General features: G+C 38.9%; 1 long non-coding RNA gene across 1 annotated transcript; it reads right to left on the bottom strand.

Moving 5' to 3' along the window:
• Nucleotides 1-48264: 48264 nt before the first annotated feature.
• Nucleotides 48265-142599, bottom strand: LOC141571034 (uncharacterized). The gene is made up of 3 exons (XR_012495510.1): nucleotides 142375-142599; nucleotides 91843-91939; nucleotides 48265-54678 (listed from the first exon to the last, which is right to left on the bottom strand). It is a non-coding gene; the product is annotated as an uncharacterized LOC141571034 (long non-coding RNA).
• Between the last annotated feature and the right edge of the window lie 1580 nt (nucleotides 142600-144179).

Genomic DNA, 144179 nt, shown 5'->3' with positions numbered 1-144179 from the left:
CAATACAAAATTCTGGGGAAATGAAGGTGAATATCCATCCCTGATCGCCACGCAGCTCATTGTGTTATGCTATAGTCTGATATGTATTATAACTGATATCAGAACAATGATTTTCTTTAAGAAGAGCATGCAAAAGTTCAGAATAGATAATCCCCAAAGTCCTTTTATTTAGGTGTAATTTTCAAAACATTTTACAAAGGGTAAGGGATTTTACTGCCAAGTCCAAAAAGATAAACACCAGCGTTATGCACCAGCTATCAGCTCTGCCTTTCTGGTCATAGCAGACACTGTTACTTGCCTCCATTTCCTCTTTGCGAACAATGCTCAGTTTTGTTCAGGTGCCAGTGTGCCAGTCTCAAGAAATGAACTGTGGTGGTCTGCAGTCAGCATCAGCATCGCACCCCTTCTGTCGGTGATTGATCTAGGGGTATCATAGGCTCAGTTCAAACTAGTGAGATGTAAGGTAACATTTTCTGGGGAGTTTCTGGAAAATATTTTCCTCTCTTACGTATGAGAGGGTCACAAGAAGACTTCTGTTTCACTTGCTCTCTTACTCCTTACTCTCTGTCTCACCGCCCTGGAAATCCTCCTAATTCCTAACTCAGGGCACAGGAAGCATGAATCTCTGGGGCTGAACATTACAGGAATGCCAACATTTGACAACATTAATGCCGTAATTTGACAACAGTATGGGAATGTCAAGGAAATCTCACACACATCTACCAACTCTAGGTTGGAGCTGCTGTACAAATCTAGAAATCACCTGTCTATAGATTTATTATTAAGTACAAAATATAAATGCCCTATGGTTTGAGCCATTCTTAATCAGATTTTCTGTTTTATGCTTTTTAATGCAATCCTAATTCATTTAATATTTTCTGCCCCTGAACTTCCTATTTACGAACAAGCAAACCTAACACTAAGTAAAGATTATAACTAAGTCATTCAGCCATACCTACCTCAGGTTTCCCTGGGCTGGAATACTTGGACACTTTAGCTTTTTTAAATAAATCAATACAAGAGAATCCCCTTTTCCCTCCCAGGAAGCAAGTCATTCTGCCCCATTTTCCAATCCAGAACTACTGTAGAGGTGTGATTCTCTTACGTCCTATGAAAATGTGATGTCAAAGCATCTCCCTCATTGTTCACAGGTGGGATTTCCAGGCTCAGCCAGGGACAAAGGTGGCATAGCAGGACATAGTTCTTTGTCTCTCCATCCCCTACATTTCTTTCCCATTCAGACCTTGTGGAGAAGAGATTATTTAAAATAACAGCATGTGTAAAGTTATGCTGAGAGATGGTAAATATCCTATAAAATAATTTTTTTTAAGTTTGTATTACTCAGAATGTAGAAGACCCATAAGTGACATGATAAATCTGGCAGAAGGAACCCAACCCACATCAAATCTAGACTGATCTTCTTCAGGATAGTGAGTTGGCAGAAATAGGATAAGCTATGCAAACTGTGCTTCAATTATCCTAAACATAAAGCTTATGATTTATAATGGGTAGGGAGTGAGGTGCGGGGGTGATACAGTAGGTGCCAAGGGATAAGGAATTTGAACTATAATTTAAACATAACAGGGAACTGTTATAGGAATAAAATGTCTCTGAGGTTACGAAATGCAGGGGATTATGGCAAGCTTAGAGGTGGTATGTGGTGTAAAAGTCATGAAACTTTAGTAACTGCTGGCTCTGGAGCAATTTTTTGGCAGATTAGAAACTGCTGAGGAAGCATGTACTAAATTATTGACCACCTGGCAGAAAAAGAAGGAAAGGACTCCCAGTTTTTGATGAGGTTAGAAATATTTTTAGATATGACATTGAAGAGAGAAGGGACGTCATGAGGTGAGATAAATTCCATGAGCATTAAGCAAGTGCTGGTGGAAATTCCGTAAATCCCAGCACTACTAACCACCCTTATGAATTTTGAGAGATCTAAAGGATTCACCCCATTTTCAATTGACTTAGGTGGAAAAATAGACCATGAAGCTGCCCACAGTCAGAGGAACAAACAGCGTGGGGTGACTGGACTAAGGGGAGAGGCAGAAAAATTTGCGAAGGAGCAAATTGACAAGTTTCTCCTTTCATGAATAAAGAGTGATTTCTAGGCATATTCATGGAATGTCCTTTTTCAAGGCAGGCTCCATCTTCCATTTCAAGTGATTGAGAAAGCACTGCTGGCAGATGGCATTGTGGAAATATTCAGAAGTTCAAGTGCAGTCAGACAAAGGGCCTGGGGCCACATGTGAGAACCAGCCAACCACAAGAAGCTCTCAGTTATGCTCCATGTGTCTGCCCCAAGTCCATTCCCTCAAGAGGGATTTCAGTCCCTTTTAAATGACGTTAGTGGTGCCAAATATGAACAGAGGGGGACGAATGCCAAGCAGTACCGGACAGCACGCATCAGGTATATTTAGATATAACAACCATCTATGAATGACATTTGATCCATATTCAGCTACCATATTCAATGGGGCCTATATGGCCTTTGCCTGGAAAATATTTAATCTGGCTCCCTCTCTGCATACACTGTCATACAAATAGTTCTCCTAAGAATATTTTTGCAAATTTAACTTGAGTTAACATCTGCATCTCAGAGGATCTGGATTAATATATCCCCTAATACAGGAATTTTATAGACCATGCATTCTCAATGCAGATTATATCAACCTTAAGCAAATAAAAATCATTTCTTGGGTACATAATTGTTTGTGGGCCATAGTGCATAAAGAAATATACTGTATCTGTGCTGGTAAAATTTTATGGAGGAGGGACAATTAGGAAAAAAAAACTACAAAACTCATTGACGGGACAATAATTTGAAAAGGTTGAGAAATTGTTCTAGATGAATCATTCTCTTCAAAAGCAATGATTTCAGAGCTCACATCAAGGATCTCTTTGAGAATCATATTACAGCCAAGCCTTAGAGTCAGTATGTCTCTCTGATTATGAGGTGTGAATTAAAGGACACTGAACAGATGAACCATGACTGATTCATGTACCTTGCCCCAAGTTCAGGAGGCTTTAGATACTCTGTAGGAAACCAGTAGTTCTCAACATTACACCTAAGAAGTAAGAACTTCCTAACAGGCATATTTCTCTTACCATGCCCAGACACATCCCACTACAATGTTCTGCAGAGATCTTCCTTGATGGAGAACATCAGCACAACCCCAAGTCTGAAACCATCACCATCATCATCTGGTTAGCCAATAGTAGCTTGAAAACTGGGAAGACAAGTATCTCTGGAGTCTTGCATTTCTGCCCATCTTGTGCTGAAGTGCTGACAGCTGATTTTCAGACTATCTTAAAAGGATGCTTGCATAGCAAATAGCCTTTGAAGATAGGAATAATATCTCCCTTCAAGGAAAAAGGAATATTTATTTCCTGACCAGAATAATAAAGATAATATCTCCTCCAGGGCAAACGTGAGGAACAGTTGCTAGAAGCCTCCTTATAAGATTGGGGGTTTACTAAGCTTGGAGTTCCTCAGTTGAGACACACCCACTGTAGGAGCAGCATCCACCAGGGCCTATCACATCTCCCCCATGGGACTTAGGGGCAAAAGGAACCAATGTCAACATGAAGTTCATGCTGTTGGCTGCACCATGAGTGATAAAGTCCTCTGCCTCGGACCCAGGACTCTGTGTCTTCTTCCAACATCTTTGAAACTGTGGCAGGCTAGCATGTTAAGTGGAAAGCAGGGTAACATCTCAGACTCTTTATGGTCCTTACCAAAAGCATGACCAGGGAGGAATCTCATGACGAAGCAGTAACTGGGCAAGAATTGACAACACCCAGGATTGTGAATTCAATTGTGCTCTTTCTTTAACATGTCCTCCTGCAGCACTGAGAAGAGTAAGCCACTTCTCACACACCTGAACCGAAAAGCCGTAGAATTCAAGCTCGCAAAGCCTAGATGATGGTTCAGAATGAGAATTTGGTGAAGGTGAAGCACTGTTTCTGCTACACTTCCCATATCACTAGACCCTGCCTGACTTTTAGGGTGCTCTGATGTAACAACTCCCTCCACTTAGATCTACCTAATAACTACTGGGGAAAGGAGTGGAACTTCAGGGTTGTAAAGCTCAAAAAATGATAGTAGGTGGACAGAGTGGGAAGCTTACCCTTCATGTTTAAGGAAAACAGTTGCTTTTGGTTTAATAACATATTAAAGTTATTATAAGAGAAAATATAAACAAAAGAGAGTTCTGTCCATCTTATAGACCCTGCATGCTGAAGAATGTATGTATACACTAGGACACTAGAGCTGGAGGTTATGGAAGAATAAAGCTGAGATGATGGAGGAAGGATATGAAGGAAAAGAAAGGGAGGGAGGTGATTGATGAGAAAAGAACAATGGGACACCTTGGACATCTATCCTAGGTTTATGTCAAAGGACTTACTATAAATCCAGTGAGGAAAAAATTAAGAAATAATAAAGAAACTTAATGCTGATAAAGTGTTCATGATAAACTACTATATTATTGTTTCTATGCAATATACATTATTTACATATATAATATTATTACTATAATTATAACTAACAGTTATTGGGGACCCATTATATTCCAGGCACCATTCTTAAGGTCTTAAATATATATTAACTCAGTTAATCTTCTCAATAAGACTTCCAAGTAGGAGCATTGTTCTTCGCTATTATAGATGAGAAAATGGAGTCATAAAGACAGTACGTAACAAGCCAAAGGTTGCAGAGTTAATAAACTCAAACCCAGGCAGCCTTGTTCCAGAGTCTGCATGCTTGACCACTATTTTGTAATGCTTCTCTAACATTCCATTTCTCCCTCTCAGGTACTCCTAGATCTCCTGCTCTCCTAAAATAGTACTGTAAGAAAGTGCTCCAAAAATTAGGTTCAAGATGGCAGAGTAAATGCTGTGCCTGCATTCTTCCATGAACACATTAAAATTACAACTAAATTACAGAGCAACCAACCTGGAGAACTATCTGAAGTCTAGCTGAACAGAAGTCCTATTACTAAAAATATAAAGAAGCCACATCACGTCGAGACTGATAGGAGGGGAGGAGACACAGAATGGGCCCCACACCTGCGTGTGGTGGTTGATAATCAGGAGGAATTTCTCAGCCACCTTGGTTCCCCCCGGAGTAGCAAAGGACCACAGCCCCCATACCAGGCTCCCCAGCCCAGAGTACTGGTGCTGAAAAGAGGAGCCCCCATTACATCTGGCTGTGAAAAACAATGGGGATTCCGACCATTGAGGGGGGCTGGAAGGCTTTGGGAAATCCAGATGTCCTCTTAAACAGCCCTCACACAGATTCACTCGCTCGTTCGCAGGCACTTACCTTGAGCTCCAGTGAAGGGATGGTGACTCAGGGGGCTTTGGAGCATATGGAGTGATGGGTAGACTTAGGTGTGTGGATTTAGGGGAAGGACTGGAGGACAGTTGGCATTTTCCTGGTGAGGAGTCCACCTTCCAAGCAGTTGGCAGGTAGGCGCCATCTTTCCTGTGTTAAGCCCGCCCCCTCCAGTTAATCTAATTGGTCTGGTGAGTTCTGCTGCTTTGCCCAGCTGACTCACTGGGACCCTGCCCTACTCTACTCGCCCAGCAGCTGGAGGCACTTTCTCCTTGAGCAGCCAGCCCTGCCTGCATTGCACTCTTTCTTAAAAAACTATCGGAGTCCTGCAGGCCCTAGATGGGTGACAACTAGCCTCGGTGTGTTCTGAAGTGTTTGCTGAATCACTCCGGGCTCAGCACTGGCACCAAAGCAGAATTTACATTAGCCTGTTTATCACAATTCTTCCCACTGTAGTGACTCCCTTAGACCCTGCCTCATCCAACCTGTGTACCATATGAGGTGTTATCAGTGGCTGAACGTTAAGGGAGCCTGCAGGTGGCAGCAGGCCTCAGGGTGTCCTGGCTTTTTGCAGAGCTACCCCAGACCCAGTCTGGTGGCAGCTGTCCTCAGTTGGCAGCGTGGCCTCTCCCATATGCCTCCAGGTCCAGCACAGGCAGCAAACAACTTCAGATTGCTTTGTAGCTCCTACAAGGTAGTCCCCGGCTGGTTATAGGCAGTCGGTGACCTGGGCCTGCACCAGAGTCCCTCTCAAGAGGCCCCAGAACCAACATACTTGGAGGTTGGCTTCAGACCACAGCAGAGCACTGCCTTATTAGCACCACAAGCAGCACACACAAAGGATGGTCTCAACAGGCAACAGAACCCGCTGGGGTGAATCATACTCAGTGGGTAAGCCTCCTGCACAGCAGCTCATAAGCTATGGACATGGCCAAACCCCACAGCCAATCAGACTAAGGGTTAAACCCATCCACTGATGTGCCAATGGCAATGAAGCTCAACTATAACAGACGGGCACACACAAGGAACACTCCTGGAGCACCCAGTGCAGGTGACCAGAGAAACTGTGTCATTGGTCCCCATGGGACACGTACTACATAAGGCCACCCAACCAAGACTGGGAGACATAGCAGATCTACCTAGTACATAGAAACAAACACAGAGAGGCAGCCAAAATAAGAAAACAAAGTAATGCATCCAAAATGAAAGAACAGGAGAAAACTCCAGGAAAAGAACTAAAGGAAATGGCAAGCAACCTACCAGGATTCAAAACACTAGTTATAAGAATGCTCAAGGAACTTAGTGAGAACTTCAACAAAGAGATGGAAAGCATGAAAAAGGATATAGAGGCCATTAAAAAGTAAACCACTCAGAAGTGAAGAATACAATAACTGAAACGAAGAATGCACTAGAAGAAATCACCAGCAGGTTAGATGATACACAGGATAAAATCAGTGATTTGGAGGACAAGGTAGCAGAAAACACCCAATCGAAACAGCAAAAGGAATCCAAAAAAATGAGGATAGTTTAAGAGACATCTGGGACAACATCAAGCATGGCAACACTTGCATCATAGGAGTACCAGAAGAAGAGAGAAAGAAATAGTGACTGAAAACTTTCCTAACCTGATGAAGAAAATTGACATACAAGTCTAGGAAGCACAGAGAGTCCCAAACAGGATGAACCCAAACAGGCCCACACCAAGATACATTATAATTAAAATGGCAACGTTTAAAGACAAAGAGAGAATCCTAAAAGCAGCAGGAGAAAGGCAACTATAACTTATAAGGGAGATCCCATAAGATTGTCAGCTGACTTCTCAACAGAAACTTTTCAGGCCAGAAGGGATTGGCATAAAATATTCAAAGTGATGAAAAACAAGGACCTACAGTGAAGGGTACTCTACCCAGCAAGGCTATCATTTAAAATCAAAGGACAGAAAAAAGCTTCCCAGACAAGGAAGGAGTTCATCATCACCGCCAAACCAGTATTACAAGGAATCTTAGAGGAACTTCATTAAGATGGAAAAAAAATAAAAATGTATGAATAATAAAATGGCAATAGCTACATATCTATCAATAATTACTTTCGATGTAAATGGATTAAATGCTCCAATCAAAAGACATAGGAGGGCTGAATGGATAAGAAAACAAAATCCTTACATACATATGCTGCCTACAAGAGTCTCATTTCAGATTGTAAGACACACACAGACTGAAAGTAAAGCAATGGAAAAAGACATTTCATGAAAATGGAAATGAAAAAGACAAAAAATCTGAAAAAGAACAAATAGAGTTTAAAAGAAGGGCTATAAGAAGAGACAATGAAGGTCCCAGTAATCTTATTTCAGGGTATTTATCTAAAGAAACCAAAAATGCTACTTCGAGGGAACGTGTGCACCCACGTGTTCATTGAAGCATTGTTTACAATGGCCAGGATGTGGAGGCAGCCTGGGTGTCTGTCGATGGAAGAACGGATAAAGAGGAGGTGGTACATATATACAATGGAATATTGCTCGGCCATGGAAGAGAATGGGTTCTTACCATCTGAGGCATCATGGATGGACCTGGAGGGTGTTCTACTTTGTGGAATATATCAGACAGAGAAAGACAGATGCAATGTGATTTTGCTTATATGTGGAATCTAAGAATAAAATTAACAAACAAAGCAAAAACAAACTCATAGATTCAGAAAACATTTTGATGGTTGCCAGATGGGAGGAGGTTTGAAGGTGTGGGTGAAAAAGGGGAAGAGATTAAGAAGTACAAATCGGTTGTTACAAAGTAGTTATGGGGATGTAGGTTATAGCATAAGGAATATAGTCAATAATATTGTAATAACTATGTACAGTGTCAGATGGGTACTAGATTTATTGGGGTGATAGATGGGAGGGAGTTGGGGGACAGGGTGACAAATGTAAAGGGATTAAGAAGTACGAATTGGTAGTTATGAAATAGTCATAGGGCTGTAGAGTAAAGCATAGGGAGTATAGTGAATAATATGGTAATAACCATGTATAGTGCCAGGTGGGTGCTAGACTAGTCATGGGGATCACTTCTTAAATTATATAAATGTCTAACCACTATGCTGTACACCTGAAATTAATATAAAATATTATTGAATACCAACTGTAATTGATAAATTTAAAAAGTGGGGAGAAAGGGGAGGAGAATAAGAGGTTCAAATTTTCAGGTATAAAACAAGTAAGTCATGGGGATGTAGTGTACAGCATAGGGAACATAGTCAATAGTATTGTGATGACATGGAATGGTGTCAGATGGTTCCTGGACATGGTGATCCCTTCCTTAGGTGTATAAATGTTGAACAACTATGGTGGCACCTGAAAGTAATATAATATTGTGTGTTAGCTATATTTTTTTAATAAAAATCTTTTTTTAAAAATAACAAATTTAAAAAAAAAGAGAAAGAAGGAAATTCCTGGTGACTTTCACTAATTCTTAAAGAGAACAATGAATCTCATTAAGCTTTTCTTGATATTCCATAATCATCATGGTGAATCCCAAGTACCCTGATGTCATTCGGTGAAACTTCACAGCCAATTCAATCGAGTGGGATATATTGCCAGCTAACCAAGACAGCTGTGCGTGTTGTTCTTGTGTCTGCTAATCTGACAGTTTTCCTTGTCTTCTTGTTGATTAAGCTAACCAATATTATATTTTTGTTGTTTTGATGAATCTAGCGTGGTTATGTGACATACTAAAATTAGGGGTAACTGAAGGGATATGAGAAGTCTCTGTACTATCTTTAATATTCTTCTGTAAATCCATAAGTATTTCAAAGTAAAAAAAAAAAAATTTAAAGAAAAAAGGCAGAGGACAACTGACTTGAGTGACACCTTGGTTCTACCACAAATTAGCCTAACACCTTGCTTTTCCTTTTAGAGACTCACTTTCCTCATCTTCAATAGGCTTGCAGGATAACAGTGGTTATATATGGTTATCTTGTGACATTAAATGAAATAATGCATATAACATCTTTAGCAGACTGTCTGGTAAGTAAGTGTTTGAAATGTATAGCTCCAACTATTCTTATTACCATAAAGAGAGGTAGGTTCCTAATCTGAGCCTGTGGAAGACTTCAGACAATCTGTAAAACCCCTAAAGCTAGATATAAAATAGCCTGCATAGCCTCATGTGTATATTTCTGGGCAAAATGTTAACAGATTTGATTGGATTCTCAAAGAGGACCCTTACCAAATGATTTTAACTCCTGGTCTAAAATAAGAGCTTTGAAGATTCTGAGTAAGAGAATGAGAGACAGCTTCAAAGTACATTTTATGTTTTTGTTATGTGTGTACTTATATGTGTGTTTATATTTCTCAGAGACTGGGCTGCTCAAGTTTTTTTCCACATAATAGATTTTTTTTTCCTTAGAACAGGTTTTGCCTGAATAGAGGGCACTGGATTCCTGCAAGTCAAAGGGTTGGGCACATGAGCGTCACCTGGCAGCCTCCATCACTCTCAATCCTCCTGCTTTCCTCTTCTTCACAGTCTTTATCACTACTGGACATCATATCTACTTATATGCTTGTTTACAGTCTGTCTCCCCAATAGACTTTAAGCTTCAGGAGGGCAAGGATACCTTTGTTTACTGCTGCATCCTCAGCTCCTACCATAGAACAGAGCGTGACATGTGATAAACACACGGTAAACATTAATTGAGTCAATGAAGCTGACAATGTGTGGCTTGACAGGAAGAAAGGCTTTTAGCAAAGTTATGCTGGGAGCATCAGAACTGTACCTGACCACGAGAGTTTTCTGCATGAAGCTGAGTGGGCCAATCTCACTGCTCAGATACCACACAGGCTCACATCTGCTGCTGTTTTCACCCTTCTCAGCTTTCCATGGGGCTCTCCAGAATTTGCAGAGACCACCAGGGGGGCTTTTATGAATGCTACCTTTTCTCAGCAGTATTTGTGAGAAAGTCCCAGTTTTCATGGAATTCAGACCACAGAGGGGTGTTGTTCTAGGCTGAATTATGTCACTTTCCCCCATCTCCTAAAGCCTTATGTTGAAGTTCTAACCCCAAGTAACCCAGAATGTGACTGCATTTGGAGACAGGTAGTTAAGACTGGAAGAAGGTAGTTAAGTTAAAACGACATAATTCAGGTGGGCCCTAATCCAATATGAGTGGTGCCCGTATAAGAGGTGAATACGACGCAGACATTCACAGAGGAAAGGCCATGTGAAGACACAGGGAGAAGATGGCCATCTACAAGGCATGGAGAGGGACCTCAGAAGAAACCAACACTGCTGACATCTTGATCTCCGACTTCCAGTCTCCAGACTGTGGGAAAATAAATTTTTGTTTTTCAAGCCACCCAGTCTGTGGTACTTTGTTATGGCAGCCTGAATAAACTAATACAAGTGTATACCAGTATTTAGGGTTTAATCGCAGGGTTGAGAGTTAAGCATATCAGACAAGAAGATGAAAGTTGTGTTCTTCCCTTCTTTGGTAATATAGACAGTGGTTCTCAAAGTGTGGTCCTCAGACCAGCAGAATTGACATCAAATGTGAGCCTATTAGAATACAAATACCCATATCCTACTTCAGATCCCCTAAGTCAGAATCTCTGGGAACGGATCCCAGGAAACTTTTTTAAAGAGCCCTCCATGTGACTCTCAATAGTCTTGGGGATCACTGGGGAAGAAGCTATAGGAGATGAATTTCACCTTCATCAACTGGGCTCAGCCATTTTCCCTCACGTTGCCACATTTCCCTTCACGCGCTGCAAGGGGAAAACAGTGAGAAGTGTGTTGTGTTTGGTGACTTCATTTAAAAATTAAAAAATGCAAGGCTCTCCAGTGTTGAGGCAAGACAATGATCTCACCAGGAAGTGCAATGATTTTTATATTTATGGAAGCAATAGCCCTGACAAACCACACTGCTGGCAATTCAGTCAAGAGAATCAAAAATAATTAGGCTTTTCCTAAAGGAGATCAATAAAAAATTGAATTCCATTGCAACAGAATATTCTAAAAATCTCTGGTGCTTCAAGCCTTGTTTAATTGCAGGACTTGCACTGGGTCTTGTTGCTCAAAGAGATCTCTTCTTTCCTTTGCCAGGGAACACAAACTCTAGTTTGTGGCTTCTTCGGCATTTTCTTCCCTCAGGATGGACAATTTTAAGGGGTGATTATGCTGACCACATTTGTAATTCCTAGAAAGGTGAAAGGCCAGCACAACTTTCTGGCAAAACGTTGCCAATGGTGACATTTGAAAATGAAAACTTAAAGTCATCAAGACGATGACTTTATCCCACCACCCAAATACGTGCATTTACTTAAGGTGCCCAGGATCCCTGGCCAAGACCGGACCTTGTCTCACTCAGTCTGTGACTTCACTGTGTGCATATACAAATGGGCTGAATCTCCCAAAGGGTTTTAGAGTTTTGCTTCTACATTGTTGCTGATTAAAGAAAAGCTTGCTCTCCTTACCAGACCACCAGGCAGGACAAGTCAGTAGCTTCTCTCTCTCTGGTCTCCTGGACAATTCTAACCACTATACTCCCATGGTTTCAACCACCACGTGCACCAAAGACTCACTCCATATCTTCAGCCCTGATCTTCCTGATCCATTTTGCAAGCCAGTTCTGGTGCTCTCAATCTGAGTATCTTGTCAACAACTCAAATTAAATGTCTTAGACTTTGGCATTAGCAGTAACTGCAACGCCTTCATAATTTCTGTGTCACACAGCACCCTTTCTGTTTATCACTTCCTGTCTATTTGCTTCCCACAAGCCATTGGTGCTACCATATTTTTAGTCTCTCCTCACACTTTTGTCCTCACTCCTCCCCTAACCCAGCTTCAAATAATCACTCCCTTTATTGTCCCTCAACTGCCTTGACCCTTTGTCCCCTCACTGTAATCACTTTGAAAACAAACACGTCTTTTTTTAAATTCAACTCTCCTCCATTAAGCACCTGCACCAAGTAGATGAACCTTTCTAGAAGAGAACTCCAAATCATGTTACAGTACCCACTTTAAATTTATGAGCACAAATCTCAACGGGACCCATAGTGCTGTCCAGTAACCATACTAGTTTTTATCTTTCCCCTCTCAGAGATGACTATTTGATTCCTCCTCTCTCTCAAACTTCCAAAACCTTCTCCACTTTCTTCCTGTTCAATTGATGACTGTTTTCCACTTCACTGAAGAAACAGAAGCAATCACAGAGAATTTCTATAATCTTCCACCATACTGCTACCCATCTACCTCTGTCTGTGTCCATATGTGATGCCCTCTTTCCTATTAATGAGAATAAACTGTGTCTGTTCCTAACTAAGCCTAAGCTGAGTGTACATGATCTCTTTCCCTCTTATCCACTCAAAGACATGTGTCTAGAAATTACCCCCACTGTACTGTATAATCTAATGTTTCTACTCTCCTAGGGTCATTCCCATTTTCTTATAAACATATTATCATTCTCCATCATATGAAAGAAAGAAAACATTATCTTAACTACACTTCCTTCTCCAATTATTGTCCCCATTTCTCCGATTATCTTTGAGAAAACTCACAAAGATAGATGATATAGATATAGATATAGATATAGATATAGATATAGATATAGATATAGATATAGATATAGATATAGATATAGATATAGATATAGATATAGATATTCTCACCATCATTCATTGATTTCCTCCTCTTATTTTTTGATCTCATGCCAATAAAGTGTTCACTCCCACCCCCTCCACTGAAACAAAACTGTTCTCATCAGGATCACCAATGACCAACTTATACAGCTAAGTCTAGTGGTAAATCTTCAATTTTCATTTTACTCAACCAAACAGCACCATTTGGCACAATTGTATAATCATTTCATCCTTGCTACACTTTCTTCTTTTGGCTTCCAAGATACCAAATTCTTCTGGTTTTCCTTGTACTTCACAGGATACTCTTTCGTACATTCCTTTGCTGGTTCCTCTGTACGTTCCACTTTCATGTTGCAGGTCTCCAGGATCCATTTTTAAATCTCATTTCTTTTATGTCTTCTCTTGCTTCTTTAGTGAACCCATCTATTCACGTGGCTTTAAATGTTTTTAATCGGTGAGGACTCCAAAGCTACATCTCTGACCTAGGGCTTTCCCCTGAAAGCCATAATAAATAGTATCTTACTGTTTACTCAGCATCTCTTCTGTATCAACTTGTCCAGAACAAAAACACCCCCTTAAGATTCCTCCATTTCTGACCTCAATAAACGGTAACTCCATATTTTGGGGCACTTAGATAAAAAAAGCTCTACCCCTTTGTCCCTCCTCATATCCTATAATCATTCCACCTGCTAATAGTGTCTGCTTGCCTTGGAAAGTATTTCAAATACTAACCACTTCTTAACTGCTCCTTTGTATCCCTGTCCAAGCCACCATCATTTGTCCCCTGGATATTTGCAATAGCCTCCTAATGGGTCTCTTGTTCTACCCTGCCTCTCTGCAATCTATTATCAACATAACATCTAAAGTTATCCTTCTAAAACATAACAATGTCATCAATTCTAAGCTCCGTGTTTCTTTCTTCTTCACAGTTTAACATCTCTGAAATCAGTAGAAATCTTACAATCGTTAGCATCTTACAATCTTTATCAGACAGATAATGGTACTCTGCACAAAACCCTCCAAAGATGTGTCACCTCCCCCTCCCCCAGGCTGCCATAGTGAAAACCAAAATACGTACAGAAGTGTGCGAGACCTTGTCAGGTTTGGCCCTCCATTACGTTGGCCTTATTTCCTACTGCTCTCCAATTCACTCCACTCCACCTGCCATGGCCTCCTTCCTTTTTCACAACAGGCCACGTCACCTACACATGAATGTCTTTGCACTTCCCCTTCTTCATCTTAGAATTTTCTTCCTGCCTAGGCCATTCTCTCATCTTCTGTGGATATGGTTTCATATGTCATTTGCCCATGAGGCTTCTCTTCCACTCACCTTCACCCCACCCAGTATTCCCTAACCACACCCCCCCTCTGATTTATTTTTCTTCATAACCTTTACCATAAAACGTAATCTATATTTTACTTATTTTCTTGTTTATTTTGTGCCCCCCTCTATTGGGATATAAACTACATGATGGCAGAGATTTAGTCTGTTTTGTTCACTGCTGGATCTGCAACTTCTAGATTAACGCCTGGCATATAGTAGAAAATAGATAAATGTGAATAAATGGAAAATATTTATACAAAAGTTTAACTTTCGTATTAAGTTAAATACAAAAATTAAAATTAATATGTTAAAATAATATTACAAAAAGAGATATTTGTTAAAAGAATGAATAGATGACAAGAAAAATGAATTTTCTTCTTCCCCAAATTTACTCCTTTTTCTGCTGTCCATGCTGAGTTGCTAGTCATCCTAGAAAGCCAAGAGTCACACTTTTCCCCCCCAGCTTCCTTACGCAAAGCACCCAGGCAGTCACCAAGCCCTGATCAATTCTACCTCTTAAATATTATTGGAGTACATACCTCCTGCCCATCTCCATTGTTTCTGTCTTAGTTCAGCCTAACAGAATGGCCAGCCTCACAGCTAGAGGCCAGGAGGTAGTGATGGGGGTGGAAGGGGTGGGAGAGATCAGAGAACCTGACCTGGCCATCTCCCTCCTGGCTGGCTGGCAGTAGTGAGACAATGTCCAGGCCACTTGCTGGCTGGATACCACCATCCCGCTTTCCTTGCACAGGCTCTCTCCTTAGTGATAAGTCAATGTAGTACTTTGAGACCTGGGCATTTGGACTCCTGCAATCATCAGGAAAAGTGCTGATGGACGCCTGAAAAGGTAGAGGCTGCTCTAGGAAGCTGGTGGACCATTTTCTCTTGCTAATTTAGAAGCACAACCCTGTGGCTTTTCTCTCCTGAGTCTCACATGCAGTGCTGGCCATGCCCTTATCTAGAAAGAGCAGAGGCAGTGCTCACAGAATTTGGACTTAGCCTCTCCTTCCAGATCTCCCTGATAGGAAAACATTGATAGTGGGGACAGAATTTCAGATTTCTCTCAATGATTTTAAGAGAGAGAGCAATAGTTGTGCTGAGATCAGAATCATTGGACTGGAAGACAAATGTCCCCAGAGCCCAGCTTGCAGGATTATAGGTCTAGAGTGAATAGTTTGCCATCTAATACCACCAACAATGCCTCACCGATGGAGAAAATAGAGAAGAGCAAGACGCCAAAATTTAGTTCATCAAAAGAGAATTCCAGTAGTTGTCCAATGGAAACAGCCAGAATCTGAGAGCAAAGTAGGGGAATGTGACTAAGAGCCACCATGTCAAGGAGCTAAAGAGCAATCAAGTCTAGGCACAAACAGAGGGATCTCCTACAATGACCCAGGATTGTGTCCACTGTTGATGCCAGGACTTGGCCCTACCCAGCAGCTGTTCACCATTCCTCAGAACCCCTGGGAATTGACCGAACCACATAATTTCCCATCCGATACACTGAGATAGCAGTAACTCATCTTGATTCCAGTGGCTCTCACTCAGTGATTTTGTGTCTAACGGAGAAATAATTTCACTCGAATGAATGAAGATTTGACTCCAGATGTCACCAAAGCTGGAGAGGAAACATACTCTCCCCACTCCATCAGTTACTGAATAGAAGGAGTCTCATTTAACAATTGATCAATCTCTCATAGACCTGCTATTCAGGCTGCAGGAAAAATGAGGAAATAATAGCTGTCAGTATGAAATACGCCTATGATATTTGACATTAATGGCTGATGACCATCTAGAATGGTGATAAGGCAGCCATCGTCGTCAACAGCGACTGCACTCTACCCAAGAGCCTGAAATTGAAAGGCAACCACTCATATTCTTCCACAAAAGGCTCATTCCCATCCACTCACTTAGTATCACATCTGAAGATACACTAAATGCCTCATGCTGAGACTCAGTGTATGTCTTATTGGACCTAATTCATCGTTCCTTGGTGTTGAGTTACCTGAAAAAAAGCAGGTAAAGATTTGTGACAGCAGTGAGCCCTCTCCTTTTCTTCTAATTCATAGATTCTAGTGACAGGGTTTCCAGCAAAATATAAAATTATCAAATTAGCATTGGATATTATCTGAAATAGAAAAAAAAAACCTTCATCTGATTATATCATGCCCTTCAAATATTAATAGTGATTGTCTCTGGAAGTAGAGAGCATGGGTGATTTGTCTTTTTATTTCTTTATATTTTTCTGTGTAGCCCAAGTTTCCTATTAATAAGTTTCCTATTATTTTTATATAATAAATTATTTTTAAATTAATTATTTTATAATAAAATAATTTTTATAGTAATAAACTGTTGATTTTTAAAAGAAGGGTGGAGAAAAAGAGGAAATGATGAATTTCTTCTCAATGAAAAGAGAAAAGTTGACAAGACCTTACCACAGTTGTGGGAAGAAAGCCTAATAATCCAAAAGTGACAGACCAGGTTTAATGCTGGCTTCTCACCCACACCTATGTATTGTTATTCATTCCTATATTTTCTTACAGCTCTTTGAGGCCCAATATCTCTCAGCTTTCTTTTAGTCACTCTATCAAGGGAAGACAGAAATCAGGGAGTGATTGACAGCAATCAGAGAGTGTATTCTAGAGGCTTCCATTCATCCCTGTGGCCACTAAACCATAGATATACATCCTCATGGATTCCTGCCACAGGCGAAGGGACAGGTGCTCACTGATAGGTTTGCCAGCTCCTAAAAAGGAAGCTCTGCCAATAACACTGTACTGATGTCTCCATTTTCCTTCCTTGACTGCCTGCCAGTTGCATAGAGAATGATAATATCTAGACATGTAGATTTGACATCTATTTTAACAAGCTGATAATTTTTGGTTGAATTTTGACCCCTCACCCATCGAACTCATCCTCAGTCTCCAAAGCTTTCTCCAGGAGCAAATCGCCTACCATCACCCACAGGAGTTTGTACCTGAGGAAAGAGAACTCCCTTAAATACTGACTATAGACCAACGTCAAAGCCCTTGGCATAGCTCATATGGCCCTTCACTATCTATCCTCAATTTACAATTTCAGCTTTATCCCCACCCAACTCATCTGACAGTTTAATTTTGCCAAACTAAAAGCAGCTGTCATGTGTTTTTAGGTCTCTATCTTTGCTTCTTTTTTATTTCCTCTGCCAAGAATATAGTCCTTTGTATTGCTATTCACTTGGAACATTTCTACTCATCCATCTATACCTAATATTCTCAGATCTCTCCCAGATCCAAAGAACAAACCTCTCCCCCTTGAGGCTCTCATAGCACCTTGTATGTGTATATGGATTATCACACTCCCTTCTAATTTGTGGTTTATTTGCCGTCTTATATGTCTAGACTTTGTGAGTAACAATGGAAAATGATTCATTTATCCCTATGTTCCTAATAGCTAATCACATAGTAACTGTTCTCTAAATGGTTAATGAATAAATAAGTGATTTCTTCTGTCAGGTTTTCAAATACTGTGAGATCATGTATTCAAATATAATCATGAGTGGAGTTTTTTTTGTTTGTTTGTTTTTTTTGCGGGGGGTGTTAAAATGTCTTCCATCAAGACTTGACTGTTTTGGTTTTGTGTTTTACTTAAGGGAGAAAATGATTGTAAATGTAAGCAGATATATAAATTCAGGTAAGTATATGCCATTTCATCAACAAACAAGTATGTACTGGTACTTTATTTCAGGCCTAGCTCTGTATTGGATGCTAAGGAGACATATGTCTTATTAGGAAAGAAAGAAAAGAAAAGGAGTATATGGTCTAGGTGGGGAGATAAAGCTGAGAAGACTTAGATCTGTATTTATTTTGGTTAACTAAGATTAATAATACTGATTTACAGTATACATTTCGCAAATATATGGAAATACTTTTATATATATTTACAAAAGTAAATTTACATTATATTACAATAGTACCTGTTAGTCTATAAGTGCATTACATTAGTTCAAGAGTAGAAGGTATCAGTATGCACAGGAATCAGCAGGAAGCCAATGAAGAAGGCAGGGCTGGAGCTGCTCCTTGAAGGCTCTGTACAGGTGCATGTGTGCTGACCCTTGAGTGTGCCCACACTTAAGAAGGAGAGGAGATCTTTGTTTTCTCTATGAGATGCTGACTTTAACACATCTGGGACATCTTGTGCTCAGCAAATTGATACCCTGTAGCAGGTTTCTCAACCTCAGCACTATTGACATATTGGACAGGGTAATTCTTTGTTCTGGGAATGGTCCTGTGCGTTTAAAATGTTTATCGGCATCTCTGGTTTCTACCCAGTAAATGTCATAGCAACCCACCCTCTGCCCCCATTATGACAAACAAAAGTGTCTCTAAACATTGTTAATTATACTCTGAAGGACAAAATCTCTGTGGTCCCAACCACAGGAAATGTGTTTTTTTCAGACTTGCTTTGTTGGAGCATTCTTATGTTTTTGTTAGAATTCTTTAAAAGAGAACAAAATCATGTAGGTTACCACAAAGACAACTCCTAAAGAATCAGTGTTTTTGTTTTGTAAATAGCTAGTATTAGGTAAATGAGGAAAACACACTATTCACTGTCTATTTCCTAGTGTTTATTACTTATCCAAGATGAACTGATAATGCTCCGGTGATATGAAAATGGTGCCCAAGGCCATTGAACATGACATTGAATTAAGCTTTGAAAATATTCCTAGCAACACGTTTAATTAACTAGGATACTTAGTTTATATTAAATCCACATCACCTAATATTAAAAACATATATATTGAGGCTTAACAGCATCAGGAGGGTTCAGAATCTGATTGTGGTGTTATTCGTTTTCAATGTACAGGTTCATTGCATCGTTCCAAATTGAGCATTGGGGACTGGAACATTACCACTGATTTGGAAAGCAAAGTAGGGAAAATTAAATTATTGTGTAACAATGTTTATATTTCTAAGCAAGGTTTATAATGAGCTATAAAATGATGTTGGGGAACCTTGCTTTATTGATTGCAGTATTCCTTCTTCTGCCTCAAAATATTTGATTCTCACTTCTTTAAGCAAATGCAGGACAACCACAATGATAAAATGACTATGTGGTGTGACCTTCCCTGTTTATAGGAGGAAATCTTGCCCCTCTGGCAAAGTTTAGTCCAATATCTAGGATCTTCACCAAGACTACCCTTTGTTTGACCTGAACTTGGAGAAAACAGTAGACTAGGATCTGGAAGCAATTTATTCCTGCCTGAGATGAGGGAGATATTTGACAGTGAGATTTGGGAGGTTACCAGGGCAGGAAGGATGATGGTAGTTGCAGAGAAATGGCAAAAGAAAGTTCATTTAAAGTTTCATTCAACAAATATAATAGATCTCAGTATATGTAATCTGACTCAAATTTTCTGGTGTAAACCCCCTTGCAACAGAATCCTTTAATATTTTCCTTAACTGTATAATTTTACCTGTCTTACTTATCACATTTATGTTATCATCAACTGCCCATTAATAGTTTCTTGTGTGTTAATTTTGTTATCCTCAAAATATTATAAAATTCCAAGAGACTGAATTACAGAAGGGAGCAGAGCCAGTGCAAAAGGGAATCTCAGCCCCCACATTCCTTCCTGGGCCTCGTGCTCCCTTATCAGGAATCTGTTGACTGTGCTGTGACTATCCATGGACTTCCTACACTCACCAATATGGGGCCCCGTAGTGGGTGCTGGGGTTTCATTCTTGAGCCCCTGCTGGTCACTAAGACCACATTTCTTAGCTTTGAACCTACATGCCTGAATCTGAGAATGTTGAAATACTGTGATTTAGCAAAAGCCTGACATCATTCTCCACACTTACTGCCACCCACAACCCCTCTCGCTCTCCCCATGGCTGCCTGCCAGGACATTTTCCTAGACCTGGACCATTTGTAAGACTCTGACAAACTACAGTTATTTTTTTAAAAGGACATCAGTGCTCATGGGATTTTCCTCCTGATTATAAAAGACAAAGCAATTTTTGTGTCAATAAATTCCTACGAACCATGGGAACTACCTGCATTTTTTCCCCTCTGAGTGATGTTGCCACTTCACTACTCACGAATCAGTTTCGAATCAGCAGACTCTGGATGGGATCAATACAGCTATGTGCAGTCTTGGCCAGTTCACCAAAATATAGAAGCATCTTTCTGCTTGCCTTCCAATCAGAGCAGCGGACCTGGATGCACTTATATTTCTTCATTTCTCCTTTTGAAAAACTAGGATTATCCAATACTTTGGATTTAGTGAAACTTTAGTGAGATGACAGAAAAGCAGAGAAGGGTAAATAAATAAAAAAATAGAGGGATAGTAAAGGCATTTGATGAAAAAGTAGTCATTGCCATTCTCATATCTTAACAAATAAGACAAATGTCCCCAATGTGAGATTCTGAGAGGTTCCTCTCCACTGTAAGATCTGGTTTTGGCTAGGACACACCTCTCTTATTTCTTTAACTTGATGCTTTAAAAAAAATTTTAAAAAAACCATTGGATACAAATCAAAGTAGTCACCTTATCAAGTGGAGCCATAGTTTTACCTTTTAGCTCTGGCTTCATGATGCAAAGCTCCATAAATAGTGATCCCCTCAATCTTTGTCCCTGAAACTTGTGCTTTCCTTGGTTTTACACCTGAGCAGTGGACTCTAGACACACCTGACACCAAGCTCAGAAGGTGAGATTACGGAGCGTAGGACAGGGTCATAGACAGATACAGCCCACCTGCATACTGTGTTTCCCCGAAAATAAGACCTAGCCAGACAATCAGCTCTAATACATCTTTTGGAGCAAAAATTAATATAAGACCCGGTCTTATAGTAAAATAATATTTTCGGGGAAACACGGCAGCTTTAGGAGCACCTAGGGAGTATTTCTCTCTGTCTCTGCCCACGTTTCTTCTTCATGTTCCAAAAAATATTACATCAACATATGACCCTCAGGAGCTCCAAATTCTGACAAAATGGGAAGCTCTGGGCAGTGTGTCCTGTTTGCATCTTGACAGGATTTCATGTTGGACTGGTAGTTGCTTTAACATTCGCTGCCAGCAATAATCCCATCTCATGGATTGCTGTAGAAGCAGAGCTCCCAGCTCTGTCCTCTCTCACTGGAAGGAATGTTAAGACTTCACAAAGAAAGTTGATGTGCATGTGACAAACACAGATATCTCTTTTCCTCTCCTCTCCTCCTTCTCAATTAATGTCATCTCCCAAGCATACACATCTCCCAGCCAATTTATACACACAAGCACACGTGCACATGAAGACGGAGATAGAAAACTACCATCCAAAGAAGTGTATATGGTTATGTATGTACCCATTTAAACCCCCACTCATTAAAACTAGGAAAGGTCAACTAAAAGGCAAATTCTTCTTATAAGGTAAAAGAATCTGACCTTGAATTTGGCTGAAATGGCACACCATAGTAGCGTGTATATGCCATGGCATTTTAGTCTTCTGGGTGTCAGCCCGTGCTGTTCTTTCTGGAATGCTCTCCCACCTTTAGCCACCCAGAGAAAGGGTAAATCATCTGCAAAGTGTCTCCCAGGCCACGAAGGCTGATAATAAAAAGGGGCACACGTGCTAGTAATTGGCAGGAGTTCATGTCTGTCCAGGAGCAGATTTTCATGAAGGTCAGCCCCAAACATGTCCCTCTGGTTCTAGAGGAGTCAGGAGGCTTCTCTCAGGTGTCTGCCACCCTCCTGTCCTGTGTGCTGTGGCTGTCCCCTCCCATTTCCATCCTCCGTTGCTCCAGGTGAGTCCTGCTGATTTCCCCATTCCTATAGTAACATTCTCGTCCACACCTGATGTGCTCGCCAGGGTGCTCACCAGGCAGGTTCGCTGGGCACTGACAGTCAGCAGAACAGAACTGCCTTGGGCTCTGCCTATAAAAAGAGATCTTAGCGGTACCATCTGTGTTGTCACAGTCCCCTCTCTCTGCTATTGTTCCTCCTCTTACTGTTTCCCTCCTGGTGAATCTTTGCCATGGATGTCTCCGTGATTACTGAGGAGTTCCTTCTGGGTGACCAGCAAAATCCTTTTAAGGCCAGCCCCCAAACTCACTTTCCAGGCCCCATGGGGCTTAGTTTCCTTCTCTTCTATAGCTCTTATCAAGGTGGATTATTATGGTCTGTCTACATGTGTGTCTCCCCAAACTTGTGTCTCTACATTTCCTCACATTTCCTAATGCACCTCACATTTCCATTTGTGTACCTAACAGATCTCTCAAATGTAACATGAACAAAACCAAACTCCTCATTTTCACCTCAGACCTGTTCCTCCTCAAATGTTGTGCAACTCAATAAGTAAAAACCTTCCTTTCCAGCTGCTAAAAGCCAGAACTCGAGAGCCATCGTTGACTCCTCTTCCTTTTTAATGGTATAACCCACGTCCAATACAACAGCAATTACCATCAGCTCAACCTTTAAATTACAGACACATCTGACTAGCCCTCCACCACAGCCACCTGGTCCAAGCCACCACCATCTCATGCCTGGACTATTTTACTAGCCTCTTAAGAGGGACCCATGCTTACTTGCCCTCTGAAATCTATAATCCATGCAGCAAGCTGTAGAGAGTTGAATGGTAGCCCTCAAAAAGATCTATGCATGTTGTAATCTCCAGAACTTGTGATCATGACCTTATTTGGATCTTTACAGATATAATGAAGCTAAGGATCTAGAGATGAGATATCCTGGATTATCAAGAGGGCCCTAAACCCAATGAGAAGTGTTTTCATAAGAGACAGCCAGAGGAGAGACCTAGGGAGAAGAGATGGTGATATGACGACTGAAGCAGAGATTGGCGTGATGTAGCCACAAAAAATATCAATAGCCACCAGAATCCAGAAGAGGAAATGAAGGAATGATCCTAATGCCTTCAGAGGAAGTGCAACCCTGCTAACACCTTGATTTCAGACTTCTGGCCTCAAGAACTGTGAGAGAATACCTTTCTGTTGTTTTTAGCCACCAGATCTGTGGAATTTGTTATGGCAGCCCTAGAAAACTAAACGCAGCCCAAGAAACACTTTGGACTATCAGGCTTGTATGTTCTGCCAGTATCCTCCATTCCAACCTTGAAAGTGTTTTTCATCAAGCTTCCTTTTTAGGAAGTTGAGGCTAAGTCACCCTTTAAGAAACTAAGTCAGCCTTTAAGAGAGCCCAATAAGCATTATAATACCAGTGGCAGGTGTTTTCTATCTCCTTACAAAGGCAGCATCAGCAGTGCCATGGGTACCAGCTCCAGATCAGCTATTTAAAGAAGTTACCAGGCCAACAATTGCAGGTTGGAGAGTGACAACACCAGCGCCAGATGTTTCAGAGGTGATGCTGGTGGAGCAAGGATAGTAAAAGGCAGGAGCATTAGTTGTGGCAGCGGGATAACCCTGCCGATGGAAGGAGGCAATGATGGCTTCACCCCAGTGAGTGTGCTGGGTAGACAGTCACGTTGTTGCACATACTCCTTGAAGATTTCCCCTCAGGCTTGTGCGGGCCAGGAAATTAGGGGAACTATGGATTTCATTTTACCTTCACGAAGCCCTTTACTTTATGGTATTGTATTTAAACTTAACAGCTACCCAGGAAAGATGATAGAAAAGTTTTGTTTTGTTTAGTCTGAGTTCAAGGCCTTATTTTTGAATAGGACAAAAATAACCAAATAGTTTGAGAAACTCAGAGCCAATCTACCATGTCGTTGCTGCTATAGTTCTGGGTCAGTTAAAATTTTGATATGAAAGTTGAAATATTCCCATGAAGTATATTTTTAACATTCTGCAAGAAATTCTAACTATTCTACTTGGAAAAGTAGATACTGACTTTCATAGACAATGAGAAAGGAAAGGGCATATGTGTACGCTGTGGCCCAATCAGGACACTTTTCATTGTGAATTTGATTGCACAATTTTGCTTATCAATATAAAGGTGAAAATACATTCAGAAGGAAAGATTCCAAAAGAAATAACAACTGAAAATCAAGTGCAACATTTAAAAGAGCATACACAACCAAACTTTCTCTGAATTCTTTTGCTTGTTTATAAACCTCCGAGCAGGGAGTGGAGGGCGGAAGAGCAGGAAATTAACACGCTGAAATTCTTCTATGTTCTAGTCTTAGTGTGTTGTAGCCTTGGTTTTTATGTAGTCATTTCATTTAATCCTCACTAAAACCTACATGGTTGGGCTATTTAGTACTTGTTTTACAGGTGAAAGAAATTAAATATCTTACCCCCAAATCACTCAGTTAATAAATAACCAGAAACGTTTTGAAATAAGCTGCAATCACATATAGCTTCCCTTCAGCTTGGGTTCAGCGTGGACCTTCTAAGGGGGAAATATGAGTTTCTTCTGAGGAGCCTCATTTAAGGTGTCTATACAGGAAATATTTTTCACAGATTGGGTAACCTGTCATTATTGTAGAGCAAACAGCAGCAGCATCTCCATCTGCAGTCATGTCTGTAAGAAGTGAGACTGTATCAGCTTCCTTTACACCATTCTTAACAGGGTTCTTCATTAACCTACCAATAAAGTCAACAACAGAAGTCCCTGTTGTTTTAGAAATGAAACCTATTTGATTACTTCTTCATCTATGGCGTTTTGGCCATTTACATTCCTGGAAGTTTGGTCCTGAATCCTGAGACCCCCCCCTCTAGCCAGTTGTGCTTTAGAAAAGCACCCCTTTCTTGGTGCTTACACAGTTTATCAAGCTTTTCTCACATATTAATTTATCCAATCCTTGTGACAATCCTAAGGCACATATTAGTATTTTCACTTTTAAGTTTAGTAGACTGAGTTTCAGAGAATTTTAGTAATTTTCACAGAATCACACAAACAGTAGAATACAGACAGGACTTAAACTCATGTCTATGACCTTCATTATGGTCTCTTTCCCTGTACTTGTCTATCAGATGTCTTGGGATCCCAAATATTATGGAGATATTGGAATGCAGGCATACTGCTCTGTAAAATACCCTGCATGCTTTCCAAGAAGAAAATAAAAACGGGCACACACCTTATGGTGCCAAGTTTAACGCTAGACCTTGTGACCTATTCATTCCCTCACCATAATTGAGCCTTCCTTTATTCATGGCCAAATTGAATAACTCTAAAACTACCTGATCCCAATTATTTTCTATAATTTTTAACAGAAACCCACACTGGCTATGAAATAGGAATTCAGATATTTTCTTTTGATTTTTATCAGGTGGTGCCCAGTACCCTAAGGATATAGAATACTGTCTCACATTCCTCAAATCTGCATATCTTTATACCTCCGTATTTTACTACTTACCACATACAGTAGTGGCTCTTTTATGTGTCTTTATGCATTAAGCCTATTTTATCTAGAAAGATTGAGAATCTCTAGAGAATAGGCTGAGGACTCATTGTTCCACCTCTATATTGAAAAGTAGCTTCCCCATTAAATGGCAAATCCTTCATCTCAGAGGCTGAATAGTACAGCACTTAAAAAAGACTTCCAGCTGGTTACATTTAAGGGGCTGGAAAAAAGGCCATTCCCAGAATATCTGCTGGCTCGAGGCTGTGATATATTTTTGTTTGATATTGAATTGGAAACATTTCACTTGTTCTCTACTCCTGCCCCATGAGGTTTGGTCTTATAGATGCAGACATATAGCATGAAAGTCTCCATGGCCACACTGCCCTGCCATAACGACTCCACCAAACTATCATTCACTTATTATCACCACGAGGCAGAGAAGGCCTCCTGCTCAGACTCTGAAGATAAACATACAAGACCAAAAGCGGTTCTCCTACATTATTTTGTAATCACAAACTCTTTCCTGAGAAAAGGTTGTAAGAATGAGAAGAAACAGTCCCTCTGGGGCAGGGGGAAGCAGGTTTCACTGTCTCTTCAATACCTTTTTAGGATTTGTCACCTCCTACCACCCACAGCTGCACCCTCTCTTGCCTCCCTCACATGGCCCTGTTGTTTTCCTTCTATGGCTCTTTCTCTCCTTCTTCCTCTTTTTGTCTATGTCCTTAGTGTTAGACTTTCTCGACATTCAGGATTTTAATCCTTGCTCATTTTAAAATTTCCTTTTCTCAAAAAATTATTGAGGTAGAAATAGTGCTCTGTCCCCTCAAATATAGCTGCTTTTCACTAGTGTCTTAATTTTTAAAAGATAATAAGTATTGGAATGTTTCGTGATGCAGTCTTACACTTGGCTCTCCCTACCGACTCGTTCATTTGTCAATGTGTATGTATCTGACCCTTACGTCAGTAGTAACTATAATGATTGGAGATGACTCAAAAATCTGATGTCTAACTAACCTCCTGGGTCACCTTCAAAATCTTATGCTAAACTACTTCCCTAGCATTTTGCATTGTATATCATAATTTTATTATTATAGTCATCATGAAGGGAACAGCCACAGTTACTCATCTCACAAGAGTTCCAAGAAACCAGAGTGAGTTGGTTCTGACACTCAACAAAGTCCAGTAACAACCAGTCAAGAAAGAAAGCTAATCATCTCTGCAGAAGGCAAAGGACCAAGGCTGTAAATCACTTACACTAAGGGCTGCTGCAAACTCAAATCCATCCCAACACTGGCATCCATAGTTAAGGGGTCTCATTTCCTTGAGGACAGAGGATTGAGTGGCAGGAGTTCTCTGTAGCAATAAGATACCAGAAAGAGAAATTAAGGTGGTAAGTCCAGGTAAGGCAGAGTAAGCCAGAAGCTATATGTTGCACTGGGATAAAGGGCAGCAGGAAGTTGGCAAAAGATCATTGAAGTGAATTTGCTCTCAGAAATGAGCTCTAGACCCAATGCAGACATGGAATAGGAACATCAGATTCTAATTCTAGGTGACCTGGTCTCTCAGAATGGCCGTGAGTTGCGGAGACAGTAGGCAGAAGCCATGAGACTAGCAGACAAGGGCAAAGCCTGCTTACTGGAGAAAACGAGCTCCTATAGAGCTTGAAATCTGGGTTCTCAGTGATGCGGAACTGGAAAGGACTGAGTCTGCAAGAGGCAGGCCTTCATGCCACTGGCCAAGCAGCACAAGGGCAAGCAGGGCACAGCTGGGCAGTGACTGATGGAAAAACCACCTGCTTGAATTGAAACTCCTTCCCAAAGGAGCTTTCTTCCCAAGGCGATAAACCTGTACTGCCATTTTATCAGATATCTCAACTGAAATCTTTGTTAGATTTGACTTTCCATCCAATCCTTCCTCATCTCTAAGCCGTCACTAAGTCCTAATAATTATGCCATCAGTGTATTGATTAGCACCTTTTCTATCTTCTCTAAGCCTTTTTGCAACCACGTTAAACTCCTGTTGTTTCAACTAATCTATCAATCTCTCAACAGTTTCTCTCCCTCCAGGTTCTCTCTCTTCAATCTATCCTGCATGGTACTACATTAATTTTCTTAAAATCTAAAAATCTATATATTTTTAACCATACCACTCCCCTTTTTAACAATCATCAAAGAGTTGACATTATCTACAGAAAGAAATCCAAATCCTGTAACTCCGCTTTCAAGGCATCCTGAGGTCTGGTCCCCACACGTTTTTCTCACATGAACCTCTCACTCAGTCTGAACAAAACTGTCGCCATTGAGGTTAGTCTGCTAATTTTTCATTCCTGCTAATTTTCATCCTACAACTTTTAATCATACTGCACCCATTGCCTGGTCAGTGTTTCCCACCGGGACTCTCTCTCATCACTGCCTTCACCAGCCTGACCTCACTTATTAAAATTCTACTCACCTCTTCTCTAAACTTCCATTAACCCTCCCATCCCACAAGGAACTTTCCTAGCATTTACCGACAGTTCCTCTATTTTGGTACTTTTTATATCCACTTCTCTAGTTAGTTAATTTTACCATCCTGGTAGCTGAGTATCATTGAGGATCCTATCTTGTATTCATCGATTTGTACCAGACCACCTAACCTCCACAGGTGAGCAATAAATATTTTCTTAATAAATAAATGTTCTTTTTAATACTGATGTCTACAAGTGGTTATGATGGCTATTACACTGAATACATGCAATGCAGTGATCAGTTGTTCATATATATATATATATATATATATATATATATATATATAGAACATACTGTGAACTACATTCCTTCTGGTGGGAATGGATTTGTGTGGATTCATTGACACGATTTCATGAACTTTTCTCCTATGACCAATACAGTGGCTTTGTGAGATGGTGTCCTAAGGTTGTAACTTATCAAAAGAGCTTTTTATTTCTATAGAGTTAACTAAACATAACGGATTTTGAACTCAAAACTTTCTTATTTAACAGAATGCATTAACCATCAGAAGCATATGAGTCCTACCTCAGTTTGGTACAGTTATTTTCAATATAAATGAGTCCAATGTATAAAAATGAATTCATGATTAAGGTAGTCACGCCCACAGATACACTTAACATAGGCAGACATCCATCGCTCCTTCTACCCCCGTCCTGTATTGTTCTATTCCACTTCAGAGTTTAGTTCCAACACTTTTAGGGTACAGGGCTAAGACTAGGCCCTAAACACCCAAGAGTGGTAAAGGCCTTGAGAGACAACAATAAATAACAATGTTTTTTTCTGTCTTAGTTCTGAACAAACTAAGCAGTTAGACAAAGGAAATAGCTGCCAAATATCACCTTTTTTACTCATAAAGTCTAAGTGAAAAGATATGACTTACAATTGTGGGTATTTAGTTTTCCTAATATTTTAGCTTGAATCAGGCAGACTTATACAGTTGGTGACGGCCATGTGGACCAGGACAGCCACAAGTGCATCCTGTGAAGGAGGGCAGAGACCATCCCTAGAAGTCAGCAGTGGACTCATGGAGGAGATGAGCAAGCAAGGTAGTTGATTCTTCCCAGCTTCCAATCAGATTAGTTACTCTACCTCCCCACTGGCAGAGTATGTGAAGGAGCAAGAGGAAGAAACCAGCAGCATCATGCTCCCTGAGCTTCCCCACCTGGCAGGACACAGCAGGTGTGGAAATGAAATACCACAGTTTACAACAATAAATCACCTTGTGCCAATCCTGAACTGCAAGTTTCCATTCATCTTGTCCTAAGTGAGGGTCAGAACATTTCTAAGTTATTTTTTCCTCATCTTCCCCATAAGTTGTTAATCATCTAGTCAAGTTCAAAGTATTATTAATCTAGGACTGGAGGTTTCAAGAGAAAATGTATGCTAGTTTCCAAAATGGGGACTAGACATCAAGGCACCCTACAATCTGGTCCCCACACATTTCTCTCTCATGATCGCTCACTCAGTCTGAACAAAACTGTCGCCGTTGGGATTAGTCTGCCCACTGTAAATTATTCCTGCTAATTTTCATCCTACAACTTCTAGACAAAAACACGAATGACCCAACTGTCCCATTCCAATTTCTGGAGAGCAGATTAAGCAAACACTGCAAATAGCTCAATAAGGGCACTTAGAATTTGAACCCTACAGCAGAACTGCACACAGGTATGGAAAGCAGCAGAGGCTTGCAGAGCACTAATTCTGAAGGACTGAAACTAGAGTAACTTGCTATGTCAGCTCCAGGCTGTGACTTGGTGCTAGGCAAGGATTTTAAGTTTATCACCTAAAGTCTAAAGCTTTCTAAATTAGTTTGAAGAAGTAAGAAGTAGAGCATGGTTAACTAATGGTACATTCATTTCTTATCACATTTGTTTATATGTTTTTAATCGACTGTATATCCTGCCACAAAATTGGCTATATATCCTACCAGTTGCATGGTCTTTCTTATTTTTAAGCCCTCTTTAAGTGCCAAGCATTGTGTTAGGGGATTTAGCTATATTAATTCATTTACACTTTACAGGAAAACTTGAAAAATGGGGACAATTCCCAACAGAGCATCATTAAAGAATTTCTTCAAAGTCACAGAGCTAATATGTGCTGGAGTTAGGAAAGAGGTCTTACTGGTTCCAAACCTGCTTTTCCCCACCATGTTAGGTTCCAACCCCTACAGTGTATGAGAAAGGGCTTGGCTATTTGATTCCTACCTTGCTTTTCATCTAATGAATAACACAGGGCAGGTCACTTCCTGCTAAAGTCCTACATCTTTATCTGTAAAGTTCCTGCTTCACTGGGTTGATGTGAGGAATAAAGGAGATTATTTATGTGAAAGTGTGGTGTAAATTATAAAGAAGCAGAGGAATAAAAGGGATTCTAGATATTTTCTTCACTTCCTGATCCACAACTCAGGGGAGTGGGTCTGGAAGGCAAATTCATCAGGGCTTGACCTTTGTTCCCTGTTTACCCTATCATCCCACCCTTATTTGTCCCTTCCTTCTAGCTCTCTGTCCCTTCCTTCTAGCTCTCCTTCTCTTTTTCTCTAGTCCTTCTCTCAGTGTTGGCACAGCAGGTGGGGAGAGACTTGGCATTTGACAAATGCTTGACATGTGGAGGTAGTGACTGAAGGCAAAAATTCGATATAAGCAAATGATTTTTAACTTTTCTGTAGGAAGTGAGTGATGTGGGCAGAGGGACATCAGAATGAGAAATAACTCAGGTAGCTATGACACCCAGAGTAATGAATCCGTTGTCCTCATATGGATAAATCAAATATAAAATCGTTCTTGACTTGGGTGTTGGTCAACTTACTCCCATGCTTGTTTTCTCTTGGCTTGTGGATAAATTTTTTGGAGTAATTCCTTTTCCAGTTGGGTCTTAAATAACATGTTTCTGATCCTAAAAGCCCAAAAGAGAAATAATTCACTTCAAAAGGGGGGGAAATCACGTGATAATAAATATAAAATGTTAGGATTTCCACAACAAAATGCCTACTGAATAGCACTAGAAATGTCATGTTATCCAGGAAAATCGAAAAACCCCCCGAGAGGAGGCCAAGGAATCGAATGTGAAGCAAGAGACACTGTGAGGCAGATGGCACGGGACTTCCCAGCAAGACAGGCTCCACTTCAAAGAAAAGGCTATGGGTTGAAAACCTTGAAATTGGAGAACCCCTAAATAGCTGAGCTTGAGTTTCCCGTCTTGTTGGTGGGATGAAAGCTGTGAGTCTAAATTAAATCAATGTTTTAATTTAAAAAAATATGATATTCTTTTCACACCTGAGTTTGAAAACTGAGATTCCTCCCCCACTACACAATCAAGTAGAAAATAAGAAGAGTCTCACCATGATTTTAAAAGGGAAATGAATCTATATGAAAATAGTTGTATTTTCCAATATGGAAAGAAAAACTATTTTTATGTAAATGAAGGATAGGATTAAAAAAATAGCTTTAAGACTGAAAATTCTCAAACATGATTGTAAACAAGGCAGGTGCTGAGGGCAGCTGCTGAGCTTTTTTCCAAGATTTTTAGATTTCTTCATTTGTTTAGCTTGATCCAAATGTGCCTAGCTACTGGGTTCACCCCATGTTTTCTCATCCTGGAGAGGAAAGGCCTCTGGGAGACAGCATAGAGAGCTGGGTTCTAGGAGCTGCTCTAGCCCAAGGGCCTTTGGCAAGATACTGGGGTCTCATTTCCCTTATCAGTAAATGAGAGACTTAAGTTAATTCACTCTCAAGCAACTGCACCTCAAGGGGACCATGGAACCAGGCCACCCCAGTGGGAGGAATATTTCATCGCTGGCATTGTTTAGAGTTACTGGTGCATGGATAATCAAAAGCTGACTAGCTGTTATTCCTTTTTTATTGTTTGGAAGTTATTTCCAGATAATGCACCTCTTATTGCCCACCCCAGGGGTGGGAGGATCAGACCACTCCCTCTCTGCCCACCACCTGCCTCCAAGTCGTTTTCAGTTCCCTAAGTTGGCAATTTTTCTTTTCATCATCAACATTTAAAGGTTTCTCTGTTTCTCCCCCATTATTTTCCTGCTGGACTGGGAGAGATAACAAACCAGAACTGTGTTGGGTTACCAGCAAAGACATGATCTTGCAAATTGGCAGGGAAAGAGGCGTGTGTTAGCTTGCCAAATGGTGAGTGTTATTGAAAGACGTAAAATACTCCATGACTTTGATTATGTGGAGAAATGGCTTGACACAAACACTAACTGCCAGCCAAACAGAGGAAGTGACAGCTGATCCATTAGGCCTTCTTAGTTTCCAAGCATGAAGGTTCTTGTTTGGTCTCCTGTGGCTTATTCAGAATCTGGCCTGAAGTGTTAATTTGCAACCTGCTAAGAGCACTGTGAACTTGGATAAATACAGATAAATGCAAGTCAACATGTTTTAAAATGTCCTTTTCCTTGTTTTGTTGATTTCCCTCCAAAGGGTATAGTATTTCCGAAGAGCTCAGAAGTTGCATCTTTCATTACTCGTGCATGACTTTTACTAGCCTTGAGGGCCGTGACCAGCCCTGAGTGCTTAGGGACAGCACACTGAAGCCTGCGCTGCCATGGCTACAGAGAATGGGAGTGCAGAGGTCCAAGGATGGAAAACCTAAACATTTGGGTGATTTTAAGAGCGGGAAGACAATCTTTGTGATAGGGAGTCCACTGTCTTCCCTTAATGGTGGCATTTTGGAATAAAATTGCTCTTCTTTTTTAATAAAAGGACAGAAAACCTCAGAAATGGAGCAATCTCATGTCAGTGTTGACTCCCATTCACCTTTTCTCTGACCCACCCCAGACCTTGGAGATGATTTGCTCAAGATTCACTGTGTAGAGAGGGAAAAGGAAGAAAGATAGAAGAATGTGCAGGAAAATTCAAACCCCACTGTCAATACTCTAACCTCCAATCTAGCAGTTCTTTTCTTCTTCCCTCTTTATCTCTTGGATATTTCAACATTTTTGGTTTGGCGGTCTCATTTTCCATCCAGGTAAGCCTTAACTTATCCATTCTCTCATCTATTTCAACGTCATTCCATTTTTGCTCAGACCTGAAGGTACCCTCCCTTCAGTCACTCTTTGTTTCAGAGCTATACCAGAGTTTCAAATCCCTGAGATAACTATGGGCAATGACCTCAGAGCCCATGGCAATACTTACACATGTGGAGAAGTTAGACACCATTGCTGAGCCTGTGATGCCAGGCTCAGGATGAGAAGGGAATGAAGGATAACGGAGGAGGGAAGATGAACTCAGGGGCCAGCACCCCCTCTTACCCTAGGAAAGAAGCCTGACCTAGCACGGGGGCTTGGAGGACCAGGGATGTCCATGGACTTAGGCCAACCAAGGACTTATGGAGCAAGGGAATTACTAAGATCTCCAGGCTGTTGTGCTTTTGAGAACAAACAGTTCTTTGGGAGAAAGTCCTTGCAGGCAAAGAATCTTTAAACAAGGTAGCATCTGTATTCAACAAGTTTTTATTGAGCTCTCACGATGTGCCAGGCGCCATGCTGGGCAGAAAGTTGCACATGATGGAAGAGGTCCCTACTCGCATGGAGCTTACATGCTAGTGCAGAAGACAATTCAACAAGCCATTAAATACAAGTGTGACGTGTGGTACAAAACAGGAGATACAAGAGTCTGGTGGAGCATATGTTGGTAGAACATCTTGACCTTGTTAGGAAATCAGAAAACGGTTCTAGAATGTCCATCAAGGGAAAACACGGGGTAGAGTAACAAATGGGTTTGAACACCACCAAGGCACACCCTCTACTGCTATCAAAGGTCAGGCTTGCCTGTCTGAATTGGCCTTGTCTAGATTCAAGGTGCCACTTCCAGGGTGCGTAACTTTAACCTGTGATGCCTTTGCTGACACTCACATGTTCCCATTTACAAGAGGCACCTGCATCTAATTCAGTCCAGAGCGGTGCCAACTCTCACAATATCATCTCAAGGGTAGAGGCTGCAAGAACCAGTGCCTACAAACTAATTTTTGAAAACAATCAATATAAACCATATTTCCAGTGTCACATTGTTTCAAATTAAATGTTACATTAATCCACAGCAGATGACTAAGGAAGGACAGGAGGAAAGTACTGTCAACTTCATGCCTTTCACAGAATCATAGATGTCAGAGCCCAAGGGATTTTTAGAGAGGATTTAGCCCAGTGGTTCTCACCGAGGGTGGGGTCTTCTTATCTGAAGGTCTAGCAAAGCTCTTTCAAGTTCATATCCTGCCGATGCCCCACCCCAGTTCTCATACATTTCAGTGGGTGTGGGGGAGGGTGCCTGGCATTATATTTAGAACATGATCCTCAGTAGATTCCAGCATATTTCTGATAGTTCCCTCCACCGCCGCTCCCCTGCCCCACATGGAGAACCACTGATCTAATCCCGTTCCTCACTTTATAGACTGTGTGGGACAACAAATGTTAAGTGACCATGTTGTACTTCTCTTAGTAGTAAAGCTGGAACTGGAACACAGCCCATAATATTTTATTGTTTTTTCATGCCTTGGGGTCCTAAGGCAGGACTAGCTTTGTGGGATGCCACCCCCTGCCCCTGCCAGGTTTAATTGCCAGCTGGTCTTTCTAGTCACAGCAGCCAACATGGGGTGTGTCTCAGTTCGCTGGAGTGGCCTGGACCCAGGTACAGGAGGGAAATGCCCCTCAAATCCTGGCCTGCCTTAATACTGCCGAAGCTATGAGTCTTTGCAGCTGGGGCAGAGGAGGAGCCCCTGTGTCTGTCTAAGGAGTCCCTCAGTGCTGGAAACCCACACAGGACCAGCCCTTGGGTACAACGAAGGGCTGCGTGAACAGGACAGAGAGGCACATCGCTAACCTTCAGAAAAGGCATGGGGGCAGGAACTGGAGATGCCAACATTTTTCTGAAACTGGATGTCAGTAAAAGACTCCTTTTCTTTTGATCTGCTTCATAAGGAAATGTTAGAAACTGCAGAAGGGCCAGGAGTAGGCCAGGGAAATTTGACACTCTAATTATTTTCATCTCAGTATACCAATTCAAAAATAATTTGTATTTTAAAGGAGAAGATATTTCTCAAGTGAAGAGGAAGTCTTAATTATGACAGTGTGAATTATTCAAAATAGATGGATTTCCTGCTAATTCTTAGTTACCACCATCCCATCTACCCACCCTCTGCTCTGGAAAAGTGAGGACCTACTGGGGGCAGGGAAGGCAGACATGTGGGGTGCATCACTGTGGAGGATCCCATAGCCTAAGAGCCAGTGTGAGTTCTCCCAAAACCCCAATGAAGGAGGAAAGCCTGGGAAGAGAGAAGAATGTGAACACAGGGAGGGAGGCTGCCGGGCTGGAAACAAACTCTTGTGCAGCCTTCCTTAAGCATCCATGGGGCAGTGGTTCCAAGACCCCCTCCCCTAGATACCATAATCCGTGTATTCTCAAGTCCCTTATATAAAATGGCATAGTATTTGCATATAGTCTATATTCATCCTCCCATATATTTTAAATTATCTCCAGATTGCTTATAATACCTGATACAGTGCAAATACAGTGTACATGGTTGTTATACTGCATTGTTGAGGGAATAATGCCAAGAACAAAACTCTGTACATGTTCTGTACTGAGGCAACCATCATAGGCCTAACTACACAGTACACATCGACAACAAGGTAACATTTTTTCCAATATTTTTAATTTGTGGTAGGTTGAATTCATGGATATCGAACTTTTGCATAGTTTACCTCAGGCTCCTACAGTCTCTGAATTATCTCAAAAGTCCTACTCTGATCTGCGACTTAAGGGAGGAGATCAGCACTTATGGCCCACAGCCCAAATCTGGCCCGCCAACATTTTTTGTGGAGCCTGCAAGGTAAGAAAGGTTTTTATATTTTTAAAAGGTTGAAAAATATCAGAAGAATAATGTTTCATATTATGTGATAATTATATGGAATTCCAAATTTCAGTCTTCATAAATGAGATTTTATTGAGCACAGCCATGCTATTGCACATGGCTGTTTTCATGCTACAACAGGAGAACTGAGTAGTTGCCAAAGAGACTGTATGACTCATACATCCTAATGTATTTACTGTCTGGCCTTTCTGTCCACTGATATAGGGGTTAAAATGAAGAGAAATACCTTAATGGGAAGAGGATTTGTCTCTATCCTTCTAAGGCTGGGGTTTCGGAGGGGGGGTCTCCCAGGTCAATCCCTCATGTATAAGTCTGTGTGTATCCTTTCATGTCACCGATATCAACCTTTGTTCTGCATGCTCCTTCCATCTAACAAGAGGTGATGACATCAGTTTTTAGTACGGAAACAAAAGAGAAAGGAAGGCTGTCCTAATGCTTACAACTACAGGATGATTAGACCCTCCACATCAGGAAACAGCCCAAACTGTGCTTGAGAAATTTGTAGCAGGCGAACGAATTGGGATATTTTGAATATATTCTGATGTTCTATATGAAACAGAAGGATAAACATGAGAAAGGCCAAGTGGTTTAACGAACTCTACATTGTCTCTAGCTCTGACCTCCTCACCAATCCTCAAGTCAACAACAAACCTCCAGATTAGGCCTCCAGTCACATGTGATTTAGGTGCCATCAAGTAAGACAGTGAGCGTGGGACTGGGAAAAAGAAGATCCACTTTGATACTAACTCTCTATGTGTCCTTGAAAAATAATAACTGCAATTATAAGTGTGATTCTTTGTTGAATGACCGCTAGGCTCATTCTCTCGTAAGAATCCTGTAAAACAAGTATCATTAGTCTCATTTAACAGATAAGAAGACTCAGGCTGAGTCATTAAATCCACTGCCCAAGGTCACTTTTCTAATAAGTGATGGAATCCAGATTTATTGAATTCCAAGGACTGTGCTCTTATTATAATAAAAAACTTGTTTCCTCTCTGCTCTTTAGTTTCCATATTTATAAAACTAGAAGATTATATAAATTCACTTCAAGACTCTATGTCAGCAAAATAAATTCTGTTGACCCTGAAACCCTTAAAATTCTATTTGGTTACTTAGTAAAGCATCAAGATATGCATTTTCTACGGGCTGAACAAATCCACACAGGTCTTGGGGAAACAGCAGTGACCCAGACAGATTTTATTGCTGCCTTTGTGGGACTTTCAGTCTAGTCCAAGCTGGGTTTCTCCCTGTATGTTGGATTAGGGTTTCAGATAATTCTTCTGGAATAGATGGAATAGAAAGAAGGTATTTATCTGAAAGTAAGTGAAAACATTCATGAAAGAAGAGATTTTTCCAAAATTCTGCTTCTCATGCTCACTAAAAGAGTGTGCTCAGTACTTTGTGTTTTCTGAGCTTCTAATTGGGTATTATGCCAGACAGGACTTATATCCTTCTGGGAACACTGAGAACTGGAGACAAGGAAAGGAGGGGCCAAAGAGGAAATGAAAAGAAAAGTAAAGGCACGGGGACCCAAGGAGGGAGCTAGCCATGAAAAGCCAAGCCTATGTGGGCACATTCAGGTTAAGACAATCTTATTTCTTTAAAGATGTATTATTCATTTATTTGTCCATTCAATAAACATTTAATTATGCATCCATTAAGTGTCAGATGCATGCCTAGGAACTGGATAGGCTGTTTTATAAAGCATGCTTCAGGCATTATTACATTTTACTGGGGGATGGTGTATATTTATTTTAACTTGTAACACATATTTGTTAGATTGTTGCTGTGTCTAATAAACTATAAACTCTGAATCTGAGGAGACAATCTCTTGATTCCAACACTTTCAGCCTTCCCTACGTTTCCACTAAACAAACTTTAAATTAAAAAAAGGCAAGTTAAGTTACATTCTCTCTGAAGACAGTAAAATGGTTGAATGCTCTTGTGCTGAGCAAAAGACTGTACAGATGAAACTTTGGGGTAAAGCACCTTGGCCATGTAGATACAGAGGAGACTTTCAATATTCCCCGTGTGTGTCCCTCCCTAAGAGACATGGAGCCTCTGTTAACTAGAAAGCCAGAGACCACACCTCTAATGTGAAGCTACTATTTCTGTGGTGGCCAGGCCTTTTCACTCTTTCACACTCTCCCAGCCATACCTGCATTCCTCAACCATTCACTTTTCCTGGGAATTACTCTCTCTTTCTGAGTACGTCCTTTCTGAAAATCAAATTCCCAGTAATGGTCGACATGGGAAGTAAATAAATGGGGATGTCTTGAATCTTGGAATATTAATACAAATTGGTGGAATATAGGAAGAACTATGGGAGCGATACACATTTGAGATTATAGTGTTTCGTTTTCTGAATCTTACAAGGAAAAACAATTATAAAATGTTTTAATATTACAGAAATAAATTCAACTTTCCACAGGCAGATAACTATAGGGTATGCACACATGAATCATACTCTAAACAGCACTATTGAATAGAACTTTCTGCAATAATGGAAATGTTCCAGGTCTGTACTCAGTGCTTATTAAACACTTGAAATGTTACTAGTAAGTACAAATGAGGAACCACATTTGTAAGTTTATTTAATTTACAGCTGCCTGTGGCTGGTGGCTACTGTACTGAACAGACTGAACAGTGCAGGTCTAGAGGGTGCGTACACATTATACAAACACATGCCAGGCACCAAAAATTTGGCTAAAGATTCTAAACTTCAATATATCCTTCTGCTTGAGATATAACATGCAAACTTAAATAGATAAAAGCTGGAGAGGTAAGAATTTTTATTCTTTTTGAGGGCAAACAGCAATCTCTAAAAGCTCTTGCCCCACTTAAGAATGAGTAACAATAAAGAGAAAATAAACATTGGGCCCAAGACTATATTTTGAGATATAAAAGAGAAAACACATATATTTTTCATTATCTAGCTCACGAAACAAAATTATATTTTGAAATATATTACTTCGTGTTGCTTATATTCTCTGTAATACTCAAGAAGAAGAACACTGTAAAAGGAAAGTTGAAAGATGACGTAGCTGTTGAGACAACAAACTGAGATGAAAAAATAGGTAGCTGAAATTCAGGAAGAAATATAGAAAAGTTGTTAGGTGAAATAAAGATTATAGACAATTGAAATGCAATCATAGAACTGCAATCTATATTAGAAGTCCCAAAAGACAGTACTGCTAAAAAAAAAAAAAAAAAAGTCAAAAGAGCAAAATCTGGAGGATGAATTTTCAAAGCTCCACTTGACTGCAGATAAAAAAGGAAAAAAAAGGAAGAGATGCAAACAATTAAGCTTACAATGAATCAATGGAATAGAAGCAACAAACAAATACATAATCAGAGACAAACATTCATGAATATAAAGACAGACCCACTACACAGATTGAAAGGGGTCACTGACAGCTAGTAAAGAGTGAAAAGAAAACAAGAGCCAGATTCTTATACTATCTTAATAAAAGACATAAACTTGCATTTCAAGAGTTGTTCAAAACCTCCAAGAGTTTTCAGACAAATCTACCTCTCTTCCCCGAAACCCGAAAGAAAAGTGGGTGACATATGAAAGAATTGCAAAGATTAATATTTTTGTAAAGTACCTTAATGTCACACTTGATTGTCAACTGTGTACATGCACCTTCCAGCCACAGACCTTTCTACTTATCTGTTCCTGGATGTATAGAACAGAATTATTCTTAAAGTAATAAGTGCTTTAAAATTAATAATTTAATAAGGTAATTAAAATATTAATATGTTTGAAAGGAAGTAACTGTTTTTCTTTCTCAGTATTTCTTCAGTAACATTTTTGCATGTTAAAATATGAATGATATTGCCGCTCCAGTATTTTTTTCCACAGATTATTCAAGGTAATTACTTTTTGAGCCCTTCATAAAAACTACATTTTTTAACAATAGTCAGAAATTGGTTAAAATAGGCTATAATTTTTCATAGTTATCTTTTATGATTGTTAAAACGGTTAAACTTTTACATCTCATGGTAAAACTAGATCAAAAGATTCTTAAGGTCAAATTCTTTGTTTTAGTCTGGTTTAGAGTCTACACTGTGCTTTGTAGGAACTGATCTCGTGGGAATTAATAGTAATTTTTATATGCCTTAATAACTTGCACTTTCAAAGTAATGAATTGCATTATTTAAACAAAAATACGTTGAATTTTGTTTATTTTCCAGTACCCCTTTTCGGGAAACCCTGAATTTATGAGTTCTGGTACAGCATCTCTTTGACAGTAGTGACAATCTCTAAGCACTGTCTTAAGCTGTCTCCATGATTTGCCCAGTTTCCTTCATCCCATAGACCCCACCTCCTGAATCTCAGACCACAGGGGTAAGCGGAGCCAGGCCCGGCCAATCCTCCCTGAGACTGTTTATAAAAATTTAAATGGCCAAGGAAGAAGTTCTGCTGGGGCTGTCAACAGTCAGCTTCTCCTCTGGTCTCCACGAAGAGACCCTGTCTGTGGTATGAAACAAGTAAGGAGGGATACTGATGAAGAAAGCTGGGAAAGTGCTGAGCGCAGCGCCTCTGGGCCCAGACCCTGCGGCGTTTCCTGGGCTTCTAGTTGCTAGTACCTCAGAATTTCTTCTTCTCGGCCCAAGAAGTTCTCTTTTTGGTTATGTTGATTTGAATTGGCTTTCTGCCACCTGCCTAATACAAAGAAACCTGACCAATAATTACATAAATAAGTGAAATTGAAAAAAAAACTATACATAAATTTAGATTTTTAAGTTTTTGTTAGTTGGTTAGAAAGAGGCGCCTATTATTACAGTTATTTAATTTACTATCTACTCTCCCAGGTGCCTAGCACTACATTTTCATGTTATTTTATAATTGTCTATTGATACAGGTATCTCTCTTGATAATCCATTTTTATGTAGCCAATTATTCCAATAGTAAGTGGTTTAAAATGATCATTTTATTTTATCTCACAATGTAATGGTCAGAAATTCTGACAGGGCTTGCTGCGCAAACCCTTTCCTCCATGTGGTATCCACAGGATCACTTGGTCGTATTCTGCTGGCAGCTGGATGGGTCTGTTAAGTGCAGACAGTTTCACTCACATGTCTGAACTTGATGGGGCTGACTGGAAGCCCGCACTCAGCTGGGTGCCTCTGCGACCCCATGGGGCTTCACAGTCTCTCCATGCAGAGCACTCAGGTTTCCCAGTAGAGTAGTGAGACTTCTTACCTGGTGGCCCAGGGTTCTGCCAGAGAAAGGAACTAGGAACTGCCCGTCTGTAAGACCTGGACCCCAAACTGGTACTGTATCGTGTCTGTCATATTCTAGCGGTCAAAACCAACCTAGATTCAAGAAGAGGAACGGTATAAAAGAATTTGTATCTTCTTTTATCCTCTGTACCTAGTTGAGCACCTCAAGAGCAAGAAATGTGCCTTATTGATCCCTATGCACCCCTCCATTACACATCAGACCAGAAACATTAGTATAAACGCTAGAGAAGAATGTTTCTTGAAAACATCTGTGAATGGCTATACTAGACCTGGAGTGCCCACCTGTCAATTCTTGTTAGGTGAAAAAACATACAAAAATATGTGGTTAAACTATTGTCAATAAAAAATCAGACTAGAATTATCTTTCCTCTCCATTAGATCTCAGAATATAACTGAACAATGTTCACAGCAGGGTTTTCTTAGAGCGGGCTAAGAGGATGGAACAACTTTGATGTAAACCATGCTTATTTCTTAAATTCATATTGGGGGGATTAAATACTGCTTAATTTTTTTACATCAATAATTAAGAAAATATAATTTTATGTATATTCTTAGAAAAACTTAAAGGTCACCATTATAAAACCTAAATGCAATTTAAATTACAAATAGCTAGAGGAAAAGAAAGCAAACACAGTACATATAACTCAGAGAAAGAAAACAAGGAAGGAAAATAAAAAGAAGCATGAAGGAAGCCCTTCACATTTGCCTCTATTTGGTCAGCTCAGGCAATAGGGAGGAGTCATCGGATAACTCCCTATAAATGTGGGGAAGTGTACAGAAACCATGCTTGTGCAAGCCCATGGTAGACTGTTGGTTTAAGACTGAGGTGAACCGAGGAGGTCACTTACCTCACTTTTAGGGTCATCAACACATTTACAGTGTGTACAAATCTGCTGTATTTTAGGAAGAGATGCCCAATATAATGTGTACATAGGCAAGGGGGAGAATTCTCCCCTGATGTCATAACTCTGAAGGGTGGTTTTTCTCTCCTTTTTGTTGGAAATATACCTGGGCTTCAGGTTAAACACTCTTCTAATTGGTTAAGGATTATAAACGTCTTGGAGCCTTGTATATTCTTCTGGGTTTTCCCATGGGTCTTGTTTCCCAAGTTCTTGAATCTCAGTGGCACATAAATCATCCTCAGGGCCTGACTTGGCAACCTTTCATTTCTTTGCCTCATTTTACTCAGGTGCAGAGTGATACACTCTAAGAACTCCACAGCTGGATGGGAGGAGGGACATCACAAGGACCGGGTTGGTCTTAGAGAAGGATGCTGCAGCCTGAAGGTGAGGACATGTCTGCCAACAAGTCTCTCTATCTCCCTGATTCATTTTGAAGAGACTGACCAAATTCAGTGGGCACTTGTTAGTAATGGTTTTGTTAATTACTTCTCACCATCTGCCATCTGTATTCCGTGTCTGATGGCCTTCATGTTTCCAAGACAACAATGACTCCCCAACAACAAATAAATGGAAATAACCAATTTTCTATCTTCAGCCTTTCATAGAAGTCACATTAGGTACTTTTAGAAGAAGATTAATGAGGTCTATCTAATTTTCTTTTGCCAAAGTTACTACATTTAACAGACTTTCCTCATTGAAAGAGCACATGGATGATCTGTAGCTTTCTGCAAATGTGTGAAGAACTAACTCATTGTTCCAGATATTCCAAAGACTGATTAAAGCCTTAAGATACTTAAGGTATTGCTGACTCATTGATAGTTTGACCTAGCTTGCAATATTTCACAAACTACTAGAGAAAATTAGCATGACAGGTTATTATTTTTGTGTGTGAACAGAACACATTGGTCTTCAAATCAAATAGAAAGCATTTCATTTATGTGTTTGAGAGCTTCACATTACTTTAGTACAATTCTGTTGGCCCCTCAGTACAATTAACAGTTACATTTTTCTATGTATACAAATTCAAATACCAATTATGTGATTAATAAATGCACTTCTAATTAGAATTTTGAGTTTGTGACAGTCAAACTCAGGTTAACTTCTCCTGAACCTGTGAGAATGTTTCTGTACTGCATTTTTAGCCTCTGAAATACATTGAAATAAGACTTATAATAGTACAGAATGTTACCAACAAAATAGGCCTATCTTTTGTGTGTTAAGAGTGGACCAAAAAGCCTAAGTTAGTACCTGCAGGGAGCCGTTACCCACCTGTCCCTCTCGGCTGCACTAATTCCCCAGGGCAGTCCCTTGCTAGGACATTGTTTATCACCAGCTTTGTGCCCACTGAGGCAGACCTTGCAATACCTGCATCATCTGATTGTTTTGGCTTCTGAGCACCTTGGCTAAGTTACCACCCTGCCTATATAGACCAGAGCAGACATCGGCCATTCACCCTCTCACTGGCAGTTGTGGGCAGAGGTCCTTCATGTCCCAGGGGCAAAACTCCTCAGAGTATAGAGAAATCTGAAATAAAATTGGAGTGGCATGCAACTATCTGATAGACTTCTGTGGATGTTTTGGGAAGCTGGTTTCCCTCTTGGAGCCCCTGCTCTGGGGGTGGCTTGCTTCATCTCCTTGGCACTGCCTCTTGTGAGCTTCTATGTTCTAGTCTGTTTTCCACCTTTCTGCTCAGCACTGTCTTCTGCTCTGTGTCCAATCTTGGCACTCAGCCTTGCTCGGTTTCTGCTCAGTCTGGGGCTGGCAGGTCATAGTCACCTAGTCCCTGCTGTCTGCTCCAGATTCACCCAAACTGGGTTCCCTTTTTGGTGCCCTCCCTCAGATACCAGCTGAGGAGCCAGGCCAACCCCAGACAGCTCGTTTGTTATCTGGACCAGCTCTTGATGTATTCTTTTTACCTGGATGCTGGATCTCAGTCCCTCTCTTTCCAGCCTCTCCCTGGCAACTTTTGATCTGCCATGTGGTCTTCTGCACATACCATATTCAGACAGTGCACCACCACTGAATAGAAATACTTTTCCAAATGACACCTGATGTTTGCAAGGTTGTCTGGAAATTGTGCAATGGCCCTTCTAGCAATTCTTGCTGTGGCAAGCCCTTGTCATTGGCTAAGTCTCCTAGGTGGTCTCTGCCCAGATTCAGCTGCTGCCTTGCTACTATTGAGACATGATCCTGAGGTCCTTGGGTGCCTCACTTGGGAGGGTACCTGAGATGTGAAAACTCTCATCATGCCAAGGCAAGGCCAGTTGTAGGTTTCCACTGCAGAACAGCAATGGTCAGTGCCCAGAAGATTCCCTCCGCATCTCCTTTTCTAAAAGGTCTTGTACGGATAAAGTGGGTACTCTTGGGACAGAAAGTAGGCTCAGGCAGAGTGAGCCAACCCTCTCAGTTTGTCCTGCAGAGAAGGTGGAGCTGCATTTGATGCTGTTTTGATACAGCCAAAGAATAGTGAAGCAACAAGGGCTGGAATGAGCTCACCAGAACAGGGACCTTATGGATTATCTCATACCAATCCTACACGGTGTGGGCAAGAACAGCCAGGCTTCCGGAAGGCCTTTGTCAGAGGCTCAGAGTTGATGGCAGAACCAGAACTAGAACTCTAGTGCCTGACCCTTCTACAGACCTTGAGAGCAGGGGACGCCTTGGAGGATGACCCAGAGGCACTGTGCAATCTGTTGGCCTGTCCCCAGTGTAGGTGACAATGAGAAAGTTCAGTTGTCCATGTGTCCTCTTTAGATTAGTATAAAATTGTTAAATAAATTTCTGAAAACTCACACTTTCCTCTTTTCTGAAACTCTGATTTTGCCTGAATTCTGTTTTCTCGCCCCCTTTCTTTTCGTCCTCTGCCCCTCAAGCATAAAACCTGTGCGTAGCTACAGCAGTTTTGCAAAAGCTAGTCCTCCCCTCTTCCCTCCTGCCCAGGAAGTAGAAACTAATATAGTGCTTTAATATTACTAGGCAACATTATTATCATCTGATATGCCAATGTGATAACGGGCAGTTTGCCAACCTTATTATTTTAGAAGAAAATTGGCTTAAGTAATCACCTAAAACATCCTCTTCAAGGGACTTTTTCCCCCCACATAGGAGACAGCACCTATTATTTCCAACTGAGAGGAACAGAAAAAATATTTCCCCTACTAAGTGATACAAGGGATTTGATTCAAGCCTTTGCAGGCCTTCCATTTAAATAGAGCTCCTTTTAAAAAAATAAAAATTCAATGCACGCTCACCAGATTTCAGTGTTGTCAAATATTCAATTTAAACTCTCCCTGTTATTTATATTCTCCAGCCTAACAACCATTATTACACAAGGGAATTTTTTTTTTTTCCCTGCAGAGAGCATTCATGTGATGTGGTGCTGGTGTTATTACCAGAGCAATTCTTGTCTCCTGTATGCTGTGTTCCAAAGCCTTATCTCCATCGTTTCCTTTGTCCCACCCAGCGCCAACAGCAAACAGTGATTTTGTGTCTCTCAATAGTCAGTTTGATTCCAGTAGGATCGATTGGAAGAAGCCAGAGCCTGAAAGCCTTCTGTGGCTTCTGATGTGACAAGTGACCATTCCTGCCTCTCGTGTTTCTCATATGGACATTTCCGAGCATGCCTAAAACCAGGCGAAAGAATGCTGCTCCATTTCTTCTCAAAGGGCTCTGTGGTGTGTGCTGGTTCTTTCTGATTCCAGCCAGGGAGTAGAATGGAACATTCTGTTGGGGCTGTGGCAGGCATTAACAGGATGACTCTTGGAAATGATGGACGGCAGCTGCACATCTGCATTTTTGAGGGCACCTAGGCAGCAAAATATTCTGACCATCACAGCGGCTGGAATGAGACTTTTGCTTCTGCTGCCCTTGAGCTGCATGTTGATTTGATCTTGGATTCAATGCTCTTCCTTCAGTTGTTTTAGTCATTAAAATTGCTTGACATATTTGGTTATAAAATTAAAGTGACTTTCTCACTGTAAGCTGAGACCTGGGACATACCGGGCAATCGCACATTCACAAAAATGAAGAATAAGGAGTCAGAGCCATATGATACGATAGGTAAATGAAGATGACACCAGGGCATCACCCTTTGCTAAGGGCACTGAGTAAAAGGCCAGGAAACCCTCTGGACATTGTTGGGAGTTTCTGGTAGTGCAATATTTTGGAAACTCCATTTAATGATGCAGGTGGCATCAGTGTTACCTTTATATGATCTAGTCATATTAATTTTTTTCACTTGCTTTAATTCACATTCCTGAAAACTGAAATAATCTTAAAGTAGGAGGTATTACTTCATTATAGTGTACAAGAGTAAAACTGCATCATCACTTTCTTTAATATTACATTGAGTTCCTATTTCATATAGTAACTAGAACCATCTGGTCCATACCCACCCCTCTGTTTTACCCAAGGAAGCTGGGCACAGAGAGTAGAAAGTAGCTTGCTTCATAAAAACTAAATTTCTCTCCTGGCAGAGCATGGCTAAAACTCCATCCTCCTAAATTTCAAATTCCCTTTTTGCTACTGAACCTTGATGACACCTAACTATAGAGTTTCAAATTAAATTTATCTCTGTAAATGATTTCTTTAACTGCGTCAGATAATTCAACCAGTGAAACTATATATTTTTTTTAAAAAGTGTGCAGACCATATAAACACATGTTTCCTTTTATCCTCACTTGTCAGGACTATCAAGATCCCATCCTGATGATGACAGGACCAGCAGGAAGAGGGTGGTAAGCTAAGAATGGCTGATGATGCAGAGAGCTTACCAGGAGTACAGGGCCTGTCTCTTCAGAGGAGGAGTCAGTAGTATGGGTCATCAAGATTGAAGGTGCTGGGGAAATAAACAGGACTTCTACTTAGGGACTGGGCTACAGGAATGGGGACCAAGGAGCCAGGTTCTTGGCAGAGTATTCAGCAATGAGACACACGCTGAGGGCTGTATGGAGAGACTGCAGCCTGACATTGTTTGCATATCAGTCTGAATAGCTCAGATCCATGAGGCTCACTCGTTGCTAGGCAGGGCTCTTGTTGGCTTGGGGACTGGGTCAGGTGGGACGCCTAAGCCTCTTGTGTCCCTAACAGGCCTGGGCAGAATAAGCCATCTCCAACCTCACAGGAATTCACTCACCCACCTCGTGCTGAGGCTTCTGGCTGTGCACCTACACATTGCCTGCTTACTAGCACCCATGAAGTTGAGAATGTGAATCAGAGGACAGACTTCTGAGCAAGCACATAGGGAATTCTAATCAGCTAACAAGGAAGAAAGCTTCATGGTGCCAAGGGACAGACATATATGGAGTTGGGTGTTTTTTGGTTTTCATGTCCACTTGTAGTTAGCTAACTTTCTGGAGTGGGGGACTCATTTGTAATACACTGATTTATGTAGTGGGTTCAGCTCCAACTCACAATGTTTATGACTCAGCAATGTCTGTCTGACATTTATTACCACTCAAACAGACTGGCAGCCATAAATCCAGCTTCATTTTTACGGTTAAATGGCTCCTATCATGAAACAAAGGAACAAAGGGGAATAATCCATAGCTGTGCTATTCATCCTACATCTTTTTAAAATATAGAAAACAGTGCAGGAATGAATAGGTCATATTGTAATAGATTCTTATTTACATGCATGCATACATGGACACTATGTAGAGATACTGTATAAAAACACATGCTAAACTCTGCTCTGCCGGTGGAAATATGTTGAGAAGCCTCATATCACATTCCTCCATGTTAGAGCAAAACCGATCCTGAGCTCTCCTTGTGAGTTGTAACTGTGGATCATTGTACGGACTAAAAGCCCAACAGCCTGAGTGACTGGGGCAGAGATGCCTTGGGAGAGGCGGAGCTGGCAGAGATGTTTGAGCCTGGGGGAGTGCAGCAAAAGTGTGACGGAGACAGGTAAACGTGCTGCTCGGAAATTCACGCTGACAGCTGTTGGAACGCTGGGGACTCTGATTTTCTGGGAAGCTGTTCCCTATTGGAGTTATACCAGCAGCCACTCTCTCCCAGATAAGGGTCTAGCTAATGACTTAGTTTTAAAAATGAGAATGATCAATTTAGAGAGATGGGCAAGATAATCTTAAAGGTCCCTTCCAGTTCTCACACTGAACAATTATTAGCTAGTTGGATGGTAAGAAAGAGGGGAGAAGAAGAAATGCATAGTGAATTTATTTAATTTTTACAACTCTTTAAGAAATGAATCATTAACCCCACTTTAAACACTGAGAAACTGAAGTTCAAAAAACTTACATAACTTGCCAAGATCAAGAGCAAATAAATAGCAGAACCATATTCTAAATCCAGGGTTTTTTTTTGTTTTGTTTTGTTTTTTCTCCTGAATCCTTTCCCCTAAAATATACCTTTTGTCTGGAACTTTGTATTCAATAAATAATCACTAAATTATGCATATATGATAAACATAACACATACCGCCTCTTTAGTGCTTGTTATAAAATAAACTGGATTACCAGAATTTGCAATAAGATAAATAGGTACTGGTTTTGGTTTTTCCCTCTGAGGGGTACCCACCTCTATTCGCTGAAGAACTTTGGCTAAAGAAGATAATTGCAAAGGAAAATGATTTGTTCTCTTCAAATCCCAGCAATAAGTCAGATAATGTCAGGCATTTTCTAAAAGTATGAACTATACTCTGTCTTGCACTCAACATCTATAGAGATAAGGCCCTGTAGTAACCACAAGATGTTTTATGATACAAAAACAGATAAGGATCAAGTCCAAGTCCACCCAGAGAGAAGCTCACCATTCATCTGAGAAGATGGGCAATTTCTGAACCAGTGAGTGACTGGAATAAAACTCAAGTATTTAGTTCACTTATACCTTAACACTATCAAAGAAGTAAATGGCTGATGCACTCACTCAGGTGGAACACCCACTTTATTACCTACCCCCATGAGTAGCTTGCAAAGGGTACTTGATTACCTTTCATCACAATTAAACTCTCTACAACTAAAGGACACTGGGAGATGGCAGTTCATTTAAAGATATGGGAGATGGGCTTGTAATTGGCCTTAAATTAAGTGGTAAAGAAGAGGATAATGAAGACAAAGGCTTTAAAATATATATCTAGTCAAGAGTAGAAACGTGTTGGCTTTTAAAAAACTATGTCTCTAAAATGGCAAATGCTCTCCATATATTGACTATATTTTCCAGTTACTAATTACTTTTTTAATAACAGCATGCTCTATTAAAGCAAAAGAGTGTTGGAGAAAAGGACAAGCCACTCCAAAGTTCTGAATATGTGGTCCTCATGGCCAATTAACATGAAAGCCACAAAGTAGATCTAATAAGTGACAAGAATTAATTCAGAAGAAGAAAGGAGGGAAAACTTCAACCATTTGTAAATGCTCCTAAAGCCAACTGTGGACACGTAGAGGTCAGGGGTTGGCTTTTCCCTACACAGTGTGCTCTCCTTGATGCTCTGACAGTTCTGTCTAGAATAACAGTTGCTGTAGATTGCCTTCTTTGCATGACGGCCACCCTTCATTCCATTCTTCTCAGGCTCAATCAAAGAGACTATATTCTTTGACAAAATAGGAAAACATCCCTACTACCTTCTTACATATCTGCAGTGTTAATAATTTCCTTGGAACTAATATTAAGGAGGCTAATCACATCCTTCCATTCTGAGTTCCTTGGAGACCATTTATAGCTAAAGTAATGGACCGATGGGACATGGGGTTGACCCAGCATGGCAACTCTTTGGACTTTCAGTAATAAAATCATTAGCACTAATGTTGTTATGCAAACCCCATGCAGCTATGAAGGCAATTTCAAGAAATATGAGAACATACAATAAGAAATTGATTTCAAAATAGAACATTTGGTCACTGAGTTGGCCACCACAAGGAAGCCTATCTCGCTCATCATTGATGGCCTTAAGAGTCAGAAATGGTAATCATTTGAAGAACGAAAATTCAAGTAGAAAATGCGCTGGGAGTTCTCAAAATAGTAAGGATGTAAAGGGGGGATTTATTCTTGTGTATAGTTATTTCACTTTTTTCTTTAATTAAAAATGAATACATTTACCAGCCAAATATACCCCATTGTACATTACTTCAACTTTCTGAAGTTGAATCAGCCCTTATTCATCCTAGTGACCATCTGTGGCATGAGGGAACGTAAGCCTGGACTTGAAACAACCACAATTGATCTGAAAGTTTGGCACATGACAATACTCGTAGTTTGACTGTTCTTCAGAAACAGTGTAACCTGTTAATGATAATAGTTGGACCTGAGGGGACAGGTAAAAAAAGATTTTTTTCCCCTTCACTCATATAATCTGAAGATTATACAATGTGGTTTTTAAAGGTCAGAATAAATTGCTAATTAAGTTGAGGCATCTGAAATTAGCAAATAAAACTGCTACTTAGAATAGTGGCTAAGGAGTAATTAATCATATGGGAAAAAATGGCAGCAAAGTAGAGCCAGCAGTAAAATTATTTTTTTTAACTAGTTGCTGTAGAGCCTTCACATGACAGTACTAAGAAACTGTTAGATATTAATGTTTTTTCCTTTCTCTTTAAGTTACACCTAAAAAAAAACCACCAAACAATGTTCAACATTTTTCTAGGAAGACACAAATCAAGGCAGATGTTCACCTGTACAACCCTTCTTACAGGTATTCAGAAATATATGGACTAGCTATGACTTCTCCCTCTATCTTTTACTCAACATGTGAAGGAGTTAAGGGTTACATTATCATAGGCATAAGCTTAAACCCACTCTAATTAATTCTTAAATATAAATCACTGACAATTTTTGGCATTTTAACTATTGTATTACAAAATTACTTAAGACACTCTTTAAAACCAGTGTTGGCACCCCACCACCACCACCACCTTTGAGAATGCCTGCTTCAAAATCTGCTTGAGAAAACATTTTGGTTTTGCTTCTAGGTGCTTTTTGTTTCCTTAGGCACTACATTTGTCAGACTTGAGTTTGATGCTCTCAGTCCATGCTGAGATGCTCAGGCTTTCATTTCACATCAAGATATTTGTGTATTAAATTTAAAGCCAAATGTATCAACATAAATGTTACAATGAAATATCCAGATAGTTAATTTGACAGGCATATCTTAAACTATAAAACAAAGACAGCATTTATATAGAGGTTTATATTTTTAAGCAGCTGACATTTATTAATTAGTCAATCCACACAAACCTATGAGGTAGTTTAGCATGAATTAATTAATTAAGAAGCAGAAAAAGAAAAGATCTGTCTTCACACTAATGTGTTGATCAGATCCTTCTCATTCTGGTCACAAAAGAACAACAATCAATTCTTTGTACAAGCTGGTTAAATGAGCAACGAATATTTAGCTTGGATGGAATGTAGAGACAGTAGTTATTTTATTACCTGACAGTTTAGAAAGGTTATTTTTTTATTGGAGTTCTAATATGCTGTGCTCTCAGTGACCTGTCAGAAACACCTCACTTAAAGATCAACTATGGAAGAGGTGCCCCCTTGACTCCCACTAACCCCCTGCCAGGGCTCAAATTTCCCTATGAGATTATTAGCATTTTTCATCTATCTCACATTTTTTGTCTCTTGTTTCATCTCTTGTCTAATAAACTCACTTCAGTAGAAAGGTATAAGGACTCTTGCAGCTCCAATTTATGTTTATATGTCATCTAAGAGGCAGATGAGAAACAAATCCTGTTGGTCTTTGTAGTCAAGTAATTGCAGATGAGAGTTTTATTACCACTTTTATCAGCAAGAGGGATCACTGTAGTCCTCTCCACTTAACAGATTGCTTTATGATCATATTTATTAGTGCACTTGGTTGTGAAGACTCTATATAATCAAAGCTCATTAATTTGGGTTTCACTACCATGGCATTTGTGGCCATGCACACAAGTGCTAGGCTGAAGCTTACCTCTGTACTTAAAGAAAAACTCTTGGCAAAATAAGAGAATTGAAAGACTAGGAGTATTTTATCTCTATAAGAAGTCATAGACTATTTCAACCCCTTAGCAAGTATCCTTTTAAATACAAAAATTTTACTCTAATCTAAGGACACTGTTAGGCTTGTTTGTTATGTTAATTTTGAATCATTTCTCCCTCACTGGAGCAAAACTTCGAAAGGGCAGTAGTTGGTTAGTTTATTTGACGTTACTACAAGTACTCTGGAACTGTGAAAGTACTTTCAAGATTGATAATTTGGATAGTCTCACTCTTTCAAATAAATAGGGTTCTCCTTTAGTTCCCCTGAATTGAGATTTTACAGGCAAACCTGGACTTGCCCTCATCTCTCCCAGAATCTCTGCTGTAGCCCCGTGGCCCTACAGGAACAGCGCAACGAAGCTCAGATCTGCATGGGTCGCTTCTTCTCCTCCAGAATTAATTTTGCTATTTGAAAATATTTACCTTATATTTCACTCCCATTCATTCATAATGAAACTGGGATGTAAGATGTGACCTAATTAAACAAATACAGCCATACCAAAAAAAAAAAAAAAAAAGACGAACAAGAAGAACAAAAATGACAACAGCTAGCTTCCCAAACAGGGATGTTTTCATTTATATGACGTCCCCAAATAGAAATAACATTCATAGGCTCTTCTTGTTTAAAGCTGAGTATGTCACTACCATGGTAGACTATACTGCATGGGCAAAAATAAGTAAAGAAATTTAAAAACAAACAAAACTTCTGGCAGGGTATTCACTTTCACTTGACAGATTGCCAAAGAGCAACGGTACTTAGATGAGGAATTCTGAAATAATAGGATTATTATATCTGGAAGCTTATCTATAAAAGATTGGCATAGCCTCTCTGTAAAGCAAAAGAGATCTATATTCATAGGCTCATCTATAGGATATTAAGTTATTAAAACAAAACAAAACAAAACAAAAAACCTGAGGGCATGAGCTCATTCACTAAACACAGAAACAAAGAGAAACAAAGATTTTTTTGTTGTTGTTGTAACTTGGACAGTGCTTATTTTACAGCAGAATTGACAAACAAAACCTTATTTTACACATTTGAACTAAAGTCATCATTGGAGGTTTGTAGTTCTGTTATGTGCTTTCCCAACACAGCAAAACAGATTGCTTTCCATCAAACCCTCCTTCCTTCCCACACAACAGCACGTGGCTGGTGTGGCAGCTTCTCCCTGCAGGCACGGAAACTGGTCACGCTGGCCCCTCCTGAGTGGGCTCTCTTCAAGGGAATGGTGCCAAGTTTCAAACACCTTAATAACAACACTGTGCATTTCTAAGTCATTTCATTTATTGCTCACTGAGCTGTAACCATCTCAGCTCTTTGTGGAAAAACAATAGATCAGAAAAGCCTGGGACCAGGAACTCAATTGCCTGTGGTCACAATGTACAAAAGGCAACCACAGCCGGAGTACTGAGAAGCATCATGAATAGAAGCTAAATGCCTGGCTTTGCAGCCAGACTGCAGGACACCAAATCCAGTCACGAGAGAGAAGAATTACACCTAGAGAAACAGCTTTATGATTTATGCTGAGACGTTCTGCATCAGAGAGTAACAGGGTTCCAGTCTGCCATGCTGCCCACTGGTGTTCTTTCCAAAGTGATCGAATCTTGGTTCAGCAAGAAGACTTCAGTGAGACACAGAGGAATAGGGGACCTCCCCATACCCAAGGCTGTCATTCTTCAGAATTTACTCCACTGGTTTCCAAATCATCAGTACACCACACTAAAGCCCACAAGTCAGGCCAACTTCGTAAGAAGTATTCATTTATTTTTCTCTTATTCTGGGGTTTATAATTCTTCTTTTGGATGCCTTTGGGAAAACATTTCATCAAGGTCAACTGCTGTGAAGATGTTTTTGCCTAAGAGGATCATCATGCAGGCAAACTAATTCTTTTCCTAAGCTATTATTTTGGCAGCTTGCAAAGAGGACACAGCTTAACTTTGAGAAACTGTTCTTTGAATGATCAGGAAAAAAAGAAAAAAAAAGACGAGGATCCTTCTTCCATTTGCCCTCTTCATTCTCGTTGTTCAGATGGCAAACCTGGCTCACATTTTTTAAGGTGAAATGAGAAGGACCCGTACTTGTGTCCATTATATATCTTCTACTAATAGTGATTCTGGTTCTGTGCGTGTTGCCACAGTTAGGTTCAACATGATGAAAAATATGTTTATTTCTTGGTAGAGGGTGGTTTACAGCTCAGTCATCAAGGACTTAATAGAATAATTTTATTGGTTGAGGAAATGTAGAATGAACTGGAGATTTAGATTTTTCTACTGTCTTTAAGTTTGAATGATGTTCCCACTGTTCGCTATAGGGTTATAATTTAGAACATGTGCTAAATAAATTATCAGGAAAGAATTTAAAAATCCAAACATCATAACTTACCACAAAATGAAAAAAAAAAAAATAAGAAAGGAAGAAAGAAAGCTCATTTATTCTCCAAAACTAAAATTAGTCATATGTTAATCTGTGAATCCTCATAAGAAATGTTCATTGTTCAAGAAAGAATCCTCCTCTGGTGGTTGATAAGCAATTCTCCAGGGCAGAGAAATCCTGACATTTTTTCTCATCTCTTGATTGATGTTTTCACTACTTATTCTTCAGGCTATAAGACAGAAGGGAACACAGTCTTACCTTCTTTCATAATTACATATTCCAATCTCTCTCTTTCTCTCGCTCTCTCTCTCTCTCTCTCTCTCTCTCTCTCATCTTTCTCCTCTCTTCTCTCTCTCTCTTTTTCTCTCTCAATCTCTCTCCACCCACATCATTTTATCCATCAAATTAAAATAAAGCTGAATTTATATGATAAATCTTTTAACTTCTAAATCATCTGTGTATATAATAACTCATTTACTAACGTCATCTCTATGTATATAGAAGAAAATGTATATCTTTACATTGTCAATCTAAACACTAAATTCATTCTGAAAGTTTTAAAAATGAAAATAAATTGATTTTTAGTTACGGCATACTGCATAGATCCACCTCTAAGTTTCAGTATAACTACTTGTAGAAACCTCCTGTTGAGAGGGGAGAACAATATTACAGCATTTTGATTTCAAATTATTACACACCTCATTCTCAATTTATTCAGAATTTTCAGTTAGATAAATAGGAAAACTTGTTTCTGGTTTTACTTTCAAAAGATACTGATTTAAATCAAATAGATAATTGATTTTTAAAATGTTTCCAGTTTGTTTTTCTTTATGGGTTGCAGATATTACCATTTATTGCATGCCTACTATGTGTCAAGAACTTCACATTTATTTTACCTGATAATTTAATCCCTCAAACCACCTTTAATGTGAATATTATTTCTCTCCATTTTAAAGATGAGACTGAGGCTTAAACTGGCTACATTAATGGCACAAAGTCATAAGGTTTTCAAGGGGTGAGAGTTGAACCCTGGGAAAGATCAGAAACAAAAGGAAAAAAAGCTGGTGGACATTATGTGCATGGAATTTATCTCATGCTATTGAAGACGTCCTCTGGCTGCACTGAGGCTGCCCAAATAGTATTTTCTAATAGTTGACTATTAATCCTAAAGACACATTTTAGAGGGGAGTGCTGGACCAGGTAAAAATCCTTACATAGATTTTCTTATCCCTTATCACTAAGATTTAAATATCTTAGTGGAAACTGACAAATGAAAATTCACTAGCTACAAAGGAAAATGTATCACTCTCCTAGAAGCACACAATATATCTTGAAATTTTATTTAAAAAACAAAAAAGCTGAATAGAATAACAAAAAGAAAATGGAGACTACATGCATTTTTTGTTTTTTGTAAAAACAGCTTTGAAATTTTGCTTTGGAATGACCCTGATAACCCCAACAACTTTTAAATAGTTATAAAAAGAAAAATGCTGTTTTAGAATATTTACTTTCTGTTACCATCCGTTCATGACCTAAGGAAATTCTGTAGTTGTTGCCACCTTCATGAATTCATGTGACATAAAGGTCGGAAGTTCTTACTAAGCAAACAAGTATGATCTCATTTTTATAAACTGCAAAGATGAACATTTTTCAAATTAAAATGAGTTTGAAGTGCTGCATCCGCATGTCGTTGTTGAAGACCAAACATGTCCACAAGTGAGCAATCTTAAGTCGTGATTACATCATTAGAGGAAACCAGAAGAGAGTTCTTTTTTTTTAACTTATAATAAAAGTGGTATATTAAGAACTTAATTCCATAATGCAAAAGAATATCACATTCTTCCTTTTAGTCCAAATAATTATTCAGATCTTTCTTGAACTCCCAGAAGTAATGACAAATTAAAATGCCTTTCAATTCCATATAGCTTTTATAATTATTTATCTGTTACTGTTATTATTGCTGGAAGGGCTCCTTCATATTATAGTCTGCATCCTATTTGATACAAAACAACATGGAAAATTTTGCTATGAATAAATATGCAGCCATCCAATCCAAGAAGAAAATTCTTTTTCATCTGAGAGATAAGCTGCATAATTCATGTATTTTCAGAAATTTCTTTAAATAGAAAATTGAAGAAAAGCATAGGAACAAAAAGAATTCATTACATCATTTCCATTTGTGGTAAGAGCAATCTTTGTTCTCAGAGTCTTAAATTTGATTTGAGTTGAAGAGACAATTTTCATTGCACTGTACACATACCAAGGATACTCATAGAGTTCACTTGATTTTCAACATATATCATCATAAAAATGAGGACAACATAGCCTCCATTTCACTTCCAAAAATAAGTAAGTAAATAAATAAATAAATACGGTAACAGTAACTGAAGGCTACTAGCGAGTTTTCTTGGGGTCTTGGACTATAGTTAGAAAAACTTAAAACCATTTGGATTGTGTACCTCTATCTTCCAAAAGGAGAAATTTCCATGCCAGTGAACTGTGTGGCTCCATCTAACTTCTCCAGCCCGTTGGAGCTCCTGCCACACAGGAGAACATGATCACCTCGCACGGCAGGTCTTGCATTCCAAGACCCCAAGTCAGATGAGAATCACATTTGCCGGACCAGTTAAATAAAAATGCTTCTTTCTACTAGTCATTCTCTTCCCATTCTGACCTGGGAGGTTTAGAGGGGGAAGTGTTCTAAACGGGGTATGAGATAGTAGTCTCATGTCGACTAGGAAGAACTTCTTAATACCTGAAAAGGAGTCTTAAATATTGAAATGAAACCGTTCTCACCATTAAAAATGACCAGAAATGTATGCAGTCTTTGTGAAATACTACCATGATGAGGGAGAGAGGTGGGGGAAGCCTTCTGACCAAGTGTATTTGAAGGTGATAACTATAGCAAAATTTACTGATTCACTTGTCCCATGCTAAATTTAAACTGTTTGGTACACCAATTAAAAAACAAACCAGAACTTCCTCAGTCATTGTCAAGCCTAGTTTCTGATTGCCAGGGAGCAAGTTTAGTGTGACATAAAAAATGAAATCAGGGACCATGGCTTATATGAAATGATGCGGCCAGAATTTGTTAGATGAGGAGGAGTTATGTCCCAGACATTTTCCACAAACATGTTGCTGAACTGTCAATGACTTTGCACTTGGTCAACCTACTGAAATGTGCCATGAATGACATTCAAGGACTTGTCACCTTTGCTCAATTTATTAAGATGGCATAATGAGAAACAAAATTAAATTAAATTTCCAAAATTGAACATCTCTCATTTTTCATTTTCTTTCCCTGTATTCTCTAACTTGGCAAATAAAAACTTAGGGCAGAAATTGAGTGTTTTCCTAGGCATGTTGTTTTCTCCCTCACTCCATAAACAATCACCCACAGATCTCATTGGCTTCCTATTTCACTCTTAAATATGTCATTTCCTCAGCTTTGCCTGGCCATGGCCTATTCCAGGCCCTTGACATTCCACTAGATTCTATCTGGCATCTTTGCAACCAGCTCTGCTGCTTCATCACACTGTTGTGGTAGTTCTCTAGGTTCCCATCACCTGCTGCAGAAAAGTATACCACACTAAAGTCATTTGTGATGTGACCGCTGCCTTCTCCAGTTCCATCTTATTGTCAATCATGCCCTCCCCAACCCTCCCACCCCCACGCCCCCATAATCACTCTAAACTCTGATCACAGAGAATGACTTGAGGTTTTGCCACGCTCTCACATGCTTCTATGGCTTGCACAGACTCTTCCTTCTGTCTGGGAACTCATCCCCTGCCCCTTTACTTGCCTAGCTTTTCACATCCCTCTCAGCAGAAGCATGCTTCCTTGTGATATCCTTTCCTAAACTTACCCTGGCCCAGCAAAATGTATTTGAAATATTTTGAGCAGCTATGTGGAAGTAGAGAACAAAACCTTCAGAATATGGCCGAGCTACAGGAAGTGATCAGTAAACTGGTATGCTTAAGACAAGCTATGAATGTGTTTTGCTTCTGAGAAGGGTGAACGGCAGGGGAATGAGGAAGGTTGGGCAGAAAGGGGAGATGAGAAAGAGAATGTGGGAGCAGGGGAGGAGGCATGGAAAGAGTGGAACCAGAAAGATGGCTTTGTTCTGTGCATGGTGCTATCTCTGTATGATACCTAAATCTCTGATAGTTGTCTAAACAAATGAAATACTTGCAAAATGTTACTAGCACAAGTCTATGTAGTCTGATTGACAAGAGGAGAGCGTAGCACTCACAGTTATAGGGGGAGAAAGATACAGAAAGACCACAAGATATAGGGAGTTAAAAAGCATAGGCAGGGTTTTGGATCCCAACAGACTGTTATAAACTTTGTTGGGCAGCCAATCTAAGATGATTGGAAATGTGATGGGGTTCAGCCAACATCTCTGACATCTGGGTGACACAAGATGAATTTATCCAAATCTTTCTTGGGAAACAAATTCTGTCTATTTATGACCAGTACATAAAGAAATTATTTGAGAAAATTTAGGAAATTAAAAGAAAAGTCAGATATTATGAACACTCAAGAAAGTGTCATTATTCAAAAGTATAGAATATTTTAAATGAATGCAGCTCTATCACTTCCTAAAACACAGAGTTGCAAAATAGACAAGAGCAATTTGTAATTAACTTACCAAAACACCTAAGAAAACAAGCCTCCCCTGCTTATATAGAATTAGCATTGTTTATATGCAAATTAATGCTCCTGATGTGCTTGAGAACAATTTATTCCTTTAAGAAGGCAAACATTCTCTTTATAATCTTGTTTACACTATTCATTTGCTTTGCAAAACATTTTTCATAAAAATCACAAAATAATGAAATGTTAGAGGCAGAAGGGACCCCAGATATTACAGGAAAGTCCAAAGTCCTGATTTCACAGAAGAGAAACTTGATGGAGCCTCTGACACATCCATGTAGCCTCATCATTCCTGAGGCCTGCACCCTTACTCCTGGAGCCCCCTTATCTATTCCTATGTCAGGGGTTCTAGGCACAGCCGAGGCAGATGCAAAGAGAGCAAGGAACCTGCAAAGTGCTGGGCTTTGGGGCATCGCCAGGGTTCATCAGCCTCCTAGACTGATGCAGGAGAGTCCAATACCCCTATTTAGAGAACTGGAGGCCTGGCTAATCCCTGTTTGTTTCTAAACTCAGCTCCTACTTTATCTCTTGCAGGAAATCGTTCCCGACTCCCTCTTCCCCCTACCCTGTCCTAGCCAGGTGCCCATCCTAAGGTCTTCCCTTTATTGTGTCTCTAACCACATCATATGGTCATCTTTTGTTTACTGTCTGTCTCCCTTTCATAGAAGTCCGTGTCTTTTTGTGTTTGGGCATGGCCTGACACAGAATCAATGCATAACCTTCCCCAAATAAACACATGAGGAAAACTAGAGAGGAAATCTATTGCCATATTAGGAAGAAGTCTGTCTCCCAGATACTCACAGTCCTCACTCCCTGTCCTATCCTGGGCAAGTCCATTCCCATCCTGAATTTTCAAAGAAAAATAATTAAGTTGTCAAAACATCTCTCTCTAATTATGTTCTACTGTTTTTCTAATAGAATCAAAGGGCTTATGATATACAGTTAGAAAACTTGGCTTTAATGTTCAGCACCAATTGTTACTAGTTGGATATTCATGTAGCGTATTTTAAACTTTATTTAGCCTCAGTTTATCCATGTGTAAGGCAAAAACATCAATAATATCTTCTACGGGGGGGGCATGAGGATTAAATGAGATAATATACATGAATGTGTCCAGTAACCACTAAAAATTTAGAGATTCTTGTGTTCTCATCCTTGTTCTTAATCACTTGAAAAAAAGAAAACCCTCTGATGCAGCTGTTACATAATAAAAGAATTTATCTAGGTTTTGTCCCAGATTCTTGGAGTGGAGGTCCTAAGCCCTGGGCGTTTCCCAATTGATAGGAGTGCCATGGTAGGCCTCCCTAGTTTATGTTAATGAGCTGACACATGGTGGGTTCCTAGATAATTTCAGGATGGGACTGGCCATGCTAGAAAGACCAACAATGTAATTAAAGGGTTGAGGCTTTAGCCAAATGATATTAGCAGGACATCTAGGGAGGGGAGGACGGCTGGAGATTGGTTCAGTCATATGGCCAATGATTCAATTGGTCAGGCCTAAGTAACAAAGCCCCGATGAAAACTGGACAGTAAAGCTCAGTTGAGCTTCCTGCTTGGTGAACACATCAATATGCTGGGAGGACGAGTGGTGCTTCCTGATTCCATAAGGAGAGGGCACAGAGTCTCTGCATTTGGGACCCTCTGAGGCCTCACCCTGTGTGTCTTGTCTGGTTCTGATTTCTATCCTACATAATAAAACTGTAATCATAAGTCTAGTGCTATCCTGAGTGTTGTGATTCCTTTTAGTGAACTCCCATAGCTGAGGAGGTAGTGGGCAAGCTGGAATTTGTAGCCACTTGGTCAAATGTGTAGATTGCCTGGAATCCCAATGCTTATAGATGGTGTCTGAAGTGAGGGTGGTCTTGTGGAACACTGTGCCCTTACCATTTAAAGTCTTCGCAAACTCCAGGCAGCTGATGACAAAATTGCATCGTATCATTGCAGTAGCAAACCTATCTGATGCTGCCTCTGTGAGTCAGTGGACAGAGGCCAACCCCACTTCTTTGTGGGGCAGGCACTGAGCAGGTTCAAGGTGCTAGACCAGGAACTTTTCTGCATTAGAGCATATGGCAGAAGCAGTTCAGCAGTTGTCAGAGAGTGAGCTGTACCACTAAATGTTGAATCTCAAATCTCAGCTATGATACTTACCAGCTCTGTGGCTTTTACCTCAGTTTCCTGATTCATAAGATGGGGATAATATAATAATGGCACAGACTTCAAAGGGCTGTTATGAGATTAAATGAGTTAATTCATGAAAGTACTATTATCTACCTCATACATATGGAACAACAAATAAAAGTTGTTTTTTATCATTATTAGTATTAGGATTATTTACTCTGCTGCATGGACCCCTGCATTAGGCAAAGTCAATTATTATGTCTGTTACCTAGCTGGCCTACTGGTGGTAAAAATAAGACTAAAATGATAATGCAATTTTTATAACAAATTATTTGACAATTATTGTATTATTATCAAATCCCCAAAACATTATGTGATGGAACAAGTGAACTCTGAAAGAGCATTAATTTAAGATCTATGACTAGATTTACTGCTACATGGCTACATTGCAACTATCATTTTATTTAACCAAGCCTCAATTTCCTCATCTATTCAATGAAGAAAAAGACCACACCATTCTCTAAGCTCCTTCACCTCTGACATGCTGAAACCCTGTGGCCAGGCAAACGTCACTGCAGCAGAGAAAGACTCAATCTTTTAAGTCATTCGATTCCAAATTCGGCAGGTTCCTGTCAGCCCCATCTAAATTATCACAAACTCTAAAATGACAAATCCAAAGCTAGAGGGGATTCTATACTAACTTTCTTTTCTTTTTTTTCTCCAGGCTCAGAGTTCATTTGGTAACAAGCACCAAATACGAATACAGCCAAACCTTTCAGCAGATGTTCAAATCCACCTTTGAAAGCTATTGGCACAGTTTTTCAGAGCCAAACTTTATCTTAATAATGTGTTAATAGGTCAAGGAAAGGATGGAGAAAGCCAACATGTGCTCGTGGAGAATTTCTGGAGATTCTGGTGCAGCATCTTTCAGGGCATCTAGGTCTGGACCAAAACTTAACAAAAGATATACTACAAAGGGCAGCGGTGTCTGCAGTATCTGTGGTAGGCAAATTCAATAACGTGGAGACAAATCAGTGACATCTAAGAACCACCTTAGTAAAAATCCACCATGATCTCCCATTTTAAATAACTATACCCTCCATGTTGTCCCATTAGGACATCTGTGATGCAGAGTGCGGTGCACTAGTGTGCAGTCTGCAGCCCCGGTGCCAGTTGACACCATCTGAGTCTTGCAATTAATAGCAAGTGACTTTTTACCTCTCTGAACCCCAGTTGCCTAATCTCTAATTTGGGGATAAGATATTGGCTTCTTAGGAGTTTTGTGAGGAAAAAATGGATTGATGAAACTCTTTGTAAATGGCAAAATTGGTGGTAAAGATATTCAAACATAAATCATTAGAACAATAGCTTTATAAAACTATATGATATCATTAATCCTTAAAGACTTTTATACATTTTAGTGGAGATAATGTAGTGGGAATAACATATTAGCTAACTGCATCATCATCCATGGTTTGCTTATTTGATGAATCTCTATCACCATGGACTTCAAGTGTCCAAGGACTTGACTGTAATATACTTAAGCTATAAGACATTTGTCAGGCGAGGGGGTCCTGAAAACTTTGGCCTAAGCAGTCAGGAACTGCGAAGGGCAATGAAGCCAGTGGTGGAGAGGAGCCGGGAAAGGATGAGGGGAGGATTTGCATTTATGTATGGGAGGGGCTTTTAAAATATATTTCCATCTCACAACTTGGTCTTAACCAGTACTAATGAAGTTGATGATCTAGTTTAGGAGATTTTCAAGCTATGTCAAAGGTGCCATCTTGCTTTTTCTTGCTGATTATAGTAAACTGCAAGAGTGATAAATTGAAGGAAGAACTGTTAAACAAGAGTCAAGACTTGAGGATTTTGAAAATTCTCAGCCTCTCTAGACAGCAAAAGATGCTAAAGTTAAAAAATATTTTCTGAGCACTGTCACGAAAATGTGTTTAAGAGATAAAGCTGAATGAGACTGCATCACCCTTGGTTAAGACTTCAAACAGGTGCCACACAATGACCTTTAAAGAGATTAAGGGTGAGCTTTGACAGGTTGTCTCAGTGGAACAATAGAGCCCCTAGGATGTGTAAGCGCCTGGTTTCTGAGCCTTCAAACAGGAGCCAAAACTAGAATAAGGCTTTTCTCAAAGATTGTGGGTGTGATTTTTTTTCTAGTACAGTGAACCCCAAAAAGATTCACAAAAATCCTAGAGTTTTTGAGAAAATGGTATCAGCAGAAACACTGTCATTTTAGAATGATAGGAGTGGACATAGTACAAAATAGAGAGGCTACTATGAAGTATGACAATTAAGTTCGCAAACTTGCCACCATGAGTTTACATTGGAAGCACTGTACAAACAGCTGGGTCACGTTTCATAACCTTGGTATATCAGTATCTCACAGTTGTGTTCATGTTGACCTGTGGCGATGTCTTGCTGAGTGGTGTTCCTTATTGTTGTTGTGTGTTGTTGTGTGCTGTTGCGAGAATGTCTGAGCTTGAATTAGAGCAACAAACAAACATTAAGTTTCTTGTTAAACTTGAAAAGAGTGGAAGTAAAATCAGGGACATGTTAGTCCAAGTTTATGGGGATAATGCCATGAAGAAAACGGCAATGCACAAATGGATTAAACATTTTTCTGAGGGGAGAGAATGCGTCTCTGATGAAGAGAGATCAGCACAGCCAGTAACGCACAGAACTGATGAAAATATTGCAAAAATTCATTGAATTGTACGTCAAAATTGTCGGCTGACTGTGGAAAGCATAGCAGACCAAATAAATAAACATCAATTGAGAAACAGTTAGGAAAATCTTAACTGAAAATCTTGGCATGAGAAAGGTGTGTGCAAAACTGGTCCCAAAGAAGTTCACTGATGAATAAAAGCAAAGGAGAGTTGAAGTTTGCCAAGACCTTTTGGAGAGGCAAGATGATGTTTTGGGCCATGTTATCACTGGTGATGAAATATGGGTGTACCAACTGGACCCTGAAACAAAGCGTGAAAGTGCACAATGGAAGTCAGGCAATTCTCCACAACTAAAAAAAAATTCTGTCAGTCCAAATCAAGAGTCAAAACGATGTTGCTAATGTTTTTTGATATCAGAGGGATTATTCATTATGAATTTGTACCAACTGGACAAACAGCTAACCAAGTTACTATTTGGAAGTGCTGAAAAGGCTGCGTGAAAAAGTTAGACAAAAACGACCTGAACTTTTTGCCAACAATTCACGGTTCTTGCATCATGACAATGCACCAGCTCACATGGCACTGTCTGTGAGGTAGTTTTTAGCCAGTAAGCAAATAACTGTATTCGAACACCCTCCCTACTCACCTGATCTTGCCCCTGATGACTTCTTTCTTTACCAGAAGATAAAGGAAATATGAAAGGAAGACATTTTGATGGCATTCAGGACATCAAGGATAATATGATGACAGCTCTGATGGGCATTCCAGAAAAAGAGTTCCAAAATTGCTTTGAAGGGTAGACTCGGCACTGGTGTTGGTGCATAGCTTCCCAAGGGGAGTACTTCGAAGGTGACCATAGTGATATTCATCAATGAAGTATGTAGCACTTTTCCTAGGATGATTTTGTGAACTTAAGTGTCAGATCTTGTAGACCCAGGAATTCTACTGTCAGGAAGCAGGTCACACAAAGTATTTTGGTGCAAACGTGTACTATTATGAAAAAAGAAGGATGACTCAGAGGGCAGATCAAGGTGAGAAGCCTCTGAAGTGGCTTCTCTAGATCCCTGCATCCAGTGTGATGCCATCTCCTGCAGTGTGGGCTGAATCTGGTGACTTGTTTCTAACAAATGCAGTATGAACAAGATTACTGCAAGATTATGTTATAAGACTGGGATTTCCATTTTGTTCCCACACTCTCTCTCGCCCTCTTGCTTGCTTGCTCAGATCACTGTGAGCTGCCCATGCCCAGAAATGCCTTTATCAGGTAGTTTGTGAGGAAAGGAGACCCTCATTCCAACGAGTCACAAGGAACAATATCCTGCCAACAGCCGTCGAGTGAAATTGGGAGCAGATTCATCCCTAGTGCATCCTTCATCGAAGTCTTAGGAGAAACCCAGAGCCAGAGTTGAGTCATGCCTGGATTTGTAACTTACAGTAACTGTGATAATAAATGTTAGTGTTTAGAGCCACTAAATTTAGGGGTAATTTATTAAACAACAATAGATAACTAATTGTTAGTGTTATGAATTGTATTGTGTCCCACCCTACCCTCACAATTCCTATGTTGAAGTTCTAATCTCCAGTACCTCAGAATGTGACCTTCTTTGGAAACAGAGCCTTTGCAGATGTAGTTGGTTAAGATGAGGTAATATTGCAGTAGGGTGGGCCTCCAATCCAACACCACCAGCGTCCTTATAAAAACGGAAATTTGGACACAGATATATATATATATATATATATATATATATATATATATATATATATATATATATGGGGAGAACGCCATGTGAAGATTGGAGTTATGCTGCCACAAGCCAAAGAACTATCAGAAGTCAGGAGAGACGCCTGCAATAGATCCTTCCCTAGCACCTTCAGAGGGAGCATGGTCCTGCTGACACCTTGATCTTGGACTTCAGGTCTCCAGAACTATGAGAATACAAATTGCTGTTGTTTAAGCCACTCAGTTTGCGGTACTTTATTATGGCAGCCCTAGAAAACCAATAGTACTTAAGTGGGAGAAAAATTGCTATTATGGAGTATCAAATAGGAGAAAAACAACCAAAGAATGATTTGCTCTAATCCTAATAGTCCTCTGAAATGCTGACACCCCCTTCACCAAAACCTAGGAAAAAAAATCTATGTGTCTCTACTCAAATGCCATCACCATGGGGCTCTTCTGATCACAGAAGTTACAGGGCCAATGCAATGAGTTACCCAGGTGGGCATGCCCCTTGAATCATGACCTTCTTCACATGCCTCAGACAGGTAAGGGAGTAGAGTAGCCAGAGGAAAACAGAGCAGGGCAAACCCTGTGGCAAAGTAAAAACAAAGGTCAATGGAAGGAGAATCTGTGTGTATCTCACCTCCTCTATAGATTTGTTCCTAAAAAATAAATAAATAAAAAATTTGACTCACTCTTGTGTAAATTAATTTGCAGCACTAGCTGACCCATTTAAAGAACCACAGGATAAATCATTTTAACAAGAAAAAATCTTCTAAAGTACCTCTTACATGAGATTAGGCTCTGTGGAGAAACACACCCCAGCTCAGCTCTGAATGTGACCTAGTGGTCTCCTAGGCGTCAAGATCCATCAAGTCTCAAACCCTATACATATTCACTTTTAATTAATAGATAAAAAGAAATTGATTATGGAAAATTCAGGGCTGAAAAGCAGACTCTCTGATTAAAATTCATGCTGACTGCCCTTATCCAGAGCTGGCAAGTCCTGACCAGGAAGAAACTCCTTTTTTGTGGACTTTTTTAATACTTGAGAAGAATGACTGAAGAAATGAATTACATTGCAATGGTCCTCAGAGGGAAGCACCCATTCCTGAGGCAGCATAATTATCTGCTTCTAGCCCCTGACCTTTACTCCCTGGTGAGTGACAGAGAGGGCAGGAAGAAGGGAGCGGGGCTCTCCAAGGCTCCAGGGAGCCGCAAGTGCTAGGAAGTGCCCTGCTCCTGATTGCTACAGAAATGCAGGCTGTGCACAGCGCATAAAGCTGCACTGAAATAATAGCTCGATACAGCTTCTGCCAGATCCTTGGAACAGACTCAAACACATCCTGCCACCAGGGGCTGATCTGAGTATAGTTTTTGAAAACATTTCACACATACACCAAACTAATATGGAACAAATATGGAAATACAATCATGATAAGGAGTGACATTTCTCAAGGTGCATCATTTGCAGTATTTTGACTAATTCCCATTTCTGAATGGCAAAGCAGCTTATGTTAATAAGCAGCAAACTCCAGTTAGATATCTGTGTGTGCCATCTAAATGGAACCCTTGGCTGAGCCATGTGTGTCACCAGTCTTCCAACAGTTTGTGAGTGTGATCCAGCCAGGGTGTCCGAAAGATGGTTTCCAGTAATCTCACAAAGCACCTGGCATTTGACTTTTGTGAGTATACAAACCCCCCACAGTTCTGTTGTGGATCTTGTTCCTTTCCTTTCTTGGCCTCTCATACAGATCCCTCACAGTTGGACACCCGGACCAAAATTCAGAGTTTAGAAAGCAGAAATTCCCTGTATGGAAGCTGCTTCCGGATTATATGAAATATTTAGCTGGATATTTGAAAAGGAAAAAAAGCAAAGCGTGCTGAAAAGGACTTGGATCTTGGGGCCAAACAGATCTGGATTTGAACTTACGCCCTGCCATTTGCTAATTATGTGACTTGATTCAGCTTCCTCAATGCAGTCACCTCATCTATAACTGGGAATGTTAATATTCACCCCTTTAGAGCCAGGCACTGCTGTAATGTGCTGAGGACACAGCAGAAAATCAAAGTGGTGAAATCCATGCCTTGTATTTTTGTATAGAGAGACTAGCAATGAATGAAAATAAGTAAATTATATTTTGGAAGGTGATAAAATCTATGAAGAAAAAAAAAGCAGAGCAGGAGATATGGAGAATGTGGGAATAGGAGAAATTGCCATTTGGAGGTGCTGGGAAATTGCCAGGGGACACGCGGTTGTTGGGGGGAGAACAGGCAGAGGGATCAGTAAGTACAAAAGCTCTGAGGCAAGAACCCTCTTGCGGTCTCCAAGGAGTAGCAAAGAGTCAGTGTGGCTGCAGCCAAGGGAAGGAGGTGGAGGAGTGGAAGGAGGGCAAAGACATAATTGGAGTGGGAAGGGATAGTTGGGTATAGGGCTTGCAGGCCCCTGCACAGGCTTAGGCTTTTATGATGAACAAGATGGAAAACCATTAGCGTGTTTTGAACCAAGGAGTGGCCTGAACATTGAGGATTTAGTGAATTAAAAGAAGATGAAGATAAACAAGAAAGGTGGTGGGTAAGGTAGGGAGGGGGAGGGAGAGGAGGAAGGAAGGAAGGAGGCAGGAAAAATGATATAAAGTATTTAGCACATCTCCTGGGACAGTTAGGTACTTTAAAAATGCTATTTTGAAGCCCTCTCCACAATCCCCAGAGAATCATAACAATCTTTCCTTCTCTTCCCATTTGCTCCAAGACTGTGATTTACGCATACAATTTTGGCTAGAAATTTTTATGTTGACTAAATTAATGTCATGAAACTTAAATAACAGAGATGAAGTTTGGAACCAAAGCATGTTGTTTTAGTAGAGAGTATGAGGAATTCTGCAGGTGATTTCTGCCTTGCTGGGTAATGAAAGTCAGATAATGTTTCACTATCCACCCATCACCAGTTGTCCAGAGATAAGGGAGCTCTTGACCAGTGGCTGCAGTCACTCCACACATCTGTCTGGAGAGTGCAAAGATGTGTTCTCCCAAAACAAAGGGAGAAAGACAAAGATAGGGATGGGGCTGAGAGAGTACCTTGTCCATTTGGTGAGAAATTCATTTTTCAATCTCATGATCGCATAGTCATTACGCTAATCTATGGCTGTTTTTTTCTTGGCTGATTTCTGCTACATAGACAAAGGCCGAAAGTGATACAGAGATGCAAGAGAAGTGAGCTCACTAATGCACTGCCTTTATAAGACCTGAGGTGGTTGGCTCACTGCAAGGTTGGTGGTTAAAATGTCTCTTGAGGAAGAAAGGCTCAGAAACCCCCAGGTTGCATTAGGGCCACCATTGTCACAGTGAGGCCAGCACCCCAGGCAGAAAGGGCAGATTAAACAAAGGATTTGCTTACGGCAGTTTGGTGCATTTTAGAAGAACTACAAGCTCAATGTAACTGGAATGTAAGGTGCAATTTGCAAAATGTATTTTTTCCCAAACCAGTATCTGATCACGCAGTCCTTAGCTTAGGCAACTTCTCCACTGTCTAGTGTGCAAGCCAGAGACCTGGGAATCAAAGACTCCTCACACACAATTGGTGATTAAGTGGTGTTAATTCTGCTTTTCAAACACCTTTCTGAGCGTCTGCATTTCTAGTGTTATTACAATAGTTCAGAAGGTAAGCTATTCCAACTCCTCTCCCTGCGTCTTATCACATCTTCTAATCTACCCACTGATTTATTTGGAGAGAAAAAAAAACAGCCTAATTATGTCCCTTCTTTACTTAAACTCTCCAATGTCGTCTCATTGCCTAAGTCCCTTAGATTTATACATCAGACTGTGAGGTTTGGCTACTGAACATTTCTGGTATTATTTCTCCATGCCTGCCCTTTTTACTTCTTATTAGCCCAATCAAAAAGCACATTATACTCCAGCCATATTGAGCTTGTAGTTCTCCTAAAATGCACCAAACTGCCTTTAGCAAATCCTTTGTTTAATCTACCCTCTCAGCCTGGGGTGCTGGCCTCACTGGACTACAGTAGCCCTGATAATGTACCTCGCAGACTTGCACCTGCAAAGAGCATAGTTGGTCATGGTCCCAACTGCAGAACTCTGACTGCTCCTCCTGGGCTCCTCTCAGACCATGACTTTGTGCAGCCGAGATGTTACAGCACATCCTTTCCTGGAAGGAAGGAAGTTATCCTAGGGGGGCTGTGGCTCCTTCTTCCAATGACCCTATTTTCCTTAGACTACATAGTAGTCAGGACACTTCCACCCAATTGTCTTTCCCTCCCTCCATCACACCGGGTTAGATGTATGGTCTGACAGCTTTCCCAGTTTCTGATGAATGGCTCTACATTTTCTCTCACAATTTGCCCTAATAATGTTCTTTCACATTTAATCTTCTCTTAGTACCTGCTTCTCACAAGTCCTGGCCCCAACTAACACAATGACCATCTAATGAAAACCTACTTTTTATCTGACATGTCACTCTTCTAAGTATCTTATGACCCCTAGTAAAACAATGTGTCATATGCAATAACAGTATATTATATATTATAACTAATGATAGCACTGTTAATATTATACATGTTAATATTCATATATTTCCTCCGTATCCTACATGAAATGCCATCATACTTTCTATTATACTGTATTTTCTCACTATAGTGAAAATATCTTACATAACATCTCTGTGCCCACACAGCTGAGCACAGTGGCTGGCCATCAACCAAAAATAGTTCATCAGTGACTACAAAAGTGCTCAGCACGCAGTGGATGCTCAATAAATATGTGTTGAAAAAGTGAATGAATGATGTTTACTGACTAAATGAATGAATGCATGAGTGAATGGCACAAATGCCTGGAGAGCAGGGGTAGAAATCAAAGGTCATAGAGAAACACAGGGAGAAAGAAAAAATGTTTTCTTTCCTTGAAGAAATAATGGAGAACGAACAAATTCTAACAGATAAGCATTTTATGAAAGATACTGAATTGTTCTATTGACATTGCAATTAAAAATATAACTGTAAATCAAGTATCTGAAATTTTGTCATTTTATGTTTGACTGTTTCATTGGTTATGCAGTAGAAGATATATTTGGGTATAGCCTGGATGTTCGAGAAAGGTGGGCAACCTGTTGTGGGGAAAATACAGCTTCATCTCTGAATGGGAATCATGTGAATTTGCAGAAGAGACTCTAAAAGGAAATCATCACCCCCATTTTAAATGTTATTGCAGTAAAACTGTGTTGTTAAGAGCAAAGTACTTTTCATAGAATGAGCTAGTCCTATAGCTTACCCTACACCAGTCTTTTATTTAGGGAAATGCTATATTTTAAGAAATGTTACTTAAACCATGACGTATCTACATTTGAAATGTCTCATTTTAAGAAATGAAAGCTGTGATATAATAAAGTTTAAAAACCTGGATTCCAATCCCAGTTTTTCCCTCTGCTAAAAAAACTGTGTGACTTTGAGCAAGGAACATAGCCTCCCAGAGAAGGGACCTCCTGTTAAAGGAGAATAATAATAGAACTTCCCATACAGTGTTTGTGAGGACTGAATGAGATAATAAATGTACATGCCATGAGAACAGCGGCTGACACACAATTGCTGCTCAATAAATACTGGCTGAATCGACAGCCTGGGCTGTAGTAGCATCTAATGCATTTTAAATGTCTGAGATGAATTTATAACTTGGTATTTCTCCAAAATTAAAATCTACTTGGAAACGTTTCTCATAATAACCCTTTCTTACTCTCATTGAGCCCACTCATTCTTTCAGGGTGCATTCCCCACTCCATATTTGAGGAGAGCTCCTGTTTTACAGGATCTGAGAAATTTCCCCAATGCAGTTCCCACTCCTCAACTCATCTTGACCCCAATCAAGCTGCTGCTGCTACTGCCATTTTTCAGAAGTGAGTCCACCATCAGGCCTCACAGTCTGGCCATTCATAATCACGTGCAGTTGGAAAGCTGTGCAGAGTGCCTAATCCTCTGGCCCTTTCCCACTTTACCTTCTTCTCCCAACAATGTTCCTCACATCCTCTCCTCCAGATTTAACTTACTAAAACCTGTCCCCTGGAAAGGATCTGAAAAACTATTTGCATTTGGAAACTTTTAATAAACTGAACTAATATTTATGGAACCCCCTACTTGTTTCTAGGCACTGTTTCTAGGCACTGTTTTGTCTCGCCAAGGATGTTATATTTTTAAGAAGACAGTGCATTAGGACATAGAAATAAACATAAATAAAACTCTATTGGGAGGACTTGAGCAAGCAGGTTTGGTCCTGTGGAACCTGCAGATGTCCACTTCTTGACTTTGACTATAGAGAAATGTGGTAACTAAAACATGTCCACAAATCCTTTCACACCCCTCCCTTTAAGAGGAGGAGCCTAGTCTCTATCCCAACGCCCCTTTAGTGTGGCTGGACTTGACTTGCTTCTAACAAATATAAAAAAAGTAGAATTAATGGTGTGTGACTTTGAAGTCTTGGTCACACAAGGGATTACTACTTCCTCCTTGCTCTTTCTCTTGGATTTATCAGTCTAGAAGAAGTTAGCTTCCATCTCGTGCAGAGAGAGCCATGTGGCGAGGAACAGAAAGAAGCCTCCCGCCAATAGCCATGTAAGTGCATCATCTTGAAAGCACACCCTTCAGTCCCAGTCAAGCCTTTGGATGACTGCAGCCCCAGACTATGTCCTGGCATCATTCCTGATTCACAGAAATATCAAAGAGCAAATATTTGTTTTAAGCTATTCAGTTTTGAGATAATTTGTTAGACAGCAATAGATAGTTAATACAAAAGAAACATGGACATTCCGAGGTTTTGAAGTTACTTACAAGTAATAGGTGATATATTTATGCTTAAAAAAAAAAAAAAAAAAATCCAGGATAGGATGTTTGTCTTGGCCACAGGTAGCTTTGAGGACCAAAACAATGGCACCTTACATTTATGTAGCACTGCATGCCTGACAGCATTTGATTCTCACAAGAACCCCAGTAGGGAAATAGGAAAATTATTATTCTCTTTTTTATAGATGATATAAAGCGAATTGCCTGAGGTTTCATAGATAATGATATGGATGGTACGAAAATTGGGAATTCAGGACCCTTGAATTTCAATTTAACATAATTTCTTTTATATTATACTCTCTACATTTCCAAGCCAGTGGCTGTGTTAGTTAATAGGAGAGATAAAAGAAATACACATTTACTGATTATTCATTCTCTGCCAAGAAGTACACCAGATATTTTACGTACTTTATTTCATTTAATCATCATATCCAATGGCATAGCTCTTATTAATATCAATTTTCAGATGAGGACTCTTGAGAGTGAGGAAAAATAACAAGAAAATTGCCAATGATCACGTGTGTCACTTAAGGGTAGATGTATTATAGGTATTATATATATGTATATTAAAGTCACTATCATTCAATCTTAGTATTTCTGTCCCTAAAATTCCTGCAGCTATAACTCGGCCTGATATAGGTGAGATCATTCCTAAATCTTGCCTGAACTACCGTAATAATTTCTTAATTGTTACCTCTGTTCCTAGACTTTTCCAATCTGCTGCCAGAGTAATAGTACTAAAATCACTTTAATATGACTCCATTATATACATGGTAAGTTCGTTCTCTCTCTCTCTCTCTCTCTCTCTCTCTCTCCATTTAGGACTGCTTACACTACCTCTTAACTCCTGCTAATGTCTCAGACTTTTCTCTATATATACTTCAGATTCTTTTTTAAAGACATAAATTAGCCTTTCCTCATGGTGGTTCCTAGAACAACCTCCTTACTTTTCCTGTACATCTACTCATCAATAACGCAAGTCAAGTACCACCAGCCTTTCTCAGAGGCTAACTTGGCTGTCCCTCTTTTGTACTTTCATAGCACTCTCTGCTTTCCCCTGACATGGAATTCCCTACCTTAGATTAAAATTATCTCTCTTCAACTGTCTTTAATATTAGAAAGCAATGATTGCATGCCTTCGGTGTGCTGGCCCCTTCTAGGCATGAGATACAGCAGTGAGCAAGACCCAGAAAATCTCTGCCTCTTTGGGACTTTTATTCTATTTGTAAAATCATACATAGATAGATAGATAGAGACAGGTAGGCAGACAGATAGACAGAAATATCAGAGGGAAATAAGTGCTGGGTAGAGAATTAGAATAGGGCGATGTGACAAATAATACCTAGGAGACACTGAAGCTGAGTATTGGTTGACAAAAAAGAGTTAGTTATGTGAGAATTGGTGGAAAAACACATCAGGAAGAGATTCCAAGTAGTGTAGGAAACAAAAGTTAAGGCAGAAACATATTTGGCTCTTTGAAAATCGGAGGGAAGGCCAGTCAGTATTCCTGGAGCACAGTGGGCAGGGAGAGATTATTCTAAGCTGACACAGAGAGGTTGGTAGAGGTCAGATCTCACGGGCCTCTGGGAGCCAGCATAGGGAGTTTGGATTCTCTTCTGAGAACAACGAAAAGCTCTGAGAGGATTTTTAGTGGAGGAGAATAAACTCTGGCCTACATTTTTAAAAGCTCATTCCAGCTGCTATGTGAGGGATGGCTTATAGAAAGACAAATGTGCAAGTGAGGAGGCTGTTGCAGGGAGTCCATAAAAGATAGACACCAGAGACTTGGACTAGGGTGCCAATGGTTGGAGACAGAGATGAGGACAGATTTGAGATATACAGACGCAGTTGCAGTACCTGCTGATAGATTAGATGAGGAAAAGGAGGGAAGGGAAGGAATCAAGGTTAACTTCTAGACTTTTGCCTTGAACAACTGGATAAAGATAATTGTTGTTTAAAGATATAAGAGACTAGGGGAGAAGGAGGCAGAAGGTCTTGGAGGGAAATCAAATGTTCTATTTTTAGCAATGTTAAATTAGAGATGACTGTGGGACATCTGAATAGAGAGTATGGAGTTCCAGGGGAAAGATCAGTGTTGGATTTTATATATATATATATATATATATATATATATATATATATATATATATATGCATAGATATGGATATATATAAATATATAAATAATGCGTGTGTGTGTACACATAGTAGAAAGTTTGCGAACTTAATTGTCTGAACTTCGTGTGTGTGTGTGTGTGTGTGTGTGTGTGTGTATGTATATTAGGTGTGATCAAAAACTGTGGTGAATGCTGCTGCCGAGTGCCATCCAATGGAAAGGCAGGGATCTTCAATACAGGAAGTTGTGTGCTACTTGTTGTGTGTCACAATGTGTGACAAGTTTCAACTCGTTTGGTGCAGTCAGTTGGGTGTGAGCTATGGTGAAGAGAAGATGTGTTTTAAATTGTGCCATAAATCATTCTCCATCATGACAATGCTCCATGTCATACATCACTTCTGGTACATGGCAATTTCTGTCAAATAAAAACATTATGGTGTATCCACCTTATTTACCGGATCTGGCACTGTGCAACTTCTGGCTCTTCCCCAAAGTCAAAATGATTCGGGACATCGAGGCAGCCACAACAGCACAAACAAAGACACTCACGAAAGAGGACTTCGAGAACGATGGGTTAAGTGTGTTCAAAATGAGGGGGAGTATTTTGAGGGGGCTTAATGGCAATGTGTCTTTTACTGTAATAACTTTTTTTAAAAGTTTAAACAATTATCATATTGTGTGATCATGCCTCATATAGTTTAGATTACGTATCTTCTGGAAAGTGTGCTAATAGAATGATCCTTATAAGCCCCTTTGTGACCGAGCTTTTGTGATAATCATCCCCAGGTAGATATTGTGGAAGAAGTGTAGGGTCTGGGCCAGGACTTGATGTTGGTTGTAAGTTTTACACATTTTTGTTCTCTGAGGTCTGTCCCACTCTCCAACTAACCTAGTCCTGGTGCCAGCTTCAGGAGATGGCTTCCTGCCACTGCCTACATTTGTGTCATGCAATAAGTTTCCAGCTCCACCCATTCACAAAGTGGCTAAGCTATTCTCTTTGGAATGCTCTTCCATAATAATCCTTTCACACTTTAAATATATATATAGTAAAATACACAATTTCACCAGGGGAAATTGGACATTTTATTATAGCTTGTTGCCTTGAACAAATTATATAAATAATAATACTTCCGATCACAAATGGGCCATTTTCCATGACAGCTCTGCAATAAATCCCTAAGCCATACCACCAGCAGAATTTCTTTTTCTTTTCCTTTTTGTTCATCAATGAGAAAATAAGTTTTATCTTTCCCCTCAAATTAATCTTAGTATGCAGATAAAATCATATATTTTCCAGGTCTTATTTTAATTCTTTAATATTCTGGATATAATTCATTCCTGGTTGGATATTAATTATCTCACACATGTGAATCTAGAATATTATCATTAAAGGCATATGGTTTAGTTAAAAAAAGAAATGGTCTTTCATTTATAATTTTTTATATGTACCTAAAGCAAAGAGATTCAGAATGCCATTCATTAATAAAACAAGTTCATCTTCCTGAGAAAATTGGAAACCTTTGAAGTCACTCTATCTTTGATTTATTTAACTTTTCAAAGAGAGACAAAATAATGACTCAGCAGTTAATGGTTTAGTCTTTCATTTGTCATTTAGCTATCATGTTTTATACTGTTATTTAGCTTTACTATTGTACTGTGGTAGTTCTGTTGCGTGCTAACATGGCTAGGCTGAACAGTGTTTCCTAGAATTGTCTTCCCTATCTCTTTCTGGTTTTGTCTTTTTATACTTGGAAGGTCAGCACTTTTGTGCCTTATACAGATAGGTAAGCACCAGAGGTCATTAGCACTAACATGGGTCAGTCATTGTCACAGTTTCCAGCTCGCACTCATGAATTTGAGCTTTCCCTTGCTCTTCCCTGCTCTATATCCATTTGCCTTTCCAATGGCCTGTCCTGCATACTTCAAGAGCCAGCATCAGATGCAAAGCCAACAGTTTTTAGAGAGTGCTTGACCAGCACCCGTAAGTGCCTAAGGTCAAATCTCTGTTACAAATCAGAGAGAGAGAGAGAGAGAGAGAGAGAGAGAGAGAGAGAGAGACTAGTGGTTTTCTGGCAGAGTCAAAGCCCAAGGTTCTGCTTTTTCTCTCTGCCCCTTTCTCTACTTGGAGGCTACATCTAGTCTCCAGGCTTTAACTTTCACCTGTCTAGCTGGCTCAAAAATCTCCATTTTAAGCCATGACTTGTATCTGCATTCCAGGCCTGTTTCCAACTATCTACTGGACATCCAACGGTACTTGGCTAAAATGCCATTACTTCAAAAGCAATGTGTTTAAAACTCAACTTGCTGACATCCCTGCCAGTCTCTATCAGTATTCCCTCCATCTCCCACACTGGAGAAAGATGGGCACTTTTGACACTTTCCCCTCTTGTCCTATTAGCAACGATTATCAGAGTGTTCCTCAGAGGTCTAGAAAACAGCGGGGGCCAGGGAAGAAGTTCACTGGGTGGGTGGCACTCAAGTTTGTTTAGAGTTCTATTTTTATGAAATTCCATATATTTATTTTAAAAGAAGTTTCTGCTGCTTAATTTTGAATTCTCTTGCTAAAAACCGCTTTCCACTCTGCATGCCTTACATCACCCCCTGCTCTTCTCATTGCTGTTATCTGTGGGCTGTAGGGCACTCTCCCTCATCCAGGGAGAACACTGGTAAGAAACTCCCTCACTTTGTTGTTATGCTAGCCGTTGTGGTCATCATGGTCTCAAAACTTCAGCAACACTCTCCTGGCCAAAATCAACCATCATCTTCTAACTGACAAACCCTCTGGATTTTTCAGTCCCCTTCCTACTTGACTCTTTCTGGTATTTAGTTACTCTGTTCTGAACCTTCCTTCTTGAAATGCTTTTATTCCTAAGCTTCTGAAGCACAATCTTTCCTGCCCTTCTCCTCCTTAGAAAAGAAATATAAAATGGTGTCATTATGAGAAAAAGTTCTGACTTCTCTTCCTTTGTCATCCTGTGTGTGTGCACATGTGCACAGAGCATGAACATGTATTATCCCTGTTCTTCCCTGTATGCTTTCCTTGAATGATCTGATCTATTCCCATCTCACTGACTTCAATAATTTCCCATGATCTCATGACTCCTGAATCTCATCTCCATCCATCCTCTATTTTCCGAATCCCAGATCCATAGACTTAAATGCCCACTGGCACCTCCACCTGAATGTTCCTTGACCCCTTAAACTTAGCCCACTCCAAACTGAACTCATTCTTGTTCCCCAGCCCAGGTTCATCTCATCCAAGCACATTTCTCTCATTATTCATATCTGCACTAATCTCTCCCTTCTCTCAATTTTTTGCATGTTATGTAGAATCATTTGCATATATTAGCATTTAAATGTTCTATTGCATCTCTTAATTTAGTCTCCTCAGTTAAACTCTAGGCTTCTTGAAGGTAGGACTCACACTACTGGCTGGTCCTATGTCCTTGCAATATCTGGATTTTAGTTAGATACAAGATGGAACTGAATTATTCTCAAGTACTGGGGTCTACGTAAGGAGGAACACGCCCAGAAATCATAACTCCATCTGCTGTCTAAATCCAAAGGTAACAGGCATAACTCATATTTTTCTTTGAGCACTACTAGTAGGAGAAATAATTTTAAAGTGAAAAATCTAAAAGGAAAAGCAATGTTCTGAATTAGATTTTAAAGTTTTACTTGGAACTCTGCCTTAAGAAATTTTTTTCACCTGCATGGTTCTGCATGATTTGATAATGTATCTCTCTCCACCTCCAACTCTCTAATTGAACCAATATATATGAGGCCAGATGATAAAGGTATAACTTATCAGATTATAGTGGCTCTATCTTTAAAGATAGCTGTACCTTGACTCTGAAAACCAGTCAGAAACTGGGATAGTGGAGGGCTGGGAAGCAGAAGTGGGGGCTTCAGGCTCCTCTTTTGCTCCCCAGGGCCAGGCCCCCCACAGGGGCAGCCATTGACCTTCAGCCCAGTGGCTGAGGGAGGAGGAGTCCTCTCCACTTTCTCATCCCAGGCTCCCCAGACTCTCAGAGGCCACACATCTGCTATCTACCAACCTTTCTCTGGCTAAAAATCATAATGAAGCTACTTATTCCTGTCCTCCAAAAGGATACAAAATGGGTGAGTCATGAAGTCAGTACATCTACAGTTGTTAGAGAATGTTTGAAATCTTTGCTTTATGAGCACTAAGATAAAGAAGCCAAATAACTCATAGTAAGGGAGTTGAGAAATATTTTTGGGTAGAAAAAATATTTAACTTACTGAGTTTTATATTTTGCACTTGTCTTTTTATACGTCCAGAGTATATAGAAGAGGGTGTTATGTCTTTTAAGCTTGTCCTTGCCAGTCCCAGCCTCTCTTTTCTGCCTTCTTTACCCCATTTAATGATGCCCTTTATATTTCTATCTCTAGGCTTCCATTCTAAACCTCTCACAGGTAAGATTCTGATATTTTTCGTTTGCACATCCCATTGTGCAGTTACCCCTGGGATTTCTACGGGAAAGTAGACAAAAGTGAAATTTAGATCTGTGAAAGAAAATTATTGTTTTATTTTAAAATTTATTAAATTTATAGGAGCCACATTGGTTAATAATTTTATGTAGGTTTCAAGTGTACAATTCTATAATACATCATCTACATATTGCATTGTGTGTTCACCACCCAAAGTCGAGTCTTTTTCCGTCACCATATATATGACCCCATTTACCCTCTTCTACCTCTCCCCAATCCCCATTCCCTCTGATAATCACCATACTGTTGTCTGTGTCTATGAGTTTTGTTGTTGTTTGTTTGTCTTATTTGGAATAGAGTTACCATATGACCCAGCAATCCTTCTTCTGAAAAATCTACCTGAAAAATTTGAAAACATTTATTTGTAAAGATATACGTACCCTATGCTCACTGCAGCATTATTCACGGTGGCCAAGACATGGAAAATACCTAAGTGTCTTTTGATGGTTGACAGGATAATGAAGATTTGGTACATATATACAATGGAATACTACTCAACCATAAGAAAATATGAAATATTGATATTTATGACAACATGAATGGATCTTGAGAATATCATGTTAAGTGAAATAAGTCAGACAGAAAAAGTCAAGAACCATATGATTTCACTCATATGTGAGATATAAAACTGAAAGCAAAAAATTTTGACAATTAGCCAGCAGGTGTATATAGGGGAAGGGTATCACTTTGAGAGAAGAAAGCAATTCCCTAAAATTGCAACGTAAGGCCAGTGTTACAGCCTGTCACATCCTTTTATGGAAGTGGAGAAATTACTCACAAATAGCAAGGAACATTTTGAAATGATATTCACTACTTTCATTGACTTTAGTCATTGAAATCCTGTGTTGGCCTCAACCTTAATTAAACAGTGGGGAAAGGAAAGACTGTTGTTGAACATCCAGTGTGGGCACAGGATGAGATATTTTAATCAAAAGATCCAGAAATAACCCTACTTCGAGGTTAAAAGAAAAATTACCTGCATGGATAGTAAAAAAAAAAAAAAAAAAAAAAGCAAAAAAAACCTGCTTTAGAACACAATAAAGCCATTCTTTTTATGAATATCAGACTGAGTTTTACTTTTATCTGTGCACTATCTTATGGAACAAATCATTTGCTATCAATTCCTACAACCATACACCAGAAAAAGTGTTATAAGCATGAAGAGAGACTAATTAGAGTGCTTTTCAACAGAAGTTGGACAGATAAACACTTCTAATCTTCATTCTTTGATCAAAATGTCACTTATTCTTAATGCAATTTTCATTCCTGGTTTCTTCCCTCACTTAATAGCAGGGAAATATCCTATCAGGTGTTGCAATATTTAAATCATCATATATAAATAATAAGCACTCTTCAAGAAAATCCAGAACATATAAAGTTTTGAGTGAATAAAGTAGTTTCCTTTGAGTAAGGTCTTAGAAGGCAAAACTTTTATGACTGCCCATACAACAAAACCTCCAGAACATAAGTGGACCAAATTCCATTCACAGAAATGAACTCTCTAGATTGACTATAGAAATATCACTTGCATGGTCTAGAAGGCTGGTTAATTAGTTACTTGATACTGAGTTTCTTAAGAGTTAGCTTTGAAATGGAAGAGGCCTCTCCAATGCATACGTATATTGAAAAGCAGTAATAAACCTTTTACTTGCACTGATGTTTTCCTGACATACAGGTATGGGAGAGCCTGCCTCCTTTCCCATCACGTTTAGAAGGGGAACAACAGATGTTGGCCACTAAATTTCCTGGCTGCAGTGAATCTCTCGGGTTACATTTTGACCTAGTCTCTCTTTTCCATGAGCAGCACACTTTTACCTTCAAGACTCTTACATAATATGGAATAACAAAATTATGACATCTGCTTCTAAGACTAAGAAATAGACACCTATCTAGTTGGCTTGCAGTTGGCTTTCAAGCCTTCTCAGTATGGAAGCTGCTGAGAAATCTGAAGCTTCCCATACTCACTGGCCCTGAGTAGGAATTATACTAAACCTAAAGCTGGATTTAAAATGAGAAACTTCAGAACGCCCAGTGAAACCCATCTGCAACAGAGACTTTGAAGTGTTCTTTCTCATACAGAGACTCAAGGGCAATAGATTCTAATTGAGTAAGTTGTCTGCCCAGGAAAATCTTAGCCATAAATAAGTTTATCTTATTTAACACTGGAAAGATATAAAACTGAATCTATTATTTGAACTTTATCCATTACCAAGGAAATAAAATCACAGGTTTGAAACTCATCTATTTAAGGCTATTGTAAGACCTTTGTGTTAAAACAGAAATAAGTTTGGTGGTGACAGTTTTAGAAATCAAAAAGAGTAAAGAGCACATGTCATCCTGTTAGGTTTCTTTAGAAGAAAGGGCACTTAAATAAGGAAGAGAAAAGACAGCTATATCTCTGGAGAGTATAAAAGCACCAGAGGCTGTGGGTAGAACTTTGAACAAATTGTGTCCTGAGCTTGAAATATCACCCACATTTCTGAAAGCTAGCTTTATAGATTTTGATTTGTATTTGACTACTCAGCATGAAATAGACTGAGATTTTTCTGTGACCCTGAAAGTTATCAAAAAAACACACAATTCCTATTTGCTGTTAAGGACTATTCAGAGTGACAGATATATGTGACTATAATGATGCTTATATACATTTATATTCTGACTGAGGTCCAGATTCTGGTTGGATCTGGCAAGTCAGAACACAATATAGAATGTTCTAGATAATACGAACGCAAAGAAGAAAAAACCCAAAATCTTCAAAAGGTTTGTCGTTAAGTTATAACTGAAATAACAGTAGTTAACATGTAAAGAGGTGTTTATATAGGGAGAGCATTTGTTTTTTGAGAAAATCCTTCCAATTTAAGACAGAGATTTATCAAATGTTGTGACTCAAAGTTGGATTTAATCAGTTAATATTGAAACTAATCAGAATCTAATATGAGAAGAAGCATATAGATACCTGAGTAGAAAGGACACATGAATTTTTAAAAAATGATAAAGTGAAAAATTCAAATGGGGAAGAAATATGAGCTCCATATAATCAGAGTGGTAGAGAAGCTCTAGCCAGGTCATCCCAAAGCATATTGGGAGGATGCTTTTAGCAAGTTCAACCAGGAGCACAGTTCAATTCATTTTATGTATTTTCAAGGTTTATAATGCAGGGTCTTTGGAGAATAATGTGCTAACACGCGATGACTGACAAAATGCAACAGGTAATCAGACAGCTGGATAAACTAGGAAGCCTGGGTAGGAATCGGGGTGTAAAGACCACATGTAATTGGGAGCACTCAGAAAGTGTTCATTCTGGTATTGCAAAATTGAATATCAAGCTTGAAACTATTGTATAAAATGAGGACTTGGAGCAGGCTGAAGGCGTAAGGCCACAAGACACTCAGGATGAGGATAGTCCTTGGAGGCCTGTCTTTGGTTACTTTTAACATCCCACTGTCTGGTTAAGGTCAGTGTGGGGTCTAAACCCTGAGAAGAACTGAGTTTGTTTGTGAGAGTCCAGAAGCCCCAACTCTGGGCAATAAACTAAAGTTTGCTATGAAGAATTCTGGGATGATCTTACAGAAGTACTTGGGAGAGACGGAGTACTGAGCACTCAACACTCATCTACCATTCCTCAAGGCCCATTTCAAAGGTAATTTCATTAATACTGAGTGATAATATAACTCACACTTCATGCCAAGTTCTGTCTTAGTATTTTTTTTGTTCTCAAAACTCAATCCTCAGCACAGTCAGTTTTAGTCAGCATTTGTATAATCTGTTATACTTAACTAACATGAAAACTAAGCCACAGAGAGATTTTAAGTAACATGCTCAAGGTCGCATATTTAGTAGAAGATAGAGTTCATAGTAGAAGAATGAACTCTGATGGTCTCATTCCCAAACCACTTTGCTGAAACCGCCTTACTGTACTCAGTCCGCAATAACCTTTCCCGATGGTACCCAGCCAGATGCAATTTCTTCTTCATCTGAATTCCAGCAGTATTTAGTACCCTTATATTTACCATATCCTATGTTGATTTTAATTTGAGTATGTGTTGTATCTCCTCAACTAGATTATAAATTTGTTGAGAGGTAACAATTATCTCTGTATCCCCTACCATTATCCCCAAGGCCCATTTTAATGTCCTATACATAGTTGGTGCTCAATGGATTTTGGTTGTGGGATTGAATTAAATGGGGTGAGGGGATGATTTATCCAATCATTCACACCACTACCCCATTCACACGATGAAATTTCCAGCCAAAATGGACGTACTCCATCTTCTCCTGCATCCCAAAGAGAAGGGATACAGAGCTGGACTCAGTAACACAACCACGGGCATATTTTCATTCCCATTCGCCCTCCTCCCCCTACTTCCGCAACAAAATCTATGTATATGAATCACGCTTCTTCATTTATTTCATTGCATTTCCTGGCATCCTATGTTTCATGATAACTTTTAAGAGATTAGGAAAATGCTGGCCAAATTCAATATTTTACAAAAGTTTGGTTGCAATAAAAGTCAATGGCTACTAAATATAGTTTACAAAGAAACATACTCTAATTTCTAATGAACTTTGGTGAAATATGTGAGAAGTGGTTACAGTAACTTACAGAAGACCCAGAATGAGAGCAAGTCCAGAAGCGTGGACTGTTCAGGCAAAGGGCCAAGGTGTCCTTTCGAACCTTTCTGACTGCCTCTTACCTTGTCCCTGCTTGCCTGAGAAGCCACCAGAATGTGTGATCTGTATTCATAGCATGGACTAAAGCTCAAATAAGCTTTTATCTCTGTTCTCCTTATACAACCAGTGCCACCCCTTTTGCCCCAAGTGATAAGCATTTGGAAAGCCCCAGCCTTTTGTTTAAGAACAGAATGAAAAAGCCTCCAGGATCCCTTTCCTCTCACAGAACTTAACTCTTAAAGGGTTGGTCAGTTCTGGGTCACCCAGCAGTAGAGAAGTAAATACTGAAGAAGAATTATTTGACAGCCAATCTTCTGCCAGTTGAAAAATATTCAGAAGTTAAAGAAGCTAAACCTCAAAGTCATAAAATAAGAGAATGTTACAATTGCTAGAGACCTTGACTACTCCATATTTCAACCCCCTCATGTTTCAAATGAAGACATTGAAGCTCAGTGAGGGAACATGATTTGTTCAAAGCCACACAGGGAAAGAAGGAACTACTGATATGTGCAACAATGTGAATGAATCACAAAAACATTATGTTGCACTAAAGAAGCCAGAAAGAGAAGAAAGCATACTGAACTATTGTGTTAAATTCTAGTACAGGCAAAAAAACCAAGCTATGGTGACAGAAATCAAAAAGTATTTGGCTGGAGTAGGGTGCTGGCTGAAAAGGGGCCCAAGAGAATGTTTGATGGTTATCAACATGTTCTATACCTTGATTGGGCTGGTAGTTACATAGTGTAGTGTATAAAGTATCAAAGCCATCACACTCTATACCTCAAATCTATGCATTGTATTGTATGTAAAATGCATCTTAATAATCCGATTTTAAATAATTGTTTAAAGTTGTTAAAAGGGACTGGACTCTGGCTGTCTGCCTCCCAGCCAGGTTTGTTGGGCTCCACCACCCTCCTTCCAGTTCTTTTCTTTCTTTCTTGATGCACTTTTCAGAACCAAGTCAGGTTGGTGACTGGTACTGGATGACTCTCTGAAGCTGCATGACAAAGAACGTGAGAGGTTTCAATGGGGTCCACAGTTAAATCTGGGGCATTAAATCATCAGCTCGGAACCACTCTGGAGATAGCCATGACTCATGCAAATTTCAAGCAAGATAAAATAATGCAATAATGATTACAAGTTCCCCAAGAAGGAGGGGGATAGGACATGAGTAAGCTAAGGAATATTAGGTGTCATCAGTAATTCTAAAAGTAATATGAAAGAATGCAAGTGCTCCCTATTTAGTTCTTGTCAAGCCTGCAAAAGTCCCAATCTATTCACATGCTGTAATTATAATGTATCTCTTGGTATGGCATATATAGCAAAATCATGCAAGTGAGACTTTGAAAAACTAGAGCTGTTAAAATTGCCTGTGCATTTGTGTTTTATACACAAAGGGTGTCAAAAAAATGTATACACATTTTAAGAAAGGAAAAACTGTATTAAAATTGTAACATTCAATATATACAGATAACAAAAGATGAGTGCAAGTCACATGTGTACTTTGTTTTTGGCACCCTCAGTATAGAGGGATATATAGTGGGGTTTTTGTTTGTTTGTTTTTGTGCTTTTCCTGGCTTCCCTGGAATTCTTCTCTCTATAGGCTACTGTCTCTTCCGTTTGAGAAGTTGGACTCTGTTTTATCAGAGGCCTTTCTCAGACAAGGGAGGGCTCTCGACAATAGTGGATTAGAATGTTTGTCTATTAAAAACAGGGCTAACAGGAGAACATCCAGGCCCTGCCACATCCTCATCTTTGCACTGCATCAGGCACCCTATTTACAGTAAGCTACAAAGATCTGGTGACACTCCATAAGCTCCTCTTCCTGGAAGAGCTATTTTGCACAGCCAGAATCATAAAATATGACAAGCAAAGCAGTGGCCTTGGGTTCTAGATTTTGCTCTTCATTCCAAGACTTCCCAAGCAGCTTACAAATGATTATCAGCTGAAGGGAAATAACTTGAAGCTCTTTGGGAAAGGACAGCTCTATTTTCAATACTGTCTTATGTCCTGCTCATCTCAGAACTTTACTGATGATACATATTTTATACTTTTCAGAAAATTTTCTTATGAAAAATATAGCACCATATCAAAATCCCAGCCCCCGTAGTTAAACCACATTGAAAATTCCACAAAGAATATCTGCACTTTTAGCCATGCTTGTTTCCAAAGAGACGTCTTCTTGGGGTTTCAAGCAACTTTTATGTATCACAAGTGTAGAAGGTCCTTAATAGTTGACATACCTTGAAAAACTATCTTATTTATTATTGTGCACCCCACAGATAACTAACGACTATCCTGAATGTAGGAACTGAATTCCAAGATATTTAAAGCAAATATATTAAAGCTCTGAAAATTAGCCTAAACATTTACTCAATCACTTCACAAATAAATGAATATAATGGGAAACTGAATAACATAAAAGCTTTGTCTGTCACCTCATTGGGAAAAATTACAGAAAAATCAATGGATATCACCATTTAAGGCTTGTCTTCAAAGGAAATATTATAGCAAGTGTAGAAATCGCTGCTAAGTTTTCATCAGTCTGATTTATTCTCTTAGACACTTGTGTCGCATTTTCGACCAACTGAAGTATCAAAGTAAGTAATGACAACTTTTATATCCTTTATGTCTGGGTAATATACTGTCCTAAGGCTTGACGTATTCCCCACAGTCAAATTTAAGTATATTATGGGGAAATTGTTCATTAGTCCCTGGCATGTACTCATCTGCCTTTAAATTTCATTTTGATCATTTGTATTAATTGACAGACTAGATCCCCTGGAAACCCTGAAAAATCTACTAATAAGCAATTGCTGTACATGTCATTATGATCATTTGCATTTCTAAACCTTTAATCTCATTAGATACTCAATATTTCTTTTGCTGTTTAGGAATGGAGCAAAATTTGACTGCCATTTTACTGTTTATGACATTTTCCCCCAAAAAAGAAAAAAATCCTCATTACTACTAGTAAAGAGCAGTATAATAATATTATCATTTAAGTATTATTAAACACTAATAGTAAGATGGTCAATAACCTGACTTCTACTCTTGGCTCTGCTAACCAGTTATTTTGGGGGCCTTGGACAAGTCACTTAACTTCTCTGGGACTCAATTTTCCAACCTACAAAATGGAGACACAAACATCTGATCAATTACAGGGATGATGGTTGTATTAGATATAACACTTTCAAAGCATTTCAACATGTGGCTTTACTCGGGTGGCAAAGAAGTTCCACTCCACTCATCAGTGGTGGTATCATTACCATCATCACCATCTTCTCCATCATCATCTACAGCAGCAGCATCCCTGTCCTTACTGGGATGGGCACAGCAAGAAGTTGCCCAGCAAAATGTGACTGAAGGGATACTTGTGGAATAAGGCAAGTAGGTTTCGCATTGTATTAATTTCCTAGGGCTGCCCTTAAAAGGTACCACAAACTGGGTGCCTTAAACACACACACACACACACACACACACACACACACACACACACACACACACCAGAAATTCATCTTCTCACAGTTCTAAAGAACAGAAGTCAGAAATCAAAGTGTCAGCAGTGCATGCTTCCTCCTTTCAAAAGCTCTAGAGGAGAATCCTTCCTTTTGTCTTCCAGGCCCTGCTGGGTTCTGGTGTTCCTTGGCTTGTGGAAATACAACCCCAACCTCTGCCTATGTTTTCACATGGACTTCTCTGTGTGATCAAATCTCCCTTTTCTTTCTCTCATAAAGACAGCAGACATTGGATTTAGGGCCAACCTTAAATCGAGAATGATTTCATCTCAAGATTTGTAACTGTTTACATATACAGAGATCCTATTTACAAATAAGGTCGTATTCTGAGGTTCTGGGTGGACATAATTTGGAGGGCACATTGCTAGCTCTCACAAAATAGTAAAAGCTCACTGGGGACCTGTTTTAAGAATTTTAAGGCTGAATTCAGGATCAGTAGGAAAGAGCACCATTATCATGAGAAAGACCTGGAAAGTGGATGCACATTTGTCATGTTCTTGTCATCACTAATCACTTCCCTATCAGGGAACTGAGACTTACAGATTTGTCAGTACCCGAGATCACTCAGTGGTAAAGTTGTACTAGAAATAAAATCTCCTGATTCACAATTCAGTGCTATTACCACATAGTTTAATAATCTTTATTCACCTCAATACTTTTCTAAAAATTATTGGAAAAAAATATAAATACAAGACCTTGAAAATTGCTGATACCTTCATACTTATGTTGTTTCAATTGGTCAGATTAAAACAGTTAAGAACCATTTGGCTGACTTCCATTTTCAGCTCTGATGGAGTAATTGGTATAACACTAACTTTTCATGTGAGAACAAAATAAAAGCTGGATAAAATTCACAGGAAAAAAACTTTTTAAAGCTTTGAAGAGTTGGTGCAGCTGACGTTGGTATACTTTAAGGAAAATATTAGTAACCAAGAAGGACATATCATGATGACAAAAGGTGACAAAAAAGTGCCAGTTCAATAAAAGTATATAAAAACATCCTAAATTTGTAAGCATCTAAGCATGTATTTTTAATATACATTTTTAAAAAGAATTAAGAGGTCACATAGGTAAATCCATACTTATAGCGGGAGGTTTTTCACTACCTATGTTTTTCACGGCAATCATAAGCAGACAAAAACACCAGTAAGGGCATAAAAACTTGAACAAGATTAAGAAATCTAATGTAATTGATGTATAAAAACATTTATCCAATTAATGAAAAAGACACATACTTTTCAAGTGAGCATGGGATATTATCAAAATTGACCATATGCCTGAGGCAACGAGATAGTCTACTCAGATTTCTATGGGTTGAAGTCATTTAGCTTATGTTCTCTGACCACGGTAGAATCCAGGCACAACTTAATCGCAAAAAAATATAAATAGAAAAATCATCCAAATACTTTCAAGCAAAGCACTTCTAAATTAACCATGAATAAAGGAAGAAATCATAGTAAAAATTAGAAAATAAGTTTAAATAAATAATAATGAGAATACAACATATTAAAACTTCTGGGATACAAAAATAAATAAATAAATAACTTGCAGAACCTAACTAAAACAATCTGCTGTGACACATTAAGAGTCTCAAATTTATACATTAGAAAAAAAACATTGAAAAATTAATAACCTATACTTTGATATTAAGGAACTAGGGAGTAAATGCAAATTCAATCCAAAGGGAGTAGAAAGAAGGAAATAATTTTTTTAGTGGTAGAAAAGAATGGTATATAGAGAAAAATCAACAAACCCCAACATTCGTTCATTAAAAAAAGCTAATGAAGCTTGATACACTTCTGACCAAAGTGATCAAAACAACAAAAAAAGGAAGAGACACAAATAAACAATATCAGGAATGCAAAACATCCTACAAACATTAAAAATAAAATTAGGGGATCTCATGCACAACTTTATACCAATACATTTAAAAGCAGAGATAAAATGGGCAAATTCATTGAAAAACAACTTATTAAAACTGAGACAAGAAGAAATAGAAAATATGAACAGTGCTTTATTAAAGAAATTAAATCTGTATAATCTCCAGGACAGATGGCTACATCAATGAGTTCTTCCTAATATTTAAGTAATAAATAACAGTAGTTTACCACAATCTCATTCAGGGATTAGAAACAGAGGGAAGACCTCTCAACTTGTTTAATGAGGTCAGCATAAATTTGATACCAAACCTGACAATAATATTATAAATAAAATCATGGAGCAATCTATTCCATAAACAAAGACACACACACACACACACACACACACACACACACACACACACACAATCCAAATTAGGTATCAGGGCAGATGAAACAGGCATGTGGGACAGAGCTATTACAATTATTTTCTTCACATTTTCCTCATTTCACTGTTCAGAAGGAGAGCAAACCGTGCTTTTGAGGTAGAAAAGAACTGTCTTATTTATTGGGAAGAAGGCAGCACAGTAGGAGACATACACTTGGGAAGTCACATATATTCATTAAATCTCACCAGGGAAGTGATGCCCTCTTTTTCAAAATTCATTACAGTACTCTCTATTGGCAGGCCTCCATTCCAGGCTTGTGTGTGTAATGGAGTGAAATGGAAGAGGTAACAGCATGAGTCAGACACTGCTAGGTTCAGTCCCAGCTCTGCCATTTGTTGGCAAGGCCAGGTTAGATAAGTTTCTTTGTCTTTCTGAACCCTAGTTTTCTTATATATTAGGTTGGTGCAAAAGTAATTTTGGGTTAAAAGGTTAAAAAGAATTGTACAATTACTTTTGCACCAACCTAAAAAAATAATGGGTCAAGGTAGTTACCGGGATTAAATGAGATAATAGATGTGAAAATGCACAGCATAGATTCTGACACATAAAGTTTTATATGTACACATAGAGAGACAGAGGTTTTCCTGAAGCTGGAGATACTGTCTACATTAGTTATGCATATTTACATGACTCATGCCACTTAAAGTCACTACTGCCTACCTTTTCCTATTTATTAAGAGCAATATATACATGCCCCTAAAAGATTATCATTTATTGTTGCAACTACTTGTAATGTGTCTGTGTGCACATCTAATGCATGTTAACAAGAATGCATATGCTGCCTCTTACAACATAGTAGTTAGAGAGATGATGAATAGACTATTTTGCGGGGGAGGGGGGCAACAGTGTCCAATAATCAATACAAGTGCTCTACGTACTCCAAAACAAATCAGAGAAAATCTCCTTTTTGAAGAATTACCTTGATGAAAGTATTCTGGGGTGGATCAGATTAAAACAAGTCATGAAAGTGGCTTTGACTCATGAGACAGTACAATGTGATGAAAACACTGAGTGTCAATAACAAACTCTAGGCTTGCATTTCCTTACTGAAGCCAGACTCTCTATAACCTATGTCTTTAAAATATCCCTGCAAATAAATTTCCTTGCCTGGAATGTACCTTCTTCCTATCCCTGCCTGGAAAACTGTTTTGTTTTGTTTTTTTTTAAATCATACATTTATTCAATCAAAAATGTTTATGAAGCCCTTAATATGCATGCAGTGCTGTGCTAGGCACCGGAGCGCTAATGGGGAATGGAATCAGACTGTGATCTCATCTTTCTGTGCAGCCTCTGCATCCGTGGCCCTATATAGCTTGCCCTGGTTGTTCCCTACCTGGTACTCAGAACTCTGGGAGTCCACATGGCATTAGAGAACAATCTATGTGTTTCTAAGGCTACCTCCCCAGACTGGCAGGCAGCCCCACGAAGAGGCAGACCTGAGTCAATTCATCTTTTCTCCCTCAGTGCATACCTCGGAGTCTGACACATAGTGGGCGCTCAATAAATGTTTGTTGAATAAATCATTTGTTATTCATAAAGCCTTGGTACAGTCCAATCTGTTAAATGATTCTGATAATGACTATGAGAGAAATGAAAACAATTACACTCAGGAAAATTATATATTTTTGACATATTCCTTATTTTTCCTATTTTATTAGATTTTATCAGCAGCCCTAGCAGCTCCTTTAAAAATGTTAATGTCATTGATTCTTTAAAAGATGCACAGTATAGATACAGGTGAAATTATGCCTGACCAGCCTTTTCAGGTTTAAAATCATAAGGATTTTTTGAAAAAGTAATAAAATGAGCTTCCATTTAATTGGAAATAGTTACGTATATGACTGATTTAATAGAGCAGATTTGTTAACTTTCTAATCACAAATATTAATCTTGTTGGTAGAAGGCATTCATAGAATTTCACCTAACATTGAGGTCTGGCACACCCTCCAAGTAGAGATAACACAATTTAAAAAAAACACTTAGTATAGATCTAAAAGTTTCCTAAGTTTATAAAATTGTGCTGAACTGTCCTTGAAAAATGAATAAAAAGTAACCTGTCATAATTTGTGCCAAAAAATGTAGTGCTATGTGGACTCTAGAGGTTTCTGCAGCATAACTATCAAAGGAACTTTGGAGATAAAGAGATGCAGTTTCCATCTATTGATTTAAATAATGACAATGTTTAGTCTTTAATCGTCATGCTAAAAATCACATACGAAAGGACTGAAAAGTAAGAGTGTGAGAGTACCTACTTGGTCTGATGTTTGGATCCTTTCAGGTGCGCATGATACTGTTCTATGGAGTTTAGGGAGACACTGCAGATGGTACATCTGTAATTGCGCCTCAGACCTGTGGACAACAGACACATCTGATTAGCTGTTTCCTGTCATCAACCACCTGAATGAATCCTAGAATCTCCAGAAGTTCAGGGACAGAGTATCTCAGAGGTTATCTGGTCTACCCACCACCAACACTTCAGTCCCTCCTTCCAGAGCCCAGTGAACAGGCCCATTGGCAGAAGTCTGACTGTGAATATGTCAGAAGCAGCCTGCTCCATTAATGGTGACTGACATTAGAACATGTTATTTGAGGTAAAATGTTTGGGGGCATTTTGTAACCAAAACAAAGAAACATTCCACTTTTTCCTCAAGGCATATAGACATAGTTTGTTGTGATAGCTGCGATGAAACTTGAGACTCCAGAGAAAAGCTCGTCTCAATTCCTCTTCCATCTTTATCCAGAACCAGAAATTCAACTTTAGACATCATTCATTTGGGTAATTCTTCCAGGATCATCTTATAAAATGTAAATACCCAGGAGAAGGCTAATATATTAATCTAATTCACTTGAAAGCTTACTTGTACTTTCCACCAGAGAGTTTAAAAGGAAGTTTTTCATTCATTTGTTCATTCATTTAACTAATTCATTAACAGAGTATCAACTGTGGATCATGCACTAGGGATTCCAAGATGAAGAAGATGCTCTTTGCTTTCAAGAAGTTTAGTAGAAACCTGACTCCTTTGTCATATTGACTCATCTAGAGTCAAACACGTTACAAGCAGCTTTAACCAAATTTTAAATATTTGCCACAGCTCAGAGACCTAAATGGCACGTATTCCTTCTGCTACGGTGTCCCATCAGAATAGAAAGAAAAATAAACTCAGAGTCATGATCTGAAACTTTGGATTAAAATCGTGGCTCCAATTGTTTCTGATTGTGTGATCTAGGGTAAGGCCTCAGTTTCCTCATATATAAGATGAAGACAAGGCCATCTATACCAAGGTTAATGTAAGAATTAAGTGAATAGGATATAGCAAAATGCTTAGCAAGTGAGGATTGTTGTTGATACTTTTGCTCCAAAAGTCTATGTCTTACCATTGAAAAAGTCAGGGTATTAAACAGTTGTAGCACTTTTTTTTCCCCTGATGAATGCATAGTATTTTCTTTCTAAGGGACAAAATCATTCTTACTTTCCTAAAAAGAAAATAATGCACAGTGTTGGAAGAATTTTGCCAACTGCTACGTGGGTGATTTTATACAAATTATTTGACTTCTCTGTATTTTTGTTTCCTTATATGATTATGGGAGGATGGAATGAGATAAATACTATATGAAAGAGTGTCTAACACATGAGAAGTGATTAACAAATTAGCTGTTATTATGATTTTAAAGAGATGTTAAAGTGGAACGCTTTATGTTCCAATGTCCCAAACAAAGCCCTACATTGAAGCCTTAAGACATAGACGCTAACAATACCCACACTACTAGAGTGAGATATGAGAGCCCCGGTTCAGGACATCCAAAGAAAGTGGTCAAGAACCAGTTTCCAACCCTGAGCTGATGATTTACCACCAGTGTAAAAAAGAGACAGAAGAAAGAAATAGGTAGAGAATTTCTTAAAGGGAGCGATATAGTACTGTGAATTTTACTTACCCTCCTCCATGTGAGACGGGCAAGTCCTATCTCACCTAAACCCTATGGGAAAAGAATTCAATGAGCTACCTAGAGAGCTTGAGTAGCACCTGCTGGCACTTGGGAAGCAGTGTACTGGACTTTTTACACCACCTGCAAGATCCAAAGGGCTAGAGACTGTAGCTGGTTAGCTATTCAGATGGCAAAGTAAGACAGGTATCAGGATTGCACGCAGCCTGTGTTCTCAGGGCTTGTCAGAGCAAAAGATAGGTGAAAGTTTCTCAAAGACCTTGTGTCTAACATGTATAAGAGGAGCTGGTTTGGTGATGTCTTAGATATTGGTGTTGGGGGCAATGAGACCTCAGGAGAACAATGCTAGAAGTGTTTATCCAGATATCTACGGGCTTAAAGTGACCCCAGAGGAGATATTTAGCTCACAGCAAGTAATGCCTACTTCCTGCAAAAGCCTTGAAATCCTTCCATTGGAAGAGTCAGTGTGCAACCCGGGCCAAGTCAGGCAGCATCCATGCTAGCTTTGTATAGGTATCTATCAAGTAATCCTTTATCTGCCTTACCTTTCTCACCTGATACCCTGCATCCCTCAGCTCTGGGGAACCCGGGATAATTTGCTGTGGTAAAGGAAGAAAAGCAAAAGCCCCGGGCAGAGAAAAACAGAGGAGCCCACCACCCTCTCTTTTCCCATAGCAAATAGCCCAAGTAGAAATGAGCTAAGAGAGGGAGAAAACTAACTTTTAATAAAGTTTGAAGATGCTTTAAAAATATTTTTCTATCTTAGATATATCAATTAATGACATATAACTTTATATAAATAGGAATGAGAGTAAAGAACGAACTCTTTACTGCTTAAAAGTGAGAGAAAATTCATGAAACGTACCCAGTTTTTATCCAAGGGGTAGAAAAAAATTAATCCCACAGATGACTTGAAAGGGCAGGGGAGGAATAAGGTTACCGTCTGATTACATCCAATGAGACACTCACTGAATATTGCAGTATCATCAGAATTACTTTTCTGTTGCTAATGTAACAAAGAGCAGAACTTCCTGGATACTGGCAAATTCTTATGACCCAATGCATGTTTCAGAGAAGCCTATTTGACAGTCATATGATAAGCTGGGCTGGCCAGTTTAAGGACTAACTCGTTGTTTTAGTTTCAATCACATAATCGGACACTCTTCCCTAATTGTTCATTTAAGAGTCAATTCAGTTGTGAAAAACAAACAAACAAACAAAAAACAACGAAACCACAGATCTCTGGGGTCTTCTTGGGAAGAAACCGAAGCAACTCAAAACTTTCCAGGCATAGTCTAACAGATGAAATAGACAACTGTCGGCTCTCTATTCTCTCAAGCAGTGACTCCCAAACTTCCAAGTGTGGACGCATCTACTAGTGAAGGTGGTAAAATTCAGATTCTCCAGGCACAGCTTCTGAAGATTCTGATTCTATAAGCTTTGGATGGGGCCTGAGAATCTACAAGGAGTTTCAGACTTGTAACCCCAATGCCCAACATATACACACACTTTAAAAATATTGTCCCATAGTCTCATATGACTTTTGGAAATTTGAATTTGTCAAAACAATACTAGGTCTTTAAAAAAATATTATTCCATAAAGAAGAGGTAGGCTTACATTATTTTTCCATTTCACAGGTGTGCATGATTCGGAAAGATTACTGTAGTCACTAGACGCAGAGGCTATAAATTATCACAACGAGCATATGAGTTGTTTGAATCCCTATCGAGGGTTGAGTCATGCTCCTCTTTTATGCATGGAATCAGAATGTGAAAACCAGCTTCAGTGCTTCTTCCTCCAGATTTCTCTATGAATCTTGTCATTATAAAGGTTAACTACTTTTTATATGGGTCCTCTTCAGACTACAGACTAATCAAAAGTCTCCTCGTAACAAATTGAAGTTCAGCTTGGCAACAGACATAAATATTTATGCTTAAAAATGGGCATTTTTAAGATTACCAACTAGTCTAAAAAATATTCCGATCTGTTGCTTTCAATTACAGTTCTCATGCTCTGCAGCCAAACAGAGGCGTGGGCAGGAAATATCTGGCACTTTATCGGGAGGCAAACTACAGGGAGTATAAACTAGAAAGTCAGTGCATATAAACAAGAACGAAGGCAGAAAAGGGACAGAGGAGTCCTCCCCCACACACGACACAGTGTCCTTGGTGAAACTTTGGGCTTTATTAATGCTCAGTGAAAATCCTAATTACTTTGGAATTATACAGCTCTTTTTCCCTCAGCGAACTAGAGAATCTTATTAAACAAAAATGCTAAGTTTCTTATTCAATTCATATTCAGTACAATACCATATTAAAAATATCCTAAACCTCTGCAGACACTAAGGTTATTTCTGGCGGATTGCCAGCATATGTTAGGAAACACAGTCCCTGCCTGCAAGGCACTGACAGTTCAGTTGGAGAGAAAAGATATGTATAAAAACACCAACAGTATAAGGTTGATCATAAAGAGTACCATGAAGTAGAATGGTATGGGAACTAGAAGAGGAGATTGTGTCTAACTCGGAGAGTCTGGAAAAGTTTCTTAAAGATGCATCACTTTTGTATTTATGTGCCCTAGCACAGTGTGTAAAACAGAAGGTCCTGAAGGGTTTAACAGTATGTGACTATACAGTGTCTCTTTTCAAGTCTAGTAAAGCTGAACTTTAGATGTGCCTGCAACTTTAGTTGTATCCATTTTACATCAGACAAACATCATTATACCTTTGTTATAATGCCAAGTATTTTGCTGAATGCTAAGAATGTAGGTGAAAATGAAATCGATAGAATGTATACATTTATGGAGCTAGTCAGGTAGAAAGATAAGAAACAAGTAAACAAACAAAAACATAATTAAAGATTGTGAAAGTGTCACAGGATGTAAACAGGATAATGAGAGAGAAACAGGGAAGAAGGGTGATTTGGATAGTATAGTTAACAGAGTTCTCTAAGAAGTATGATATGAAACCAAATGGATGAGAATTAAGCGGTGATGTTAAGAACTAGCTAAGGAGTTGCCCAGGGAAAGTAAACAGCAAGCATAGAGATCCAGGAGTAGAAATAGGCTAGGGATTTTCAAAGAATAAAAAGTGGTAAAAGAAACAAACAAACTAAACGAACAAAATTTCCAACCCAGAAATCTATATCCAACAAAAATATCCTTCAAAATTGAAAATGGGATAAGAACGTTTTCAATAAAAACTCAGAAAATAGTTTTCCAGCAGACCTATATTATAGAAACACTTATAAAGTCCTTTAGGTGGAAGGCAAATGACACCAGATATAAACTCAGATCTACAGGAAAAAAATGAAGAACACCATAAATGATTAATATGTGAATACCTATATTTTTTATTCCTCTAAATTTATTTGAAGACAATGAACAATTTTAAGTGAAACTATAACATTGTATCGTGGTATTTATAATGTGTACATGTAAAATATATGATAACAATAGCACAAGAATGGATAGGAGTAGTTGAAAGATCATTATATTTTACATGGAATGGTAAATAATAATTTTAAATAGACAGTGGTCAATTAAGAATACATACTATAATCTCCTAGAAACAAATACACACATATAAAACTAAAAACCCTATAGAGAAAGTAAAACAAGATAATAGAAAGTATTTGAATAGCCCAGAAGAAGTCAGGAAAAGAGGAACAGAAAAAATAGAAAACAGATTGAACAAATAGAAAACAAATAGCAAAATGATAAAGGTAAATTCAACCATACCAATAATTATATTACATGAAAATGGATTAAACATTTAAATGGCAGAAATTATCAGCCTGGATAAAAGGCAAAATCTAAATATATACTATGTTCAAGAGATCTACTTTGTACACTTATAGGTTGAAAGTAAAAGAATGGAAAAAGACATACTAAGCAAACAATAAGCATAAGAAAGTGGAAGTGCCTATATTAATATTAGACAAAATAAACCTCAAGACAAAAAATATTACCAGAGATAAAGAGGATGTTTTACAGCAATACAGGGAGAGATTCATCAGGAGAAGCTAACAATTCTAAATCAAAATAGCCATTCATGTATTCTAGACTCAGTAGGTTTCATTGGATAATTCTATCAAACATGAAATGATTGCATAATATCTACTTATATACATTCTTTCAGCACATAAAGGAGAAAGAAACACTTCCATACTTGTTTCTAAGCCAGTGTAACACTAATAATAATAATTTAAAAAACTGGCAGACTCTAAGAAAATAAAATTGCAAACCAATTATTTGTCACGAACATGACAGAAGAATTCTTTAAAAATTAGCAAATCAGAAACACAATATAGATATAGACATATATATATATATATATATATATATATATATATATATATACACACACACACACACACACACACATATCAATTATATCATAACTAAGTTTTATTCCAAGCAAGATTGTGTTAACATTTAAAAATCAAATAATTCATTATATTAACTGACAAAATGAGAAAATAATACAGTCTTAATAGATGCAGAAAACAGCATTTAACGAATTTCAACATCCATTCATGATCAAAAAATTTTCAGCATTCTGGAACAGAATTTCCTGAATTTAATAAAGATCATCAAAAACTTATAGCTATATTATATTAAATGGTGAACTATTAAACAGTTTCCTAAGATAAGGAAAAAGGCAAGAATTTCGTTCATCAATTTTATTCAGCACTGCACTGGAGAGTCTAGGCAGCATAATAAGAAAGAAAATGAAATGCTTGCAGATTGGAAGAAGTAAAATTGTCTTTATTTGTAGAAGATATGATTGCTTATATAGATGGTACTAAGGGACCTACAAAATAACTGCTAGAATAAGTGAATTTAGTAAGGTTACAATACACAAGGCCAGTAGAAAAGAAATCAATTGTATTCTTAAAATGGCTACAAACAACTAGAAAATGAAAAATTTTAAAATACCATTATACATAATAGTATCAAAAGTATTTTATAACACTCAGGAATATATTTAATAAAAGATGTATAAGACTGAAAATTGCAAAACATTGTTGAGAGAAATTAAGATAAATTTAAACAGATACAGAGATATATACATCATATTTATGAGTTAAAAGAATCAATATTGTTAAGATATCAGTTCTTCTACAGATTCAATGCAAACTCAATCAAAATTCCAATGGGCTCTTTGTAGAAATAGACAAATTTTAATCAGCTTAACAATAACCCACACCCTTTGGACAGAATTGTACACCTGATATCTATGTAACTTTACTAATAATTGTCACCCCAATAAACTTTAATTAAAAAAAAAATAAATACATAAATAAATACATAAATGAAATAGACGAATGGATTGTTTAATTTACATGGAAATCAAAGTAATGAGAATGGTCAAACAATTTGGAAAAGAAAAAAATTTGAAAACTGACATTTGAGGATGATAAGATATGCTATAAAATTTGATGTAATCATAAAAGTGTTTACATCAGAAGGATGGACAAATTGCATCAGTGGAACAGAATGGAGTCCAGAACTAGACCTACACACAAAGGGTCAATTGTTTTTTTAGTTTTATTGAGATATAATGGACAATACAGCTCTGTATAAATTTATGTGTACCCCATAGTGAGAACATACTTTTTTGTGAATGATTACCACAATAAATTTAGTTAACACCCATCATCTCATATACTCATAGATATAAACAAACAAACAAACAAACAAAAAAACAGTTTTCCCCTTGTTATGAGAACTCTAAGGATCTACTCTCTTAGCAACTTTCAAATATACCATACAGCATTGTTAACTATACTCGTCAGGTATAGTTATTTAATCCCCAGTACTTATTTATTTTATAACTGAATGTTTGTACTTTTTGACCACCTTCCTTGATTTTCAACAAAGGTGTTAAGGCAATTCAATGGGGAAAGAAAGCTTTTTCAACAAATGGTGCTGGAAAAACTCGATAAATGTACAAAATAAAAAGATGAACATCAACCCCTACCTCACAACATACATCAAAGCTCAGATTTAGTATAGATTTACATTTATAGGCTAAAAATATAAAGCTTCTAGAAAAATATAGGTGAATAGCTTATGAACTTGGGGTAGACACAGATTCTTTAGTAAATAAAACACATTGAATACAAAAAAATAATAAAGTGGATTTTATAAAAATCAAAAGCTTCTGCTTATAAAAACAAAAATTTAAGCCACATCCTAGGAAAAAAGTATTTGCAATACATATAAGTGATACAGGACTTTTGTCCAATATATATAATTAACTTTTACAAATCAATAAGAAAAACACAAACAACCCATTTTTCTCAAACGATGAAATATTTTATCAGCTATATCATAAAAGAAGTTACAAAAATGATCATAAGCACATGAAAAATGTGTTCAGCATCATCTGTCACCAGGGAAATAAAAATTAAGTGAACAATTAAATACTGTCACACACCCTCTACAACTGCTATCTTCAACTGAAACAACAATACCAAATGTAGATGACTATGTGGAAAAACTGGAATTCTCATACATTTCTGAGAAGATTGTAAAATGGTACAATTACTTCGTAAAACTGTTAATTTCTTATAATGTTAAATACATATTTACCCTAGACTCAGAAATTCTACTGTTAGACATTTACCCAAGGAACAAAAACACAAAACAATCTAAATGTTTATTAACACAAGAATTGATAAGCAAATGGTGATGTATTCATACAATGGAATACTATATGGAAACTAAAAAAAAAAATACTGATTTATGCAACAACATAAAGGTGTCTTAAAAACATAGTGTACAGGCAAAAAAGTTAGACACAAAAGAGTACATATTGTATGATTTCATTCATATAAAGTTCATATAATGACAGAATTCAGAAGACTCACCTTTGAGGGGGTGGGGATTGACTGAAAGGGAACACAAGAGAATTTTCCAGAATAATGTAACTGTTCTGTATCTTTATTGTGATGATAGAGACAGGGTATATTCATTTAGCAAAATCCATCAGATTATATACCCAAGATCTAAATATTTCACTTTATTTAAAAAAAAAAAAGTTAGATGGATATGATTCTACACAGAAACCTCTGCAAACTATAGAGACTTGAGTTTAGCCAGTTTCTATTCTATCCTCATTTGCTCCCTACATATTCTATTGTTTTCCATTACTAGAAAGTAAACGTCACATTCATATTTATACTTTGATGACCTTGCAACACTCAAAGAAGTATTTACATATGGTCTGTATTATAATGCTTACTAAAGCTGGAACCATTTTGAAAAATGATTAATAATATAAAAGTAAAAACAATGAGATACTTGGTTTTGAATGATTTCTTTTTCCTCCCCTTCTTAAACATTCATTAATCAACATGTCCTGTGAATGAATCGGTTATCTTCCAGTACAAAAAAAAATAGCTAATACTTATATATGCCACGTATAAGCACTGTTGTACTTTACCTATTTACTCCTTTTCTCTTCACAACATCCTACCAGTGGACACTATCATTGTTACCCTGATTTAACAGATGAGGAACTTAAGGTACACAGACTTACTCAAAAACAGAGCTAGTTGGAGACACAGCTGGGCTTTCAACCCATACGTTCTGCTCAGGAATCGACGCTCCTAACCACTATGCTTAGTGCTTCCTGTGACAGGTGACTGGGAATAGAGTCACAGAAATATGAAAGGCTCTGTAGAGCTCACGGAGTCCAGTAGTTCTCAAACTGGCTACTAAAGGATCAAGTGGGAGTTGTTAACAACACAAATTCCAGGTCTCACCCCCAGATGACTGTGATTTCAGTAAATCTAGAGTGGAACCAAGAAAACTGCATGTTTTAAAGCTCCCTGGGGTGCAAGTTTTGGAGAAACCATTGGTCTATTCCCAAACCCCCCGTGAAGTTTTTTTCAAGCAGAATTGTTGATATCTGCTTGCATTTGGAGGCTGTTCTTTTATTAACACAATTCAGCTCTACTCACTGGCCTGAGTTCTGCTTTGTGCACAAGATCATTGTCATCTCTTCATATACATCAAATACTTAAAGAAAGTTATCTTATCCCCTAAGATTCTGTTTACCAGTCTGAAAGTCCACTGGCACTTCAACAGTATTCTGCATTAAAATATAGGTTCAAATTCCCTGTACCATCTCTATCATTACCTTCTGGATGGCATTTCCTGTTTGTTGATGACATTCTTAAAACTACAACTCTCAAACCAAGGCTAAGTTCATAGTGTGCTTTCATGAGCACAAAGTAGAATAGAGCTGTCACAGCCCATGTGCACTATTAAATCTATCAGTTACCTTTAAAGCTTTGAGAGTGTGAGTGTGTGTACCTGGCAACCCTGCTTCACTGTAATCTATACTCATATTGTACTTCTCAAATCAAACACTAAAAAAGGTGGTGTTGAGGACTCCGAGAGAAGAAAGATTTTCTAGAAGGATGGCATCATTATTACTATATTTAATCCTCAAAACCACCTTATGAACAATATCATCCCATTTTACAGATGAGAAAAACATGGTTCAAAGACATTAAAATGATAGAACTAGTAAGTAGAAAAGCAGATCTGAATCTACTTATTTCTGATTTCAAAGTTAGTGACCTTAATGATTACACTAGGTCTTTTAAAAGAAAAATGGGAGTAAAGGAAGGAAAGTATTTAGAAGAAGCCTGTTTTCAAAAAAATAAACAAACTTAATTTGAAACTAATATGTAAAATAGACACCGCATAGCTGTTCTAGTTGAAACGGGAGTTAGGGGTCTCACAAGCCAGACAGTTTCCCATCAAACTCCAATCATAGCACTTAGGGTACCCTAAGTAAGGGATCTTGGCTCTGTGGAGCAGAGTTTCGAAACCACTGAGTTTTGCCACGTTGCCCATTGTAAGGATACCATGAGGCATGCTGGTATATCCAATTGAGACTTGCACTACGGAATATTTCTTCCATGTGAGTTTAAGCTAAGGAAACCTTGTTAAGCTCAGGGTTTGCTTCAGTCTCAGTCAAAGAAGAGCCTATATATCACTCCATACTACAGCCATTACAATGTACAGGATGTTTAGATGTGTAACCTTCTGAAATTCATCCCACTGCCTGCGGGCATAAACTGCAGGATACCAACAGTCAATTAAACAGAGAACATACATTTTCTAAGGCAATCCTTTTTCTGTTTAAACAGTATATATGCAAAGTCTTGAAAATGGAATCAGGAAGCAAATGGCTTTGCATGTTCAAAAGCTATTTCCAAACAAATGAAACCTAAAGCTATGGAATAAATTTATTCTCAGTAATTAAAAGACAATTTTAACCATGTTGGATGCCTGACCCAAGAAAGGACTGGAAAATTGTCACCCTACTGTGAAAATTCAGAAGGGACAGACTAGTTCCTTCCTAAATATTTAAAGAGCTGTTTTATTGGAAGAAGGTTTAGATGTGTTCTATATGGTAGAGAATAGATGATACATTTTCATACTTTGAGCAAATCAGCGCTCATACAACCTTGATTTTAGCCTTGGAGATTATCATTATTCTGATGACTGCTATTAGCAAACTGCAAGCAAGACAAAGAATTGTTTTTGCTTTTGTGATTTGAATTAAATGTTAAGAGAATAGAAATAAACAAACCTACTCTGCAGCAATCTAGTATTTGAATTGTACTCAAATGATTTTTAACCATATATTAAATAACAACATATGGACAAAATAGCTTCTTCCTGGTCTGGATGTTGATACAACACAAATAAAAATTCATAGAACATGAAATGTGTGTTTTCCTCTGGGCCCCATGGCAGTGCCATAGATCTCAATTGATTCAGGCAACTAACAACATAGCAGGGCATTTTTTAATGTAAAGTATTTTCATAAAATTTGTGGGGGGTTTTCCCCTACAACACAATTTTTGATTACAGATTGTTGTCTGCATAAAATAGACTGTACTCCTAACATGAAGTTGTGGATTATGGCATCAAGTTCCACTATAGGTTTAATTAAAGCTCGAATAGTTGCTTGTTCAATCCATAGGTGTGGTAGAAAGCAAAGTGCAGAATAGAATAGAAGCGTGTCTCTTCCCTTCTCTCTTTGCCCTGCCATGGTGTCTCTTGCAGCCCGTCTCTCATTTTTTATTTCCTTCCAAGGGCTAGGGAATCACAGGCTGCTGTGATTTCCCTGAAGCATTGTCAGTAGTCATGATAGGTGCATAGCTATCAAAAAACTGTGCTATTGGCTTTTAGCTGCATTAGCTGAGGACACAGTGATTGTCAACTCTTTTAGTCATCTGCTAGAAACCCAACTGCATCTCCAGCAACCTTTGCTCTGGAGCTCTACCAGCTGCCTGGTCAAAACAAAACAGAAACGGACTCATAGAACAGAGAAGAGACTGATGGTTGCCAGAGGGGAGCAGGGTTGGGAGGCTGGATGAAACAGGTGAACGGATTAAGAAGTACAAATTGGTAGCTACAAAATAGGCATGAGGATGTAAAGTACAGCACAGGGAATATAATCAGCAATGTTGCAACAACCATATATAGTGCCAGGTGGGTACTAGACTAATGGGGGGGATCACTGCATAAAAATGTCTAACTACTATGCTGCACACCTGAAATTCATATAAAATAATATTGAATGTCAAATGTAATTGAAGAAAGAAAGAAATAATTAAAAAAAAAAGTCCCAGGAAGGAGAAAAAGCATTAGTGGTAATTTTCAAGAGACTTGATCCAAGAAAGATTCAAAGGTAAAATATGAACAGCAATAAAGTCCTAATTGTCAATATCTCCTTTGAATCACTTTATAAATGTGGGCGTATCCTTTCCCTCTTTCTCTTTCTCTGCCATTCACACACAAGTAGTCCATTAGGTACATGACTATAATCTTTGGTGTCCTTCTAGTTCTTTTGTTAATCCCTCTTGCTGGCTTGTAGACACCTATCTCAGATGGCCAGCTCTTTATCTTGCTTTAGCAGACAGCCTGCCAAACTCTGTGTTAAGTCACGGCTGTCTGCTGCTTCCCTGCAGCACTGGCCTTTTAACAGGGATGTTTGGAATTAAAAAGCCTTCAACATTAGAAGAAAACAACTTTGAAGGTGAAATTTCAGGCTTGACCAGATGGGTTGGACAGAGCTTTATGGAGACAGTGGTCTTCAAATCACCAGTGCTACACAGTTAACTGCTCTGCCTTCCTCTGGGCCAACCTGACACAGATAGCCTGACATGCGGGGTCCCACGTGACTTGTAAAAGTCATTTCTCTCTTGGACACCTGGCAAAAGACTTCCCTATTTACGATCATCACAGTGGTCTTACCTATTTATAGAAATACACCTGATCTTGTCTGATTTATAATGTGAGAGAGAATAGCAGAATTCACAATTTACAGATGGAAGAACTGTTGATTTTAGGGGGGAAAAAACTGTATAAAATCTAGAAAGTGACTGTGACTTAATAATTCTCAAATATATGGAGGCCTGAGAATATGGGAAACAGAGGACATGAAAGAAAAAAACATCCATCATTTTCAGGAGGAGGAATTCCATATTTTGTCCTCTTTCAATCTACCCTTGTTATGAATCCTTAGGTGTCTCCATTTCCAAATCTACCAAATAGAGATAATAATTGTACCTATCTCAGAGAGTTTATATAAAAATTAAAATGTTAACATAGGTGAACAACTTAGAAAAGAACCAACAGTTCAATAAATGTAAACTATGATTATTTTTAATCACAATAATTCTTTGCTTAAGAAAAAAGAAAGATTAACTCATGAGTGGGAGATTTTATAATAATTTAATATTCCAGAAAAAGTTCTCTTTTTTAGAATCCTGAGGGATTTTCAAATATTTCTGGCAAGTTGCCTTCTCCATAGATGCTATTTATAAAAAGATTTTTTGACAGGTCAAATGCTTCCTTATATACTAATCATCCTATATATTTCCTCGGCATAGAGTTGAATTTAAAATTATTTTTATCCTTTATTTTTAAAATACTATTGAAAACAATGGAGATATGACATTTCATGAACTTCTTAAAAGTTGTTGACACAGTTCATCACTATATATTTTGTTTGCTTTGTTTTGAAATTGTGTTGATTGAAGCTATTGAATAGGTAATTAGCTAAGTTCATGAATTAGATAAAAAGGAAAATGCAGAAGGGTATATTGGAAGTCATGTCCTCTTTTTTATTCTTTTATTTCTTTCTCTTGCCTGATTGATCTGGCAAGAACTTGCAACACTATGTTGAAAAGCAGAGGTGATAGGGGACACCCCTGTCTTGCTCCTGAACATAGAGCAAAGGGCTTCAGTTTTTCACCATTAATTATGAGATTAGCTGAGGGCTTGTCATATATAGCTTTTACTATGTTAAGGTATTTTCCTTCTATACCTATTTTATTAAGTGTTTTAATCATAAATGGATGTTGTATCTTGTCAAATGTTTTTTCTGCATCAATTGATATAATCATATGATTTTTGTCCTTTATTTTGTTTATGTGATGTATCACATTGACGGATTTGCGGATGTTGAACCATCCTTGTGCCCTGGGGATGAACCCCATTTGGTCATGATGAATAATCTTTTTAATGCATTGTTGTCTCTTTTTTATTCTTAAGAACCACATTCGAGGATCCATCTGAAGACTTGGTTTTCTTTCTTCCATTAACAACCTCTGTTAACAATACCATTTGTTCTCTGGGGTCCTTATAAACACTGAGCAGGCAGGGGCTTTGGTGAGAGTGGCAATTCCTTTCCAGCTGCTCAAAATGACTTTCTAGTAGAATTTTGTAATATACATACATACATATATATATGTGTATATATATATATACATATATACATATATATATATATATATATATATATATATATACATATACACATATATATGAATTATGATATGGCATGATATATGCTATGCTGATATGCTATGCTATGCTATGCTATGATATATTATTCATGGTTTGTATTTGCTAATTCATCTACTTGCTAATTTTTCTTTGTAATTACCAAATCAATACTGGTGATGCTTTTCGGTAATTCACAGACATACAGAGCAGCCCACGTGCACATTCCCAGCTGAGATTGAACAGGTGGACACTCTGCCTTCTTGTTTAGCTCCCAAATGGAAACATCCAGAGGATGGAGAGGTAGGGAACCACCAGGGTAGTGCAAGAAGTTCCAGCTTTAGGACCAGTTGATGGAGTTTGGATCCCAACGTGGCATCTATTAGTGGGGTGGCCGCAATCACTTCTGAACCTCATTTTCTCCTTTGGAATACAAAGAAAATAGACTCTACCAGTCTAAATTGTTTGTTGAGTTAAGATTATAATCTACGTGAGATATGTGGACAGACAGGTAGATGGATGTACATATTTCCCCTAGGAGCAATGGTTCAGTATGGGCTAATTCAATTTTGGAGTGGGAGGGATTTATGGAACAACTACTTTGAATACAGAGAATAGACTGTATATATTCACACATGGGGAGAGGTCGACACAATGTGAGGACTTGCAGGCCACTGTGATGACTTTGACTTTTAATCAGAGCGTGATGGGAAGCCATTGGACTGAGATGTTAACAGGATCACTCTGACTGCTGTGTTAAGAATGGTCTCAAGTGCAGGAGCAAGAACAGAAGCAGGGAGATGGGTGCAGAGACCGATTGCAATCATTCAGATGAGAAAGTGTTGAGACCTGGACTAAAATGCCAAAAATGAGGCTGGAATATCCCCTTTCCCCCAAAAGAAGAAAAGCAAGAAAGATTCAATTAGGGAATGTCTACATGTCTCTAACCAAGCTCTTCATCTTACATTCAAAACGACTCCCATTCACAGCACTTTCCATCTCAGTTTGCACAGGCTGAAAGTTCAATCATTCTCCAATCCTCTTCCAACACCATCCAGCTCAGTGGCACATTCACTTGGCCCTGTCTTCAAAATAGATACAGAATCTTTTTTTACATTTTAAAAATTGTTTTAACTGTGGCAAAATATGTATAACAGAAAATTTGTCATCTTAACCATAGTTAGGTGTACAGTTCAGTGACATCTTAAGTACATTACACTGTTGTGTTGCCATCACCACTATTCACTCCGTTTTCATCCCTCATCACAGAAACTCTGTATCCATCAGACATCAACTTCCTCCTCCTCTCTCCCCTCAGCCTGTGACAACCACCACGCTACTTTTTATGTCTCTGAATTTGACTACTCTAAGTACCTTACATGAGTGAAATCATAAGGTATTTGTCCTTTTGTATCTGGCTTATTTCACTTAGCATCATGTCTTCAAGGTCCATCCATGTTGTAGTATGTGCTAAATATCCTTTCTTTTTAAGGTTGAATAATATTCCATTTGTATGTATGTACCACATTTTATTCTTTCATTTATGTACTGATAGACAAAAGTTGCTTCAATCCTTTGCCTGTTGTGAATAATGCTACTATGAGCAAGGCTGTACATATATTTTTTGAGTCCTTGCTTTCAATTCTTTTGGACATACAAGTTCTGATAATTAACATTGTGAACTCATCCTAGAAAAAGTGCTACATACCTCATCGCTGAATATCACTATAGTCACCTTCAAAGTACTCCCCTTGGGGAGCTATGCACCAATGCCAGCTCCTAGTCCACCCTTCAAAGCAATATGCAACTCTTTTTATATAATGGCCATCAGAGCTGTCATCGTATTACCTTTGATGTCCTGAATGTCATCAAAATGTCTTCCTTTCAATATTTCCTTTTTCTTTGGGTAAAAAAGAAGTCATCGGGGGCAAGATCAGGTGAGGAGGGAGGGTGTTCCAATACAGTTGTTTGTTTACTGGCTAAAAACTCCCTCACAGACAGTGTCGTGTGAGCTGGTGCATTGTTGTGATGCAAGAGCCATGAATTGTTGACAAAAAGTTCAGGTCGTTTTTGTCCAGCTTTTTCACTCAGCTTTTTTAGCAGTTCCAAATAGTAAACTTGGTTAACTGTTTGTCCAGTTGGTACAAATTTATAATGAATAATCCCTCTGATATGAAAAAATGTTAGCAACATCGTTTTATTTATTTATTTATTTTTTAAATTTATTGGGGTGACAATTGTTAGTAAAATTACATAGATTTCAGGTGTACAATTCTGTATTACATCATCTATGAATCCCATTGTGTGTTCACCACCCAGAGTCAGTTCTCCTTCCATCACCATATAGTTGATCCTCCTTACCCTCATCTCCCACCCCCCACCCCCTTACCCTCTGGTAACCACTAAACTATTGTCTGTGTCTATGAGTTTCTGTTTCTCATTTGTTTGTCTTGTTCTTTTGTTGTTTTTGGTATATATACCACATATCAGTGAAATCACATGATTCTCTGCTTTTTCTGTCTGACTTATTTCGCCCAGCATTACACTCTCAATATCCATCCATGTTGTCACAAATGTTCCTATATCATCTTTTCTTACCACCGAATAGTATTCCATTGTGTATATATACCACAACTTCTTTATCCATTCATCTATCAAAGGACATTTTGGTTGTTTCCATGTCTTGGCCACCGTAAACAAAGCTGCAATGAACATTGGAGCACACATGTCTTTATGTATAAAGCAACATCGTTTTGACTCTCGATTTGGACCGCGGAAGTTTTTTGGTCGTGGAGAATTGGCTGACTTCCATTGTGCACTTTGACACTTTGTTTCAGGGTCCTATTGGTACAGCCATGTTTCATTACTAATGATAACACAGCCCAAAACATCATCTTGCCTCTCCAAAAGGTCTTGGCAAACTTCAACTCTCTTTTGCTTTTTTTCACTGGCGAGCTCTTTCGGACCATTTTTGCACACTCCTTTCTCATGCCAAGATTTTCAATTAATATTTTCCTAACTGTTTTTCTATTAATGTTCACTTGGTCTGCTAAGCTTCTCACAGTCAGCTAACAATTTTGATGCACAATTAAATGAATTTTTGTAATGTTTTCGTCAGTTCTGGTCATTACTGGCCACCCTGACCTCTCTCCATCAATGGCGCGTTCTCTCCCCTGAGAAAAACGTTTAATCCATTTGTATACCGCTGTTTCCTTCATGGCATTATCCCCATAAACTTGGACTAAATGTCCCTGATTTTACTTCCACTCTTGCCAAGTTTAACAAGAAATGTAATGTGTGTTTGTTGCTCTAATTCAAGCTCATTCTCTCAATGGGACACAAAAACATACAACAATAATGAACACCACTCAGCAAGACACCGTCACATGTTGACATGAACACACCTGTGAGACACTGATATACCAAGGTTATGAAACCTTACCGAGCTGTTTGTACAGTGCTGCCAATGTAAGCTCATGGTGGCAAGTTCACGAACTCAATTATCAGACCTCATATACCCAGAAATGGAATTTCTGGAAAAAATAGACCCAGAATCTATTCTTGAAACCTCTGCTGTTATCATCCTAGTCTAAGCCCCATAATCTCCCATCTGAATGATTGCAGTTGGTCTTGACACCCATCTCTCTGCTTCTGCTCTTGCTCCCCTGCTTCAGACAGTTTTCAACACAACAATCAGTGATCCTGTTAATGCTGCAATCCAATGGCTTTCCATTACACTCTTATTAAAAGCCAGTCATCACAGTGGCCTCACACACTCACATTGGCTGGTCCTCCCCCAGTTCCTCTTTGCCTCACCTCCCTCCTCTCTGACCCTTGCGCACTCCTGCCCAGGGTCTTGCCCTGTTTTTCCCTCTTTCTGCTCATCTTCAGATCTGTGCATGGCTTGCTCTCAGCTCTTCAGATCTTCATTCAAATGTCACCTTCTCTGTGAGATCTTTCTTTACTGCTCTAGTTAAACTGTGGACTTACCTCACTCCCTGTTTTTCTCTCATCTTTATCCATAGCATTCAGAATCAAACATAGTATAAATTTTACTTTTTAAAACAATTTTCTAAAATGCTACATTAAAATCTAACATCAAAAAGGCATATATTTTTGTCTTTCTGTTAACGAAGCTCAGAGGAATACCTGACACATAGAGGTACGCAATAAATATTTGAATGGGTGAATGGTTGAAGAAATAAAATGAATAATTACTAAAAGGTAATACACATAAGTTGAACTCTTTAAGAAATGTTTAGTCTTTAGAGAATTATCTGAATGGCCCTCTCTCTTTGGTTGCCTGAGTTAGAAAATTCATTGAACTATTATTTGAATTTCATGGGTTTTTAAAACCAATATTTGTAGATGGGGGAAAGGAGGCTTCAGGAATAACTACAATACCTGAAACTAATATAAAATAATATTGAATGTCAACTGTAATTGAAAGTAAGTAAATAAAATTTACCACTTTAACCCTTTAAAAGAAAAAAGGAGTAACTATAGTGCTTCTCCTCCTTCCACTAAGATTCTAATATGCCTCCAAAAGGAAGTATTTGAAGAGGTAAAGAATATATTTGTTTCTAAAAGTCCCATTTTTATGATACAGGATTACACCACAGATTGGAAAAAAAAAATCACACACACATAAGTCAGGATTTTATATGACAATATGTGGTATGCGTATTTTAAAATGAAAGCAATGTGCAATGTATATTTTTAAAAGGTAGAATGAATTTCTCTTGAAATTCTATGTGAACATACATAGGAAAATAAATAAAGTATTAGGTCTACAATCCAGTAAGATAAAATCCCAACAACTACAAAATGCTTCTTTGAAGTGCCAACTAATGGTTTCCAGGTGTAAGTATCACCAGGTATGAGAATTGTTATAGGATTTTTCCTGATCAGCCAATACAAATGACTGATCTTTAATTGACAGTTACAATTTTGGTGGGAAAAATTGGCTGGAAAATGATTAACTCAATAAATACATGCAGTGAAATCAACCAAAAGTTATAAATTTGGGATTTCTTGAACTCTTACAAATGTCTAATATTGACCTCTATTCTGAAATATTTCTAAAATGAATTCTTAGGGTTCCAGATACACTCATTGCAATTTATTTCTTCTTTCCCCTCTTTTTTCTCCTTTGCACTTTAATTTTCTAACATTCTGGCCTGCTGTACTGCTTGGTTATAGCCCTAGAGAACAGGGAATGTCCGAGTCATTTATATTTTTCCAACATAGGGCCTGGAACATAGTAGGTATTCAATTTAGGTCTGTAATTAAGGTTAATCCATAGGACTCTAACTGTCAAATACACACACACAAACACACACACAGAAATATATGCACACACATAAATACACATAAGCATGTACACACATGCATATACACATGCACGTATAAATTTAAATGTTTTCTGTTTCTACACTGACTATAAAGAAGTTGAAGAACTAAATTTCCAAGGCAAAATTGAAAACTTCACCAAAGAAAGGCTTGCTTACTATAATTGGGCTTCTCCATTAAAAGAGCTAAGATTCTCTTCCCTTTGGTAAAAAATAGAGAACACCTCTTATGATGGTGGGAATCTTAGGGAAATGTCAACTTGCTTTAAATCTAAGAATCGGAGCATGTCAGGAGCTGCTTAAGTATGTCTCTGTGTGGTGTCCTAAGTGTGGCTTCCTCTCCCAAGGCTGTGCCTAGAGGCAGGAGAGGGAGGGTGGTTTGAAGGCATCTTGAAGGAGGATGTATGAGGACGGTGACTGCTTGAGCATGTGCTGCATAAGGAGAGGATATGGAGGGAGACGGGGTCCCTATCACTCACTCCAACAGAGCCTTCCGTTTCCAGCACCAATACCTTCTTCTGTCTGTCCTTCCTCACAAAGCACAGTGTCCAATCCATCCTCTGGATTCCTTGGAAGGTATTATCTCTACTAGTTATGCAGAGTTCTTCTCTTGGTCCTGAATTTCTCTTTGTCCTAAACAATTCAAACTAGCACAATATAGTTTTTCCTATGTTTTCATCGCCCCATTTAAACTAAAAGCTGCTTTGAAGCAACCATGGCATCTAAGACAGTCATCATTTTATCTACTCTAGCACCTGCAAAAATTCCTGCTCATGAAGCTGCTCACTAAACAGCTGTATAATTAAACATGTGCATGTACTTATGGCGGAGTGCAGGTGTTGAAAAGCTCTTTTTTAGCCGTATTTCCATAAATTGGAACATCTGTCATTCTTCCTAGGACAAAAGTCAACCGATAAGGAAGGTCAAGTTTCCCTTGCATTCAGATATTCTGTTATTCTGAACTCCTTTCTGCCTTGAGCTGTGCAAACTTATATCTCCAAGTTCTACCAAGATAAAAATGGACCAAACAAAGCATTCCTACACAACTCAGTACAGGATGCCATCAGGGTCCTGCCTGGGTCCTTCCTTCACAGATGGGCTCAACTGCCCTTAACAGGAAAATGCACACACATGTGCATGCGTACACACACAAACACACACACACACACACGCACACGCACACGGAACCCAGCCTTGCCTTTAGCAGTCCTAGAGAGCTCCTCCCAACATCAAGTAGGAGGAAGCGAGAAAGTTCTAATCCTAATAACTGGTCTTCTGAAGGGCTCCCAAAGCATAGACTCTCTGACCTCCATATTGTCTCAGGTCTGGAGACGACTCTTGACTTGGTCGTGATGCCTGAGTCCTTGTCTTCAGAACTGCTGTGTCCTCATGTCAGTCCCTACTGCTGTCCCAATCCCATTCCAACTGTCCATAAAAAGAGACCAGCAAGCTGCTCTATCCCTCTCTTCAGTCACAGAACTCCAACAGGGCAGAGTAGAAGTGTCTTTTGTCCCTCTAGCCAGGTGAGTTTGGAAAAAGTCCACTGTTCAGTCTGTACCTGGGCACTTACATGTCAGGAATATAACACAGACTGGCAGCAGTTTAAGACTCCCCTCCACCCGCTCAACTTGAAAACATCCCTATTGCTGAAATATTTTCAGTTGTCAAAGGAAACAATTTATGGGCCTCAGATAGAACTGAAGGTCTTTATTCAGCTGATGTGCCATCAGGGAGCACTGAAGACCAGGTGACTCCCCACTAAAACAGGGTCAGGATTTTATAGGGCAGGGAAAGTTGAGTATGTGTCCTTGTGGTTTAGACTTAAGCAGCCATTTTTCACTTTAACCAAAACCTTCAATCTGGGTACTGACAACCATCAGCATAGTGTTTTCCAAGAAGGGTTTTAGTAATTTATCAGGTCTTTAGTGATTTATTAGGTCTTCAAAGTTCCCAGGCAGGAGAGGAAAACAGCAGAATAGCAAGAAAGGGGGGACCAAAGGGAGAAACTGGTGATTCTCAGAGGTCTCTTTTATTCCTTTTAGTCAGTGCTTCTAAAAATATCTGTGGTAAAGGAACAGATTTTTTATTTTTTTGTTTTTATTGACTTTTAGTTTTCAATATGTTGCAGACCGTACTTTTGTAAAATCCAATAAAAATTAACTTAGTAGGAAAATAAAATAAAAACAAAGGCATGTCAAACACAAGCCCAAAGATTTATTTCTAGACCCAACACATTTAAAATGACTCTATAAAGTTATGGTAAAAAGTTTCTAAATGTTTACTCTCAATTTCTATGCTTGTCTCATTGCAGACCAATAAAAATCAGATCTCAGACAGCACCAGTCCATGAACTGCATTTTGAATAGTGCTTTTTTAATTAACTGGAGTTTCTTCATTTCCTCTAGATCTCAAAGCCAATCTTCCACCCACAGGAAGATTCCCCATTTCCCGTTGGGCATTCCTGTGGATGACTGTGTGTTTTATGAACAGCAACATGCTGTTGCTTACCACATTTTCACTTTCAGTAAGACTTTACTCCCCAAACCAACAATTAGGCTCTTACTTGGCCAACCTGAGGTACTCTCAGCCCTTTGAATTTGGCCAAACCACACACTGACAAAATAGCAGTCGGATTTTTTTTTTCCTGATTCGCCTTAGTTTTCTTTTTACCTACCCTCACTTTCTGGATTCCTTGATGGATAACTGATTCAAGATCCATTGGTTTGCCACCTCTCCAAAATATTCTTAGAGCTTTGGACCTTGGCTTTCCTCAAGTTTCAAGTCCTTCCAGTTCATTCAGCTATCTTTGAGGGGACACTCCATGTTCCAGCTGAACCCACAGAAGTCCAGTTCAGAGAAGATACAGATCACAGAAAGTGCTGTGCCAATGGCCAAATCTAGGCCCTTGCCCCTTTACTCTATCCTGACATAGCCAGTTCCAAGGCAAGACAGCCACCTCTCACTGTTACAGTTGTTAGAAGATTAATCAGTGCACAGCAATTTTAACAAATTCCAGTTGGTAAACTCTACATAGCTTGTTTAAAAAAATGAAAACAAAAGTTTCTTCCAATAATGCCAATCCTTGAAAACAAACAAAACTACAAAGAATCCACCAATAAATCCCCACTGATTATTGAATCCAGAGTCTGGAAGGCTTCCAATAAGTCCAGGAAACTGAGAAATTATCCACAGAAGCACACATGAATAAATTTAAAGAAGACCAAAAATATTTTTCACATGCACAAAGAATGTCTCGGTGTATACTTATATTTTATCTTAGATGAAACAGGCAAACATTTGTAAGCACATCACGCCTTAGATAGAGACACTATTACAAGGCAAAAATGGTTTGTGTGAGGCAGCTATGCAGTGCCAGAATTCCTCACATGAGGGGATCTCCAAAGAAAATCACACAAAAATATACTAATCAAGTGGGTGATCTACCAAATCATACACATTTTTTTCATTGCATCTGTCTGGAAAGCTTGATTGCCAGTTGAAGCACTTAAGGCAAAAATGAGCGTCTGCCTCATTTGGATGAAAGCAGGAACAATTTCTTTCATAAATGGCATGAATATAATTTTGTTATCTTTTCTGCTAAGGAAAAGTGCCTGGATTTCACACAGAAATACGAATTTGATGTTTGTACATTTGCCATGTTTTCCTTGAGACTGTAAATAAGAGATTGTGTCTCATGCACTTTTGAATCTTTGGATATGTCTTTGATTCAAACTTGCACACTCTATAAGCAGCAAAGAGGAGTGCTAATAAGTGTACAATAGAGAAAGCAAGCTGTGTGAAACCTAGGGGAGTCTTAAACTTTCTCTTCTTCTCAAACTAAATAACCAGATTTACCTTTGTGCTGGTCTTAGCTCATGGGTATGATGGCTGTTGGAGATTTCTTTTCATCACCGCATAGCAAATATACAATGATCATTTCTGAGAAGGAGCAAGGTGGCATCTGCACTTTCCTTTGAGTTCTGAGGTCAGTGGTCTGTGCTTAACTGAAAAGTTCCTTTGGCAAATGCAAAAGTTGTACCAGCTTTTGCTCTAGTCACTTAAAAGTACTTTTAATGGACCGTATAATAGCTTATTTGACTGTGCTCTTGTATTTTAGCATAGAAGCATAAATATTCCATTCGAATATTGAAAACTATTCAAGGCAAAAATACAGGCCCAGCATGTCAGCTACAACATTATTTGGGTTGTGGTCCATTTAAACTACATTGATGTGTCATTATTAATTGTGTCTGCCTAGAACTTTTACATATTATCTGTGGGATTTATCTGATCTCTGAAATTCACACTTCAACTTATTGTCTGAAGCATGTAATTACATTTAGAAAAACATTATTCTGCCCTACACCATATCAACGTAGGATTTCCTTCTGGAAAAACATTTGTATGAGGTTCATTATTCTGAGCACTAGGGAGATCAGTAAAGATGAAAAGTAAAAGTTTCAAATGTTCAAATGATTTCTCAAGAGAGTTTACAAATAAAATTTTACTATGATATATTTTTGTTTTGCAGACAAGCAGTTTAAGTGCAGCACTATACTAAAAGAAGTAGGGTCTGGAACTCTCCCTGCTATAGACAGAGCTGATTTTTCAGCAAGAATTTTTATGGTCAGACCCTCCATTGTCATGATTGAAAAGCAGAGGTAGTGCAGTAAAGGGGAAGTACCTGGGATTTGGGTTTAAACAAACCCAGGGCTCCACTCCCAGCACCATGACTTACTGTCCTAAGGCACTGCAGCCCAGTTTCCTGCTGTGCAGGAATAAAGATAACACCATTCATTTCATAGGGTTATTGTGAAGGAATGAAGTCAGCAATATATGCAAAATACTCAGCACAGTTCGTGATATATTATGGTGCTCAACAAATGCTTATTCATATTCTCTCTTTTTCTCTCTCTCATGAGCATTTGCATGCTAAATGATAGCCACTATTGCTCTGGGTAATAGCACAGACCCAGAGACTCATTTGTGTGTCAACACAAATAGTGGGCAAGTAATGCAGCAGATTCTATGCCAAATAAGTTACTAGTGACACCCATAGAAAATTTCTAATTCCATATCTCTGGCAGTTCTGTTTCTCTTATTGCCACCTCTTCCCACGCACACACATGATCCATTCCTCATACATTGATATCCCTCCATTTTCTGTGCTTGGCCCACTTCCTCCTTGCTTTGATTTTATCAGCAATATTATCCACTCAAAGACTTCAGCTACTACTTCCGTGCTGATGGTCCACAGGTCCCGTCCTGGCTTCACTCCTAAGCTCCAGACTCACACATCCAATGGCTGACTGGCATCTTCACCTGAGTGACCTGTAGGCACCTCACACTTAACATGTCCTGAAAGTGTCTTCACTACCTCAACCCACTCAATCCTCTTACCTCCCCCAAAATGTGTTTCTCTCATTTTCTACATTCTGGTTAATTGTATTTCTACCCAAACATTCTCTAAGCTAGAAATTCCTTACCTGCCATTTTCAATTGGTTAAATAAGCTTTGCCCTCTTCCCAACATTCGTATTTGCACTATTCTGTTCAGCTATGGATTTTCATTCCCTCCTGACTTCTTCCCACCCCACAACTTTCACGTGCTCCCTACTTCTTTATCTACTTGTGCATCAATTGCAAATCTTATCTGCCATCTTGGATTTCCTCAGCTGGCCAGTTTCCAGAACTGGATGCCTCCACCAGGAGCCAGTAAGTCACTTGGCCTTAATGAGAGTGGTAGGCCAAGCACATGCACTGAGGTACTGTTCCTTCAAGCACTTCTGGACTTGAATGAAACACCACTCTGCAGAGCATGAGATCCGGCATCCAAGCAACCTCCAAAGGACTTGGATGACACAACATGGAAGTATGAGAGAGAGCTTTCCATGGGGCCAATGTTTGCCAAAAGAAAATTGGAGATGAGATAGATTTGGACAAAGGAATTCCCCCTTGTTCTGCCCTCTTATGGGCTCATTTAAGGCAAGTCTCCTCGATACAGACAGTTCAGAGGCATTCTACATACTGAGTGACAGCTCTGCGGGGTCACCTTCTGTGTCTCTTCACAGCTCATCATGAAACAGCAGCCCACACAGTAATCTATCACTTTCTATTGCTTCATATCCTTCTTTGCATCCTCCATGTTTTTTTTTTTTTTTTTTTATCACTTCTGCGACCCTGGGTTTGCACCTAGCAAACAAAGCGTCAACATTTAATTCTTGCTTCAAGTTGTTTTCTAGGAAATTCAGGACTAAGAAAACTTCTAAAAATGATTTTATGGAATTTTAAATAAAAGTCTCTTTACAATAAGATACCTGGCTCATTTTCCTTTGCCTGCATCAAGTATTAAAGAAAAACAAATACATATTTATAGGTTAAAAGCCTGTTGGGGGAAAGCTACAGTAATTTTATAGAAGTTTGCTTTAGGTTTTCTAGGAGCCAGAGTGAAGAAGGAAATATAATAGATCTCACAAGTGAATAATAGTTAGAAGTAAATTTATCAAGAAAATAATATCTTAACTATTATTAGACCCCGAGCTTTGGGAGGAATTTGTTACAATGTCATGATAAACTTTACATAAGGGTCATAAAATAATGTAATGGATCATATCCTTTATATTATATATGTTTTTACAAAAATTTTAAAAATACACAGAGTGCTCCCCACATGGATTTTTCTTATGCTAGTACTTAGGGAAAGGCAATAGCAAGATTTTCAGACAACGATTGTAAAACCTTGATGTACACAAGAGGATTCTTATAAAACACATTTCAGAGTCTTATTTCAGACTCATGAACCAGACTTTCCTTTGCTAGGATCTAGGCATGTGCATTTTGGACATGATGAATCCAATACATACCAAAAATTGAATATAGGCAATTTTCAACAGTTCCATCTAAACATTATCTAGAAAATTGCTACAATTTTGATATCAGAGGCATAAATAAGAATACATTTTAATGTTATTGTAGAATACTGGATCACTACACAAATAAACACCATCATTTGTATTTTAGGAATTATACAATGTATATAAAGCTAAAACGAAATGGAAAATTATGGATCAGTTGAATATTGTTTGAGCCGATATCTGTGAAACACTCTCTATTGCTACAAAGCTTTAATTGAGTAAACAGCACAGGACATGGAATGTGGAATACTTAAAAGTGGAAGCAGGGTTCCTAAACACCATCAATAAGCTTACAGTATGATTCAGAAGAAAAGCCACACAACAAAAGGTTGTATCACTAAGGCCAGGATGCCATAGTACTATGAACTGTGCCCACAGATACAAACCGCTTCCTGAATAGGTAATTCACTGAGAAGTCCAAGATAGCCAAACAGTTGTCTTTCTAAAAGGAAGTTGTCCTCCCATAGATAGCTTTGCTGCAGACATTTATTATGAGATTGAAAATAAAACAAATGAGGCATGTGGCACAAGACAGGCCACTGGAATATTCTCTCAAATTCTACCTGCCCTCCACCTTTATGGGGGTATGATTGAAACTGGCTGGATGTTTGGAGTTGAATCCCCATTGCTTTCCACACATGAACTTACAGGCACTAGGTTTCTACTCTCTCTGTATGTTTTCACAAGCCTAACAACCATGAGGAGCAGCTCCATCTTCATATGACTTTTCAGATTCAGTATTTGGAGATATGCTTAAATATCAGTCCGATTATAACAACAACAACAACAACAAAATCCGTTGCCCCAGGGTATCCAGGACAAAGGTGTTTGAGGCAGTGTTTTCCTTTGTAACCGAGTCTTGCAGGAGCCACTGGTGTTTATCTTCCGTATCACTGCTCTAAGAGGTTAAATGCTGACAAACAATTCTGTCAGGGGGTCTGAGGGAAAAGTAGGTATAAATAGCACTTCCAAACACCAAATATATTTCATAATGTCTAACTGATGTTCCAGATTTAAAAATGAAACCACGGTGTTAATACCTTCTAAGAGGATGCTGTTGGTTGACAGAAAATCAGATTCTACTGAGAACAAGGTTGTTGGTTGTCCTTTAACACTTTAAAATCCAAGCCACCAATTCATTTGTTTAATGTAAAAATGGAAATTGTGTGATCACTTTTACTGAGCATATTACATTTGTCTTGCAACCAGAAAGAGGAAAAAAAATCTTAGGAGGTTTAAAGGTCAGATCACACTAATGATGGGAAAGGAGAAGCAAGGGTCTGGCTCACTCAGGCCACCCATGTATTAGCCTGAAAGACATGGCTTCCTACCTCAAGTCCCTACTTGCCATTGTTTGGGTGGCCTCTTAGTTTGGCTTTCTCCACATGTGACTAATTCAAGGAATTGAGTGCAAGGGGTTTATTCTGGAGTCAGTTTCAGGAAACCCTAATTAGGGGGTGGGGCAATTAGACAGGTAAGGAAAACAGTTAATAAAGGGTTTGTTTTCCAGTAGGGTTTGTTTTCAAGCTTTAGGAATAAGATTGAATCCCACTGGGGACTCTGGGAGTGAATGTAGAGTTTCACAGAGTGTTGCAGAGTAATCCCATTTGAAGGGTGAGGGAACAAGGCTCCAACTCCCAGTCAGGCACTGAGGGTAGGTTGTTGGGGGGAGGGGCAGAGAACTCATTCTCTGATGCTTCCAGCCTGCCACAGGGACAGCAAAGGGGGCTCTGGTGACCAGAGATAACCCTCAAGGAGATACTGGTGATGATAGTGTTAAGTCACATTGACCTGCACTGAGGAGTTGTGGGTGGGGGTAATATAGGCAGACTACCAACGGGGTTGGCCCCAAGTGGACTTGGCTTTGTATGCCCACTCAAACTCTGTAGTCTTCCGAGTTCAGGAAGATGCCTGGGGATAAAACAGAAAAGGAAAGAGAGAGAGAGAAGAGAGGAGAGGGGAGAGAGGAGAGAGGAGAGAAGAGAGAGAGGAGAGAGGAGAGAGGAGAAGCGAGAGAGAGAGAGAGAGAGAGAGAGAGAGAGAGAGAGAGAGAAGGAAGGAAGGAAGGAAGGAAGGAAGGAAGGAAGGAAGGAAAGAAGGAAGGAAGAAAGGAAAGAAAGAATGACATGCAAATAATTTGGACTTCTGTACTTGTATGGAGCATACCTGGCACCTTCAGTGCTTATGCTGGCTGGGTGGGATTCAGGCTGGAATTAAGCAGAGCTCACAGAGGTGCCTGGTGGGGAAGCTGGGAGTCCACATGGAGACAGCAAGAAGGGGCAAGCAGGAAGAAGAAGCAACAGGACCTTCTTCTCAGTCACTGGATAGGGGAGATCGTGTAGCCAGCAGAAGCAAGGTGCAAAAAGCCAGGTACCAGAGAGAAGCAGGAATCTGGAGACAGTCAGCAGCATCTCAGGAAGACCGCTTGCCAGGCAACAATTTTACCTTCCCCATTTCTTAGCATCACCTATGCACTGCTGCCATTTATCTCAGGGGCATGGAAGGTGAATGTGGCATTTCCACACGTCCCTGAGTGAAGAAGCACACCCGGGCAAGCATTTCTCCAAATCAACATACGCATAGACCATGCCCACCATAAACAGTTCCAGTGCATGTCCTTTAATCGTAGGTCAATAAAGGCTTTTTCAGATTTGAAGCACAACCTATTACCAGTGGCCCAAGACACTTTAATCCATTTCTCTGAACAAATCACTTACTCAAAAGGAAAATACACAGTAGAAACTTCTGGCTCTGTAAATGTCAGGTCATCAGCCAAACAAAATCCCAGCATTTGGAGGGTGTTTGACAAGAAATATAAATCTAGCCACACAGAGTTCTGAGAGATCCTAAGATAGGAACGTGTTTGGGCTCATTTAGGAATGTAGCAGGCTACAAATTGCTAGAGATCAAGAGTACTGACCTATCTTGTGATAATTTCTCCTCTGCCACTCTTGATCCTAAAGGGCCATGGCAGAGGCAAACTTTAAAGTGAAAGATGAAAGTCTGGGCATTTAGAACAACAAGGAAGAGTCAATGTTGGAGCAAAGGATGACATGGGAAACATGCCAGAGGGCTTACTTCTTCTCCATCCTTCTTCCCCAGAGCAAGAAAGGGCTGATGGCCTTGGGACACAGAACCAAGACAAAGTAAGGTCTTCCCTGCCCAGGGTTAGGCAATCTGCTACCTGATTAGTATCACTTTTATTCCTTTGTTGAAGAACATTCTTGTAGCTCAGGAGGCTTCCTATAAGATCTAGGAATCCTATTTAATAGCAAAGCAAGGATTTTGCTCAAAGGGAGACAGACCAATTTCAGATTTTAAGACACTTCCAACATGAAATCTATTGTACATTATTATAGCATAAAATATCCAACCAACAGCTCCTCACTCCCAATCACTTGTTTACAGATTCTATTAAGTTTTTGATCTAGCCACTTGGTTTTCTATTGCTTCTATTTGAGTCATCTTATTACAAATGGCCCTGGTAGGTTATAATTCTGCAGTTATAGTGCCTAATACAATCTGTATGTGAACAACCACGAAAATGTTGAGACAGATCTGTTTATATTTTAGTGGAGTTCTCAGACAAGCCTTTTTGTTGCTCAAGCTCCTTTTAAGCCTACACTGTACATTTTTCAGCAAAGGCATTTGATTATATATCCCCTGCTGCTTATTCATTTCCAATGCATCGTAGACAATTTGGAATACCAGCAAAGTCTTGACGGAATTATTTATATTCTAATACGTATCAGCAATGTTCCACAAAATTGAGGCCTGAGCCATTTTACGGGAGAAGTGAGATCCGCCATTTCTGGTCTCAGTAATTCCAACCTAGTAAGAGTGGGTGATGTACTTACTACAAAGGACAGTGGGCTGGGTGGAAGTCGAGACACTGATTCTGGTATTAGCCCTATCAGAGAGAGACTGGGGGGACTTTGGGAAAGTTAAACAGGGTCAAACACACAGCTTGTGCTCGTGAGACAGGTCAGCACATGCCCGGACCACCTGTCCAGGGAAACCCGCCAGACAGAGAGATGGGTAGATGTCAGAATACTTAATTTGCTTCACTGAAGGGTGAATACAGACACAAGAGACTGAAGATAGTCCAAACCAGTATATAAATCTGGACGGAAATGGCTGGAAACAGGATAAAATTTCACTAGCTGATGCTTTGAAGTGAGTCCAGGTCTGAGCAGCTGGTGATCTGCAAAGATTCAGGGGTTCCGAATTTGGAGAAGACAGTAAGGACAGGAGAAAACAGAGCTTCATCCTGGTGATACCAGGCAGGGCTGAGAATTTAAAGTGCCAAGGTTAGAGTTGAAGGAATCAGCAACAACAGTGACAGGATGTGATGCCATTAGCTTGAGCAGTAACATAATGGGATGCCCAAGGACTCCTTGGGCCCTTCTGTGCCACATCTGCAACTGGTCCAGCGGCCTCAGCGTCAAGCTCACTGGGAAATGGAGTAGGGAAGAAGGAAAATACTGCATGTCTCCTCTGCGGATTTTCCCCTCTATACAACAAATGACCTGCACCAGATCCCGAAGTGTTACTCAGGGTCTAAGATTTAATTATTATAACAGTTTTTGATGCCATCTATAAATTGACCTGCGAGGCAGGTCAAATCATATTTTGAAAAAGTTTACCCATGGCTTAGTTACATCAGAACTAACACACCAGTTGCGGGGTCATAAAATTTATTTAAAAGGCACTATAAATATTGAATCTTTCACTTAGTTTAGGCAAAACTAGAAACTCTACTCCCATTTGCCATTAATAACGGTTCTCATAAGCTTAATAGGAAAAGTAATTAACATGTTTAAATTGTATATCAGCAAGACATGAAAACACAACAGAAAGCTCAATTGATGAACGACCTGGTAATTCTTTCCACTAACGAACTACTACTTATAATTTAAACATATGAAACATAAAGGAAACAAAATCATTTATTTCAGACACCCAGTGTTTACACTTACATCTGCCCAAAGAAAACAGAGACGAGAATGAATATGTGTGTATGGTGCATGACTGAAGGGTACTGGGAAGGACTCTTGCCCCAAATACCTGTCTTCTCAAACACTAAGAGGACGCTTTCGGAGGCTGAGCTTGTTTACTCTCAAGAACCTGGCATAGCAGAGGGAGGGGTATGGGGAGGAGAGAACGATGGGCCAAGAATCAGTTCTACCCTGTTAAGTGGCACTAACTGGGCAAACTTGCACAAATCCCTTCACTTCTCTGAGTTTTCTGCCTCATTTGCTAAAGAAGGTATTTAAGGCCAGCTCAAAGGTTACACAGCATTAACACTTAATTTAACAAATATTTATCGCCTCCTCCTCTTATTTTTTTCTCTCTTTTTTTTAATTTTTTTTAACATTTTTTATTAGTTTCAGGTGTACAATAAACGTAATAGTTAAACATTTATCTTTATCATTTATATCCCTCACACAGTGATAATCCCCCTTCCCCCATCTACTACCCCTCTGACATCGCACGCAGCCATTACATTTCCACTGCCTCTATTCCTAATGCTGTACTCCACTTTTTGTAAATATAGCTATATCTATATATATTCATTATTCTATATATAGATAATGAATTGACATTCATTATTGTTCAGCTTCAGCTTCAGGTGTACAGTGCAGTGATCAGGCATCTACATCATCCCTGAGGTGGTCTCCCTAATAAGGCAAGTGTCCAGCATCGGATACTGTACAAAATCTTTACAACATTATTGATTACATTCCCCAAATTGACTTTTGTATCCCCGTAGCAATCTTATGGTTATCAATTGTGCTTTCTAATCCCCTCACCTTCCCCCTTATCCCCACACCCCACACCCCACTCCCCATCTAGCAACCCTCAGTTTTTCCTCTATGTCTCTGAGACTGTTTTGGATTAGTTCATTCGTTTATTCTTTTCTTTAGATTCCACATATAAGTGAGATCATATGGTATTTGTCTTTCTTTGTCTGACTTATTTCACTTAACATAATGTTCTCTAGGTCCATCCATATTGTTGCAAACGGTAAGATTTGATTCTTCTTTATGGCTACGTAATACTCCATTATATAAATGTGCTACAGTTTCTTAATCCAGTCGTTGACTGATGGAACTACCTTATGACTCAGCAATTCTACTCCTAGGTATCTATCTATCTGGAGAAATCCAAAACTCTAATTCGACAAAATATATGCACCCCTATGTTTATTGCAGCTCTATATACAATAGCCAAGACATGGAAACAACCAAAATGCCCCTCGGTTGCCTCCCTCTTATGTGTTGAACTCTGCGTTAAGGCAGGGGACACCAAGACAAATAAGACACTATCTCAGGCCTCAGGGAGCCTTCTGTCTAGCTGGGGGATTAAGGACACTGGTAATGACTGAGCAGAATGACGCCTGGAGAGGCAGCACAGGCTGCTACGAGGACAAGGAAGGGTCACTTGACAGAACAGAAGAAGGTAGGCGGAGCTTAGCAGCTGGTGATGAGTGCACAGCTTCAGGGCCAGCACAGTGGGGCATAGTGGCAAGAACACAGACTCAGAGGCAGCTCTAGGCAAATGCCATAACTGCTCCAAGCATTCTTCTGTGAATCTGAACAACAAGACTAATATTTTTTCTTTGCAGGGTGGGTGTTAAGATTAAAGTGAGATAATGCATGAGAAAATACTAGCAAATAAATGCCAAGCATAATTATTTTAGCTGCTTTCACTTTCATTACCATGCAAGTTATTCAAAAGAGGAGCCAAGTCTCCTTGCTTATCCTGCCTGGAGACGTGATCATCACTCACCTGCAGATCCCCAGATCTATCTTTCCTGCTGCTGCCAAGGAATACCATGGGTACAAGGGCCACATCAAACATTCCAGCAACAACCAGAAAACAACAGTTCTCTTGCTTGTTGGAAATCCATCACACAGGAACATGAGACATGTAGAGTTCTAAAAACCACAGGGACTCCTGACAAATCATATTGATCGTATGATGAAATAAAGGACCCCTTCTTCCTTGCAGTGATAAAACACAGAAATAACCAAGTCTCTGCCTGATTCATCCAAGCAGCTACAGTGTTGATGACAGTGGGAGAGGCTTTCTGGGATTGGTAGCCCTTGTCCCCTATATCCTACAGACACTTGAAGCTTATGAGAAACATCAGTTTGCCAGGTTCTTATCACTGACTCAAATGCCGATACCTTTTGGGAAGTTTCAGGCCTGATAACCCATGCTCGCACTGCGTTTTCTTACTTGTGCCCCCAGAATCCTGTGTTTGCCTATTGGTACATTACAAGGACCTGTGTATGTGTCTGCTAGGGACTGAGTTGTGTTCCCTGCCCTCAAATTCATATATTGAAACCCTAATCTCCAATGTGACTATTTGTGGGCCTTTAGGAGGCAAGCAAGATTAAATGAGGTCATAAAAGTGGGGTGCTAATCTGATAGGATCTTTGGTCCTATAAGAGGAAGAGAGAAAGCTCTCTCTTTCTCTCCATGAGCTCATACTGTGGAAAGACCACACGAGGAAAGGCCACATAAAAACGCAACTATCTGCAGGCCAGTAAGAGAGCCTTTACCAGAAGCCAACCACGCTGGCACCTGATCCTGAATTTACAGACACCAGAACTATGAAAACTAATTTTTGTTGTTAAAGCCACCCAGTCTATGGCATGTTGTTATGGCTGCCCAAGCTGACGAAGACAGTGTCCACCTTCCTCACGAGTAGGAACTATGAACTCCTTACGGGTAGAGACCTTGACTTATTTGCTTTTGTTGCCCAGCCCCTAGTGCCCAACATACCTTTAATTTTTAAGAAATATTTGTTGAATAAGGGAATATTGTATTCAATGATAAGCTGTGAATATATTTCGAAGTATTCATAGATTCTTCCCTGATCTCAGTATACATTCTCTTCCTGCCTTCCTCAGGAGAAGAGATTGAACCACAGAAAAGGGATTATCTCCTATGAGAGAAATTTCCATTTTTCACCCAGTTGCTGAAGAGGCAAACCTGCAAGAGCTGGTCGAACCTAGTGCTTAGTCAGTCAGTCAACAACTATGGACTGTGCAAGCCCCATGGGCCAGGCACTGACATAACTACTCAGGACGTGGTCATGAGGACAATGAACAGAGTTCCTGTTCCAAGAAGTTTTTACTGTAGTAAACAGAAACAGATATTAAACATGTGGGGAGAAAATCAGATAGTTTCAGATACTGCCAAGTGCTACGAAGAAGCTAAAATAAGGTAACGTGGTAGAGCATGATGGAGTGGGGCTGCCTTACCTGGAGTACTGAGAAGCATCTCTCTGAAAAGGATATATTTGGGTTGCAACCCGAATCATGAGAAGGTGGCAGCCAGGTGAAGATTGGGGGAACAGAATTATAAGAGGTAGGAACAGAAAATGCAAAGTCTCTGAGAATGGAACAAACTTGAAATGTCCAGTGAAAAGAAAACCAGCAGCTGGAGCGTAGTGAATGAGGGGCAGAGCGGGGAAATGGAGTGGGTGGGGGGCAGGGGACAGACAGTGTGGGCCTTACAAGCTCTGATAACAAGTTTGAATTTTATGTGGTTACAATGGAAAGCCACGAGAGGTGTTTAGCAGGGGTGTGTAATGGTCTATTTTATGCTTTAGAAGTATGAGTGTACCATACAGGAGAGGAAGAACACTGAAGCGGCTGTGCCCATGGTCTGGGAGAGAGTTCAAGTAGCTTAGACTAGCGTGGTCATGGTAGGAGTGGCTAAAATGGCCATATTATGGGTATGTATTATGGAGTAAAGTGAATTTACGTGGGACTGGAGGGAAAGAAAGGAGTCAATAATGACTCTTATCAAGGTCTTGGGCATGAGTAACTGTGTGGATGAGGCACTATTTACAGCAACAAGGTGGAAGCAGGGCTGGCAAGAGCACTGATTCATGTGAGACATTTAAGGTTGAAATACTTATTAGACACTCAGTGCAGATGTAGAATAGGCAGTTGGGTACATCAGTCTAGAACTTAGGGAAGAGGTCAGAGGGAGGTGAAAAAAAAATCTGTAGGTCATCAGTGTAAAGGTAGCATATGAAGCCATGGGCCTGGGTAAGTGCACCAAGGGACAATATACAGATAGAAAAATCATAGATGAGAAGGATAAGGTCCTGAGGCACTTCAGTTTCTAGAAGAAGAAGCCAGTCAGGGAGCCTTAAAAGGTGCAGCTAGTGAGGAGGAAAACCAGGTTAAGTGTGGCATCTCAGAAACAAATAGAAAATAACAATGTTTCCAGTCGAGTAAAATGAAATCCTGACAAAACAGGAAATTGTGTACCTGTTTCTAGGAATAGCAGCGTTAAAGGAGATTTTAGACTTCAAATGAGGAAACTGAGGAAAAAATTCCCCAAGGATATACAACTCATCTGTGTAAAGGGCCAAGACTAATCTCCAAGACCAAACCAACCTGCTGGCAGTCCTCTGTATGTGACCTGTGCCACCACATGTCACCCTCCTAGCCACCGTGCCATGAGCAGTAAGCATGCAGGACGTTTGGGGAACGGCAAAGCTGGCTGCTTAAGGATCTATTTGTGATTGACTATATAGCACATTTTCTGACAGAACAGACCAGATCTTTTTCCCACTGGTATGAAATTAAGCCTCTGTGACTAATGGAAAATGCCCCTATGTCTTTAGAGTTAAGAGAGCAAAGCTGCAGATTGCCAATGGGAAATGGGTGCACAGGAAACAATTAGGATTCAACTGATGAGAAAAAAGAAAGTGCAGAGAAGATGGGGGACAGGCTGGAGAGAGCCATTTACAATTGCAACCCTCCACAGAGAAGCCAAAAATGGACTGGGCTTAGAATTAGGGTAAAGGGGGATAGGATGAGGAGCTCTGGAATTATCCCTTTGATGAGCTAAATTTCCAAACCAAAGTTTAGGACATATGACTCTGTAAAGTTTTTCCTGATAACCCCACTCTGAATTATTTGTTCCCTCTGCAGTTCTCCCAAACAATTCTATTTATAAAATTGCATTGTTCTTATCTACCTTTGCACCTATCGTCCCCACAAATATTCAACCAATCAATAATCAAAAAAGTAATGGGTTAGAAGAACTGAAATTTGGTACTCCTTGAAAATCTGAGACATGTATTTTCCTTAAGAATACTACTGTTGAATATTCTGTCAGAGAGGCTGAGAATTTCAAGGGCATTAAGCACACTAAGAATGTATCACCACATTATGTAACTAGAACATTTTAGAAGCAGACATATCTGCAGCATAGCAAAACATTAGAATCTAATGTTCAGATAAAGAGAAGACAAAAATATGTATACACACATATATGTACATGTATGTGTTTATATATTTATATATGCATATGTATATATTAGAGAGAATATTCATTGTTAATATTCATTAACTAGGAAGACAATATTCACTCCTAAAATTAATATTCAATAACATTAACAATATTATATTTTGATTTATTATTTGAATCATAATTTTTCTACCATTTAAAACATTTCAACTATGTATAAGCAGGGAATATAACTAAAACATCTTATACTTGTGAGATTTAAATACTTTCAAAGCTGATTTTTCATATTTGAATTATTTCAACTTGCTCGTGCAGACTTTAAATCCAATGAGAGAAGCATCTTTCTTGCCATCTGTGGCGGCACGGATGGACCTGGAGGGTGTGTGCTGAGTGGAGTGTCAGACAGAGAAAGACAGCTGCAATGTGATTTTGCTTATATGTGGAACCTAAAGAATAAAATAAACAAGCAAACAAAACAGAAACAAACTCATAGATAAAGAAGACATTTTGATAGTTGCCAGATGGGAGGTGGGTTGAAGAGGGTAAGTGAAAAGGGGAAGGGATTAAGAAGTACAAATTGGTTGTTACACAGTAGTCATGGGGATGTAGGGTATAGCATAAGGAATATAATCAATAATATTGTAATAACTATACGGTGTCAGGTGGGTACTAGATTTGTTGGGGTGACAGATGGGAGAGGGATTGAGGGACAGGGTGAAAAAGGTAAGGGATTAAGAAGTATAAATTGGAAATTACAAAATAGTCATGGAGATGTAAAGTAAAGCAGAGGGAATATAGTCAACAATATGGTAATAACTATGTATACTGGCAGATGGGTACTAAACTAGTCAGGGGTATCAATTCTTAAATTTTATAAATGTCTAACCATTATGTTATGCACGTGAAATTAATATAAAATTATACTGAATGTCAACTGTAATTGAAAAATTAAAAAGGGGGGGAAGGTGAAGAGGAATAAGGGGTCCAAATTTCCAGGTATAAAACAAATAAGTCATGGGGATGTAATGTACAGCATAGGGAATATAGTCAACAGTATTGTGATAGTGTGGTACGGTGTCAGATGGTCGCTGGACTTATGGTGATCACTTCTTTAGGTATGTAAATGTTGAATAACTATGGTATACACCTGAAACTAATATAATATTGTATGCTAGCAATATTTTAATTTAAAAAATCTTTCTAAAAAATGGAGAATTGCCTCTCAAAAAAAGAAAAAGAAAGAAGCACTCTCTGTGTTCAACCAATAGGTTTGTTAATAAGGTTTTATCATTGACAATAGCCCTATTTCTTACAGAATCCTTTGGAAAGATGGGGAAGGCGGTAAAGATAAGCTCTTAGGTGCAGAGGTAGGAGGCCTACGAATTTACTTCTTGAAGGCCTCAATTTTGTCTCTGCATTAGGAGAGCAAGCCACACATGGAGAGAGAGAGAATGTAGTGGAGTCTAAGAGGAGACTTCAAACAAGTTTCAGCTTTGAATTGTCTGTTCTTAGAGAATGGGAAAGAATATTACATAGGAATGCACAGGAGGACAAAGGTCTGAGTTATTAACAGCTAAGGAAGGATTTTGTTAATTTATCATAGCCCAAGGGTTAGGTGATTTCCCACATCTTGATCACAGCATAGGCCAGAAGACGTTCCTGGATGGCTCCAGGTTACAGCCTGTCTGAGGGGGTGTTAACACAAAGGGACAAATGGCCCAAGGGTACTAATTAGGGATGTACTGAAGTGGGGAGACATGTTGATGTCAAAACTAAATAAGAAGGGAAATGAAGACATGTAAGAGTTGATAAAATGGTAATATATGGATCAAAAAACTAAAAGTCGTGACACTGAATAGTAATACTTTTAGAAGGCTTAAGCATTTCATATATATGACTTCATTTCATAACTTTATGAAGTATGCACTATGACTATCTCTATTACACGCTCAGAGAAGTTAAGTAAATTATGCAAGGTCGTGCTGCTAATACGTGGTGAGGCTAGGAAGACTCGGTTCTCATCTATTGTATTATAAGAACATACGGACCACAGTTATAGTGGAATTAAGAAACTATTTTAAGTTTAGAAAGCTGTGGTCTGGGCATGACATTTTGAACGGAAGAATTGCTGGAAGGGTGACAAGAAGTTCTAGAAGTTGGTAGCCGGATGGTATCAACCTCAAAGGAACATGATTACTAATTTGGAACAGAAAGGGAGAAATTTGAAAATGACATTAATAAACTAGGAAGATGTCAAAGTTGCTTCTCAAAAAAGTGAAATTTAGAGAAAATGAACATAAGGAGTAGCCACAAGAGAAAATACCAACACAAATCTATAGTATACAGCACCACCACTACTAAGAATCTAAGTATATAGTTTTGAAAGATACACCATACAATGGAAATAAAGATTGTATTTCTAATGAAGATCATGTGTAGATATATTATAAAGTTTACATGATAAAGTCCTATTCTCAGTCTTTATTTTCAAACTTAATTCTCTCTACTTCCCCTCAGAAATCTTATTTTCAACACCTACTTAATGATTTGCTGCTCCATATGAAAAGTTTCATATCACTCATGTTGGTTCCTCTACTTGGAATGTCCAACCCTCAAGGGCACTTATGCAAACTCTCTCTTGTCTGGACCAAATTCTACATTCTACACCAAGTTTTTCTTCCTTCTTCAAACAGAATTGTATGTTACTTGTTCTATAAAATCCTCAACACTTTTATTTGGACTTCAAATACCTGTGTTGCCTTTCACAGTTACATCCACAATTAGAAAATAATAGCTGCCATTCACTAAGAACATATTCCCCATCAGGCTTAGAACCAATCCTTTTAAGTGGATTATCTTCTCTAAACCTCACAAAAAGCCTCTGTGGAAGATAATTGGTGTCAGTTCCATTTTATAGTTGAAGAGACTGAGGTTCAGAGAAGTTAAGTTACTTGCCCAGGCTCCACAAGCAAATAGTAGGAGACCTCATATTTAAACATAGGCATTGTGACATCTACCATCGATCTTGTACTCAACCCCTGCACGATACATACTTCATTTACAGATATACTCCATAAAGCGCACGTGCTTCCCTAAAGAGTAAATACTAGGGGAGAAAACCTGAGTCTAATGTATCTTTGTATTTCCCTGAGTGCACAGGACAGTGCTTTGCCCACAGAAGGCTGTGCAAAGACACTGAAGGAGGCGACAGCGAATCTGGCTTATAACATTTAATAAGGGAAAACACTGCTCCTGAGCAAAGAATTGTGGGTGAAGGTAAATTGTCAAAAGAAAACAGGCTTAGAAAATGAGGAATAATGGGCAGTGGTGGGTAGAGTGGAGGAAAATGGGGATATGAGTGGTATCCATATCATAAATGCTAAAGAGAACTGAGTCATACACACCAGTGCTACATCAGTGTCACTAACCCCCACTCACCATTAATGCATGCATGTTGTGTGAATATATCTGAATGTGTTCAGGAAGTCTTTTTCATATCCTTTAGAGTTTTTCTTTTTTTAATTTAATTTTTCTTATTTCATTTCCTTAGTACCTTAATAATACACAATCTTTCAATGGCATATATTATTCTTTCCCAAAATACGTAATGTTAAAAATGGTAATCTATACTGATACATAATTTCCGTTAAGTCAAAGCCTATTTTCCTAAATTAAGGGTTTAACCAAGACTGGTGGTGGTACTAGGTTGCTGATAGCAATGGAAGGGAATAAAACATGTTTTCACAGTAACATTGTTTTTTTAAAGATGCCTGTGCATGTGCAAGTATTTATACGTATACACATGCCAATTAAAAGCACACATGGTGCATGATAACTGTATATAACCCTGGCCATTTGGACTGTCTCAAAACTGTTTTGCATAGATATTACAGAACAGCACTGGAAAACAGAAATGTAATGTGAGCCACACATGTTAATTTAAATTTTCTAAAAGCTGCAGTAAAAAAAAATAAAGTGAAATTATTTTAATAATAGATTTTATTTTACCTAACATATTCAAAATACTATCATTTCAACATACAATCAACATAAAATATTAATGAGAAATGTACATTTTTTTATGTTAAATGTTCAAAATCTGCTGTGTATTTTACACTGATGGTTCCTCTTCATTCAGACTAGTCACATTTTGCGTGCCCAACAGCCACTTGTGGCTAATGGCTATCACATTAGGCAGTACCACAGTGGAATGTTAGAGCTGGAAATGCTCATAGGATTATGTACTTCAACGCCATTCTTTTACACATTAGTCCTATACCTCAGAAAGGTTGAGTGACTTGTTTAATTCCACTCAGTTTTAAAACAAGATATTTTCAGTTATGTTTCCTGGCCTGTTCCCTTATTGTTTCATATTTGATGAAGCTGTAAAGAGAGAGGTTAGAATAGAGTCAAACCATAGTCTTAAACTTCTTGACATAGAAGGAACATACAGTATGGTGTGGTCCAAATCTCTCATTTCACGAATGAAGAAACTGAGAAAGAGGAATGGAGTCAGGTATTTTGAGAGGGGTTCATGCACCAAGCTTTGGGATGAGAAATCTGAGGCCCTGGTTGAGAGCTACTCTTTAGAAAGTTCCTGAACCCAAGAATGAGCTGGCATCCTAACCCTGAGGTTATGACAATTAATTTCTCAGTTCAACATGAATCCTCTATCTTCAAATACGCACACTGAACCTCTTAAATCAATATTGCCCTGAAGATATTTTGTGTTTTACATGTAAGAGCTAAACCATTCATTTACCTGAAACTAGATTTCTGCACACATACAGTTCTTTCCAAGTTAAACAACCACAGGGAAACCTGTCTTGATTTATCCAACTTGTTAAATACAACCAAGAGTTTCTGTGATTTCATTTATAGGGCTGTCTAGTGGTTGAACAGACTGGGCTGCAAATTCCTAGCATGAAAGATTTGGTCCCTGGTATCTTGAATATCAGCTTTCCACACCTTGTTTTTAGAGGCAAGAATTGCTTAAAACAATAGAAATTTATTCTTTCACAGTTTGGAGGCTAGAAGTCAGAAATCAAAGTGTCCATGGAGTCCCACTCCCTCTGAAGGCTTCAAGGGAGAATTCTTCCTTACCTCTTCCAGGTTCTGGTGGCCCCGGGCATTCTTTGGCTGTGGCTTGCATAACTCAAACCTCTGCCTTGCCTTCACATGGAGTTCTCTGGGTTGCTGGCTTTTTTTCTTTCTTTTTTCTTTTTTGTGTCTCTTATAAAGACATTCATCATTGGATTTAGGGCCCATCCTAATCCACCATGATTTCATCTTAAAATCTCATCTTAACTACATCTGCAAAGACCCTTATTACAAATAAGGTCACAGGTCTGAAGTTCTCAATGCACATATCTTTTTCTTTTTTTTTTTGCGGGGGAGGCACTATTCAGTTCACTATAGTGATGTATCATTTCCATTTATTTTTTCTTATTTCTGTGATAGTATTGCTTTTACATTATCAGTTGGTAATAAGCAGGAAAGAAAATAGCCTGGCTTTAAAAAAATCTATAAGACTCTTGACTAGGATGATTTAAGTGCCCTATAGATGGAGTGTTAACTAAAGCGTTTGTTTAAATACCAGATTAAAATTAAGATTTAAATGCCACTGGACAGAATAAAGTTAATTTCCTTGGGGGCCACAGCAGTTATGGATGCATGAAAAACATCCAATAGATTTAGACAAACAAAAGAGCTTCCTTCCCCAATGCACCTAAGCACAATACAAATGAATTTCTGTTTACCCCAGTTTGTCCCCTTAAGTAGCTGGGGAGAAATATTTTCTACTCGCTGTCACCTCTAAAGTATTATCTTTCACAGGCCAGAAACACTCCTAATAACACCAATCACACAGAAAGATTATTTCCACATCCTTAATTTCACCTGGAAATTTAAAAGTAGACCCAGGCAATGATGTTATGCATCAAGCAGTCATTCTACATGTAATTAAGAGGCTCTAGAAGTTCTAATTCTGTACGCAAGGACTCAGGCAGGAAATGTGCAGTTTGCAGGTAAAGTTTTCCTGTCTGGGGGAATCATTCAGCATGATGATCTTTAGCTCAATTACCTTCTTTGCATTCATAATACCTTCTGATCACTTTACAAAAGAACAACTCCAACATCAATAATCTCACACAATTCACTTGTGTGTAAAACTTTCTAAGGAACGGAGACAACCACATAGTTATAGAAAAGCTACCAATGCATGATTTATGTTGTAATCTAGCTTCTTGCAGATTCTAACGAGTTCATTACCCACATTCCTCAGCACATTATTAGCAGTATATTAATTTGTACATGTTTATAGGGGTTTCCTAGTGGTATTTCTAGAGTCCAGTCATATGTCTCTATTCTGTCTCCCCAGAATAGAGTGGGTGATATTCTCAAAGGCAATGGCAGCAATTTCCCAGTGGTCCATGTGTAAATTGCTCAGCACCTAATATAGATAACTCAATTCCAAAAAAAAAATCTGATAAACAACAAAGAGTACCTAGGTTTTCTCTCTTAAACTTGCATTAAACACTTCCATTTGTATGATTTCTGAGAGGTCCACTTAGCCAAGGAACCAGCAAATAAAACGTGGCTGGGGAAATCAATCAATCTTGATCATTGCTTTTACCACAATGTGAAAGAGTTGTGAACACAAGTGGTGAGGATGACGTGGGAAATCTTCAACACCACTTCCTCCTATCTTATTCTCTGCATTGTTTCCTTTCCCCCAACAATCCCTTGCTTCCTCCTGTGCTCTTTGCGACTCCTTCATCTTTAAAGAACACCCCCATCCCTCCAAACACAGACACACTCTCACACACATTTCAGCTGGCACCCAGACATAATTTAGTCAGTGGCTCGCTTCCAAGATATCTCATCCTCTGGCTTAAGCAGTCAAAACCCCCATTCCCTGGTAGTAGAGGTACACTAAATATTTATTTTATGGAAGAGTGGCTGCAATGTTCCAGAGAGAGCACCAGACTTCAATTTGGAAGTCCTAGGTTTGCATCCTTGTTCTATCATTTAGTAAGTTTGTGGCCCAAAAACTCACTCTGCATCTTCCATGGCACGAAAAGACTCTTGAAAATGTTTACTATTGTAGAGTGACTAATAGACCTAGCCTTTGTGCATGTGTTCTGCAAAGCAATGCTTTAAAAGGAGAGCTTATTATTATAATGTCAAATAAACTGTAATTGAATCAGTAAAAGTTTGAGAGGAGAAAAATACTGAGTTCTGAAATACTTTGGGAGTCTCTGAGACAGGTTAGTCCACATGCTGATAGGTAGACAGAGGGGTCCCCTGGTGGAATAAACAAAAAAGCAGTCATATCCTGAAACTCCAGGTTCTAGAATGTTTCCTTCACTCCAGGACAAAGATATGAGAACTGTCTTAAGGTTAATAAGTTATCTTTTGGCGGGACAAAGGAGCAGATCTGATAGATAGGAAAGCGTTATTTCGTTAATCTCTTCAGGATGGGCAAACAGGACAAACCTGACAGATGAATTCCATTAGAAGGCTCCAGTCCCTTTCCCCAAGCAGGCAAGGGAAGGTATAAAAATAAGAACTTTTGCCTCAGTCACTGGGCACCCACATTTGGGATCCCCTCTCACTCAGGAACTCTGACCCTTTGCTTTCAATAAACTATCCTCTTTTTAAAACTCGTTACCTCTCCTGGGTCTGTGTTTCCATTCTTCGTTCTCACAAGACACAATCCCAGCGCTCACTCACTCAAAAATCCCCTACATCGTTTGGGGACTCACAGAGAAATATTCCTACATTAGCCCCATTACTGTACACTAGAAAAAGTGTCAGAGGATCGAAACCTTTTCTAAAGGTTATAGACTTAAAAGCTTTTTATTTTGTTTGTGTAAGCTTCTTAGCCGATGCTGTAAGACGCTACGCAGAATAGTGAGAAAGTCCAGCAATTAAAATTGAGGAAATTTCCACAAGAGTCTATGATTATTTAAATGCACTTCTCAATATATCTTTACTTTCTCATTTAATGGACATGAGAACATTCCTTAGCAGAAATTTGAGTGTGCAAACCACATAAACACACAACACACGCGCGCGCGCGCACACACACACACACACACACACACACACACTTTGCATGCCTTTTGTTCTTAAGAAATGGGCTTGCAATCATCGAACTGATTGCAATTGAAAAACCAACTCCGCCCAGCTGTACAGGTTGAAGTATGGTGCACAAAAGCTTTCACTTTCGGAAAAACCAGCCTCTCTGACATAAAGTCAAACAGTCGCCTCAAGTCCTGCACATATCCAGCATTATTTTTAAAGCTAGTGTTCAATTTATTCTGACAGACACAATCAAAATTGCCTTACAATTTTGTTGTTGTTTTCTGGTGTTCGGAAGGTCAGCTTTAAATACCTCTACATTTCTTTGGCTGTCTCCTATTATTCTTTCAGAAAAATAAACAACAACTTAGAAAAGGAGGATAATTTGCTATACTTTCTAAAGCTTCTGGGGCTATAAAAGGAGAAAAACAGGGGCAATCACAAGTGACATAGCCTAAAGGAGCTCATCATTAAACTGAGGAGCTTTAAGTACCAACAAGAAACCACGGACAATAGGACAATAGATCAACGGGTAAAGAAGAGATTGTGTCCTACAGTCAAGTAACAGTCTCATGGGTACATCGAAGACACTGAGGAATCTTTTATGAGGGATTGGGGCCCTAGGATCAATTTTAATTTCACTGAATTCATAAGATGCATTTGCCAAGTTTTTTAATGAAAGCCTTTCATCTTTTTAACAAACACTTCCCTCCAGAGGGAGTCACAGTACTTTTTTTCTGATCTGGGAGCTGCCAAATGCAGAACTAGGTATCCTTAAAAAGTAATTGCTTCTTTAGCTAAGGCTCAAATGTGTAGTTCTCGAAAAAATAACCACCTTAAAAAGTTCCAAATAAAGGAAGACAGCCTGAGTCGCAAATATAAAAATTAATGAAATAGCTTAAAAAAAAATTCTGCCATTCCCATTAGGATATTCAGAACTTATGAAATACCTTCTCTGTCTTGAAGCTACATTTCTCAGCCAAATTGCAAGCATTGGAGAAGGGGTCAGAGAGAACACTACAGTAATATGACAAAAAAATATATAACATAAAATTATTTTCAGATTATTTTCAGAATGGAACAAATTTTAGAGGGATAGTAAAAGTCAACAGTGATCATGGGAATTGCTGAGCACCAAATCAGAATTAATGATGATGAGGCTGACATCCCAGAAAATGTGTGATTTCTACATTCAAGTCTCTGAATCAAACAGGGTCTGGATAAAGTGACTTGAAACAAGATATTAACATGCAATTCCTTAAGGTTACACACCCACCATTTCATGTCTCCCCCCAAAGAGAAAGAGATTAATGGGACTCAGTCAGAGAATTATTAAAATTAAATTTTAGAAACATAAGTTCCCCCCCCCATGCTATTCGGCTGGTGCAAAAGTAATTGCGGTTTAAAAGGTTAAAAGTAATTACAAAAACTGCAATTACTTGTGCACCAACCTAATATGTTAAACTAATTATTAAGTGGATTGTTTGCTGCAATAGAAACTATGTACAGAAATAGCAACTGAGACAATTCAGGCCATGATGACATCCTGGGCAAATGGCTGCTTTTAAGGACATCTGAACCATTCATGTGATGGTTGGATGGAGGGATCTTTTCTTTCCAGACACACCATGATGTTCTGTACCAACCCCTGGGAGGCCAGTGAGTGGAATAGCACACATACACCAGGATACGATAATTTAGGGGGTTTGGGGAAGACATTCATGGCAACAACAAACCTTCAATTTGTCTTTACACTTATTTAATGAAAGATAGAATCTTTCATGGCTCAGCTGAAGTAAAGGTTAAAAAGCACCAATGCTAGGAGAGAAAATCCACTAAGAGTCTCATCTACAGTGTCAGTCACTGCATATCACACATGAGAAGACATATGTTATAAGGAATAAAGGGTAGGAAGTTAGAGGCAAGAGGAGAGGTACTATAGGAGAGGCTCTGCGACGGTAGCAAAGGCATCAGAAGAAACCAGTGGGAGCATTAAAATCAAACTTGACCCATTTCTCAATTTTTCATTTCAGGCTCTCCCTGGATGTAAAGGCCTCAGAATAAACTTCTCGTGCTTTGGAGATAATACGGCATAAACAAGAAGGTCAACAATTAATATACACAAGGTCTAACAATTAAGTTCACTAACTCATCCTAGAAAAAGTGCTACATACCTCATTGCTGAATATCACTCTGGTCACCTTCGAAGTACGCCCTTGGGAAGCTGTGTACCACTGCCAGTGCCTAGTCCACCCTTCAAAGCAATTTTGGAACTCTTTTTCTGTAATGGCTATTGTATTACCCTTGAAGTCCTGAATGCCATCAAATGTCTTCCTTTCAATATTTCCTTTATCTTCAGGTAAAGAAAGAAGTCATTGAGGGCTAGATCAGATGAGTAGGGAGGGTATTCCAAGACAGTTATTTGTTGACTGGTTAAAAACTCCCTCACAGACAGTGCCGTGTGAGCTGGTGCATTGTCATGATGCAAGAGCCATAAATTGCTGGCAAAAAATTCAGGTCATTTTCATCTAACTTTTTCACACAGCCTTTTCAGCACATCCAAATAGTAAACTTGGTTAACTGTTTGCCCAGTTGGTACAAACTCATAATGAATAACCCCTCTGCTTATAAAAAATGTTAGCAACAATATTGCAACAAGTTTGCAAACTTAATTGTCAGACCTTGTACACTATTTGGGTTTCTATTAAATAGGAAAACACTGAATAAATGCATAAGGCTGTGTTTGGAGGAATAAAAATGATAATGAATAGAAAGCACATTATAGATATTAAGAATATTAAGTGCAAAAGAAAAGTTTGACAAGCTCAGTCTATTACATAGCTGTGATCACTCTAATACAGAATTGCTAAACCATGGCATAATAATAGAATAATTACTCCTCGTCACACTAAGCTCACTGTACTCTGTAGTACACTATACTGGAAGTCTGCAGGATGTCCCCTCCTGCCATCCAACTCCCCGGTCTATGAGGGGTGCCTGGCCCTGTTGCTTCTTAAACTGAGCAAAGCCTAGAGGTGGCAGGGACCCAGGCCATAGGCAGGGGTTCATGCATTCAGCTTCACTACTCTCTTTAACTGTGTTTCTTGTCTATGACTGCTTAGAGCTAGATGTGAAAATTGGGGATATCAAAACTGTACTCTGGTAAAGTTTCCTATAGGATTTAGATGATGAGAATGGAGATAGGATGTGAGATGGCAAGGCCTCGCTGGGGCTAATGCACCCAGGCAGGCTGTGTGTCCCCAGCCCTACATAGGATCCCTTGCTTATACAGGAATCCACTTTGGGCAGCGATTCTTGAGTTTGGAATTTCCAACATTCTACTCCATGAAGGTTTTTCTAACAAACCTCCGTATAAGTGGAATGAAAAGACAAAACCCTGTTTCTCTGAGGTTCAGACAAGGCAAGTTTGGATTTTCCTGCAGAAAATAAAGAGGGGGAAGGGAAGAGTGACAGAAGGCAAGAACACACACACACACACACACACACACACACACACACACTGATGAAATTAAAAAATGCCTGTATCTGAGTTCCTGCTTGCCTGGGTCTAGCTTTGTGGGTGGGTGCTTGTCTCTAACAAAAAAACTTTAATATAATATATTAAATATATTACATTACATTATACTTTAATATAATATAATATTATATAATGAATATGCATTATTATAAAATGGAAAAATCCAGGCGAGGACCCAAGTAATAAGGGAGCTTTTAATAAAGGAAAAGATGACAGGCTAAGACAAGTCACTTCCTCTCCCTTCCTCTGTCTTTCCCTTATACCCACTATAATGTTTACAGAGGACGTGAAGGCTATGAAGGTGGCTCAGCAGAACTCTATGTGCGCATGTATTAAGCGATACTTGAAGAAATAGTTACGAAGTGCTCCAACAATGACTCCACCTTGATTGCACAGAGGCAGCATCATTAGTCTATGAGTTGCCTCTCTTTGTATAGTTCTTATCACAAAGACAGAACAATCACTGACTGCTAATAAGCAACTAACAAAAAGCCCTCCCTCCTTTTTTTTTTTTTTTTTTATATCTAGGTTTGGTTTATTGCCCAGTAATTTTAAAGATATATCAGAGACATGTCTTAGTAGTTCTGGGATGTTCTTGTTAGGAGAAAAAATTTTTTTGTCAACTTAGTTTACTTAAAAAAAAATTAGAGGCAGCATATGTTGTAGCAGCAACAACAAAACAAAGTACACATGACTTGCTTGAAAATTCATAAACTTTTCAGGTCAAACTTTTAAAATATTTTTTAAAATGACTAACATTAGCTCACTCCCAATAAGAATCATTCTGTAAATATGTTAAATATTTCCAATTTCTCTAGAGATCTGTGTCTAGATGGCAAATAAAACTATCTGAGGAGAAAAGTAGAACAACGGTTAGTAATGGGCAAAATTGGCATTAGAAACTCTTCCAAAGAAAAGAGATGGTTGAGGTTTTGATTATCACAATATAATGGAAAAGAACTGTTAAAAACAAGACAACAGATTCTAAACCAACTCACTTATGCTGAGTCCCAAACCAAGCACCAAACCGAACCCCAAACCAAGCACCAAACCGAACCCCAAACCAAACACCAAACCAAGACTTAATTAAATACAGTTTCAGCTCCCCGAGAAATGGAATCTTAAACCAGTTCATCAGGGATAGCCTGATCAGCCATAGTTAGGTACTCTGCCTAGTAAACCTCTGCCATCCGCTAAAGGAAAGTGACATTGCAATAATTAAATCCTTTTTATTTGCCTAGTATAACTTCCTTGTTCCTGCTCCCTTCTGCTTATAAAATGTCCTATCTTGTATACCTTTCTGGAGCTCCATCCTGTCTGCTAGATTGGATGCTCCCTAATTCCTGAATCGTTGAATAAAGCCGAAACAATCAAGACAATACTGTCAGAATGGGGTGGGGGGATCCAGGTATTGACTGGATATTTCATTAAAGGGGCTTGCTTTAAGCCTTTAAATAGAGTCAATGTGTTGCCTTATTTGAGCTGAATTCATAAAGGCACAAAAGTTAAAAATAAGATAATTCTATGTGGCATTTTTAGCGTCTTCTCTTATACTGCTCATGTACAAAAGCATTCATTAGAAAAGATACTTAAAGATAAAGCAGAAGAAGAAAAATCTGGTTCATGGATGGGTGGCTTTGATTTGAAAAACAGTCAATAAAAATATGGAAATAAACACTTTGAAACACAGGAGGTTACAAAATTAAGCTAGTTTTGTGCTCGTTTCCTTTTCTTCTATTCCTTTTGGATGAGCTTAGATTAAAAAGACTAATCATGCCAATTTGCAAAAACACAAGCCTTTTGCTGAAAGCCTACTTCTGGGGCAGAGATTAGCAGAGTTTCTCTTACCTCTTAGTTCCCCCATATCCAGAGTTGTCCCAAGTTGTTCTAATAAAGCAACTCTTGCCGCATTCTTTTTGTGTTTCTTGCCATCATAATGTTGCTGGGCCATCAGAGGATTATTAAACCAGGCTGCACAGAGGCCACAGTATCTGTCTGAATCTCTTCTTTGATAGGGAGGCGACCACAGGAGCAGCGTCTACCCTTGGAGGCTTAAGTGAGCTCAGGGGGGTTGCTGTGAAGGCAAACAACCAGAGAGAACCACAGCCAGGTTAGTACACTTGTCCTCAGTCTCTGAAAGTGGAAGAATCTCATGTTCATTCTAGAGCTCAAAAACCCAATAGTTTATTGAGAGCATCAAAATAATCTTTGCCAGCTTTCATTTTTGAAGTTGGGATATGACTGAGAATTCCTAATGTATTGAGATCAGAGTTTTCACTTTGTTATGCTTAAATCTGATAGTTCAGGAGACCATTCCTTATGAAGAAAGATATTTTTAAAGACAAACTCTTAGAGATAAAGGATGGTCTGTTAATGAAATTAAAGCCAAAACTTGAAGTAAACATTGAATAATCAGGACTTGAAAGCTTCTGAATGAATGAATGAATGAATGAATGAATGAATGAATGAGACATTTGTGTGCTACAAATAGAAATCACCAATAAATAAAGGATTCACCCAAATAATAGAAGCAGATCTTTTAGTGACATGGATTGACGAAATCATGCTAATTTTATTGTCAGTTATTTCTGTTTATTGTGATAGGTTATTTTCAACTTATAACTTCTAAAATTGATGTTAAAAGTACATTTTTTTAAAACAAATAAAGGGCCAAAAGACAAACATATGGAGCAAATGTTACTTCTCTAAAGAAAAAAAGGCATATATTACTATTTTGCGATTACACAGTTCCAGCTATTAATTTAACACATTCCATTGTGAGCTTATTATTTTTGGTCCAGAAAAAAAAAGAACCTACCTTGAAGTTTACTACAGAAAGTAAAAAGTAACTTTTTTATGCATTACAACACACAAGTTACTTTTATCCTCACAAAAACTATGATTGGGATTATTGTTCCATTTTCCAGGTGATGGACTTCAGAGATGTCAAATGATTTACTAAAGGTGAAATATCTAATTATGGTAAAAGTAGGATTCCAAACCAAATCCTTAATTTCCAAGGCCAATGTACATTCTGATACCCCTAAAGACTCTTCATACTTCATAATAAAAAAAGGAATTTGTTTTTCTCTAGACCTCACTCATCTTTGTATTTTATATAGGATTTAATTTCATTTGGGTAATAAGTTCTCATACAAATATTTTGGAGAAAAAAAAGATATTTAAATTTTCACACAGCCCATTAGTCATAATGCCATATAGCAGTACCTTCTACGAGGTGTGATTAAAAAATACGGTGAATATTTAAATTTAAAAATACAGTAAAAGACACATTATCATTAACCCCCCCTCAAAATACCCCCCTTCACTCCAAACATACTTATCTCCTCTTTCTTGCCACTTTCTGAAGCAGTTCTGGAAGTCCTCTTTCGTGAGTGTCTTTAGTCGTACTGCCGTGGCGGCCTCTATGTCCTAAATCATTTTACTTTGGGGAAGAGCCAGAAGTCACACCGTGCCAGATCAGGTGAATAAGGTGGATGAGGACACAAGGTACTGTTTTTATTTGACAGAAATTGTCGTACCAGAAGTGATGTGTGACTCGAAGTAGTGTCATGATGGAGGATGAAGTAAAGACACTCATGAAAGAACTGCTTCAGAAAGTGGCAAGAACAATGGGATAAGTGTGTGTGAAG

This window comes from Rhinolophus sinicus, linkage group LG04, assembly GCF_036562045.2.
Source record: "Rhinolophus sinicus isolate RSC01 linkage group LG04, ASM3656204v1, whole genome shotgun sequence".
Taxonomy (NCBI): Eukaryota; Metazoa; Chordata; class Mammalia; order Chiroptera; family Rhinolophidae; genus Rhinolophus; species Rhinolophus sinicus.
This window is presented reverse-complemented; position numbering and strand designations above follow the sequence as displayed.